The sequence below is a fragment of the Halichoerus grypus genome, chromosome 14, assembly GCF_964656455.1.
Source record: "Halichoerus grypus chromosome 14, mHalGry1.hap1.1, whole genome shotgun sequence".
Lineage (NCBI taxonomy): Eukaryota > Metazoa > Chordata > Mammalia > Carnivora > Phocidae > Halichoerus > Halichoerus grypus.
Window position 1 is genome coordinate 72,627,004 of NC_135725.1, and position 140,242 is coordinate 72,767,245.

Here is a 140,242-nt window from a genome sequence, read left to right on the forward strand (position 1 = left end):
GGCCAAAGCAGAGCCCCCCCCCGGCCCCCCACAGGCCACCCGGTGCTTCGTCACGACCTCCCCGCGCAGCTGGTACCGAGGAGTCGCCCCGCCGCGCGCGGGAAGCCGCTGATCAATCACCCGGGGTTGGGAGCTCGCGCAGGTGTAACCAATGGCTTCTGGAACACTCCTGCGGACGCCAGCAACCCCGGGATGCCAGGTCGGGGGGCGCACTGACACCGAGCCGGTGGGGGTGCGGCTGGCAGAGCCTGAGGAATGAGGGGCTCGAGGCCTTCCGCAAGGGCACTGGCCCCGCCCGCGCCCGGTCAGCCTGGACAGGGCCGTGGTGTTCGTCATTTACGAGGACGCGGGGAAGCGGCCGGACGAAGTGTGGCACAGACCCAGCCCCCAGCGTCTGCGTGGGTGCCGCCCCCACGCGCCTCCAGACCGGCCCCAACGTCCCTCTCCTCACGATCCCAGTGCGCTTGGTGACCTGGGTCGACTCCTGCGGCCATCAAGGCCACGTGTCCCGTAGGGCCACGTGTCCTCGTAGTCTGTATGATACCACCGTGGTGTCCGTGTGTCCAGCCGAGGTGGGGGGGTCTCTCTGGCCTGTGAATGTGTGCACACTGTCCACAGGCCGACTCAGGAGTCATGTTGCTTGTGTGGGGTGTATGTCATGTGACCCTGCGTCTCACTTCCTGGGGTGCCCTTGTCCTGCTGCCGTGAGCCGGCCCCAGCCTGTGCTTTTCACCCTGGGCAGCAAGGGCCCTTGCCCTGCGGCCCACCACCGCTGCCGGGCCTCAGCCTAGCCTCACCCACCTCTCCTGCCACTGGCCTTGCCTGGCCCTTGGGCCCTTCACCTGCGACAGGGTGGCACCTGCCACCCTCAGGACCACCTTCCCGAGGCAGAATAAACCGAATCCTGTTTGGGGGCGGGGGGGCAGGGGGGGTAGTTTACTTTAGTTGTGCGTGGACAGCAGGTACATTTGTTACCATGTTCTTTTTGCAAGGTATGCAGTTTCCATCTTTCCTGTGTCCTTATGACAGTTCACATACTCTGGATCACCGAGGGTGAATGGACACGCCAGATAAAGAACGACCAGAACTTGGGCATACCACATGAATAAGCAGATTTTTTTTCCTCCTTAGGAAAAGAAGTAACTAACAATAGAGCTAATTAAGTTGTAGAATGACATTTTGGGGATAATGGGCTAGAGTGGCCCATTCGTGATAAGCTTGAACTGGTTAAACCTGCTACACCCAATGGGCTCGTTTGACTGTAAGACACAGGAAACAACACAGAGTTAATGACTTCACAGTTTTCATAAAATTCATCTTGAAATTCTACTCTCCTAAACATCAGTGCTCACAATAAATCTATCACCAGGCAACAATGCAACAATAATTTTGCTAGAAGATTGACAATGAGATATTAAGTAGAAATGAGAGGCATTGATATTGGAGAAAAGGAGATAACTTGCAAACTATATGATTTTATGTCTAAAAAGACGAGATCCAATTAAAACTGTTCCCCAGCAATAGTAACAGATAAATAAAAATCAGTAATTTTCTTGTAGCCAGTTGAAAGATATAGTGATCAGAAAAAGATGCCATTATCAATTATATTAAAATTCTGAGAAATCTTAGAATGACTCTAGTAAGAACAGTGCAGAACTTACATGAAGGGAACAATAAAATTCTAATAACAGTAGTGACATAACCAGTAAACTAAATGAATCCTGATGCAAAATCTTGAGTCCACTTTTGTTATTTTGATCAATAAACAAAAATAATTCTTTTCTGAAGACTGCCTGGGTGGCTCAGTTGGTTAAGTGTCTGACTCTTGATTTTTGGCTCAGGTCAGGATCTCAGGGTCATGAGATCAAGCCCTGCTTTGGGCTCAGCTCTGGGCGTGGAGTCTGCTTAAGATTCTCTCTCTCCCCCTCTCCCTCTGCCCCTCCACTGCGTGCTCTCTCTCTCTCTCTCTCTCGCTCTCTAAATAAATAAATAAATAAATAAATAAATAAATAAATAAATAAATAAATAAATAAAATATTTTCTGGCAAGACACAAAATTACTATATTAAAGTGATACCTTCAAAACTGAAGCAGAAGTTTCTATAAAAAACAGTAGAGATGAAAGAGGCTTACAGAATAATTTCTCACAAAACCAAACAAAAGAACTTAAAGGAAAAACTGCTGTTTAATAGCAAAACTATGCTAGCCACTTCACCGTTCCAAAGAGGCATAATTATCTCCTCTCCTTTTATTTAGAAAAACACCTCCAAGGGGCTGTTTCATTGTGAAAGCAGGGCCCAGGCTCATGTAAACGGGAAAAGACTGTGATAAAGGGAACTAAATTAATCCTCTTAAAAATGAAGTTATAGGATTGTAAAGTTCAATCCTGGCTTCTTCAGAAGGGTTTGGAACACTGGAAGAGAAGAGACTGGAGAGAGAATTAGGAAGAGAGCCTAGAAATCTTGAGAACTAAAAGGAATGCAGAGAAACTAGCCAATGAGAAATATTTTGTAACAGGGAAGGCTAAGGATCTATTTAAATACTGGTATGTCATATTGAATTTTAGATTGTTGGCTGGTCTTAGCGATTCTCTACTACCTCTATTACTTCCAAAATTTCAGCTGAAGTCCTATAAACACAACAGTCTTGGGTAACAGAGCTTTGGGTAATGGAGGAATAGGAGTAACTACCAGAATGGAGAACTTATGGGTGCATGGCTAGCCGACCACGAAGCTAACTGAGCAGAGCCTTGAGTGGTCACATACAATAAAGCATTGAGACGTCAGAGAATTAGTTCAGGAAATCACCAAAAAAGGAAACAGCACTAACAAAAACTCTTGAATGAGGGGAATCTGATTTCCAGAGTTTCCACGTAATATTACTTAAATGTCCAGTCTTCAACAAAAAAATGATGAGACATGCAAAGGAACAGGAAAGTATGGCCTGTGTTTAATAATGATAGAAGGGTCGATCCATCGAGAAGACATAACAAGTGTAAATCCATATAGAGGCACTTAAAACACAGAGCCCCATTTTGACTTGGGTCGTAATCTTCGAGTCGTGGAATCGAGCCCTGTCTTGGGCTCCACACTCGTAGTCTGCTTGTCTCTCTCTCTGCTCACGCTCTCTTCTCTCTCTCAAATAAATAAAATCTTAAAAAAAGAAAGGAGCCCTAAAAGACTTGAAACAGAAACTGACAGAATTAGAGGGATGAGTAGACAATTCAACAATAACAGTTGAAGACATTAATATATTCAGCTCTCAATAACTGATAGAACAACTAGACAGCCTCTCAAGAAGGATAGAGAAGACTGGAACAGCACTGTAAAGCAAATAGACTGAACACCATTTCTAGAACACCCCACCCAACAACACGCACACGCACATCCTTCTCAAGTACACGTAGAACATTGCCTGCTGATTTTGTGCCATCATGCAGTGTGCGTTATACTCTGTTTGGCTTCCTTCCCTCCACAATATCCTTGCAAGATCCATGTTGATGTGTGGCTCCAGTTTGCCCATTTTTATTGCTGTATTTTAGTCTATTTTATGATCAGAACACTTTATTTATCCACTGTTCTATTGTGAGATATTTGAATTGTCTCTACTCTTTGGCTATTTCAAGTAATGTTGTATAACCCTGCATGCGTATGTGTTTGGGTACGTGTACGCACATTTCTGAGGTCTGTACGTAGGAGTGAAAACACTAACCGAACATGCTTCCGGCCCCTATAGCAGCTAGTGCTGAATGATTTCCCAACATGGTATGAAAACTGAGCTATTCTCCGAAGTATCAATGTCCTATTGCTGCATAACAAAGTAATCAAAGCTTAGTGCTTTTAAACAGTAGGCATTTTCTTTTATCTCATGGATGTCTGGGTCAGGAATTCAGGCTATTTAAGGGTAATGTTTGTGAAAGGCTGTGTCCTCCCTAACCATGGTTTCCCTTTCCACTGTTTCAGTTACCCACAGTCAGCTGAGGTCCAGAAGCAGATCCTCCTCCTAATGTAGCATCAGAAGGTCAATAGTTGCCTAACACTAAATACATTTAATTAAAAATTAATAACATTTCATTAATTCTTTTATTAATAATTATGTCATTGCTATTATTCCTAGAATGGTAGCCATTAAAATATTAACAGATACTGGACGCCTGGCCTGGGTGGCTCAGTTGGTTAAGCGTCCAACTCTTTTTTTTTTTTTAAGATTTTATTTATTTATTTGACAGAGAGAGACACAGCGAGAGAGGGAACACAAGCAGGGGGAGTGGGAGAGGGAGAAGCAGGCTCCCTGCTGAGCAGGGAGCCCGATGTGGGGCTCGATCCCAGGACCCCGAGATCATGACCTGAGCTGAAGGCAGACGGTCAACGACTGAGCCACTCAGGCGCCCCAAGCGTCCAACTCTTGATTTGGGCTCAGGTCATGATCTCAGGGTCAGGCCCCATGCTGGGCATTGAGCCTGCTTAAAATTCTCTCTCTCCCTCTGCCCCTCCCTCTCCCTCTCTAGAAAGAAAAAAAAAAAGAAAAATTAATTTAAAAAATTAACAAATACTATCTTTGGATAGTTGCATATAGGTGATCTTTCTTTTCATCTTTAAAAATTTTGTCATATGTGCAAAAAGCATTTATTACCTTTGTAATCCAAAATAAACCTATAAAACCTTCGGATTTATCTAAAAAATAATTTATTTTTTAACTTTATTTCTCAGAGCAGTGTTAGGTTCACAGCAAAGTTGAGCAGAAAGTAGAGATCTGCCATATCTCATCTGCCCCAAAACACACACAACCTCCCCCACTATCAACATTTGTCAGACATTTGTCATAATCAGTGAACGTAACCTGATGCATCATTATCACCCAAAGGCCAGAGTTTACATTAGGATTCACTATGGTGTCACACACCATCATTGTAGTATCATACAGAATACTTTCTTTGCCTAAAAATTCTCTGTCCTGTTCATCCTTCCCTCCCTACTCCTCCCTGGTGACCACTGATCTTTTTACTGTCTGCATAGTATTTTTTTTGTTTTTTTTTTTAATTTTATTTTATTATGTTATGTTAGTCACCATACAATACATGATTAGTTTTTGATGTAGTGATCCACGATTCGTTGTTTTTGTATAACACCCAGTGCTCCATGCAGTACGTGCCCTCCTTTATACCCATCACCAGGCTAACCCATCCCCCCACCCCACCCCCCCAAAACCCTCAGTTTGTTTCTCAGAGTCCATAGTCTCTCATGGTTCATCTCTCCCTCCAATTCCCCCCCTTCATTTTTCCCTTCCTTCTCCTAATGTCCTCCATGCTATTCCTTATGTTCCACAAATAAGTGAAACCATATGATAATTGACTTTCTCTGCTTGACTTATTTCACTTAGCATAATCTCCTCCAGTCCCATCCACGTTGATGTAAAAGTTGGGTATTCATCCTTTCTGATGGCTGAGTAATATTCCATTGTATATATGGACCACATCTTCTTTATCCATTCATCTGTTGAAGGGCATCTCAGCTCTTTTCACAGTTTGGCTTTTGCAGACATTGCTGCTATGAACGTTGGGGTGCGTATGGCCCTTCTTTTCACTAAATCGGTGTGTCTTTGGGGTAAATACCCAGTAGTGCAATTCCTGGGTCATAGGGTAGCTCTATTTTTAATTTTTTGAGGCATCTCCACACTGTTTTCCAAAGTGGCTGTACCAACTTGCATTCCCACCAACAGTGTAAGAGGGTTCCCCTTTCTCCACAACCTCTCCAACATTTGTTGTTTCTTGCCTTGTCCATTTTTGCCATTCTAACTGGTGTAAGGTGGTATCTCAATGTGGTTTTGATTTGAATCTCCCTGATGGCTTTAGCCTTGCCGGATAAAGTATTCTTCGCTGCATGTTCTTCTCATTTAGTACCCTGAATATGTCTTGCCAGGCGTTTCTGGCTTGCCAGGTCTCTGTGGACAGGTCTGACGTTATTCTGATGTTCCTCCCTCTGTACGTAAGGAATCTCTTCCCCCTAACTGCCCTTAAGATGGTTTCCTTGGTTCTAAGATTTGCGAGTTTTACTATTACACGCCGGGGTGTTGGCCTGTTTTCCTTGACCTTGGGAGGGGTCCTCTCTGCCTCTAGGACACGAATGTTTGTTTCATTCCCCAGATTAGGGAAGTTCTCAGCTACGATTTGCTCAAATATATCTTCTAGTCCTCTCTCTCTCTCCACCCCCTCAGGAATCCCAAGAATTCTGACATTGGAACGTTTCATGGTGTCACTTATTTCTCTGATTCTATTTTCATGGATTCTGAGTTGTTTTTCCCTGGCCTCCTCTTTTCCCTTTTTGTCTATTAATTGGTCTTCTGGGTCACTAATTCATTCTTCTCCTCGCCTACCCTGTTAGATTATCTAGATTAGATTGGATCTCATTGATAGCATTTTTAAATTGTCAATTCAGCTTTCATTTCTGCCCTTAGAGACTCCATGTTGCCATTAATTGATTTCTCCATTCTAGCTATTGTCTTCACAATGGCTAGCCTGAATTCCATCTCTGACATCTTGGTTATATCTGCATCCATTTGTAAATCTGCAGCATAAATCATAATCTCTGAGTCTTTCCTATTTTGGGCATTCCTCCTCCTAGTCATTCTGTTGAAGGATGGTTGAGGGAATGTATAGAGTCCAAATTATTGACCACAACCCAAGCAAGATGCACCTGTTTTCTAGGGACCTTAGCGTTGCTGGCCTCTTGTTCTCCCAGCCTGTCTTCTGGGGGAGGGGCCTGCCGTGCTGTTACTCAGGCAAACCTGTTTGGGCAGAGTTGCCCTGCCCCCTGTGGCGGGGGATGGGCTCAGTGAAAACTGGTTTTGGGGGGCTTTTGTTCTCTGACAGCTTTCCCTGGAGGCTTTCCACGTCCCTTCCGAGAGTCAGAGCAGAAGAGACCGTTTCCAACCCTCTGCCTCAGAGCAGAGAGACCGCAGTCTGTTCTTCAGTGAGCTCTCCAGGCCACACCGTCTCCGTTTCTGTCCGTGCTGCTATAAACTGCAGCGTCCTGGGTTGTGCGCCCCTCCGCAGCGCCCCCAGTCCTGCCTCCAAGTTGGGGCACGTCTCTGCCCTTTGTGCTTCTAAAACTGCCAGCTGCTCCCAGTTCACGCGCGTGACCCCGCCGCTCCAGGTTTCCGTCTGGGGGAGCTGCCCTAAAGTCCTTTCCCCACTGCTACTGGTCTGCGAGTCTGTGCCCGGTCCCCAGCTTGGGAGGCGTTCGCTCACCAGCGGTGTAGGATCCCCACAGCCAGGCACCCTCCCGCTGCCGTTTATCCTCCAATATCTGCCCACGGAATCACGCTTTGGACCTGGAAACCAACCGCCCGCAATATTCTGTTTGTAGAGATCCAGATCTATCTTCTTACATCTCAGGCTGATTTCATGGGTGTTCAGAGTGGTCTGGTAGATATCCAGCTCAATTCCGGGGACCGGTTGGAATAGGGTCCCCTACTCCTCCGCCATCTTTTCCCCCCTCCACTGTCTGCATAGTTTCGCCTTTTCCAGAATGTCATGTGGTTGGAATCAGAGTATGTAGCCTTTTCAGGTCTTTTTGACTCCATAATATGCATTTAAGTTCCTCCATATCTCTTTTGGGCTTGATAGTTCATTTCTTTTTAGTGCTGGAAAATATTCCATTGTCTGGATGTTCCAGTTAACATATCCATTCGACCTACTGAAGGATATCTTGGTTGCTGCCAAGTCTTGGAAATTATGGATAAAGCTGCTATAAACATCCACGTGCAGGTTTTTGTGTGGACATAAGTTTTCAATTCATGTGGGTAAATACCAAGGAGTATGACTGCTGGATCATATGGGAGAAGTATATTTAGTTTAATGTAATTTATAAACTTCCCCAAAGACAAACCCTCCTACATAATATAACAACTATAAACTCTAGACAAACTACAAAAACCAATTCTCTTAGGGCTCCAGAGAGTCAACAAAGGCAGATTTTGGAAGAGAGCTAAAACATGTAAGGGATCAATATACGGTGAGCTTCCTGGATTTGTGGCTTTCGTCTAAAGTGAAACACAGCCAAAATGGGGCCAAGAAGAGCTGATGTTCTCATTGAAAACAACTTCCTTTCAACCTGAGGGAGGCAGAGCCCAAGACAGAAAGTGAAGGGAAAATTCAGGAAAGAAAAAAGGCAGATGGGGAAGCTCCACATTCTACGTGTAAACTCTGCCCAAGTCTCTGGCTGACCTCTGAAACCACACATGTTGCAGAGTAGATTGCAAACAGGTCCGCTAAGAAAAAAAAAAAAAAAAAAGATTGAACTGACATATGAACTGCTACCCTCCAAAGGTAAGGTATGTTGCGGTTTGAGTCTAAGCCTGTTAATTGCCTACCAAAAGAAAAGCACCTCATTGGAGGAATATATTTAATAGAGTCCAGATTTTCTTCAGCATAACATTCACAATGTCCAGGATATAATCTCAGAACACTGGACATATGAAGAACCAGGAAAAGGTGGGTCAGCGGGGGTGGGGCAGGGGACAATCAACAGAGACCAAACCCAAGATGACCCAGATGTGTCACCATCAGACAAGAACTTAAAAGCAGTTATTATAAGTATGCTTTGTGAACTTTAAAATTAAGCTCGTAATGAATGGAAAGGTTGGAAATATTAGGAAAAGAATATAAAAAAGAATCAAATGGAAATTTTAAAACTTTTTAAAAAAGATTTTATCTGAGAGAGAGTGAGAGAGAGAGAGCAGGAGTAGAGGGAAAAGCAGACCCTCTGCTGAGCAGGGAGCCCGATGTGGGGCTCGATCCCAGGACCCTGGGATCATAACCTGAGCCGAAGGCAGACGCTTAACGACTCAGCCACCCAGGCGCCCGGAAATTTTAAAACTTAAAACAATATCTGAAATAAAAATTCACAGGATGGTCTTTAATATCAGAATGGGCATAGCAAACAAAGTCAGTGAACTTAAACACAGATTTTTTTTTTAAATGCCTCAGAGATCTGTAGAACAGTATCAGATGATATTTTTAAAGATTTTTTTTTTTTTTTAGAGAGAGCACAAGCAGGGGGAGGGGCAGAAGGAGATGGAGAGAGAGAATCCTCAAGCAGACTCCCTGCTGAGCACGGAGCCTGATGGGACCAGGGCTCTATCCCAGGACTCTTGAGATCATGACCTGAGCTGAAATCAAGAGTCAGACACTCAACCGACCGAGCCACCCAGGCGCCCCTAGAACAGAATCAAATGATTTGACATAGCTTTAATTGGGAGTCCCAGGAAGAGAAGAGGGAGCAAATAGCACAGAAAAAAAAACCCAAAACTTTTGAGTAAATAATGGCCCCAAATATCCAAAATTTGGTGAAGCACCAAAATTTTTTTGTGTGTGTGGACATAAGTCCAAAATCTAAGCAAACCTCAAGCAGGATAAATACCAAAAAAAGTACACCTTGGCATATCATAAAGTGCTGAAATCCAAAAATAAAGAAAATCATGGAAGAAGCCAGAAAAAAAGGATACATCTAGGGAAACAACAATTTGAATGACCAGTTATCACACTGGAAATCTTGGAGGCTAAAAACAGTGGAAATCTTTATAGTGTTGAAATAAAATAAAACAAATATTCAAAAAATATTTGCTTCAACTGATGTTTAGAAGAGATTTTGTATTTGAAGACAGGTCTGGAATCAAAAGTAGCATAATAGAATTAGATATCTAACTGCTAATACCCAAAACTGATTTTAAAATACTCTTTTCAGGAATACCCAAACAAAAATTAGGAATCCTTCAACCATTACCTGTTTTCTCCCTGTCTTTTGTATTTTAAAGGCAACTTCATCAACGGTCCTTAAATGTAAAAATGTGTCATTTCTTAAGATAAACACTTAAAATTTTAAATAGGCATTGTTGGAAAGGCTGATTGTTTCCAATTTTTGTAGCATTATGATTTCCCACTTAAAAAAAAAAAAAGGCAATCCAATCCATCAAACTGGAACCTGCATTTAGGGGAAAAGGAAGCAGAAGAGAACGACATAGGCTTGTTGGCTCTGACTACAGATAAAGCAAGGTAACTCTCAAGCGCATCTTCCAGTGTCAAGATTTGTCTGGCAGCTTACCGCACAGGACGTCTGACATTTTATGTCCATAGCCATGTCCATCAATCTTGGTCAAAAGCAGAACTGCCTGTTTCTATGTGTTCACCTGGGATTACTTTTCTCAAATATAAATAAATAATCTATCTTTCAACGATTACTTCTCTCCAAGTATTTGATTGCCTTTTTTCAGGTGTCCTGCCTTTGTTTCTGCTTTGCTCTGGGACTTCCAGTTAAGCCAACTATGTCTGCTTCGGGGACGTAGCTCAGGACATGGCAGGCAATAGGGCCTTTTTCGGTTTTTAAAATGTCACCAGTCAATTCCCTGGAAGTTGAACTATTTCCCTAGAGAACCAGTAAAAATCAGTGCACTCCTTCAAAAGAACTGATCATGCAGCTTTTATTTACCACTTAGTATCTTCTTGGGCATGGGTAGGATGTTCCTTTCAAACAGGTCGATCACATGCTTAACTAGCTCAACACATATTGCAAAGGAGTCTATGAAGACTTCGCGTATAAAATACAAAAATCTGTTACATATACATCCATTTAACAGCGGTGTGTACATTACAATGAGTTCCAGTGTCGAAATAACCCCCTGTACCTAACCAGCAGCATGAGTAGACTGTGGCAACAGCCCGCAGAAATGCCCCCCAAAGGGCAGGCCACACAGTGCAGTCGCTACGAGAGCCCCGATCAACAAGGTCACATCTTTTTTTCTTGTTGGTGCACACACAAGGAAAAGATGGAAGGGGAGAGCCTTGGGGATTTGGCGGTGGTCAGTCTTACCGGCAGGTAAACCGTCACAGGCAGTTGTAAATGGGACACAAACATTCATTAAAGAAACTCCTGCTTTTTCTCACCGAAAACACAGCTTTATGCTACTTTCATTGTTTTGATTTCCAATTGCCAAACTTCGGGTCCCTCCTTTTCACATACCTAATAATTTTGCGAAGCTCGACCTAAGTGCACTAATTTCAAGAGTAAGGTGTTCAGTAATTAGGCTCTCCAAATCAGATGCTTGTATGACAGGTAGCACTGAATATTCCCAGGGGGACAAAATAATAAAAATCCGTTCCAGAGAGCTTTGGAGAATGAGGGCCAAAGACATAAACACGCGTGGGTCCTTTCGCCATTGGTTCACCAACATCCCAAAATGACAAACTCTCAGTTATTAATCCTTTTAACAAATATGTGCCCACCCAACACAAGCTGCAATGGGACACCATGATCTCACATTACCAGTCATGCCAATGACTTGGCTGGTCGAGGGGAAGGCATTAAGAGTGTAAATCGGAATTGTGCTTATAGAAAGCGACAATAAATGAACTCAACAGCACTGCGCACAAAGGTTTAAGAGTCAGCACCACTCTCAGCACCATGGGAAATTCCCAGTAGTGAATAACAAAAAGTTTAAAAAGCATAAAACTTGATGAGGTGAAACACTCCATATGAGCCGAGAGCACAATTCTTGCCCTCATCCTCTTTCAGAAACAGCTGACCTGCATGGCATTCTTGCCTCAGAGGCGTATCCCAGGTCCTGTAAATCAAAGTCAGAGGGCACTCAGCAGAGGGGGAAATACTGAACTGGAAAACACCAAATTCTATGAGGCCACACGCTTTCTGAAAAATAGCCAAAGTGGATTTTTCCCCTCAGGCACAAGTCATTCTTAAGTGGGAGTCCATGAGAAGCTCCTTACAATTCATAATGCTACTAAAACCCACAATTATTATTTAGTATCATCTAAGAGGATGTTTTATCAAACTGCGCATTGCAACACATTTATAAGTCAGGAAATGAATTTAGTGGGTCTGAAGAGCATTTAAAATGGTTGTGGGGGGGATCAAAGTATATTACACATAGTTAAGAGTGTGTATTATTATCGCTTCTCGGCCTTTTGGCTAAGATAAGTGAAGAGTGTATATTATTTCACAAAACATTTATTTCAGTTAAAGATTTTATATTCGTTCACACACACACACACAATTTCTGGGTCAAGATGTAAGAAGTTATTTTTATTCTGGTCACAGTCAATACAATGGTCTATAGAGACCACCAAAAATAATAACCATGGAGTTTCCACCGTGGAAACTGTAAAACCCAATTTTGTGCTTGGAATCCAAGGTGAGCTAGAGTTGTCAGTTGACCATAAATACTTGCGTTAGACTTGGTTTTCCCCCTGACCCTACACCCTTAGGCAGGGGTAGAGCAGTAAAAACAAAAAACAAACAAAAAAACCCTAGCTGCAGTTGTTTACTTTGAGTGATATCATGTTATTCCCAAATGGCTAATTAAGAGGTTTGCCCTCCTATTCCATAATCATACTGTTAGCCTAAAAATGGGTGGAAAATTTTAAGTCATCTTCACAGTTTTGAGATTATAAATGGTCTAAACCAAAGCGGTCATGATTTTGTTGTTGATTTGGCTTTTGCAAAGTATGCAACCACAGATACAGACAGAAGAAGCAATCTTGTCCTAAAGTATTTTCATCTGCCTGTAAAAGGACGATCGGAAGGATCACATGGAGATCAAAGTCTCTCTTTCAACTGTGAAGATGCTAAACAATCATCTTCTAAAAACTGATCATCTAAACGATGTGTTCAGTGTTCAGCTTCAGAGTTTCAGGAATCCCATGGTACTCAGATAATGGGTCGGTCGGCTTCCGGGGCAAGGACTGTTGTGCACGCCTCATCTCAGGAGCTTCTCGGGCAGACCAGGGGCAGCACTAGGCAGGGCATCTAACCCTGGGTCCCAGCCTCGGCACAGGCCGCAGGTCGGAAGCTATGTCATCTCCTAGCCTCCCCGAGGTGTAAAACAAGGGGGTTAAATTAAGTGAGTTAGAGAGTCCCTTCCTGAAGTAACTTGATTTACTTTGGATGCAGTTCTAAAACTTTTATCCAGATTGCTCTGCAACTCTGCCTATTGCTTTACTAACAGCTTTAATTCTTTTCATAACTATTTCCGTCAGTTTCACCAACAACCACCTCTCAAACATCCAAGGTCCCATTAAGCTCACTAGGCCCAGACACTTTTAAAAATCAAGTAAAATAGGGGTGCCTGGGTGGCTCAGTCGTTAAGCGTCTGCATTCGGCTCAGGTCACGATCCCAGGGTCCTGGGATCAAGCCCCACACTGGACTCCCTGCTCCGTGGGAAGCCTGCTTCTCCCTCTCCCACTCCTCCTGCTTGTGTTCCCTCTCTCGCTGTCTCTGTCAAATAAATAAATAAAATCTTTAAAAAAAAAAAAATCAAGTAAAATAAAGCTAGTAAGGAACAAAATTTAAGGCATTTTTTTTTTATTTCAGCCAAGGAATGATGCATGCTACAGATTAATCTTTACTTTTCCCCACTTGGTTTTTCAAAGAATACCACCATTTCAACCCCCAATGAACATGGCACTTGTTTCTTTCTTCCCCTTCTAATTTATTCCAGATTTTCAAGTGTTTTCTTCAGTAATGATGCTTTCTCCTGCAGCTCAGGTCTGCTGTCTGCCTCCATAGTAGCTAAAGACTCAATTAGGAGCACTCTGCACTCAGATGTCAAACTTTCCCACTGTTTAGATTCTGAATGGAAAAAGAAGAAAAATAGAATCCTTATAGAACAAGCAAGCAAAAAACCTAAAACTATTCTTTCTGCTTTTCTTCCATATAGCCTATCCCCCAAATAAATGCAAAGCAACCCCCTGATAACAGTTTGGTATAGAACAGGTTCAAGAGTTGTCTCAAAACGTAATTATTGACAATAATCTGAGAGCATGTCAGGGAGTTTCATCCTCTGCCCCAGTACTGGTGGGACAAAGACAATCTAGGGATGCTGAAGCAAAGTGCGAAGGAGGAGTTATCAAGGCAAAGCACACAGTAACAAAAAAGCCATTTAACACAAAAAAAAAACTCTTTATAAAATATGCTCAGTAAAAAAATCTTGAATAAATTTCATAATGGCCAAGTCAGTCTGAACAGACAACAGACAACAACAATTACTCCTTTCTTTAAAGCACCAGAAATCTATATACATACTGAAAATTTTAGAAACTCAGAAAGTATACCAGATCCTAAATCTTGTCTATGAGGTTCTGCCACTTTCTAGTGATAAGGTTTCAAGCAAATTGTTTTGCTGTTTAGCCTCATTTTCCTCATCTAGAATACATTCGTATGTATCTGGCTAACTGTGAAAATTCAGTGATGTGACTAAGTGCCTAGCTCTTTTATTTCAACAAGGAAAAGATGATGAGGTGTGTAGTGTTACTGAGTCTAAAAGGTCTGCTTCATGGAACCTTAAGGTGGGTGCTTTAATTGCTAAGCAGAGAGAAAGACAAGTAGAAATAGCAAATAAAGACTCTAGAGGAAACTGTTCCATCTTCTCCATTCTTAATCTATAGGCTTAGAATAATTAAAAAAGAAGAGAAAGAACAAAAGTGGCCTCCTTTTGAAATACCCCACTGGAGAAAATTAGAGCAGTTTTCTTTTACCATTAGAAGAAATCTGCTTCTTCATAAAAGGTTTAAAAAAAAAAAAAAAAGGAAAAGAGGAAAAAAATAAGATTAAGCAAACTGCTGTCAAATTTGATGAGTTGGGTAGGTTAAGTGTTAAAATGTTTTCCCAACCCCACTCTTCAGGGATCACTCTGTTTCTTGGCGTGTGTACTGGGAGCCCCATTCTGCCACTGGAAGTGACCCAGATTACATCAGGAGTCATGGTGGAAACGGAACTTTTTTATTTCAACGTAACTGTAGGTTCATAATACATTAAAAGTATATAAAATGAAAGAGTACCAAATTTAAACACTTAATAAAATTTAAAGGTTTTAGCTTTGTAGATCTCACTCACATGTCCGTGTACTAATTTGTATTTTAGAGTATACACTTATTAAAAACAAAAGCAGGAAAAAATTTCTAAAATATATGCCATAAAGTATCCTGGCTTTCTGGCCCTTCTCCAATCAGAAGAATCAAGAACTCACCTTCCGCCCCCTCTCCCACTCTCCCTACTTACGTTCCCTCTCTTGCTATGTCTCTCTCTGTCAAATAAATAAAATCTTAAAAAAAAAAAAAAAAGAACTCACCTTCAAGTTTTTTAAGCAGTAATTCTATCACAGATAAAGCTTCTGTTCTCACAGATGAGTAGGTCTTATTTTCTAAGAAGAAAATCAGATATTCATCACATTATTTGTTTTATACGCCTTACAAACAGAACCTCCAAGATTAAGTTAGTGTTACTGGAAGAAAGATATTCAGAAATTACAAATTCAGGGAAAGATACACCTGTTCTTAAGTAAGCTTCACTTTGCTCATTATCATCAAATACTTGAAATGCGTTACATGTCCATATTCCTTACTTAAAAAAAAAAACAAAAAACTGTCATATATCCAATATACCAATCACCACAACAGATGGCAATATTTCAAGGACCCATTTTAGAAGTGAGAAATCAAAGGACACTATCTCAAACACAGAGCTGTCGTCACATGATACCTAAGAAAGGTCTTTAGGTTTGCACGACTTCCTCATTTTATCAGAGAACATTACAGAACCCAGAGGGCTAAGGGCAATCAGGGACACCTGGCTGAGACCCTGCAGAGACTAGTGTCTTAGCAGCCAGTTTTTTATTCGAAGGCAGGCTACCTCCAAGAGGTGCAACTGGAAGAGGCGTCTCTGGTGTCTATTCTAGACACAGCATCTTGTTCAGGGTGAAACTGTCTACGGAAAAAATTAATACACAGCCAAACCTGAGGCAAGGAAAGCACAGGGTGAGCTTATAACATCCTTTTTATGCTACGAAGTACAGAGGTGCCTAAAAGGATGACAGTGACCTGCCAATAAGACATAGGAATCAGCTTAAAGGAGCTTCCACTGGCCAAATCTGGAACAATTTGAGCAAAAAATTAATTAAGGAAAATAATTAATTATAAACTGGTGCGGGGGGGGAGAAAATCCACAAATCAGTACTGTTAACAGATAAATAAAGAGGTAGGGAGAGGTGGGATCTTGTTTACAAGAGGATGCCAACTGCCAAATGGTAGATATGGAGAAAGCACCAGAGTCGGAAAATCATCTTAGTAAAAGCTGGTTCAGGGAAAAACCACGGATGCATGGTCTAAAGAGGATGTTTTGAAAAGGAGCAGTGTATCTGCATGGTCTTGGAGTATCTTCTGACTGCTGGTTAGACACACTTTACAAGAGGAGCAGGGTGTCTGAATGGTCTTAAAGTGTGTTCCCACAGGCTGCTTATCAGACACAAGGGAGAACTTTAGTAACTATACAATAAAGAAAACTGAGTAGTACCTTGACCAGGTAATCAAAATTAACATCGCCAAGTAGGGCAGATGAACACTCTATGCCTCTTGAAGTGAGAGCACACAGCCTCACTTTCGGAGTATCCCAACTGGGAACTCATAACCTGGATCCAATCGTGAGCATACATCAAACACCAAATGAGAAACACTAGTTTCAACAAGGCCGGTGGGGCGGGAGGGGGGGCTTTTCTTCAAAATTGTCACTGTCACGTGAGGTAAAGGAAGGCTGAGGAAGTGTCCTAGACTCAAGGAAACTAAAAAGACACAACAGCTAAAATCAGTGAATAATCCTGGATTCCTTACTGGAGGGGAGGAGGAGAAAGTCTATAAAAGAACACTGTCAAATCAACTGAACCTAAAATATAAATGGAAAAAATGTGGTTAAGCCCACAGCGCCAGCGTCATACGACCTACGGCTGGTAACGGTACTGAGATGGTACGGAAGATGGCGCACTGAAGAGTTCAGGAGTAAAAGGGCACGACGTCAGCGACATGCTGTCAAACGGCTCCAGAAAAAAATACGTACACGGAAGTACAAATGATGAAGTAACTGACACAAAATATTAACAGGTGACTCTGGGTAAAGGATATACAGATATTGGGCGCCTGGGTGGCTCAGTGGTTAAGCGACTGCCTTCGGCTCAGGTCATGATCCCAGGGTCCTGGGATCGAGCCCCCCATCGGGCTCTCCCTACTCTGTGGGGAGCCTGCTTCTCCCTCTGCCTCTGCCTGCCACTCCCCCTGCTTGTGCTCTCGCTCTCTCTGTGTCAAATAAATAATCTTTTTTAAAAAAGGATATACAGCTATATGTACTATAACTGCAGCTTTTCTGTAAGTTTGAAATTATTTCCAAGTAAGGGTAAAAAAAAAAAAAAAACTATCACAAACGTTTTCCCAATCTAGGGGTTAAAATCCTAAATTACGGCTCCAGACTAATATACCACAGTGTGGGGCCAAGGTCAAGTAGATGAAGTAGCTCAGCAGCTGTTCCATAAATCTAGCTCCGAGCACAAGGGAGGGAACATCTGAAGCTTCACTCCTTGAACTTTAAAATGAGAGGACTCCTGGGGCACCTGCGTGGCTCAGTCGTTAAGCGTCTGCCTTCGGCTCAGGTCATGATCCCAGGGTCCTGGGATCGAGTCCCCACATCGGGCTCCCTGCTCAGCAGGGAGTCTGCTTCTCCCTCTCCCACTCCCCCTGCTTGTGTTCCCTCTCTCGCTGTGTCTCTGCCAAATAAATAAAATCTTTTAAAAAAAAAAAAAAATGAGAGGACTCCTAACCACTGTCAGTTCACCACACTCACCTAAAGAGTATGTGATTGATTTACAAGTTTCAAGGAGAATTTCAGCCAAAGCCTCAGGATCTGCATGTTCTTCTTCCAAAATCATTAATCTGTACAAATCAGAAAACAAGATACAAATTGCTAGTTATGAAGAAACATTCTAAAACCTTTCGGGCACAAATAATTTCTATCTGCATATATCACTTTCTGATATCACTGCAGCTTTTCAGTTTTAAAATAAAAGAATTCCCTCTTAATCTCAGGAAACAAACTGAGGGTTGCTGGAGTGGAGGGGGGTGGGTGGGATAGGGTGGCTGGGTGATGGACATTGGGAAGGGTATGTACTATGGTGAGCGCTGTGAATTGTGTAAGACTGATGAATCACAGAACTGTACCCCTGAAACAAATAATACATTATATGTTAATAAAATTAATTAAATAAAATAATTCCACTGATTCGCTATAAAATGCTACTGGGGCAGGAGAGACAAACAAATGAGTGAACTAGAAGTAAAATTACCCCTGAAAAAAGGCGTTCATGGACTGTAGGACTCCTAGCTGCACTTTCCACGTGCTCAGTTTTAGCCGTTCACATAGCAACTTGCACAGCTCCCAACGGTAACAACCTGGGGAGAGCAGGGCAGAGAATGGGCAGGGCCAAGAGACAGAGCAAGTGGGGGACATAGACAGGGACAGAGAGAAATTGGAGCAGAGAAGGACAGAGGGACAGGGAAAGGAGAGCAGGAGAGAGGAAAAAAATAGCAAATGCCTTTAATTAAAGCCATGAAATCTCAAAAAAATTTCAGCCTGACTTTGTGCCCAATTCCCAAATTTCCTGGCCAGGAACACCCCCCACCCTACCCCTGTTCAAAAATGTTGGCTCTCCAAGGAACGAACACAGAATCTTAACCACACTACCTTTCCCTGTAAGATACCCCGAGTGACAGCCAGAGAAAGCAGAACTCGGGAGGCAGGGAACTCGACTTGGGACACGTCCAAGCTTCTGCGCCTGGTTGGCTTATCAAGAGACAACAATGCCTATTCCAAACATGTTATGCCAACTGCACTTGTTATAATTACATAATTACTATTATGCTAACTGATGAAAAGGAGTATAAAGCTCAACAAAGTAGTTATTTCTTAAATGCTGTAAAATTTAGTATGGTTCACAAATGATGAATGGTGGTAAAAATCTAGAAGAATTCTGTTGCACTTGATTTGTTTCGTAAAAAACTGTAAGTTCCTTTTCCACTATAAAGAACCAGAAACCGGAAACTGTAGATGTGCGTAAGAAGCCAGCGTGGAACAGTTCATTTCTCACAGGCCTTGGCCCTCCCTTCAATAACTAGCAAATGAATGTACATTCCTATGCCTTCTATGAAAATAAACTGCTTTGTTTTGAGATGTATGTCATCTTTTTTTATAGAATTCGCTACACTAACTTTTCTACCTATCAAGCAAAAATTAGGAGTCCTAATGGTGTCAATAAAGTGAACTTCCGCTGCGGTAGTCAACGTAATACCAAGAAATAAGGCCACTTAACAAAGCTCCATCTTTTGGAAAATCCTTCCAGTACGTAGCAAATAGGCCGTAAAAAGCTCACACAAAGATGGCAAGGCTCAAAGACAACCTTAAGTCTGAGTTTAGACATGTCCAGTCCTGAATAATCAGTAATGGTCTGTGTAACATTTGAGAACACGGAGATATTCAGCAGGGTGCGCTGCAGGAAGCAACACCAGGCCAACTTAGGAGCAGATTCATCCCCGACTAAGGCCCTATGAATGAACTACAACTAAATCAACAACAAAGGTTTAGTGGTTATTTACTTAATCCTTTGGAAATACATGTTCAATTTAAAAATCTCTCAAAAAGTTGCAAGTTTCTCAGTGAAATACAGATTTCACCTCTTTACTGAAGATTTGGTAACAAGGCCCTTAATTTCGAGATGGAAAGAACCCACTAGTGAAAATTCTACAGATTCCTCAGAACAGAGCATTTAGGTAAAGAGTACCAGAATTCTTTTTATGGCCAAACTATCTACATAAAATGTATCATGATTGTTACGGGTTGAACTGTGTCCCCCAAATTCGTTGAAGTCCTAACGCCAACTACCTCAGAAGGTGACCGTACTGAAAGACAGGGACAGGGTCTGTAAAGAGCTCATTAGGGTGGGCCTCAATCCAGTCTGACTGGTGTCCTTGTAATAAGAAGGGATTAGGACTCAGACACAGACGGCCATTTACAAGCCAAGGGGAGAGGGTTCAGAAGCAGCCAACACTGCCAAAAACCCTTGACCCCAGACGCCCAGCCTCCAGAACCGTGAGAAAATCATTTCCGTCGTTGGAGCCACCCAGCCCGCGGTGCTTTGCTCCTGCAGCAGCCCTCGCCAACCCGGTAAGAGTAGTAACGAGATCATCTGCTCACGTAGGAGTACTATTTACACCGGATCCTCACTACACAACAAACGGTAACTGTGATCTGGCACACAGAACATCCTTGCTCTCATTCAGTAACCTCTGGTGACAGCACTTCTTCCAATGCAGGCCGTGTGCTTACGTTGGGTCTCCACATTTCGGGGCCAGGCTTTGCCCAGGCTCTCGAAGGCTCCCAGCAGAGACTCCAGCTGCAGCTCCTTTTCCTTCTCATTCTCATCTTCATTCTTGGTTGTCCGAACGCCAGTGTTTTCAGGGGAGTTCTAGGATACATCAAAGCAAAGGAAAGCAAAACTTATTTTCCGTCAAAGTTACAGGTGTACTGCAAAACAGTCAGGGTACCAGAGTAGATGTTAACCAAGAACTAAATACTAAATTCTCTACCACGGGCCTTCCTATTTGTAAAAAAAAAAAAAAGATTGTTACAGAAATACTACACCTCTCTAATAAATTTGGAAAATCCTTTAAAGGACTCTGTTAGGAAAGGTGAAAAAAATACTGTGTATGTAGGATTTTAAACATAACATAAAAAGACTTGCATTAGAATCATGGGGTTAAAGATGCAAGAACTTGGTAATAATCCTCTAAATCCAAACTCTCTCTTAATAAAGAAAGGGAAACATGCTGAGAAATGACTCATCCAGCTAGCTGGTGATATAATCAATTGAAAACACAAGTCTCCCAAATCCATGTACTATCATTATGTAACAGAAATTATTTAAACAGCCTTACTGTTGAAAGAAAACCGCAGATTCGCAGCAACACAAGAAATAAAAATGCTATTTAAAATATTTCGTGTTTCACAAAAAAAAAGATAATAAACGGTAACTTTTTTTCTCTGAACCAGTGCCCAAGCTTTACAAATGAGTACTTCATTTTCCAAATGAACCCAAAGTCTTTTTGACCAAAGTCCCTCAATACACGGCAGAGACAATGAGCAGTGGCCCACTGAGCTCCGTGTACTCACTGCAGGATGCCTGGGCTGGCCTCTGCACACCCTTAAAGGGCAAAGCGTATCACCACTACGTCAGAGACCGTCCATTCACTCCGACACTCACTCTTGGAAGTCACTGTCCCCATAACCCTGAGTTTCCCCGTGTGCAGGTTGAAACCCCTGCAACAAACTCATCTTTCTGCTTTGCTTAAGAAGAACCAGCCATTCTCCCATCGTCCCACGGAGGGCAGACGGAGGGCAGACACCTGGAGGACTGCCTTCCTCGGCCTCCTGTGCAGAACGGTGGCTAGCTGGTGAAGCACTGGCCGATGAAAGAGAAGTGCCAGGGCCATGCAGCAATGTCCGAGAACTCTCCTTGAGGGAGAAGAGATGTGCCGACTTCGACCCTGCGTCCTCCCTCCATCTCCTCTGCCACCACCCGCCCGGAAGGCAGGGACACCGCGCACCACGGTGACAATGGCCACACTCCAGGGAAGGCGGAGCTGGGAAGAGCCTCAACTATTACGTGACAGACAGAACTCTATCTTGTTTGAGGCCATGAGACTTTGGGATTTCCTATTTGCAGCTACACTAATCCAAATAAAATAAGTAAAGAGGATGCCAGGAAAATCTTCCTTCCTTTTCTTTCTTTCTAAATTTTAGTTTTAAGTCTAAACGAGACCTGAGAGAATAGAGGTGATCACTACCTTCTTGATGAGAGGTATGACAATGTCAGAAAACTCCTGGAATCTGTCTTCTTTGGTGGCCTTCAAGACATCCGCCGCACAGCTGATTGCTACGATCTTGTATTTAAGATTCTCTTTGCAACACTCCTTCAGAACAGCCCGGAGAATCTCCTTTGTGCTGGGCTGATTGGGCACAGGCTTTTCCAGCTCTGCACTATGGGAGCCACACAAACGCATCGGGACAGTTAACAAGGACTTCAGCTTTGGGGTTCAGCTTAAGAAATGGCATCTTCACTGAAAGAACATTTACCTGCAAGCTGTCACCACACAGGCAATGGCTTTCAACAGCTCTTCCTAAAGGGTTGAAAGATGAGGGAACACTGTTAAGCACACAGGTGTCATTTCCATCCCACGTACTATGACTCCAGTACCTCAGGAATACTTAATAACTATGAGGACAAAAATTAACCGGAGTCATCTTATCTTTAATGCACTTTACTATTTAACAAGCATATCTACAGACTTGTACTCCAAACCACAAGAGCAGGACAACTGTCTTCATCTCCATTTCATAAAGCCTAGAGACCTGACTTGCCCAAAGTCAACAGGTGGATGTGCCAATCACGGAAGGCTGATTCCCAGTCCACGCCTCTCCTCCAGTACAGCGCTGGCCACTACTGACTGGGACAACATCAGGGACATTGTGATATGCTGCCACAATCTCATCTCCTCCACGGAGGGTTCACTGTAAGTATCCCACTAGCACCCTTGTGTGTAACGTGACTAATTCGCAGGCCTCAGAGATGGGCATCCTCAGCTCCAGGTTTAGACACAGCTTGCCTTGCTACTCAATTTCACATGTGCCCAATCCTGATCCGTTCATGAGGTCAACAGGGACAAAATGGCAACCAAGTGATTTAAGACCTCTCTTGGAAAGCTGAACATGATAAATAAAAATCAACCCCCAGCATTACTGTGCAGTATTCAAAAACACGTGGGTTACACTTTGATGAAATAGCATATTTAATCAGACAAGGTTTACCCAAAGCTTCCCATTGGCTAGGAAATCTGGTTCACAAAAACAATCCATCTGACATCCCACAAAACCAGATTCTAATTTTTATAGAAAATGAAAGATGAAGTCATAATCCTTTAAGGATACCTTAAATTTAACTGGGCATGAATGGTTCCTTTACCTTTCCTGCCCATGTTCTTCCAGCTAGGCCTTGCAGTAATGCGGTCAGGATCATTCCCAGATATGGAGGTACTAAGGAGCTGGTTTGTTTTGCAATTGATGCCATGGCAATTGCACCCTGGGCTTTCATTTTCCAAGACTGAGACTGCAAAGCCTTCTGGGTAATGGTAATCAACTCCTGCAGGTATAACCGAATGCCACCAAAGGAACCTAGGTTATGAAAAGCAAAATCAAAGCAACTTTTAAGTGACAAAAAGAATTAACTGGGTTTTTTTTAATCTGAAAAAAAAGTCAGTGACCATCAGTCTAAAGCAATAATTCTCAACGGTTAGATCACACCACTCTCGGAAAGAGAAAGAGAATAGTGTTGTGATATATCTTTACAACAGTAGGACTTTATGAACTTGAATATGCCCACAGGAGGGTGTCATGCAAATGGTCGTCATCCATTTACACATGTGCAGGTGAAGAACAGGAGAAGCCTCACTCTAAAATAATACTCTAAGCCAACATCAAATCACCACTCACTCCCAACTCAAATCAGTAAAGCTCTACTTAGCTGGGGCAGAGGTTCTATTCTCTCACATAGGCAGCAATGAGGGAGGAGAGAGAAGAGCTGAGCATCAACCTTGAGAAGGCAGCAATTTGGACAGGCTTAAAACCAGACGGGACACATACCGTTAAGGTCCTGGGAAAGTAACTATAGGAGTCTATAAATGAAAAAGAGGAGTAAGAACTCCAGCTGTGGTTCTTAAGAAACGGGATGAATTCACAGGTACTGATTACTAACCAGGTACGTTTTCCTGCCACACTTCAGTCCACAAGTCACACTCTTCTTTCTCTGATTTCTCCTCCTCGGCGATCTCATGCATGCCCAGAAATGCCAAAGGCAGCACTTCTTTGGCATGGTTCTTCAGCACGTCGGGGCTGTACCGTCCAATAGCATGGATGGTCAAAGCACAAGAGGTCTTATAGATGGGTTCTGAAGAGGAGCAGAAATAGAGTCATCTTTATGATACTTACTGTGGTTAGGGTAACTAACTGACGTAAACAGACTATTGCTCAGCTCGCACCACAGCAAAACAAATCAGTAACATCAATCCAGTGTTCCTAGCAAAGCACATAATATCACAGACGGCAAGACCCGATTTGTATTGTCTTACTAGACTGTTAACATCTAAATTAAAAATAACAGAGGGGCGCCTGGGTGGCTCAGTCAGTTAACGGTCTGACTCTTGCTTTCGGCTCAGGTCATGATCTCAGGGTGGAGAGAGGGAGCCCACCCCTCATCTGGCTCCCAGCTCAGCAGGGAGCCCGCTTCTCCCCCCTTCCTCTGTCCCCCGACTCACGAGTGCACTCTCTCTCTAAAATAAATAAATATTTAGTAAATAAAATAAAATAAAAATACTAGAGAGAAGGAAATAAAGGTACCTTCTTTCTCCATGTACCAGCCATTAAGCTTCTGCAGGAGTTTCTCAGTGCTGCTATCCCTCGAGGTCTGAAAAAGAAAACAATCGCTATTTATTTCTTTATAATTATCAAAGTATAAATACTTAATTAAATAAGAAATTCAACTCACCCGAACTAAATGGCCCATGGCAAATGCACAAGATTTCTGAATTACACTGTTCCGATCTGTCAGGCCACTAAGCAAAGCACTCATAAGTTTACCTATCAAAAATAATGAAGAAAAATCTGATCCTTGGTTGACCAAATGTTCAACCAGAACAAACTTAACCCTGTTTAGAACCCTTGTATGTTACATGTGTACTATGCACTTGCTTCCTTTCGCCCAATACAAAATTAAACAATCTGTGTCTAGAATATCGTGGGGAAAGTTGCAAAAATGAGAGCTAGGTACATAAAGTTCATTAGCCCCATCGAGGAGTCAATCCAAGAAGAGAAAAATGCTGATGTAAAATTAGGTATAAATGGTAAACAAATCCTACAAAATGGCAGATACTCTTACCTCTTTATAGCCAGTAAGAATTAATCTAATACTTATAAAACAGTGAACACGTGCTAAACTTGTTAAACTTGGTCATCACTGCACCTCTTGCAAACAAAGAAACAAAGGCAGAAGGGGGAGTTTACAGGGAGAAAAACCATACAGAAGATCATAGGCCTGTCTGAATGACACTTAATTTTTTTAAAAACCCTGTCACACAGACATGGCCATACCGAAGTAGCACCACACGCAGCTCTGACAAACTCACCTGAGTGAGGTGTCAGGTCCTGGGGACACTGAGTCGTTAACGACACGATGACACTAGCACAGCCTCCCTACAGGGTTACAAAGGCAAAGGTCTAAATTTGATGGTCACAGTGTTCTGTCTCTCAAACCCACCGTGTCTCAGGTGTCGGTGATTTAAAGATGAGAAATACACGAAGCCTAACAGGATTGCTATCTGGCAAGAGGAAGGTCCTTATTTTAAGCATGCAATGCAAAGATTTTTTCTCAAGGCTTCCAGCAGGAAGACGTGTGCTCTCACACACACTACAAGGAAGAAAGAAAACTAATACAATCTTTTGGGAGGGTCACATAGGTCAACCTGGACATCCTTGTTCTAACAGTTCCAGTTCTAAAAATTTAACCAAAGGAAATAGCTTCAGATATGTCCAAAGACATTCATCACAGTGCTCTGTTCAATATCAAAACAGCTGAAGACAAATCCAATGCTCCTTGTGGACTAATATAAATGATGCTACAGCCACATGAGAGAGTACCCCATGGCCATTAAAGAGGACGCTGTCACAGACACGTGCACAGAAAAGAGACTGGAGAAAAACACTGTGGAATATTAATAGCGATTACCTCTGGGTGCTAAACTTCATGCACAGTCTTTAACTTTCTCCTGATCTACAAATGCTAAAATGTTAAAATGCAAGCAAGTGTTAATTTTGTCAAGAGAAAAACTGAGTTGGCTTTTAAAGTGTGGGGACAGGGTCTGATCCTTGAAAGACCTTGGAGAGGAAGACATTTTTCTTGCCAAATACCTGCTAGCCCCCGTGAAAATGCTAATCACCACCTAAAACCACCATCCGTGCCTTGATACCTACACGAGCATTTCCATTAATGACTGATCATGGCAGGGACCCAGAGGGCACGTACACGGCAACCAGGGGACAGAAATGATCCCACTAAAAAAGTCAGACACTATTTATTGAATAAGTCACATGTTTTCTATTCTGAGTGAGCTACATATTTTAAGTTATTAGTACAACCAGAGAAACAAAATGGTTAATGTAAAATATTATTAAGTTGTACAGAGAAATATGAATTTCAAACATGACAGCTGTTATATTTTTGTGGCCCCAACTAATGAAGATGCAAATTCCTCTTGTGAAAAATACACGTACTTACCTTAGTTCCAAGACCCACACCACTTCTGATCAATTCACATAATCTAGGAACGAGCTCACCAAGCACCGACACATCAAGATATTGCAGGCACTTCGGGAAAAGAATAAAGTTAACCTTAGAAAATGATGAAGCCAATACCACGTCATCAATTAAAAGCTGCTGTGTCAAATATGTACCCACTGGATTTGACATCAAGTTGAAAAACTGCCGGGTTCATTTTGCATTGATTTCAATATAAAAACCACCACTGTACTACAAACAGAAAAAACATTCATCAGTCGTTCAACATTAAAACAAAAATTGGGGTACCTGGGTGGCTCAGTCGGTTAAGTGTCCAACTCCTGATTTCGACTCCGGTCATGATCTCAGGATCATGAGACTGAGCTCTGAGATCCAGCTCCACGCTCAGCATGGAGTCTGCTTGTCCCTCTTCCTTCCCTTCTGCCCCTCCCCCTGCTCACATGCTCTATCAAATAAAATAAAAATCTTTTTAAAAAATCATGAAAAACACTGACTTACTAAAGGAGAAAATAAATTAGGATTCTGCAAGAAAGGATTTCTCTGGGCCTACTCTTCCTCCTTACCAATCCACGTTGTGTAAAACATGTTTAGTTAAAACTGACTTTCAGCGAGCCTGCCCTACCAAACCAACTTCTTAGCCAAATTTGCTACACTATGTTTTTAAAAACGCAATGACATATTTTCTATTATTAATGAGCATATCCAAAACGTGTTTGCTAACCATTCCTATTTATTTAAGATTCCTTTTCCCCTCAATAATCCAACTAAGACATAACACCCTTAGACCAAATTTTGGTGATAGTCCCCCAGTAAGCACTAAAAAATATCTTCTTCTCTTGTCCAGCCTTGTGATCTGCTTAACAAAACAATTTCCAATAGCTCACAAGTTGTCAATTAACCACTCCAGGGTATGCGCAGCAGAGCTGGCTCTCGACTTTAGTGACCCCTAGTCCCGGACTCCAGGATCTTTAGAATTTAGAACCTCAGTGCCAAGCAGATCTTTTCTGCAAATCTCTTCTTACAACTAAAACATTTCAACATTGCTCAGTTCTCCTTCCCTATCTTTTATGCTACCTACCTTCACTGAACACCTCCAGCTTACACCTTCCTAGGTCCTCCCAAAGACCATGCCCAGGCACACAAATATCTGAACCTTTCTAAACAGACAGGCCAAAAGAGATAGAGATTTATAGAGGAATCTTTTAATATATTGTTCTTCTATGTAACACAAATCTGGACTAACAGATTCTAGTATTTGGAAAATGTTTTATTCCATTTAATAATCTGGAAGAAGAAAAAAAGACCTATACTAAGAAAAAACTAGAGTCAATAGCTGTTTGACTCATCCCTTAAACCTCTACTTCATTTAATGGGCTGTGAAGACTGAAAAATTACACTCTAAGGTAAGCAAAAAGCAAACTTTCTTATTACATTAGGCACTGACCATGTTGATTGTTTCCATCATGGGAGAGGATTTGGCAGCACTGAGTCGAGCACTATCCATCGCAGCCTGAGGACACAAATTCAAGTCACTCAGCATATTCGATCAATTAAGAAGAACCCACATACACTCCCATAAAAGGGCTTTACTTCCAGAGGAAATTTTTTAAAAATAATACACAGGTAAAGCAAACTCAAATGTTAAGTCCAACTCTAATTTCTTTTGAGCTACATTCAACAATTACCAATGAGGCAGCCTCTCACTGCAGGTGAGAAATTCAGACAATAGTTAGAAATTAACTGCAGTTAGAAATTAACATAGCGTGGCTCTGAGCAAGCCATCAGCCTGCCTGAGCCTCAGGTTCTCCAACCACTAAATACAGGAATAGGCTAAATAAATTTCTACCTAAGGTTTTAAAAAATTGTATCTAAGCAATAAAAAATGTCATACTTTTTTTTTGCTTTAACTTTGTAAAGGTATTTCAGTCTAACAACTACCCTGCAGGAGAGGTTAACTAGCCACACGTAGTCAATGAGGAAAGAAAGGAACACGTATAGAAGTGACAGGCCTAAGGCTGCAAAGTTTGGGCTAGACATTGTTTCCTACTTCTCAGCACTAGTAAACACACTGTGGGAACCTAGGCAGGGCGAGTCCACTGCTGAAAAGGAAAGAATGATGAATGGAGAAGAAACAGCAACATGAGAGGCAAAGGGAAAGAGGGTCAATTATTAGAATAGTTTAGCCAAGGTAAAAACCAAATAGCAAACTGAGAGCGAGTACCAGCAGTCTACATGACAGAGGTGTGACAGTCCTAATAAACAGAGACCAACGTAAAAACCTCAACAAGCACAAAACCAGGCACGGAACAGAAACACACAATTCACAGAATGTAAGTGACTAACATAATACGATCAGACAATGGACAGCCCTAGTAACAGAAGGCGTAAATCAGAATGAGATTCTTGCTTATCAGACTGATGTTATTCAATGTTGGCAAAGGTGTGGAGGAAACAGAACGGCACAACCTTTGAGGCTGCATAATCTCTCTGACCAAAATGTGGAATCACCTCACTGTAGAATACTACGCATGCATTAAAAAGAATGGAATAGCTCTATATACAGATATGACATAGTGTCCATAACAAAAAGCAGGTTGTAGAACAACATTCACAGTCTATTTTTAAATCAGTGTGTTTGTTTGGGTTTGTAGCCTGTGACTTCAAGGGAATTTCAAAACAGACCCAGGAGGCTACTGACCATGGGGACCCGGTAGGGCAGAGGGGACTCCTAGGGGATTACTTCCTCCCCCTTCTGCATTATTTTTTCACAGTAAATGTTTCATCTACAATTTTTTTTAAAAAAACTTTGATCAGTCAAGGCAACTACAGTATCTCTGAAAAGCAGAATAATTTTGGACAATGCCAAAGTCTAGATACAAATTCTCTTTACTTATAGGGCAGGAGTGGTCCATAGAAGGACTCTGAAGGTGGAGAACCAACCCCTAAAAAAATAAACAAACATGTACAAAAAACTGTGTTAAATAAATGGAAATGCATTTTTTGAATGGAAGTGTTAGTTTTCATCCAATTCACAAAACACTATGTGAGCCCTCGTTGTGCTCCCTCCGACCCCCCAAAACACACACTGCATGAAGTCACAGGTGTGGAGTTATTTCAAGAGTGGTCAAAGTATCATTCGAGTAATGGAGTGTGTCTAAGGACACTGGAAAGACTGTTCCGATGGAACTCAGTACCTTAGCAAGGCTTTTCTTCCTTGAGACTCACCAATATGTCTGTGCTGTCAACTCACCTTTTCTTGGTCTGTAGCCCGGAGGCTCAAATAATTGAGAACCTGGGGTTCCAGGACACTTAAGGATTCCAACAGAGCTGGGATGAGTTTTGGTGCATGTGGTTTCAACATGGCTCCCGCACTTTTGCTAATCTTCACAAGGGTGTTAATGCTACAGACACAGAATACAACTCCTAAGTCCTTTTGACAAAAGCCAGAAGCTCTACAAATCTAATCATGAGGACGTTCTGTGGTTTATTGTATTCAGGAACACATTCACACGGTTACAGTGTCTGGTCTTAGCACTATTTTTTTCCTTTTTATTATAGAAATTTTCGAGCATATGTGAAAGAAGAGAGGATCATAAATGAAATTCTACATATTCTCTACCCAGGTTCAGCCATTTGCAACTTCTCACCAATTTTGTTTCATTTATACCTCCTCCAGACACACAAGCACACATCCCCCCCCCATATCATCTTGAAGTATCCTCGAACTAAACTTCAGTATGTGTCACTAAGAGGCAAGAATTCTTTACTATAATCAAAATAACATTTTCAAACCTAGAAAATATTAATACTTTTTTTCATATAATTTGATATCCAAATTTCCCTGTTTCACAAATGTCTTTAAGAGTTGGTTCGTTTGGAGGGCACCTGGATGGCTCAGTCAGTGAAGTGTCCGTCCAACTCTTGATTGTGGCTCAGGTCATGATCTCAGGGCTGTGAGATCAAGCCCTGCGTGGGGCTCCATGCTGGGCTTGGAGCCTGCTTAAGACACTCTCTCTCTCTCTCCCTCTCCCCTTCCCACCCCTCCACCTCTCTCACTCAAAAAAAAAAAAAAAAGTAAGTTGGTTTGTTGGAATCGGATCCAGAGTCCACCCACACATTGCAATTTACTGCATTTCTTAAATCCTTTTTAATCATCCCTCCTTTTCCTCCTTATAATTTATTTGTCCTCACTAACTCTCTTCCAATGGTGTCATTCAACATGTTCCTCTCTGTCCCCTGTACAGATCTTCAGGCTAAATCAGGTTCAGGTTCAATTTTTTTTTTTACCATGAATCTTTTGTAGGTGGTGGTGTACATGTCCTATTCCATCACATTAGGATGCATGTAATGTCTGCTTATCTTTTTTTGTGATATTAAGTGGTCAGTGAATTCAAGTTTGGTTCTCCTGACCATCCATTTAAAGCTTCCAACAACCTTTGACCAGTGGATTTAGGAGCCACTAATGATCATTACCCTAGATTATTTTAATGAGGTCAGCAAAACAGTAATATCCTACTTTTATCATTCCTTTGCCTTTGTTATGTGAATTCTTTAAAAACAAAACAAAACAACAACAACAAAAAAAACACCTTCAGGGAGCCTGGGTGGCTCAGTCAGTTGAGCTACTAGCTCTTGATTTTGGCTCAAGTCATGATCTCAGGGTCCTGGGATCCAGCCCTGTGTTGGACTCCGCACTCAGCAAGGAGTCTGCTTCAGGATTCTCTCTCTCCCTCTGCCCCTCTCCCTGCTCACGCGCATGCACTCTCTCTCTAAAATAAGGTAATTAATTAAAAAAAAAACTTCCCTCATCCATTATTTTATTAGTAATAGTAAGAAATAGTTACTCTTAGTATGAAATACTGCTGGTACTATTAATGTGATCTAATTTTAAGAGTGAAATAAAATGACAGCTAAAATTCCTAAATAAGACTCTAGTTTAAAAAAAAAAAAACAAGAAACTAGAATCCTTCACTGCTGAATTTTACAAAATGGCCATATATGTCTAAACATGTGAGTGTATTTTTTTAGTACTTCATTGTTGCAGGTGGTACAGTTTATTTTAAACCTAGTTATCTGTGAAATATTACTAAATGGTCTCACCAATAGCAACCTCCCAAGGACCAGGGGCATAACAGAAAGATGTGCTTGCCGAGGACAGATGCTGACGGCAACACAGTAACACACCTTACACAAGGTCAAAGCAGAACAGCAGGATGTTGGTCCAAAGCAAGGTTCCCATGAGAATGTTTGTTTCTGAGAAATGTTCTCCCTCAGAACTTTTCACAAATGCTCTTGGGTCACCTCAGTGTATTCTCCTCAACTCATTTTCTCCATACTTTGAAGAATCTAACACTCAGAGAAACACTATTTCTGCAGAATGGCTAGAAACTAAGTAAATCCATTCATTTTATCAGCTGATTCACACCTGAGGGCTCGAACTTCTGTCACAGGACTCATCATTCCTTTGTCCAGAAGGCAAGGCAGAAGGACCGCGATGGTTCTCTGGCCAGCTGCTCCTTTGGCGGGGTCACACATTTTCACACAAACCTCACATACACAGAGCATGGAAATTAGTGAAACTGACCTCTTACCCAATAAAGCATTCATCTAACAAAATACTTTCTATTTCCCATAGCCATAGAAAAGAGTAAGAATCAACTCCATGACACTTCGGGGAGAAACAGAAAAGAATGCTCTGTCTGCCAACACCTAACAGGGAATTGGGTAATGCCTTCCACTCTGTAAGCTTTGGTCTTGTCATTTGTGAGACAGGAAATAGTTGAAAAGGAAGTGAGAAAATTTATAAGAAAGCACTCTGCAGAAGGCTTAAGGTATTATCATCATCAATAACTTTGGGTGGCAGCATAACACAGTGGTCAGGAACACAAATTGGGAATAAGAAACACCTGGATTTAAAACCTGTTTTTACTACTTACTAACGATGTAATCTATGGCAGCAAGCCTATACAGATAGAATGTACAAGTCCCTGAAATACCATACAATCAAGTTCAAGTAAGAAACTAGTTTCAAAAAGCTTGCCAACCTCATAAACATGCAAGGCAGCTGAACACAAAACCACAGTAATAATAAGAGAAGAGGTAGATGTGGCTGGATCTAAATGAGTAATGTGTTCTTCAGGGTCGAGTGAAAGTCATACCTTATGTAAAGGCCCACAGGAGCCGACCAAATAAAGAGACCAGACATATTCTATGCTAAAAATACTAGTATTCTAGTATAATGGCACCTAGTTTCTCATTCACTGTAAGAACACTGAACTATAACATGAAACCGATTACTTTATGTCACTGCAACTCAATGTCAATTGAGATGACAAAAAAATAAGTCATCGTTGTCCTGGTCACAGAAAGCCCTGCCCCACTTCACTCCCAGTATAAGATAAGAGTTTTCACCTTGCTCAGAGTTTTCAGAGCTAGTTCTGCAGCTTTCCGTACAGATTCCTAAAAATGAGGAAAGTATGGCATGACAGATTAGTTTCATTCCCATTCACCCCACGATGTGTATTTAACTGCCTCCGACTCTACACAGATTAGTGAAAAATCCTACTTGCAATATCAGGTAAAAAATAGTGTTTCATTAGGCTCCCTGCCCATCAAGGAACATGTTATAATGGCATATATTTTTTTAGGTATGACCTATTTTGACCTTACAAAAATATGGCTACAAAGTATAACAGTTTAGGGCCACGTGGGTGGCACAGTCAGTTAAGTGTCCTCCTCTTGGTTTCAGCTCAGGTCATGATCTCAGGGTGGTGAGACTGAGCCCCATGCGGGGCTCTGAGCTCAGCACAGAGTCTGCTTGGTCTGCCTGGGACCCTCTCTCTCCTTCTCCCTCTGCACCTCTCCCTACACTCATCTCTCTCTCTCAAAAAATAAATAAATCTTTTAAAAAAACATATAACAGTTTAGAAACTAAAGGTATTATAAATGCAAACATATAAATATCTGTATGAGGATTCTAAAAGACTTTTAAAAATCTCTAATGAATAAGTCAAAAAGAAAGGTAAAACTAAAGTGCCTAATTCTAATGGTGAGATACCAAAATATCTAAAATTTAGATTGAATTTAAAATTCAAAGGAATTGGTCACGTTATTTATGATTAACTGATCCAATTTATAAAACTGATCAAGTAGAGGTTGTCTGGATTATTTCCAAACTGTTACTTGTCCTAATCAGTAACATCATAAAATCTCTATTGAAAAAAACCCTGCAACATCACAGACACATTAAGACTGAAATTTTGGGAGGAAACTGTAGTCTCTTAAAATTGCATAGAGAGTGAATTCTGAAATACCCAACGTATATATCTTAACAATCCCAGTTAAAGTTATTCTGTGAATAAATGCAGACTTTTTTTTTAATACCTTGATATCATCTTGTACCCGAAAAAGAGTTTCCCAAATTTCTGGAAGTTTATCAATGATGTCATCTAGAGGTCTTCCTCTCAATAAATCATTCAGAGCTAAACAGCTGAAAATAAACAATTTGGTTTTCAAGTTTATGATCAAGAAAGCTCAATCTTACTATGAAACATTCATATCAAACAAGAATATGGATTCTGCCTCACTCCTGGACAGCAACACCTGTTCTCTCCTTGGTGCCTCAAATACCCCCCCACACACGTGGCATTTATATTCATCAGATGTCTGCGTCTCACAACTACAATACAGCCTCTTTGAGAGGATACAGCATTTTTTATTTACCAGTGCACCCCCCACGCAGCACCCTGACAAGCACGTAACACGCACTGAATAAATTTACATAAATATATAAGTAATGACACCCTACAAAGTCATGACAGTATATATCTTAATGTCTACCAATTTAACAAGTGATCTTCTTTAATGTCATATAAACTAAGACAATTTAGAAAAACCACTGACTAGAGTTGGGTGTTTATTTTAGAGTTTTAAATAGTTAAGTAGAGAGAACTCTCTAACCCAACCAAAAATATGCTTTTTAGTAATTCAGTAATTTATTCCTTTTGCATAAAGTATAAAGTATAAAGCTTGGAAACTTGAAGAAAAAAAATTAGTTATATCTGACTAGTCTTATATTTCCAAAAATGGTACCTGGATTCTCTAACTCGCCACATACTGCTGGTAAGGTTCTTAACCAAATCTTGAAGAATTTCCTTCAAATATTTATCCACCTAATGAAAGAAAAAGTTTAACATTTAAAATGTGAAATTCATCAACTGTCAAGTTATTAATCTCTCAACCACACTAACCATGTCTCTGTAGGTAGCAGCCTGAGTGTCTCTGGGCGTCTCAGCCCCCAAGTCTCTCCCCACTCTGCTTGCTGACAGCTGCTAGAATGATCATTCTAAAATGCAAACTTGATTCTCTTGTCTTCCTCAGGACACGAGAATAAAATCCAACCACCCAGGCATGGATACAAAGCCCTCTGTGACTGAGCTAGCTCCAAAGGTATCATGTACTATTTCGCCTTTATTCCTTGATACATAATATCTCTCCCTACAATCCCTTTCCATCTCTTGCTTGCCTGGCTAATTCCTACCTGTCCTTCAAGATTCAAATCAGGCATCACCTGGTGGAGAATACTGGCCTACTCTCCTCTGTGTTCCCACAGCACCTTCTTCAGCATGTCGTATCAGACTGTATGTAACTACACTGCTCCATCACACTGAGACCCCAAGGACAAGGACAGTGTCTGACTTGTCTCCATATCCCTGGTAATATGTACAGTGTCTGCCACATAAAGAAGTATTATGATTGTTCAGAACGAAAGGTGAGTTGAATCTTTTAAGCCTGTTTTATTTGGATATACACTTAACAATTTGGTAATAACAAGTAACTAATGGGAGGCTCAATTCTTATACTGATCCCAAGAACCTCAAAATTTAAGGCTTGGCAGCACCTGGGTGGCTCAGTTGGTTAAGCATCTGATTTTGGCTGTGGTCATGGTCTCAGGGTCCTGTGATCCAGCCACGGTGGGCTCCACGCTCAGCAGGGAGTCTGCTTCTCCCTCTGCCCCCACCCCTCCCTCCTGCCCCTCTCCCTGCTTGTGTGCGTGCTCTCTCTCATATAAATAAAATCTCAAAAAAAGAAGAAAAAAAAAAACTTAAGGCTTTTCCACTTTTACTCTTATAGGTAGGAAAGGTTTTGTTATCCTCACTTATATGGAAGAAAACCAAGACAGAGAGGTAAATAACTCACCTAAGATTTAACAAACTGACATCTTCTTACGTCCAGTTCTCTAAACATTCTCCACAGTGATCTCATCCGCACTATCTCATCTATCCATTGAGACAGACCGATCTCACTGATCCCCTTTCACTCATAAGGAGATGATACTCACATCTCAAAAGCCTCAGCCTGTGCACTGGGCGCAGATCTATCAAGCCAAGTGGCCTATTAGATCTTGACTGACCCAGTGGTACCAAATACTCTGCTAGAGCCTTCAAAGCTGAATCCTCAAGGCCTATCACCATGAACAGGAACACACTCAACCTGACACTAAAGTGAAGAAGGGGAAAAGCCGTATCATGTGCAGGGACTGCAAAGGTAAGGTAAGACTCATGGAATTTATTTAAAGTGAACTATGAAGCCACTAAAGGATTTTAACCCCAAATGGCAAAATCCAATTTCTTTTTAAATCACTTTTACTGCTGATTAAATAAAGGACGGCAAAGAGAAGAGAGAGAGGGGACACCCTGTTCTCCAGGAAAGAATCAGGGAAAGAAGAGAGTGGATTCAAGAGATACTTTGGAAGCAGAATCAACAGAATTCACTACTGGATTCAACTGAAAGTAGGGGCACAACAGACAGAAATCAAGAGGATACCAAGTTTCCTGGTATGGGTAAATGGATGAATGTTGAGAAGAGAGGGGAAAGTCCTGTTCTGGACATGTTAAGTTGAAGGAATTGTGAAACAGCATCCAAGTGAAGCGGGCAGTTGGATGTGCAAATCAGGAACACAAGTCAAGTCTGGGCCAAAATATAAGATTGGGAACCATCACAAGTAAGATGACATTTAGATTCACTGGAACTGCTGAGCTCAAAACATAAAATTGAGAGAGTAAAAGGTACTCAGAAGCAAGCCCTGAGAAATCCTAACATCAACAAGTGGCATCGAGTATGACAAGCAGCCAGAGAACAGAAAACCAAGAGAGAAAACCATACATGGTAATGGCCTGTTTCCTTGTCTAGCGCCTCAACAAAGGGGACTCCGTGAAGGCAGGACTGTGGCCTGTTCTCCACTGTATGGACAATACCGACCGACACGGTATTCCGTTTGTGTGAGTGTCCCGCCACTTCCTCAGCCAGCCACCCCACGGACATTTACATTATTTCCATTCTTGAGATTTTAATAAATGTGGCCACAAGCATCTTCGACATCTTGAAAGAACGGAGAAAGCAAAGAATGAAAGAAAGCTTATTTGTCTAAACAGGTAAGTATACAGAGCAGAAAGAAAGATGGGCCTTGGGTTGAAATCCCATGTGTAATCTTGGACAAGGGTTCCCAGATACTTGCCGTTGATTTGTCAGTGACCAATGCATTCCAAATACTTGTCATGGCCTGTCGAATGCCCAGGTTGGGATCAAACTGGTAACGATAAAGACGGGGAACCAGCTGAGGCAGGAAAGGAGCCAGCTGTTCCCCAGCTCTGGAGGCAATCATATTAAAACCAAAAGCAGCACCCTAAAAAAATAAGATGGTGATGAAGTGACTCAGATACCTCACTGTGGTAAAATGTTAATATATTAAATCTACGAAGATCACAAAATCCTCCCTCCCAAACCTGTCCCTGGACCTGATCCACTGGGTGTCCCAGCTGTAGCGGTAACAGCAACCATGCGGTGGTCTGGCTCTCCCTAACCCCAGACTTTTACAAAGCAAACTGCATATCAATCGCCACTGCCAGCCAATGTAGCAGGTTTGGTTTGGAGGTAAAAAGCAAAAACCGTCCGTGATAGCAACTTACCTTCCTAGAGTTCCACATTGCATGATGGTTGGCTAAATTCATAAATTTATACACCAGATCTGGCTGACTAAGATCACTTGCCAGAGAACAAAGCTCCTTGTAAGTAGAGAGGCCCTGGCTTGGAAACAAACAAACAAAAAGTACACAATGTATTTCTCCGTCTCCAGCCTAGTAAAAGTTACGTCACCAATATTAGTAGGACATTTTTAAATTATGTTCTCAATCTCATCACCACACACGAAGAGAATGCGGTTGAGAGGAATAGAAAGAGTCACCTAGTTCAATTACTGACAAGGCCAGGTAAATGACGGGAAGGCCCCCTTGAGTCCCTTGGATGTGGAGCCCTCACCCCCCCGGGAGGTGGCTCAGTAATTCCTTGTTACCTTGTGCACCAATCTCTCTCAGAATCAGGAGTCGCTTAGAGACAACTTCTATCATCCCCAAGTCTTTTCTAAGCTACAGCACCCCAATCATTTTTAAGTTTTTATTTTAATGCCAGTTAGTTAACATAGTGTTATATTAGTTTCAGGTGTACAATACAGTGATTCAACACTTCCATACATCAACCAGTGCTCCTCACAGCACGTGCCCGCCTTGATCCCCATCACCTACTTTACCCATCCCCCCACTCCCCCTCTGGTGACCATAAGTTTGTTCTCCATAGTTAAGAGTCTGTATCTTGGTTTTCATCTCTTTTTTCCCATATGATCATTTGTTTGACTCTCAGATTCCACGTGAGTGACATCATACAGAATTTGTCTTTCTCTGACTTGTTTCCCTTAGCATTATACTCCCTAGCCCCATCCACGTTGTTGGAAATGGCAAGATTTCATTCTTTTTTATGTCTGAATAATACTCCATTGTGTATATATATATGTACACCACATCTTTATCCATTCATCTACCTCAGTGAACAGCTGGGCCCCTTCCATATCCCAGCTATTGTAGATAATGCTGCTATAAACATCAGGGTGCACGTACGCCTTTGAATTAGTATTTTTGTATTCTTTGGGTAAATACCCAGTAGTATGATTGCTGGATCATAGGGTAGTTCCATTTTTAACTTTCTGAGGAACCTCCATACTGTTTTCCACAGTAGCTGCACCAGTTTGCATTCCCACCAATAGTATAAGAGGAGGTTCCTTTTTCTCCACATCCTTGCCAGCACCTGTTGTTTCTTGTGCTGTTGATTTTAGCCATTCTGACAGATGTGACATGATACCTCATTGTGGTTTTGATTTGTATTTCCCTGATAAGTAATGTTGAGCATCTTTTCATGTGTCTGTTGGCCATCTGGATGTCTTCTCTGGAGAAATGTCTGTTCGTATCTTCTGCCCATTGTTTTTTAGGTGTTGAGTTGTATCAGTTCTTTATACATATTAGATACTAACCCTTTATCAGATATGTTATTTGCAAATATCTTCTCCCATTCCACAGGTTGCCTTTTAGTTTTGTTGGTTGTCTCCTCTACCACACAGAAGCTTTTTATTTTGATGTAGTCCCAATAGTTTATTTTTGCTTTTGTTTCCCTTCCCTCAGGAGAAATCTCTAGAAAGAAGTTGCTTTGGCCGATGTCAAAGAGGTTACTTGCCTGTGCTCTCTTCCAGGATTTTTATGGTTTCAGGTCTCACATTTAGAACTTTAATCCATTTTGACTTTATTTCTGTGTATTTCTTTTGCATGTTGTTGTCCAGTACTCCTGACCCCATTTGTTGAAGAGACTGTCTTTTTCCTATTGGACATTCCTTCCGGCTTTGTCAAAGATTAATTGACCATATAATTACAGGTTTCTGGATTTTCTATTCTGTTCCATTAATCTAGGAGTCTATTTTGTGCCAGTACTATACTGTTCTGATTACTATAGCTTTGTAATACAGCTTCAAGTCTAGAATTGTGATGCTTCTGGGCTTCACTTTTCTTTTTCAAGAGGGCTTTGGCTATTCAGTCCATAAAAATTGTAGGACTGCAGCACCCAATCTTGATAACTCCTTCTGAGTCCTATTAACTTTCCTCTGAACAAATAATATTTCCTTAAATACCCGATCATTTGTATTAGTTATTCTGTGAAAAGAAAGCACTTTTTAAAAATGCAGAAAAAGCCTACAGGGACAGTAAGTGGAACAAAAATAACTTCTGATGTGGAAACAGCGAGCTATGGGAGAAAGTCAAGAACAGAACAAATGGCTGCTCTCTGGTGTTGCAGACAACACTGAAGCAGGGCCCAGCCAGCTGCACAGTTTGACCTGAGGGGTTTCAGAGGAAAAGCATCAGCATAACCACAATGGAATACTGGTAAGATAAAGGAGGTAAGGCTCTAGGAATTAATCTGAAGTGCTAAATTGATGGACCCCACAATGACAAGCAGAGCTGCCCCCACCAAAAAACGAGGTGCAGCGGATGCCGAGCTGTGCTGCCAGACCGCCCCTCACGACTCAGCTGGCTGGGAGCTAATGGAACGGCCCTTAGTCCAAGGTCAGGTCTTCCCCCAGAGCAGCCCACCACCAATGGCTAGACACTGAGGGGATGTAAAGCCTGATGAGGGGATGTAATGTCCTGGCCCCTCACAGCAGGACAACTCTGAAGGGCCTGCCCAGCCCAGTTCCAGAGGCCAGGGTCTGCTTAAGTGTTGGCAGCAGGTCAGCTCCTCCTTGGGCCATCGGCCCTCTCCTGCCTCCTCACTGCCCTAGGTGATGAGCCTGGGGCACTCTTCAGTCAGCTTCCAGCTTTGTCCAAAACTCCACCTCAGAGTCTGTTTCCCAAGAACCCCAATCTGAGACACTATGCTTTCTCCACAGAAGTTTTCTTCTTCCACTAACACACGTTTCCTAGGAGGGTGGAAATCAGTGTCGTGAGTGCTCCATTCAGAGACTAAAGGTGTCAGTGATGACTGATGGATGGATTTGGCACACTTACCCATCGGGTGTTTTGCCAAGGCTACCCCCTTGAAATACCACTGTCTCTCCAGAAACTTCATGTTTAGTTCTAAAGCAAAACAACAGTAAGACTTTATATTAGCCTCAAATTTTTCAAAGCAGCGTTCAACTAACGGATTCATTTCTTTTATAAATTGATAAAATCAAATTCCATAGCAGGTATCGACCAAGATGTAAAAGTCAACTAAATCCTTTCCAATCAGCCTGAGAATTCTGTGAAACTAACTCTAGGATGAACAAAGAGATGTAAAAGGCATTCCACATCAAGTTAAACTGAATTAAATGTGGTCATCCATTAAAAAGTAACATAAAACAGTAACCAATTACAAGAATGACTGCCCCTCTCATCCTCTTCACAAATCAGACTATGAAAGACATGCAAGCTTCCCCTCCACATCTTCATTTTCATTTAGCCAACAGCAATTACGGTATTATTATAATCCAATGCTTTGATTGTCCTGAGATCATTCAACTTTTAAAGCTTGACCTACTGGCCTGTTTCTGAACAGTAGTTTAGTTTACTTCACTTTACTGTCTAAACAATATACACTGAATAATTAAACTGCTATCCACCACATAACAATCACTGACTTGAATTTAAAGACTTAATAAACAAGAACATCAAATGCTGAATTTTCCTTCTTCCACTGCATATTCTCAGTATGTGCAAATCGTGCTGTATGTGTTTAAATCTGAAGTGTACAAGGTCACTGTACCTTTTGCCAGTCATAAGTGTCTCTACAAGTGTAGAAACCAATTCCTGCTGATCTTGTTCATTGCCCAGTTCATACACCAACCCAAGGCCTTTTGAGGCAACGTCTTGGCTAAGTTCTGCACAAAAGTCAGACAAAATAGTATTACTTTAAGAAAATTTGTCTTCCGGCCATTGTCGGATTTTTTTAAGTTGTAATAGAAATCCAAAATGATACCCAAGTGAAGACATGAAAGCAGAATCAATCTGCCTATTTTGTTAAAACATATTAAATCATCTCAGTGAACATGGCACCAAATGTCCCTGTAAGTAAGAATTACATTCACAAAAGATCCAACTCACAAACCAAGTCAACCCTGCTGGGCCTTAGTGTTCTGTGTACTACAAGTCGTACATGTGAAAAGTACAACAGCCTCACGGATTTCAATATACCCACATCCAATTTTTTAAGTAAAAAGTCAATATAAGACCGTATGTTTAAAACAATTTATAAAACACGGGTGCCTGGGTGGCTCAGTCGGTTAAGCGTCACCTTCGGCTCAGGTCATGATCCCAGGGTCCTGGGATAGAGCCCCACGTCGGGCTCCCTGCTCAGCGGGGAGCCTGCTTCTCCCTCTGCCTCTGCCCCTCCCCCCTGCTTGTGCGCGCTCTCTCTCTTTCAAATAAAATCTTTAAAAAAAAAAATTTATAAAACAAAGCTACTGTTTAAATGTCTAATACATTTGCTCTCTCCTGGCTTATATCAGGAAAGGAACAAGAAATAGAAAAAAGCTATTTTTATAAGTACTAATGTTAAAGAAGGCCTTGGCGCCATTTTTTTTTCATTTTCGATAATTAATTGAATTTAAAAAAAGATTAACATATAGTGTATTAATTAGTTTCAGAAGTAGAGTTCAGTGATTTCATCAGTCTTATATAACACCCAGTGCTCATTACATCACGTGCCCTCCTTAATGTCCATCACCCAGTTACCCCATCCCCCCCAACTCCCCTCCAGCAACCCTAAGTCGGTTCCATTTTTAAATGTAAAACTGAAGAACATGATCTAATTAATTAAATCCACCAAAAAAAATACTTTCCTGTGTTCCTTCTTTTATGTTCATTAACCTAGATTTTTTAAAATTTAAAACACAAGCTTAATGAAGTTGGCAAATCAAATATTTACCAATAACTTACCATCATTTTCCGACAAAACGGAAACAAATGCACTCTGAATTTCTTTAAGGTGAGACTGAAAGAAGAAAACAGGCATTCAAGAACACAAACTCTACCTCTTGGTAGATTAACGGAAGGTAAGAATCTTCTCTCAGGGCATACAACACCTTCTAAGAGTCTTCCGACCCAAGACAGCCACAAACCCTATTGTGCTCTGTCTGAAGGCGGCCAAATCGCCTGAAGGTTGTACGTTTACAGGTAGTCTAATGCACACTCAGCCTCCCCATCCTGACCATCTGACCTTATGCCTTCAAGTTTAGAATCATCTTCCAGCCAATGTACATCAGGCTGCCAACCTTCATTCACAGCTTCTTTCAAGATATCTGTTACTGGCTAATGGCCCTCACTATCAGCACTGGCCCTCACCTTCATACGCTTTCCTTCCTATCACCTTTTAATTATAAATATTTCAAAGATGGTTTCTAGCAGTGCTGAACCCATTTCCGGAGCGGCTTACCTTCACTTCTCTATGAGTACTTAGCTTCCTCACAAGCGAAAGGAGCCAGATGCAGGCCGCCTGCCTCACGTGTGGGTTGGGGCTGACGATATGTTTATTTAAAATCACATCCAATACCCAGGGGACCACGTCATTCACTTTGGCTCCTGGGGGGAAAGAAAGGAATGATAAAATCAATTAAAACAAATGAAAAGAGTATCCTGAAAAATTAAATTTTACTCAATATTTACTCAGTACAACAATCCTAGAACATATTCAAGTCTACACGATTAAGGTGTTGAGGTTGCTGAAGGGACTGATGATCATCCATTTGAGACCCGCAAGACATAGGACACCACGGTACCTGTAACGTGTAGTCAGAAAGCGCGCACTCCTCACCAGCGTAGGCACTAAAAGCCAGCGCACCTCCAGTGCACAGGTACGCGGAGCGTGAGCAGAAGACCCTGAGGCTTCATTATGTGATAAGGGCTAAGGGACAGGTAACTTGGAAATGTAACTATGCCTCGACTTCTGAAAATGGCTAAATACACCAAGCCTCCAGAAAAAAAAGCGCACAAGTTTGAAGGTAATACATAGCTAACTCCTTGTTTCCCAAAGAACTAAAAAAGAAGACCTCATTCATTTTGTTGTGTTCACTCTCCTTTAGCCAACTATTTTTCTTGACTGAACCAAACTGGTAAGACATATATAAATATCCTAAAAAGAGTGAAAATGGAACGCATAAATTTTTTCTTTTGCTTCAAATGTGGTAACAAGACCAGAAAGGGTTACTTGAGGATTACAAAAGGGTTAGCCGAGTGTGAGGTACCAGCAGGGGGAGTATATTCCTCCTCCGTCACCAGCCAGGCGTCCCGGGCAGCCACGGAGCTCGTTCCCACAGCAGCACTGGTGAGGGCTTCGCCAATAGTGAACTGCAGTTCGATCTGCTTGGCCTGCAACCATGCAAACGAAAGCCATGAATCACCGAGAACATTTCCCTACAACATCCACTTCCACAAAAAGCTGTTTCAGATCTTGTCTGTCAACATGCTCTGTTTTTACTCTTTTGCCTGGATGGCTCTCACTAACCGGGTGGCTCGGAGGGGAGACGAGGGGAGGGAATGGAGAATGTGAGAATGCCCTGAAGATCTTTTTCCAAGCCCACGTTGCCCTCTTCACCCTCGGCAGAGAACCACTAAGCAGGGATTTTTAATCTCTGGAGGAAAAGGGTATGGACTAAAGCCATACAGATCTCGGGGCAAATTCTTATCTGTCTCTCACCGGCTACATACACTTATTTAAACTGAGCCTCAACTGCGTTTGTAACGCAGGTGTAACACCATCACCCAGCTTGTCAGGCTGTAGGAGGAAATGAGGGTAACGCACATAAAGCTTCTAGGGGACACCTGGTGGGCGGTAACAGCACGATACACAGCAGCCATTCTAACTTATTAATACCGCCTCTGGGCGCTGTTAAATTACATGGTGTCCGCGAGCTACTCTCCAGTGGTTCCGATAAAGGAGAGAACGCGGTAAAATGGTAAAATTTGGTATATCTGGATAAAACAGTATAGAAGTACAGAGATCCATGAAGAGCTAGCTAGCTTCAATAGCAAGTTAATAATCCAGACAAGAACAGTTCTTCATGCTATTCTTACAACTGCACTGTAAGGTTGAAATTGTTTCAAAAACCAAACATTAAGAAAATTCTATATAGTATATACTCAAATTTTTAAAAAAATTTTTTGAGAGAGAGAGAGAGCATGTGCAAGCGAGCAGGGGGGAGGGGCAGAGGGAGAAGGAGAAAGAGAATCTTTTTTGTTTGTCTGTTGTTTTTTTTGGAGAATCTTAAATAGGCTCCACACCCAGCACAGAGCCCGACATGGGGGCTCGATCTCATGACCCTCAGATCATGACCTGAACCAAAATCAAGAGTCAGATGCTTAACTGACTGAGCTGCCCGGGTACCCCTCAAATTTTTTTAACTTGGTTTAGAAAATTTTGACACATTGGGGCACCTGGGTGGCTCAGTCAGTTAAGTGTCTGAGTCCGGCTCGTCATGATCTCAGGGTCCTGGAATTGAGCCCTGTGTTGGGCTCCTTGCTCAGTGGGGAACCTCCTTCCCCCTCTACCCCTCACCCCCACTTACGCACACACGCTTGCTCTCTTTCTCAAATAAGTAAAATCTTTTTTCTTTTTGAAGATTTTATTTATTTATTTGACAGAGATACAGCAAGAGAGGGAACACAAGCAGGGGGAGTGGGAGAGGGAGAAGCAGGCCCCCCGCCGAGCAGGGAGCCCAATGTGGGACTCGATCCCAGGACCCTGGGATCACGACCTCAGCCAAAGGCAGATGCTTAATGACTGAGCCACCCAGGCGCCCCATAAATAAAATCTTAAAAAAAAAATTTTGACACGTTTCACAAGCATGAAGTATTCAACATGGAATTGGACCTTAGTTCCCTTTGGTCTTTTTCTGTTTACTATAAACTGGAAAACAAAGAATTTGGGGACTAAGAAGAGAATGAAGAACAGAGAGTTCCCACGAGGAGTATGGGAATAGTGACCTTGGAGAGAACTCTACCAAGCACAGACCACAGTGTAGCCAGCCATTCCTAAGCTCAATCAACTATGCTCTCATCTCGAATGAGGTGTCAAGTTCTGATGCCAGATGTTTCCTACTCCGAGGAAAAAGAATTTCAGGGCTTCAGTTCCACAGCTTCCCTGGCCAAAAAATTCTTTGGAAATTTTAAACAGAGAAAAGGATGTAAACACAGAGGATCCTACAGTAAGGATTCATTTTACATGCCTGTTTTCAAATGTTTTCCTTTTTTCTTCTTTAAAAATTTATGCCAGAGATGCATTTCTTCTAGTTTTATTTAAATAAATGAAGCTTTGGGGCCCTGGGTGGCTCAGTCGGTTAAGCATCCGACTTGACTCTGGCTCAGGTCATGATCTCAGGGTCATGAGATGGAGCCCCAAGTCAGGCTCCATGCTGAGCGTGGAGCCTGCTTAAGATTCTCTCTCCCTCTCTCTGTCCCTCATCATGCGCACACAACACATGCGTGCTCTCTCTCTATAAAGATAATTAATTAATTAATTTAAAAAGAAATAAGATAAGAAAGCAGACACTATAAGCTTTTCCCCAAGTGGTTACAATGTCAATGACACAAGGGAGAACTTGATGTGTGTATAATTCATTCTCAAAAAATTCACATTAAAAATACTAGATTATGATTCCAGAGACCTGGATCCTAACACTGGCTCTGTCACTCACTGGCCTTAGTCCTCAACTCCAACCTGCTTCCTGCCTCCCACCCATCCTTCCAGGCCCAGCAGCAACCTTGCCTCCAAAAACCTGCACCAAGTCTCCAGACAGAAGTACTCACACCCCCCCTTGTGAGTCTACTCCATGACATGCAAACGTCTCTTCATTCAGTTACTCTTCCCACATTTACTAAGGTCCTACTACTTCTAATCACACTGCAAGGCACCTATTTCATAATGGGGATCAGGAAAGACTGCCTTCAGTCTAGTGAAAAATGAGAAACTGTGATAAATGCTGTGAAGAAAAAGTATGGAGTCAGGAGAGCCCAGTATCTAAGGAATCTATTCTAGTTCAGCAGCAACCCAAAAAAGGAAGTATTCGTCTTTCAAAAGCTCAGAGCAAAGAAGACAAAGAGGCTGGTGTACAAAAATGTGAGCAAATAACGAGAATTAAGCCTAGATGACGGGCCATATCAGGCCATGTTAAGACTTATGACACGGGACTAGCAAATTGCCTGCTTGTAGGTCTTCCCAACTACATTAGAAATTTATCCAGACGACAGAAGCTTGGCCACCTGCCTCAAGAGCGACTGGAATACCAGCACCCACTTCCCACATGTAGCTGATTGGGTGAGTCTCCCCTTCTACCCACACTGCACTGGGCTTTACTCAAAAACGAAGAGGAAAGTACTTTCCCATGTAGGTGATTTACTCAATGCTATGCCTACTAAAGTGGTAAGCCCAAGGCTGGTACTCAGTAAGTACTTGGTGAATAAATTAATAAACGTTTAATTTAAAATCTCACAGCATGCCGGGGTGCCTGGGTGGCTCAGTCAGTTAAGCGTCTGCCTTCAGCTCAGGTCATGATCCCAGGGTCCTGGGATCGAGCCCCGTATCCAGCTCCCTGCTCAGCAGAGAGTCTGCTTCTTCCTCTCTCTCTCCCTCTGCCCCTCTCCCTCCCCCCCCATACTCTTTCTCTCTAAAACAGATGAAAAAATCTTTAAAAAAAATAAAAATAAAATCTCACAGCATGCAAAATTCCACGCCTTTTGTTTGATTAACTGACAATCAGATAGCAATATAAATACCTCCACAGAATCCATCAGACCTTGCAAGAGGAGTTTCTGGTGAGGAAAATCTCCATCCCCAACTGGAAAATATCCCAGTGTTTGGATTGCTCGTTCTTTCATCTAGAAAACCAGAGAATTTTGCTTTTAAAAAAAACAAAACAAAAAAAAAAACAAAGTATGTAACAGCTTTATCCCAGAACAGTGTTTCCAAAATGAGATGACAGGGAGGGCAGTCTGTCTAAAGCACTTACGCATGCAAGTTTTTTTATAAAGTAGCCACAATTTTACAGAATTATGTGTATAAGACATTGGAGGTAGAAAGACATAAAACTGAGTTCATTAAGGGTCCATGGCTGCAAAAGAAGAAGAGAGCCTTTAACAAGGTTTATTATCTGTCACAGTGTTTATAAATGTAGATTCTGAGCCCAAAGGACTTAAGATCAAATCACAGCTTAACCATTTTAGCAGCCTTTACAGGTATGTGACCCTAGGCAAGTTACTGCACTCTCTGTGACTCCATTTCTTCATATGGGAAAAGAGAGATGACACGTGTACCTACTTCCCTAGACCTTCTGAGGAGTTCCATTAATTAACATATATGAAGCCCTTAGCATACGCCTGGCACATTACAAGTGCTCAACAGTGGTTGGTGAGCACTAATTAGTTAATTAATAGCTAACAGAAACTACACTGCGATAGTCTCAGGAAGTTTTAAATGGTACCTAGACCAAGAATAAGATTATTAAATTGGTAGTAAACTGATTTATCTGCTCATTAAATCATGTTATATTTCAACACTGAGGTACTCTGATCACAAATGTTTTAAAGTTTATGAAAGTGTTTATCTAAAACTAAAAAATGATAAATGTCCTTCTCCTCAGATATTACTCACACTGCTTCCTAACATCCAGACTTCTTAAAACCATTTTCGCTGTCAGAGGTTAAGATTCAGATTTGGTCTAAAATTACAAAAGTGATAACAACTATTTAACACTTTATTACGCACTTTCGCATGACAAAAGAATTACCTGTGCAGCTAGTTCATTCCCCAAATCCTAACAGTTATGGGTCTAAACTGGAACAACTGGGCCAAACAGTGCACGCACAGAGGTCATACACAAATCACCCCTAACTCAAAACTAAATAGTCACCTAGACTTTATCATTCTTTTTTTACATTAAATCCTTCCTCCGGCTGCACTGTCATCTATCCTCATTACAACTGCGTTTTTGCTCACTTATGTATCTATGAATAGAAAGAATTTCAGAAGAAGGGGAAAAAAGGAGAGACTTGCCTTATTTGTTTCTTTACTGGAGGGTATTCTATTCAGTAAGCTTTCTACAAGATGTGATTTGGTGAAGCCAGATCCCTCACTGGGGATCGGGAGGGGACCATTCCTGCCAATCTCCCCGAGGGCTGTGCAGGCAGCGATGGCCAGGAGGGGCGACGTACTGTCCAAAAACGAGCCTGGAAGCACATGAGCCGAGACTGAGAAGAAGACACTACTGCTCTTGGGGTCCGGGGCAAGCAGCAAGGGACTCAAGACTGTCTCAGAGACAGCAAAACAAAATCAAAGTCCACATTTTCTTCTAATTGGTGATGTGTTAACATTCAGTCAGTAATGAAACACCACGGGAACAAGGCAGACAGCACTGTCCTCTTATAAATGTTTAAGGTTTTTCCCTGTAATGCAACCATCTCTGTCATACAGAAACACATAGGAAGAAACGTACAGAAAAATTAAAGTACTTTCATTGTTATTAAAAGCACAGAACTTATCCACCATCAAGCAAGTTTTGTGAAAAGACTTGTGCCTTTAAGGTACAATGCTGTAAAAAGAAACTAAAACGCTGTAATAAATTTGAACCCAACTCAAGGCAGCACAAGCACGTCAAGTACCTATTGTTTCCGTGGCGCTCTGAATGAGTTCCTCTTGTTCCGGCAGGAAATCGGCATCTGTCTCCAGGTCCTGCTGCTCTGCCATTCTCATTTTCTTTTTGGCCAAGTATCTTCCTACCGTGAATCCCAACGCAAGCAAGGATCCGTGCTGTATCTCTGGGCTCTGAACCACACAATAGCTGTCACTCTCTCTCACATGCAAGAATGCACTGAAATAACAGTATGCTTAGGAGAGTCATCTCTCCAATAAGACATAAGGCCAGAGAACAAAGTGATCATATCAGGTTCTACTGAATGCTAACGAACCTGGAGTTTCCAACACTCAAGAATTCTGAGAAGGTAAGCTGAGTCTTGATTCACTTCGAGTAATTCCCTAACCCCACACCCACTCCAAGTCTGGGTGAAGTGACTCTCCTGCAGGCTCCCTGTAGCACCCATACTTCTAGCTTGGAGCACTTACGTAACTACACTACCATTAATTTTCAAGCATAATTTCTCCCCTCTGCCCTACTGCCAACAAAATACAATGAGCAGATACGATTTCTAATTGCTAAAACCTCTAAACACAAAGTAGAGGTTTGATTATTCGAAAGCACATGTTTTCTGATAGAACAGGCTCGATGACAGGTGGCTCTAGATGGGGAAAGAAAAAGGAACTAAGATTTCCGAGCACCTGGTAGTACGAGGGATCCTCGTGTAATCACTCCCCACTGTATTCCTAGCACCTAAAACAGCGCCGATTAGACACAAGGCACTCACAGTTGTTGAATGGACTGAATGAATCAATGTATTACCTATCTCAATTTTTCTTCACCATCATAAAAGTTCCTTTTAGAAATGAGAACACAAAAACTAAAAACATATCAGATGCTTTTAGAAAGCTCTCCCATCTCCCACAAAAAAGAACAAACACAAAACTGGTAACATACATGATTGTCTTTCGTGGTCTTTATAAGCTGTTCTATCATTGACTTCAACTCATTCCCCGACACTGTAGATACCACCACAGAATAAAACAATGCCGCCAGTTCACGCATCTCTTCTTTACTGCTATTCATCAGACTCTGAGTGGTGTAGAAAAACAAATATATACGTGATATACAATCATCTTCCTCCTGACAACATCTGACATTTAAAATTGAAAGAATAAATGTTACATTATATTGTTCAATCTATTGGTATCGGTAAGAAAATAACACAATAAACTACGTCAAAATAAAAGCTGAATTATATACCAAAATCTTCTGTGCATTTTCATCAAAAATACAAGACATAAAACAGACAGAATTAATACACAGATGATCTGAAACAGAGGTCAACAAATGCTTTCTGTAAAGGGCGAACGAGGCTTTGTAGGCCACCTGATCTATGCAGCAACAGCTCCATTCTTCCACTGTAGGGCAAGAGTAGCCGCAGACAATGGAGAAATGAAGGGGTATCTGTGTTCCAACAAAACTTTATGGACACTATAATTCTCATGTCAGAAAATACTACTCATCTTTTGATTTTTTTCAACCATTTAAGAATGTGAAAACCACTCTTAGCTTGCAGGCCAAACAAGAAAGGAGGCAAGGCAGATTTGGTACATGGACCATAGTTTGATGACCCCTGATCTACATGATCAAAAGTCAAAAACTGTGCGATCATTTTACAATCAGCAAATATTCACAAGGAATAAAAAATCCTTTTTAAATTTGAAGCAATTTCATGAGGTCAGTTTTTCCAGAAAAGCACAAAACTTACACTTCTTGGTATATTACATTCATGCTTTCACCCTAAGAGATAATCTGCAAATTTTACCATAATTCAAGCTCCAATTTCCAAAAAGAACTGCATTATACAGCCCAAGAGGTATATGAAACTGTATGAGCCATACCTGTACTAAAAAGAACTTTTGTTTATGTGAAATTCAAATTTAACTGCGAATCTTGTATTTTTTTTTTTTTTAAGATTTTCATTTATTTATTTGACAGAGAGAGACACAGCAAGAGAGGGGAACACAAGCAGGGGGAGCGGGAGAGGGAGAAGCAGGCTTCCCGCGGAGCAGGGAGCCCGATGCGGGGCTCGATCCCAGGACCCTGGGATCATGACCTGAGCCGAAGGCAGATGCTTAACGACTGACCCACCCAGGAGCCCCGAGAATCTTGTATTTTTATTCACTAAACCTGGCAATGCTTTTGGTGTGACCATGAGACAGGAACACTCTCCTACATGGCTGGTGGGAGTGTAAATTGGTACCAGAGGATGTGGACTATCAATCAGAACTGCAAAAGTCTATGGCCTCAATTCCACTTCTGGGGAATCCATCTAAAAAACAGACTTCCTTATATTCAAAATGATGGACTGTTCATTGCAGCAGAGTGGAAGCAACCTAAATGACTATCAGTGAGGTTCTAGAATAAATCACGGCATAGTCATACAATGGAAAAAATGAAGCTGTTAAAGAGGATGTTCCCTCTCTAGTTCTACAGAATACCTCCACATTCTAATGTTAAGTGAAAGAGGTAAGGCACAAAACAGTGTGAGAAGTTAAATAACTTAATAAAATTATACTATATGTTAACTAACTAGAATTTAAATAAACACTTGAAACAATACAACTGTGGAAACTGTACCTTTTGTGTAAAAGAAGGAAGAAAAATTAAAAACGCTTAGTTTTATTTCTATGTATATGCATAAATAAACTCTAGAAAGCACACCATAGAGAAATAAGTGATGACCTACATATGTTTGTCAGGTGAGAGAGGAAGGGGCAGGAAGTTGAGAGATTTGGGTAGGTGGGAGAGAGTTACAGAAAGGAGATATTTTACATATATTTTATTTAAGCTACACAAATCTATTTTCTTAACTTTCAAAACAGAAAATATATATTTTTTTTACTTATATGATTCTCAATTCTTCTCTCACTCTCACCTAGATGGATTGTTGAGATACACTGACCTACATGCTTCCCAGGAAGTGTCTGATAAAAGAGTTTTCAAAACGACCCAAAGGCAGGAAAGGTCATAGGAACACTAGTAAGGAAGACGAAATTATAAGACTAAAGTGTAAAATATACAGAATCAAAGAGAAATATACATGCATAAGATGTACCTTTATCCATTCTGTTTTGTCTACAAATTTGGTAGCCAGTTTTTCTGGATACACGGAGACAGCTTCCAATAGACAGTACATGACTGGCAAACCTAAATAAGAAAGAATTCAGAACCATTTTAGCTTTAAGAAAAGTGATAAACACACAGGGCTCACTAAATTCCTTTAAAGTATAAGGCTACTGAGACGCCTGGGTGGCTCAGTTGGTTAAGCGTCTGCCTTCAGCTCAGATCATGATCCCAGGGTCCTGGGATCGAGCCCCACATCAGGCTCCTAGCTTGGCAGGGAGCCTGCTTCTCCCTCTCCCTGCAGCTCCCCCTGCTTGTGCTCTCTCCCTCTCTCTCTGACAAATAAATAAAGTATAAGGCTACTGCTTTACGAAGCATTCCCCAGTTCTACGAAACAAAAACCAACATAAATACAGTATGTGATCCAAAACAGCAAATTTATAGACTACGTATCTATAAAAAGATGCCCTGTTCTTTGCACCCACTTCCAAAGTAAAAACATTATCTACTGTTAGCATTTCTTTCCGGGAAGAGTAAGAGTGTATCAAGGATGAATCAAGTAAGTTTGGAAAAGAAGCAAAGACTCATGTTCAGTTACAGTAGTGAAGGGAGAAAATAATTTTGCTATAAATTCTCAGCTGAGTTTAAAATGAGATTTCTGCTTAAGTGCCTTAATGTCCGTCCTCAGCAGCACGACCTCCTACCTCCAACACCTGCCAACAGCTGCTGAAGCAGGCCGATGTAGATCTGAACAGGGTGGGTTTCTCCACTCTTGGAAGAAGACGATGAGGGTGTCGCCTGGCCGCCTGACAGCAAGGTCCGTATGTAGCGCCCAATGGCTGGGGCGTGGTCCTGCATATCAGCCAGACTCTGGGAGGCGGGCAGCACTCCCGCACTGTGCGCTAGGCACATGCGCAAGTACAGGACTATCTGGAAGCAGCAGGGAGAAGAACACCAGACCAGCTCCTCAAGAAATCAGTGTGGGAGGGAACTCTTCAAAATGACAGTTTCCCATTTTCATTCCCCCACCCCCCCCTTCATAAAGCTATTCAACAATCCTCAAGAAAGCTGGAAAACATGACTCAGTACGTTAACTGAAATTACCATAATGGAGCACAACTTACATAACAAGCTTTTATAAATCCAGAGTGTTTTTAGTGGAGTTTAATGGAGTTAAAATGCAAACTCAACTTTTAAAGTCTAAACTAATAATTACAGGGACGCCTGGGTGGTTCAGCCAGTTAAAGCCTCCGCTCAGGTCGTGATCTCATGGGTCGTGAGACAGCCCTGCGACTGGCTCCACGCTCAGCGGGGAGTATGCTTGAGATTCTCTCCCTCTGCGCCTCCCCCACTCGCATGCTCGCGCTCTTGCTCTAATAAATAAATAAATCTTTTTAAAGATTAAAAAAAAAAGTCTAAACAATTACAATAAAAATTGTTATTTTTGAAAGCTGGGGGGAGGGGAGAGTGAGCAGAAACCTGGGGCAAATCATCTATTCCTGTGGAACTCCAGTTGTATTTAATCTCCACTAACGTAAGAATTTGAGAAAATGGGTTCAAATCATAAGAGTAGAGACAACACCATAAAAACTTCTGATATAAACTGGCTACCCAGGAGTCCTCCTGAAGCTCTTTCCTTGACAGCTAAAATAGGCAGCAATTCCACTGTGGGTATCTTACTCTGAACAAGATTACCTCTTGTCATTTAATTAGTGCAAGTCAATGACCTAAACAACAGATAATCCAAACAACCTCAACATAGCGCTGGCTTTAAAATTCAAATCTAATTTGCTGTAAAATCACAATAGTAATCAATGCAGAGCACCCAATTCTTCCACAAAGAATCTCACTGAGGTAAATATATTTACAGACTCCACTACGAACTGAAATAATACCAATTACCCAACACTGTTTTTCTAATAAACAATCTGGTCAAGGACACTGACATCACAATATGGGTTTATCTAGAATACAAAAAAATTCAGACATCTCTTTGGGTGTGACATTATCTTTTAGAACATTTAGAGAGAGCAAAATGGAAAGAGGTCCAAGTCCTACCTCTCCAAAGGCTGCTGGGTTAAATGGAAGGACAGTAGTCCCAGTCATGTACTTAGCTGGAGTTTTCATTCGATGGGAAGCCTAATAAAAATAAGCCAAAACAAACACAATTACTAAAACATGGAGCAGGGCGCCTGGGTGGCTCAGTTGGTTAAGCAACTGCCTTCGGCTCAGGTCATGATCCTGGAGTCCCTGGATCAAGTCCCGCATCGGGCTCCCTGCTCACGAGGAGTCTGCTTCTCTCTCTGACCCTCCCCCCTCTCATGTGCTCTCTCTCTCATTCTCTCTCTCAAATAAATAAATAAAATCTTTAAAAATAAATAAATAAATAAATAAATAAAACATGGAGCATGTGTGCCCTTCCTCAATTCAAAAATAACTGTATTTTCTAACTACATTATCGTTTGCTACTGTTTTTTTCTAAATCAAAACATTTTTCCATCAATCATGCTGATTTGCACATGTCCCTCAAACCCTAAATGATAGGTGTGGTGTCTTTTCTTCTTTCTGTTTTTACTGGCTTATTTAAAAAGAATAAACCTGCTCAGGGCACCTGGGTGGTTCAGTCAGTTGAGCATCTGACTCTTGGTTTCGGCTCAGGTCATGACCTCTGGGTCGCAAAACTGAGCCCTGTGTCAGGCTCTGTGCTCAGCGGGGAGTCTGCTTGAGTTTCTCTCTCCCTCTGCCCTTGCCCCTCACATGCGTGCGTGCACTCTTTCTCTCAAATAAATAAATAAATCAGAAAGAAAGAAAGAAAAGAAAGAAGAAAGAAAGAAAGAAAGAAAGAAAGAAAGAAAGAAAGAAAGAAAGAAAGAAAGAAAGAAAGAAAGAAAAGAAAAGAAAGAAAAGAAAGAAAGAAAAAAGAAGAAAGAAAGAAAAGAAGAAACCTGCTCCAGGCATCTATGAACAGTCACCTCAGGCCAGTTACTTTCATTACTAACGGAGGCAGGAGGAAAAGATGAGCACAAAAACATTTTCTGACCACAAATATGACTGTGCCTCAGAGAAAAAAGTCATGGCTACTTAGTCCTGACCTCCAACTCCCTTAAGATGTCTATCTAAATAAAAAGCCAGGACCACCAGCATACTCAAAGAAACACTGACGTAAAAAGTGGGACAGGATCAGGACTGGGGGTCACGACAGCCAATACTCTTGTCTGATCCACCAGCAGAGAGAACCACACACACACACGAGGCTTGCAAAAGCAGACGTGATGTTCTCTTATGATCACAATGGAAAAAATCTGAACTGTTCCCTGAAGCATTCTTAAATTTATGGTTTCTAAATAATATCCTTAAAAATACAAAAAAAAAAAAAAAAAAAAGATATTTTTAAGCATGTCATACCAAGGAGAAAATTTTTAAACCCAGCCAAAATGTTGACAAGCATAAAAGGAATTTAAGTAATTCAGATTGGGGCAAAACAGATCAATTTTGAGAATTACATTTTTCTCTTCATTTTGTATTTTTGTCCTCTCATTGTAAATATTAACATTGTTAGAAACCTTACTAATATTCAACATTTAATGATAACATTTTAAATGTGTCACCTAAAAAAATACATGTTTATTTTCATGATTCATTATATGACCCAAACTAACTATCTGAAGTTAAATGCCATACCTTTTCGTGAATATAATACACCATTTCCGGGAAAGAAGGCATCTGCTTAGAAGCACTTTCTTTTCTGTTTCTACCAGGAAGACACCTTAATACTCGCTGTGCTTCTCCATGAACTTCTTCCCGTCTTACAGAAAGACAAATAGGAATAAAATATAAATTGCAATGATAGAATGATCATGTGATGATTAAGAACAGTCATTTTATTTGACAACAGGGGATCTGAGAAAATGTCTTAAATATATTCTTAGCTATCTAAGCAAAGAGTCATAAAATACATTTTAAGAAACTACTTTTTGGAAATTTCCTGAAATTTGAAGAGTTACGTGGCTTGCAACTTTTAAGTTTACCCACAGAAAAAAAAGAAGATAGGGTATAACTACAGGTCTGTATCATATCAAGGGCCATATTTTTAACTCTTTAATAAACTGCTTCCAAATTCCATAGAGCAACAGTGAAAACAATATAAATTTTAGTAATTTTCAAATAATTTAAAATGAACCCAAATTCAAATTAACACCTTTTGAAACTTACGGATCTCCTGCAGCTAGTAAGAGCAAATATCTGGAAGGTATATGATCTGAGGGAAACACCGTGCTAGCAAATTTCACAGCCACCTGTCGAACTTGAACTTCAGGCTATTTAACACATAAATACACGCACACACAAACACATACAGATTTTAAAAAAAGAAGAAGAAAGAAGAATCCAATTACCAACAGCTCATTCCAGTCAAGATAAATCATCTTAATTGTAAACAATCAAAAATGAAGTTATTTTAATAACTATATCTAAGTAAATAAAATGAAGACTAATCATTTGTTGACAATCTTTAATCAAGTTGTTTAAAAGTCTTTTGGACAGCAGCATCACTTAAAAAGTACTTTTATGAGCTAAAAAAGGACCCTCCAAGTAAAGCAGGAAGACCCACAAAGACCATAGCCAGAGAATGTCCCTGTACACGCACATCCTCCGCCCAACTTTGGGACCACGGTCACTGTGAACAGTTTTCTCGCCGTCATCTCTGCTTCCCCAACCCTCAAACTGTCAGTCACATGAATGAAATTAAGATATTTGGCAGGGAACACAAACAGAGGTTACTTGGAGTCTCTATAAATGTGAAGCAAATTCGTCTCCAAGTTTTTCAGATTAGCTTTAGTTAAAACTGACTCCGAAGGAGTTAACTACATGAATATATTCAATTCACCTAAACAGAATAATGAACAAATCTACGAATACAAAGTTCAATGAGAGAAGCAGCTGAAGAACCTTTATTCTGAAAAGCCTTATTCTCATGTACCTTCCCCCCAGGTCATTCTCCTAGTCACAAACCTAACATAGTGAGATGAGAGTGATATTAAGAAACAGATAATGTCCTATTCATTCAGGTATTCTTGCTCTTTAAGCATTCCTTGAGCTACAATAAAGAGCAGTGATATTAAGGACTAGTTCATATGATTTAGCCTCGAGTCTGGTTGCTTTAAATGTAGTCTGAGAAAAGAACACCAACTAGCTTCGGTTTAGTAACATTGCTGCATGATTTGATCTGCATATGTATAACCAGAACCCACATGCATTATACACGCATCATACATCCTTATACGATTACCTAGGGAAAGATTTAAGTGTTCTATTCTAATGAGCTTCCAAATAAGCCCACACTTCTTTGTCCACAATATAGGACTATGAACCATGTACAAGAGCAGCCGACAGTGGAACTCGATATACAGTAATGTTCCTGAGTGTACATAATAATCCTGTCACATTTCAATAGAAACCAGATACCTTTCTGAACCTTTAATAATTCCCTCGATAGCAATCTATTAACTATGCCAGCCAAATATCAGTAAGACACAATATGTATTAATCACACCAATACTTTTTGACATCATTCCCTCTTCTAATCTCCCTCTTTCTACTCCTAGAAATGGAGGACAAAGAACTGGCTACAGCAAGTCCATATTATTTTATATTGTATATTATATATTACATATACATATGTGTATATATAGATACTCAAAATTTCCTACAAAATCCCATGACAGCCAAATAAAGGGGACTAGAAGGAAGAAGACTATGTATGATAGTACTGGTTTACTTCTTATAGACTCGATTTTAAGGTAAAAATTTGTCTTTCTTTCCTTCTGCTTTTCCCCCAGTGTTGGCTATAGAACTCCATCCCAAAGGACTGTAGTGTTCAGCTACCAAGTAAGACAAAAGACTTCCAACTTGGAGGACACGACATCAAGAACAGTTTCCCAACATGAAAGGCTTTAAACATAAAACCTGAGAATATCACCACTCCTTCTCCCCTAAAATCAGATTCCCATCATGAAGAATTAAAAATCAATCAGAAATCACAGTCCTGAGCCGCCTGGGTGGCTCAGTTGGTTAAGCACCTGCCTTCGGCTCAGGTCACGATCCCAGCGTCCTGGGATCAAGTCCCACATCGGGCTCCCTGCTCAGCAGCAGGGAGTCTGCTTTTCCCTCTGCCCTCCCTCTGCCACTCTCTCAAATAAATAAAATCTTTAAAAATAATAAATCACAGTCCAAGTGAAAGCAAATATCCTTCTTAATTGTCAAGATCATTAAGGAAAAAAAGCAATTCCAATTCTGTTCTTAAAAATGTACGCTGTATCACCAATCAGCGCAGTTCACGCAGCTGGACCTACCTTTATTAAGTACGAAGCCACAAGTGCCTCCATGAGAGTTCGCTGTGCTCCCTCCAAAGTACTATAAGCTCCCACCATCATAGACAATGCTTCTTGAATAGCAAGCCGAGTCTCAGGCTCTTCCTATAAATATAATAAAAATAGCGTTTCCCTCCCTGTCGGGTTTCCAGGTCAGCATCCAAGCGGAAAGCATAAACTTGCTGGGTGTTTCCCTACCTTACAAAGGGCTTCAAAAAGCTGCTGCACAAGAGCTATATCCTTGGTGAATAAATGGGGCATTCGACTGTAAGAGAATACAAGACCATTATTACGATCATAAATTTCCACGAGGTTAGAAGAAAATGTAACTCAACACAAATTTTCTTGAAATGCATTTTCATCTCTAAACATAATGTCGACATCATTAGATTACCTCCCCAAAGAGCCAAATAGTGTTAAAAGTAAATATTTAGTTCTTCAACTGTCTAATATAAGTAACCCATGATTAAAATACATACTATCCAGATAGAGCCTTTATAAGATTCCATGCATTCAGTTAACATTTCTGATTTTAACATAAGAAAAATAGACAATTAAGACCAAACTGCTACTTAAACTAAAGGCTATCGTGTAAGTGCTGTATCAGGTGACTGAGGGTGGCTTTCCTCTGAGCCCCAAAGATCCTTTCCCTGCACAGACAGAAGAGCAAGACCCAGTCCACACAGGCCAATAGAGGCCCTGCGCCACGCTGGCAGCACCACACGGTGCCACAGTCTCCCTGCTCTGAAATATAGGGAAGGAAGAGGAAACCAGGAGGAAGTGGAAGGAGGAAATCATACCATAAGCAGAAGAAAAAAAATCCACCTCTGGAAACAGGGCCACCCAGAATCCTAATATAGCACTATCAGAAAAGAGAGTCAAGAGCTAAACCTTGATGACTGTGGTTATAAAGACTAGTGGTAAGCAGCCACAAGAACACTTAAGGTCAATCAAATGTCTCCAGGGTGCAAGAAAAAGTAACCCGTTAAGACACAATCCAGTTCAAAATCTCATTTCAAGACTACCATTTAATATGGAAACATATCTATCTTCAAATGGAATGTCTCACATCATTTTCCTTCTACAAGGAAAACATTCCTAAACAACCCATGGCCATTAAATACATTTCCTTTCAAAATCACAACCAATTTATTCTCCATCCATTATTAAATGCCACATAATTTTTCTTAGTTTACCAACAGGGTATCTCTCACTGAAGAAGAGTTTACTCACCTGGAGAGTTTTCCAACAGCTGAATATGCCATTGACAGTAGCTTAGGGTCCTTGAAATTAAGAAAAAAAAAAAAAGAACAAAAAACAGACAAAACAAAAAATACAGTAAACGGCAAAACCTTTTTGCTGCAATTACATGCATTATTTTACTCCTTGTTAAACCTGGTCTCACTCTGCCTAACTACATGATGTTAGCATCTAACAAAACAAACAAACAAAAAAAAGTCCAAACCCAGAATCATCACACTACTAAAAGGAAAAACAAAACAAAACTTTGCATCCCCAACTCACTCCAAAAGGAAAATACAGAGGTCATATATGAAAGGGTTCTCTCAGCTGGTGCTAAGTTCAGGATATTTTCAACACTATGTACCCTGCAAACACCAACACACTGGGAAAACAGCTTAACTTATCAGAAAATTCACCACTGGTCGCACAGACTAGGATCCTCCATCTCTCCCCCCAAAATTGCAGTAAACTGGGGAACGATTACCTAAAACTCTGCATGATAATAAAGAGCTTCCCCTCATATCTTCCATTATAAAAAATGAAAGGGATCATAGTCATCAAGTGAGTGAGGTTCCCCCCTCAGACAGACAGAATTTTATATTGTTTTATGAAAACCAATAGTCTGATTACTCAGAAAAAAGGAACACCTCTGTGAGTTGAAGTTTATACAATTAACATAGGACTCACTCTTGCACACCTCGATGGACACACTTACAGATTCATCTGTTGGGAAGTTCTGCAGGTACCTCCAGGAGGTACAGAGATTAGGGACCTATGGTTTATCTGGCCTCTCGAATTTATTTTTAAATATACAGATTCTCCCTAAAAGCCCAAAAGCATTTTTATTTCTACCAACCATCCCAAGCATCAGACTATGTATGCCATTAAAAAAACTCTGAAAGTTTCCCTAGGCCTCAAAAACCTTGCAAGCACTATTCAGTAAAAGATAGGAGAGCCAGGCCTACCACTGCTCCCAAAGGAACTGTACAGGAATGAACAGCTTTTCCCTAATAATAATACCTACTAAAGCGTATTTACCACAAAAAGGGACTTTTTGTGTATAATCTCATTTAATCTTCACAATAATCCAACGAAGAGGTATTATTTTCATTTTTCTAATAAAGAACAGAGCTCCAAAGAATTTAAGCAACTCATCAAAGAATAAAACTAGGATTCAAACTCAATTTTAACTCCAACTGGCAGAATGTTAATTACTATACAACTGCAAACATGCATTCATGTTTAGTTAAGACTTAGGAAAATAATGCTAACTAGAGTTCTTGAAATATTACTTTCTTTAGCAAATTCACCTGAACTAATGAAGATGGTAAGAGTGACACAGCAAGGACAAAGGGGATTCCAAAGAATCCTCATCCCACTTAGCTTAAGGAATCAAAAACTTACTGAATGCATGTTTTTATAGAATTTTGAACTGGTAAAAACTCAGCCCTTAAGAATTAACACTATTTCTAAATATAAGCAAATCCAAATAAACATCCATATGGAAACAAATCGTAAAATAAAATTTAATGCTTTCCATTCCATTTTTGCACAGTGCCTAAAAGCAGAATAAAATGCAGTTGCTTTAAAAGATGTTATTTAAAGAAGCAATAAGACCCCTCGAAATTCGTACTGTATTTTTAACACTTAATTCCAAAAACAAAAAAGCAAAAGATGGCAGTAATTTCTGAAATTCACACCACTTCAAGTAAAAATATTAAGAAATGATGGAACAATAGCAAACTGTAACTAACTAAACAAACATGCAGACCAGAAAGATTGATAACAGAAAATACTTTAAAATATAAAATGTTAACAGTGTTTAAAAGACAAGTCACTTACTTCTTTATATTCATTGATTAGCTTGGTGAGGCCATTCAAAAGCATTGGACCTAATGGCTTAATCTTGATTTCTGGACAACTTTAAAAAAATAGCACACATACACAAAAGCAAGATAAGAATCTCATTATTAGCGTATCTTTTCAGATGATGACTTAAAATAATTAGAGACACAACTGAAATAACCTATTAAAACCTAAAATTTTTTTAAGATGAGCAAACATGGTTTCTTTCTGGGTAAGAAAGAAATACTTGAATCATTTGATCACTCCAACAGCTTGAAATTTTACAAACAGTTCAAAAAAACTTACGTTATACAAATGTGATGCACAAACTGCAGGGATAATGTTCTCAATTTTGAATTTGTATTTGTACCAAAAAGTCCATCATACACCACCTATGAAAAAGGGACAATGTCAAGAACACCAATTAATAATAGCAATTTGCTATTCTCAGATATTAGTCAGGATTCAACAGCAGATCTTGTGCACTACCCCTTGTTATTCAAACACAGTTCTTTTTAATACAGATAATCATCTTAGCTGACCAACTTAGAAAGGCGTCAGTAACTCCAGTCAGGAGTCTGTGGAATAACAAACACAGTGGTTGATCTTGACAGTCTGCAAAACTTGTGGATCTACCACCAGAAAGCAACAGAGTTCACAGTGGGCCCTCAGTCTGCCACTCCGCATCACACAGGGGACATGAGCAGATAAAGCCACTCTGGTCCCTTAATTACATGTAGTCAGTCATTCCAAACAAATTGTAATAAAAGCTTCATGGAAAATGTCAAGATTAAAGCACTCATTCTACAAGCGTAGAATACAGGTACTCCATGTATGGTGTAGTCATGCCTAGGTGGCAACAGATCACACAGGTGAGTCCTGTACAGCATCTAGAAGGTTCAGACATTAGATAGCAATGTCAAAGAAATCTAAATTCCTCAAATTCCCACTTTCTATGGGATGGATAGTCTTACACTTAGAAAAAAAAAAATCTCCTCACATTGGTTCCTAAAATGACTAGCAGTATTCTGATCTTACTTAACAATGGCATGTGACTGAACAGGACTGAGCTCTGCTGGGTAACCAACACTAGCCAGGTACTGTGAGACACAAAGAGACAAGCATTGCTCCCAAGGCACTCGATCTGCTTGAGGGATCAAAATGTACATACATTAAAAATGATACAGGACAATATATAATCACATGCTACCTTATTCGGAAAAGACTTCTAGAAAATTTATCTGATAATGCTAAATTATACAGAATAATATGGTAAGATAAAAGAAGCAAAAGAATTAATCAGAATACTAATGTTTTATCAGAAAAAATAAAATTCACTGTGCACATATTATACGCGAAGAATTATGCTGGGTACTTTCATACGTTCAAAATCAGGGTGAGGTACTATGTGCCTAGTTAAAGCCATTGGTATCAGGAAAGAAGAGGCTCATCTGAATGATGCCCTGAAGGATTTTTATGATTGACAGGTGGAGAAGAGAGGGGGTAGGTCCAATTATGTAGGAGAACAGTAATGCAATCATTAAAAATGGGACTAGAAAGAAGAATGTGTGTGAGGGACAGTGAGTTTGTCTTTGAATACACCAAGTTTTAGCCAGATTTATTTGGAAAACATATAAATAACTACAAATAAAGTACACACCTACAGGATGTCTATGAATATTTTGTCACAAAATTCTAGCTGCTTCTTATGTAATGTAGTGTTACTACAACCAAAGTTTCTGAACCAAAATTATCAAGACACTATCCAGGAAACAGTGCTTGCAAACACCAATTATAAAACACCAATTATGAAAAAGAAATGACAGAAGCTCTGGGATAATTTTACATTTATGAGACACAGAGAATACTTTAAAGTCATCAAATATTAGAGTGCCAGATAGGGGGAATAAAAGTTTTATCATCGAGGGGGAGGAAGTAGCCACTTCAACAAAATAAGCCTTAAGAGGGAGAGATGCTAAGACAGAAGTCTAGGCCCTCCATACAGTGAGCACGATGGCAAGTGTTCTCACTTTGGGACTGAAAAACGAGAGCAGCAGGAAGTGGGAACATTACAGACGGGAGGCAACACACTGGAGGGAATCCTGAAACAGGAGTAGATGTTGACCAGGCTGAAGGGTGAAAAGGGGGGCTCTGGTTGGCAGAGGGAACATCATGAGCGGAGACACGGAGCCATGAAAACAGCGTCTTTAAAGAGGAACAATCTTCTGTTGGAGCATAAGGTACAGGGCAAGGGGGTGGTGAGACAGGAGACCAGAAGAGAGAAAACTGCTAACCTGTCAGCAGATACTCGGAACGTGGTAACTGAATGAGTACTAGCCACTGTGCTCTCAATTTTCTATGACCCCATTCAGTCTTTAAAACCTTGCTACGAGTAAGCTGCTGTTATTACACCCATTTTACAGATTCAAAAAAGAATTTTTTAAGAAAAACAGAAAAGAAAGAAATAAAGAAAAACAGAAAAAACCCTGAGGCTTATTTAGGATCTACAGCAAATAACTGATGACAAAATTTTACTCCAATCTATCTGCTACCTGAGCTGAGCTGGTCACCACTTGGGCAAAAAAGGTAGGAGCTTTTGCAGAGGGACTCGTGTCCTGTACCAACAGAGTACAAGGATTTCCAACTGCAACAAAAACTCTGGTGGCAACAGAGAAAATAGGCTGACTGTCTTTCAGATGAGAGGAAGGGAAACAAGCTAGATTACTGTGATGGCCAAAGTGAGAAGGCACAGTCCCAATTAACACCAGCATTAGCTGGACGGAGATGAAGCTATTAAGGAGGCAGAATCAAGAAAATATGGCCACTGCTGTCACGCAGGGGTTCAGTTAAGGATGACACTTGATAACCGAATTTTTCCACTTAACTGACCACCAGAAACTTGGTTGCCTAAGACAAACATTTTTGGAGAAAAGCCACCCAGAAAAGCACTAGTTTGAAAGGACAGTCACCATACATTTGAGTGTTAACTATATACAGTATGTATTCTCTAACAAAAAATTTTTAACCATGTCTGCAGCTAAACCTGAGATAGAAAAAAAAGATGGAATCTCATTAGACTTGTTACGTACAGCAACGTACCTCCCGAATATGCATTAATGCAGTTCTGTAATTAGACAGACATAAAAGTTGTAAACTTTTCTGTAAATTTTTCTCTGGAAAGAATGAATTACCTGGATGTTAGCTGGGAACGTTTCTGCAGCTTGTCTAGAACGAAGGAGATGGGGCACAATCTTTAACTTAACCCTTGTACTGACGGGGTCCCTCTTCAGCTCTGGTTTCAGAACTGCTCCCTGTTAAAAATATGTTTAATTATAACTCAGCAGTTCAAAATTACTACTCACTGAAAACAGTCATGAGAAATCATAAAATCAGTGGTCTCTCAATCTTTTATTTCAAGATTCCTTTACACTCTTACAAACTACTGAACACTCCAAAGAGCTTTTGCTATACTGGAATACCTATCAATATTTGCTATATTAGAAATTAAAACTGAGAAATTTTTAAATATTCATTTAAAATTATAATAATAAATCCATTATACATTTTCATAAATAACATATTTTTAAGAAGATTAACTATATTTTCCCAAACAAAAAACTGTACTGAGTGGCACTGTTTCACGTTTTCTCTAAATATCTTAATTGTCCACCTTGACAGAAGAGAGTTGGATTCTTTTATCTTCTGCCTTCAATCTGTTCTGGTATGTTGTTCTGGTTAAATTACATTAAAAAAAAAAAACAACTGGCACTGGGTGTGGCCAAAAGAACAAAACAAAACCCAGTTTCATAAAGATACGTGTTTGGAAAAGTGGGGATGATTTTAGCCTTTTCAGGTAATTCCAGATATTCTTTGATACTACAGCAAAACGTAATAAACAATAGTTTCTTAAAGGCTAGTTACAATTTGGATTTGAAACCTTATCACTGAACTTCTGTATACTCTGTTATACTAAATTCCACTGATCTGTGTTGCCCACCGAATGGCCCCCTTACCCTCGTAATGCTTCTGTGACATCACTGGTCATTTGGAAAGTACTGGCTCATGAGTTAAGCAAACATTTCATTATAAAACATTTTTTAAAATCACATGTTATTATCACCACCAATCTAATCAGAAAGTCTGTAGGTACTGACAAAATGTCAGGCTCACTGTGATGGGTACAAGTTTCCCTAAATTGTAATTTTTGCTTGAACGTCCAACTTTTACCACTGCCAATAAACCACGTGAATTGTTTTTCTTGAAGCCTCATTTCTTCATTTTAGAGAACATATCTGCCAAATACCAACTCGATATCCACAGTTTCCCAGTCTACAGGTAAAATAATTTTTACTGCTTCATCAAAGATATTTTTTCCTTTTTTATTTATTTTAGAGAGAGGGAGAGAGAAAGTATGCATGAGGGAGAGAGAATCTGAAGCAGATTCCACACTGAGCACGGAGCCTGACACGGGGCTCAATCCCACGACCCCGAGATCACGACCCAAGCAGAAACCAAGTGTCAGCTGCTCAACTGAACCACCCAGGCGCCTCATCAAAGATATTCTTAAGTAAAGCTGGGTTTTATTCTTTTTTTTTTTTACTATGAGTGCTGACAGTTAAGAACACAATAACTACCAGTACTATTTAGTGACACAGTTTTGGTTTGTGCTAGGGCCCCAGCAGTTACACCCACCATTGTCAGCGCACCATCAGTGCAAACATCAACGCGATCAAAAAAAATCTCCCTATGACCCGACAGGGGTGAAGAAGCACTGATCTAATCCCACCCTTTCATTTTCTCCACGAAGAATATGAGGCCAAGAAAAGCCCTGTGATTAGCCAAATCTCTCCTCCCCAGTACATTTGTGTGCAGCCATTCAGGACTAGAACCCAAGGGGGAGGCTTCCAATTCCCAATTCATTGTTCTTTCTGCCACATCACACTCAATTTAATCTAAATGGAAATAGTATGATGGGGGGGGGGGATTACGATTTTTAAAACAACTATTTATGGTTTAAAAAGCAAGCAAGCAAATAATCCTTGTATGTCTGGATTTGAACTTGAGAACACTTTTAAACACAGTGAACTGAACAGAATTTAGCTTATTAAGCAAACACCTTACTTGGAGGCTTCAGAAGAACCCATCTACGGTCCTAGATTTTAGACCAGAGGTCAACAAATGAGCCAATGGGCCAAATCTGGCCCACCATCTGTCTTGATAAAGCCTATGAGTTAAGAATAGTGCTTATGTTTTCAAATGATTTTTTAAAAATCAAAAGACTAGTACTTCAGAATATGTGAATATTATATGAAATTCAAATTTCAGTAGCCATGAAGTTACACTGGCATCCAGCCATGCTCCTTCGTGTGTTGCCTACAAGTGCTTTCATGTTAGGGCAGAGTTGCATAGTTGTTGCCCCACAACCACATGGCCAGCAAAGCCTAAAAAACTGACAGAAAAAGTGTGTGGATCCCTAATCCAGAGAGTGTTTCATCATTATTTAAGTATAGGAATTGAAACGACCAGCTCAAATAAACTAATTTACCAGGAAATCTTAATCCACCCAGACAACATGGCTTAAAACTAGTATTTCCTCCAGGATAAATTCAGCTTAAGTCAAAATAACTAGGAGAAAAAGTTCAAATATATGGAGCTCATGTCAACCAAATGCTTTTTATGATGATGTGAGAATAAACCAAAACAACCTACCTCTTTTGTCTTCAGTGGTATATCTCCAAGGTATACCTTGTACATCTTATTAATGATGGCAGGATTATTCCAGTCAATCAAGCTACAGAAGGTTTCAACACAGCTTGTTAAAATTATTTTTTTGGTCCCACTTCAATGATTTCAAAAAATACATAGCCCCAATATTCGTTACCAAAGGAAAATGTCAGAAATACACAAATGAACTGAGCAACTGACTTGTAGAAGAGAAGGAAAGGGATTAATTTAGATCAACGTTAATTTCTAAACAGAAATCCAGGAAGTCACTTGTCCCACCCTGATTCAATAGCTCATTACATCCACGGCCCAATTGGACACCCACACAAGAAAAATGGACTGTATTTCACTCTCAAGGCCAACGCCACGGAGCAGTTCTGACAGAGCAGAGCTACAGTACACTTGTTCAAAGAGAACTGAGGCAAGCAACATTCTTCTGTTGAACTACCTGGAAACCCAAAAGTGATAAGGAAAGTGACCCAAAAATAAAAAAATTATCCGTTAAAGCCCCAACCCTAAGAAGCTGGCAGCCCCTCCCACTTCTCTTATATTGTGTTACCATGACCCCCAGCCTCCCGCTCTTCCTTCTCTGCCAGCACCTATTTGCAGCTTCATCACCTAATCCTAATAGCAGGCATGCTGCCATTAGTCCCTGACTTGCTCCTACTCGGGCCCCACTGTCAGGTGAATGAGGATACAACACTGTATCCTACAACACCCACCCCCTGCAGCAGCCCCTCCCAGTCATGTTACAAACCTAGCGGTACTGCAATCCTGCATTTCACTTCATCAGTGAGATTTAACCATACTATCTTCTCTCTGCCTTTTGACATTGGTTCTGCTTCCAAGCTATGTTCTAATCTGTGCAAACACAATTTCTGATGCTGCTCTGACAGGTTTTCTAATCCGTCTCTTCTTTCACAGTTCATCCATCTGCCTCTTCCTCAGATAGCCACAATTCCACAATACCTCCATCCTCGAAGATGTTCCACCATTCCATTTTAGTTTTTATTCACCTACACTCTCCTCAGATGACTGCTACTAACTAATCCTCAAGCCCCACCTTTGTCTCCCTTCTATAAATACATCAGGCATACAGATTTTTGACAACACGTACACACTTTAGTAAAGCTTAATGGTAAAAACAAACTAAAAACTAAAAATTTTCACTGTTTCCTCTACTTTTCCCCTTGCCATCTTTCTAGTTTTTTTTATTACATGTTTGTTGTGAAAATTCAGAAATGTACAGAAATTTATAATCTGTATACCATATCCCTCTCTACTCCTTTTCAGTAACCACTAACTTTGGTGTATCTTTTTCTAGACTTCTTTCTTATGCACGTAAAACGGGTGGATGGTATAGCAGGTGGGTAGGTAAAGAAACAGATCAAAAGAGAGATGCATCACTTGAAGAGATACTTCAGGATTTTTCTTTTAACAAAATGGGAAAATATCTACATACCGTTCTCAACTTACTTTTTACCTCTTAACAATGTTAAACTCCTCTTATGAAAAAAATGCACACTTGTTTTAACAGACAAAATCGAAACGAACTAGAATACTTCTGCACGACATTTACATTTCTAACAATCCAATCCACTACATGGTGTAAAGAATGGGGCCAGCTCAAACACAATGAGAAGTTTTAAAGGAAGATTTTTTGATACTTCGAAACCAAATAAATTCTTTGAAAGGGATACCAGGAGGATGCAGTTATAAGCAGCATGAAGGAATTTTAGACTGGGGGGGGCGGTGTTAATGTACAGTCTAGTCCAGCTTCTTTATTCCACAGAGTCCAAGGCCTGGCAGGTTACAGGAGTCTTTCATGCTCCATCAGCGAGAGGCATGACCAGAATTAACTCCCAGACAACGCGCTCCTCCCCTAGGCTGCCTCACCTGCCGTGGAGGGGTACACCGCTCCTAACCGCCCCCACACGTGCAGTCTGCTTACGGACACGTAACCGAAGACACAACGAAGTTACCTTCCTTACGTGGTTACACCTGCTTATATCACTTTCTCTGAAGTGGAAAAACTACAATATATGCACTCCACTGCCTTTTAGCATGCTATTACATTAAGCATTAAAACAAATGAAGAACATAACTCTTCCATAATCGTGATAGTTTTCAACCAAGTAACTTCAATTTCTCCTGTTGTTTTTCCAGTCTCCCCACATCTCCTGTTTTAAATCAGTACACGTATTATTTTGTATTCTGCTGTCATTTGCCATTACTTGGGGACAATTTACACATTGCTTTATTACTTTCATAATTATTTGGGAAGATCTATAATATTCCATACGGAGACACACAGTTAATTTACTTAACTACTTCCCTATAGTAGAAATTTGAATGTTTCCATTTTTCTTAAAATTATAGGAAATGGTATAATGAGCAAATCTATAACATTTTTCTAAATATAATCTTTTTCTTCTTCTGAATGACTCTCTTAGGATAAATTCCCAGAAGATTTACATAAAACATTATAAATATTTTTATGATTCATTACATACTGCAAAGTGCTTTCCAAAAATTATTTCGGTTTATAATGCCAATCAACAGAATATAAAAACAGCAGTTTCAACAGAAACTTAAATGGAGTTTCAACTGTTACATAATTTTATTTACCAATGGGTACAAACTGGTACACCAGTGTTTCATTTCGCATTGATTTGATTTCTCACACAAAACATTTTCTCTGAGCCTATTACTATTTGTATTTCCTCATGTGTGAATTAAGATCTATTCAGCACCTCTTTTATGGGACCTGTTTTTTACTGTATTTATCATAATACCTATATATCCTTTATTAAAAAGCAATCTCAAATGGTTTGACACAGAGGAAGAATCAAAAATGAATAACTTCTGGGTTCTGCCATTCTTCTTAACATCAATTCTTTAAGTCCATTTACCTAGACGACAAAGGTCTCACTTCTCATGGTAATATCTCTAATCCATTCCAGTTTTAAACTGCTTTTCCAAACAGCTTTTCTTCTTTGTCTTATACAGAATGCTGCTCCTAAGCAAACTGTCTTTATTACAAATTAGGTATATTTCATAATCTCCTAAATTGAATGTCTCATTATAGAAAATCCTGAAAGAATAAATATGTGCTGAGTGAGCTTTTAGAAATATGGCCTCTTTTCATTTTTTCAAGGTGGAAAGGGAGGCAGTTTACCTTTGCTTGCTTTTCAATTCTAGGTCCGCTGCTGTCGCTACACTGTGGCGTGTGTCACTAGAAGCAATCACCAAGTGGAGAACAGCTTCGAGTTCAGGCACCTGTTCAGCTTCTATGAATTTCACTATACCCAATTTGCACTGCAGATAAATGAAGGGAGGGAAAAACGGTGATCAAAGAAACAAATACTACCAACCAAAAATTAATAGTAACAACAGTAGCAGCTCCTGTTTAGGCTTACAATGTGCCAGGGAACTGTATATAACATATATTCATGACTTCATTTAACCCTCACTATCTATGACATAAGTAATATTATACTCATTTTTCTGATAAGGAAACTGAGGCAAGGCTTAAGAGATTAAGGCACATATTAAATGATGAAAACAAGATTCAAACCAAAGTTTCTCCAAATCGAAGACCATCATGATACACAGCCTTCCTACTCAGGTTACAGTCTCTCTAGAATGATAAAGCCTTGAACTGAAGTCCAAATTTGGAGCCTACAGGTAAGAGATTGGTACATTATAAATAGAGGGCTCAATGGATTGTTTTGACAGTTCAAAAAGAACTAAACCACATTCCATAGAGTTCCACTCTATTGTTAACATATTCATTCTGTCCTCAATATTCTTAGATTGAAAACAATAGGATTTCAAACACACTCTAGTCAAGGCAAGTGAAATTTTAACCAAACAGTATTCAATCTAATTGAATGGCTAAAATAAAACACAGATCAAAGAAGGATTCTAATTAGAACTTCATGCAGTGTGAAGGAGCTATGAATTTCAAAACAAACAATTCTATTTAGGACAAATATGCCTGAAAACTATCTTTACCTTTAAAAATCAGTTATATACCAGTTCTTATGTATATGAATCAAGATTAAGAGAGTTTATAATTATTAAATAATAACATGCAATTTAAAAAGGTATATAAACAGATCATAAAATGCTTGCCTTCCCTCCCCCTTGTTCAAAACAACTTACTTGTGGCAAGAGCCACAAGAGAAAAGACTCATTTACTTAAGTCACAGAAGAACAGTTCATGGAAATTAACTACACAAAGATATGAACAAAAAAATGTGCAAAGAAAACTGAAAATAATACTAATGTCCATCAATAGGAAACTAGTTAAAATCTTACATGGTTTACACATAATTTTATATAAACATATAAAAAGATGACTTTTTAAAAAAACTTTATATACTGTTAAATGAAAAAAGTAAACCACAAATACTGTATTATATGTAAATGTATGTAAATGTAATATATAATATATAAAAATGTATTGTATAAAACTGTATTTATATATATACACACACAAACATACACACATAGAGTAGGCTGTAGATGAATGACAAACTAGGATTTCAGGTCATTTTTAACTTCTCTTTATAATGTTCTGTACTACTTGAATCTTTACATTATCATAATGTTATCATTAGAAAAAATAAAAACCATTTTTATTTAAATAAAAAAAATTTTATTTCATCCTTGAAACTAAATGGTTCATTTAGATTCACTAGATTATAAAATTGACAAAAAACATGGAGAGGCCCTTAAAAATTAGCAAATAATTATCAACACAAGATTACAATTTAATGTTAACAATTATTCTCCAGCACTTGGAGCCTGAGCCCTCAGAGAGGCCTAGATTCAAAGCCTAGTAATAGGAGGAAGACCAAGGTACATCTCAAAACCTCAATTCCTTTTACAAAATGAAATGATTTCTCTACCTCCTCGGGTTGACGTAAGGATTAAATGACACAAGGTATTCAAAGTGCTCAGCAGAGTACCCGCCACATCGCTCACACCCAAAAAAGAGGAGCTGCTACTACTATTTACCTTTCTTTCTTACTTACATCATGGTTTGAGAAGGGGAAAAAAAGACCTTTGAAACATGAAGTAAATCTAATCAAACGTAACCCTTGCTGAACAAGTCATTCTATGAATTTACGAGTGGAAGCAATCCCCCACTTGCCTTTTTCCCTCTCCTGGGGAACACTGCTTTTTGATCAAAAAAAACACTGCTTTTTTTCAAAAAGAAAAAATATCAAATCATTTAGACTTCCGTGGAGAGAGAAAGGAAGGATTGGAAGACTAACCCATGTTGCTTGAATCCCAAAATAATTACATACTGATCTCATCTGCTCTTCCCTGAGGTGCCTGCTGACACAGACACAGTGAGGCAACTTCTCTGTAGAGCACCAGTCTTTTTTAAAAGCTGCTCAGAGAACAGCTGTGTCCTGTTTAAATCCAGAATAAAATGCTTAATGCCAATTTTTAAATTCCCAGCAAGAGATATCAAAGGGAGTCATGCTTTTCCCCCATATTGTCACATGTGAGTATAGGAGTTCCTCACTTTACACAAAATGTACAGCCCTAAAAAGCTGAATAACCCAAGATAAATTGTATCCTAACTGCACCAAAACAGCTAGATGATTATTAAACCTACAGTTAAAAGCTAAAATGAGCGAAGTTAAACATACTCCGTTTCTGAGGGGGCTGGATTTCACCCTTGAGCTGTGGACGCAACGAAGAGCACTGCCCGCCCCTTCCCTTCCCCTGGGGCTTTAACACATAACTGCCACGATGAAGACAGCACTCGAGGTCAGGCAGGGGTTGCAAAGCTGTTTCACTAGAGAGACTGAGCACATGAGAACTATGGCAGACCTGCTCCCGGGGGACCCCCCCGGGGCCAGCACACTGGGGCAGGCTCCATTATGAACAAGCAGTGATACCTGTTCCAACTGTTCAGGTGTCCACGGGTTATCACCAATAACTCGCTTAGCTGCATAAAAACTCATTCCTGGGGGAGGCTGGGGTATTCCAGAACCTCCCCCACTATTTGAAGAAGAACCCTGTCCTGAAGATGAATTTTGGCGACTCTGGGATTCATTTAACACATATCTGAAAAGGAAAGAGAAATGTAACCTCCCTATTAAAACACATACATAAACATATATGTGCACATTTAATACATTCAATTTTATCCTTTTCTCTGAGAGATTTTTTCTAGAATACTTGAAAGTAAAATTTCATCATAAAGAAAAATCCTGAAGGTATCTAAAAAAGGGTATTTACATCTTTAGCAGATTAACCGTAAGTCCATCTGTTCAGCTTAGTTACAAATGAACTATTACAGTTACCAACAATGAATATAAATATTTTGCTCTCAATCTATAAACAACTCTCTAAGAGCCACTATGGACCTACTACATTTTGAGTTTCAGGTTGACAAATACAGAGAAAGAATAGTTGTTTGTAAGAAGGGTTAAAAAAAAAAAAGAAACATTATTCTATATCCAAAGCACAGAACATTTTTACAGTCATTCCCATTTCTGCTAAGTGGCAATTCACCTTTAATTCTTATATCCCATTAGAAAACCCACTGAAACCTCCAAACCACTTACCACACAAGCACATAACACCCCAAAAAGGAAAAAAAACTCAGAGGAAAAGTCATAACAATTAGCTTTTCCCACTATATGTTCAAAGCCCTCTGTAGCTACTTATTTATTAATTTACCACCCTATTTTCATTTTTAGCTTCTACAGATTAAAAATAAGATTTCTGATAAATTCGTTTTGATCCAGTAAACTGGTATTTCTCATCTACAAAATGAAAATTTTGAAAAAAAAATGTAATTCAAGTCCCTTCAAACTCTAAAATTCTATGCTGATGAATTATCAGACTGGATATTAAAATGAAATACCCATTATAATAAAAATTAAAAATAACACTTAGATCCTGATAGTACAGTAAATTATTCCACATTACTTATATGCTATATCCATTTAATCTTAAATCCATCTATTAAAAAAAACCTATTAAGAAATCACTTTAATACTTCTATAAAAATAAGGCAAATTCCCACTGGTAAGAAAAACTGGATTGAGTACATTATGTGCCTAAGTTAAATTTGGATTTGGTAAGAAAAACTGGATTGAGGACGTTATGTGCCTAAGTTAAATTTGGATTTCAAAGTTTATTTACCAAAGCCATCATCACCTGCCAATTCTGGCTGCCTCCTGATTCAACAACTATAAAAAGGAGGTTTTCATTTATTTCTAAGTTAAAGCAAGACTAGTGGCAGTAAGTAAATGAATCAGTAATTACTGAACAGCTAACATTATGCAAAACACCATCTTGAGCACAAGACAGAAGAATACCAGGAAGTGTAAGATCTGGAGCAGGTTGAGATAATAACAGCACATATGAGAGCATTTGACATGTTATCACATGACAAAGAAACCACTGAGAAATAAGCAATGATAGGACATGTACTAGAAGTGAACAAGTAGAGGTAGTGAAAGCGTTTCAAGGTCTGGAAAATAAAGCCACCAAACTAGAGGGGCCGGAGGGGGGGCAAACTGGAAAGGGAAAAAATTGTACAGCATGAACCCTCTTGTGTCTGGATCAGGGGACAGAGGACAGGAGGCTCCACAGGCTAAGATTATAGTACACATTACCCCTTTGGTCAGGGAAGAAACATAATGAAAGCAGCATTTTAGATAAATATCTCTGGCAGGAGGACAACCTAGAAAGTAAGTAGCCTAGAAGCAGATCACAACCTGGGCCACTGAGCAAGGGACGAGAGCTAGCTAAAACAGCCCTTGACTTCAAGGAGGCCCCAATCTATTAGGGAAGCTGGACATGTCAGCAGTACGATGAAAACACAAAGTGGCAATACAGATGGATGGTTAGTGTAATAAGGACCCGGAAAATAGTGTCCTCTGCCCAAGGCAAGAAATTTGTGTCAGAGACACACACAGCTGACCTCTTAAAGCTAGTCTGAGATGGTTTTTCAAAGCAGTTGTTTTGGCTGTTGTTTTCTTTCTTTCTTTCTCCCCTTCTCTTCTGTTGGGCAGGCATTCTAAGCAGAAAGAACTGTATCCTCTTAAAACACGAAAGGCAAGGACATAAGAACGCATGAACTGCATGAGTGTATGTAACGACTGGAAAATAATACCCCAAGGATTTTAAGGGTGATCTGGTAAGATCTACATTTTAAAAATCAGGGATCCCTGGAGCACCTTGGTGGCTCAATCGGTTAAGCAGCCGACTCTTGATTTTGGCTCTGGACATGATCTCAGGGTCATGAGATCGAGCCCCCCCCATCCCCACCCCGGAGAGGATTCTGTCCCTCTGCCCGTGCTCTGCCCCTCCCCCACTCAAGCACGAGTGCGCGCACGTGCCCTCTCTCTCAAATAAATAATCTTTACAAAAAATAAAAAATAAAACAATAAAAATCAGGGATCCCTCTGGCAGTGTAGAAAGTTTTGGAGAAGAACAGCTGGAGAGAAAGTCGTGACGAGAGCTGAGCAGAGATGAGACCAACCCGCAGCAGACAGCGTGGTTCCGGGACGAGACAGGGAGCAGAGAGGGGCTACTATGGGACTGGCATTAGCAACAAGGAAAAGGAAAGCTGCAGGCAATTTATAGCTGTACACAGACATGGCTAAGAGAACCATCAGAGCACTGATAGCAGTTAAAGGAAAGAACTATTTTATGGGGAAAAACTGATTTCAGCTGGGACAGGCTGAGTCTGAAACCATGACAGGAGCTCCACATCTGTAAGGTCAACAAGCAGTGGGGCTGGGGTTTAGAAGAGGTCGGGCCTGCAGCAGAAATGACAATCTGAGACACATCCATTTTCAAGTGAAAGCTGAATCATTTAAAATAGTATTCAACCCCACACAGTGAAAGCAGTCACCGACAAGGTCGCTGGGTTTTATTTTGAACCTACCCATAAGGCATCAGAAGGACATCTAGCATGAAGTCCAAAAGCAGCTGCACGGTCTTTGGTTTCTCAGCAAGATTAAACGGAGAAGCTGATTTTGATGATTCAACAGGGTATTTCATGTGAAAAAGGGTTGGTATTAAAAGATGCATTAAGCTGAAAAAACAATTACATTTATTGCAACTACTTTAAAAATAAGGTTTTCATACATGCAAATAACAGACAAAACAAAAATCACATTAACAAGAAGTGGCAAGTGTAGCAATGGCCCTGCACTTTCAGAACCACCAATTTACAAAGTCCTAATCTAGGAACTGGCCTAGCTTTCTTTGTTATTGAAACCCTAGCGTGCTGGGTGATGACTGCCGTTTAGCCACTCCGACTCATTACCAAAAACACTGGGAAAAAGATGTACATAATATGCCCTCAGTGCCAGTATCTAAAGTTACCAAAAGAGATTTTTCTATTAAACTTTAGGTATAGTTCAACTTATAACATGTTCCTTCAATAATTTTTTTTCTTTTCCAGTTAATTAAAATATTCTAAATCTTAAAGAAATTAAAAACCGATCCTGTTAATATTTTGAGTATGAAAATTTCCAATGTGTGAACTTATATAACACAGCTTCAGTAATTCCTTCTTTCATTACACATGAAAACCTCAAAGAGTGCTTGTACTGTTTATTAATTTTATTTGTAAAGATCCGTACGATAGTCTCTCTTTTAAAAATACATGTGCTCTAAAAAAGCAAAGTAAAACCATCATTTACCTCCGCCTTCCCTCCACAGCTTCTGCACTCTTCCTGATGATGCTCACCATGACCAGGCTACACTACAGAACTTTGAGCCAAATCTGAAACTAAGGGTGTTATCCAAACCTTTTCACCCCTCCAATGCCCACATTAATATAAACAAGTGATCTGTTCCTTAAAACTGCTCTAAAACTTCATATGCTCCAAGACAGAAATGTTTTGATGAAAAGCACTTTATGACTAATTTGTGCAATCACATGAAATTAGTCTCTTCAAAATAATTGACAAAATAAATGCATCTAGATTGAGAAACATGTTGTTAGTTCTGCACACATTTTAACATGCTCGCATCAAGAAATTTGATAACTACCAAAACAGTAACATTGAGGTGACACAGAAAATTCAATCATCTGTCAGCTGAAAGAGCTCAAGCCTTCACATTAGCCCAAGTAAAACCAAATGTGTGACTCTGTGTTTGAGAGGTAGCTGTTGACTCATGCAGGTAGGAGAGAAGTTAATTGAGGACACCATACCTATCCTGCTGTGGCTGAGGCTTCCCTTCCATGGCAGTAAGAAGCGTAGGGGCCAGTTCACATTGTTTTTCCACTGGCAGGCGAGGATAGCCCATCTTAACATAAATTATAGTAAAATTCTAACACAATGAGAGAAAAGCAAGTGAGCGTGAAGGAAATATTCTAGGATTTCAATGAAAACACATGGTTGATAACTTAGGGAGATACGTTATAACAAAGAAATCACATTCTCTCTCCATAAATTTATCACATGTTTATTTATTACAGCTTGATCAACTATGACATCTCAGGAAGAATTCCAGCCCTACTTATTCAAAATGTTTGCTTTAAGATGTGCTTAATGTGAGAGAGCATGACCTAATCTAAAGCACTCATGCATACATATATCAAACTTCATGTTTTTTCACTTTAAATATATACAATTTTATTTGTCAATTATGCCTCAATAAAGTTGGGGGGGATAAAAGCACACAAATAGGCAATTTTCGCTGAAAAGAAAAAGTCATCATTTGGCCCATCTGAACCTACATACTACACATTAGCATCAGAGCTCCCAGCTTGTTGCACTAATCCTTTCAAGCAAAGAGGAGACCACCTGTGAAATCCTAGGCTGCCATTTCCCAACCGGTCAGTTCCTATAGCCGCCTTATGGCAGCACTCTGGTTCCTCATTCCGGTAACTGACCAATGGATGATGAACCAAGGGAAACTGAGTGCTGTGGGTATTTTTCTATCACTAGAATCCATATGAATGCTTCATTTTAAGCAAATTCATAAATGCATATCTGGATCTATGCATAAGACAAAAATTTGCTTTTCTAAAAGGATTCTTCACTTCAGAATAGGCTTCATAAGGTTATTCTTTGGGAGACAGTCTATTTGGCAGTTTTACTGGCACACAATGTTTCTATCTGCTTGCAGTAGGAGCTTCTGTAATGAAGCTGTACGTCCAGAGCAGGCACAGAAAAGATCTCTGCACCAGTAGGTGGCTCCAAAGGTTTGGAATCCAGATGTTAGATAATACTCAATAGATTGAACCTCAATGCTAGGAGCAACAGGGCCACAAAAAAAACATGTGACATCACATGACATCAACATTTTTATACATCTACATTTCATGAAGATGACAATTTAATAGGAACATTTCTTAACAGGCTCAGTTATTTCACTTTTAAAAAGCATACCTTTCTGAATGTATCAGAGACAGAATTTTTTAAAATTCAGCTTCCTATCCTTGACATTTACCCTTTCTTTCCTTCTTCTATTATTGTTTATTCATGCCTATGCTGCATAACCCTGTCTTCTCTCTGTTCAGACTGGCCTCGTACAACCTTTTACTAAGAATCAAATCCTTCCTTTATATCAGCAAACCTGAGTAGTCATTTCACCAGCCTTCCTTTGCCCGATGTAAACGACCATGCCTTATCCCGCACCTACCACTTCAGTGGAAAAAACGTGTGTCATTTGAAGAAAAACATCTCCTGTTTCATTTAGAATTAGTCTGAGGTGAAATTCTAAACTTGCCCATATACTGATGACATCTAATAAACATTAGGAGAGAAAATTCACTGTAAGTCAGAAATATTCCAAGAGAACACTCACTGTGACAAAGGAAACTGCAGCAGGGTCCTGGTATTGAACCAATAGTGTCTCTACCGGGAGCTGTATTTTGGGGCGGCTTTTTATACGCTTATTCAGATGGACCAGCAGTTCCATTACCTAAGATACAGAAAGATATGAACTGAAATTATTGATACCTTTAAAACAAATTCATTTCTCAACCACTATTTAATTTGATGAATAGCAGCTACTTTGTTTTTTTCAAGGACATAAATGTGACATCCCAGAAAGGGAATTTACAGTATCAGGGTCTTGTTCCAAAATGCTGTGTCCCCCAAAGCTGGGATCCTGTGTGAGCCTACACTGAGGCACAGCCCCCCAGGACCCCTGTGAATAAATGACTGCAACACACCATGCCACGAGTGGAATGTTTGTGTTTCCCCAAGACGCATCTGTGGAAGCCCTAATCCCCAGTTTGATGGTTTTAGGAGATACTTAGGTTTGGCTAACGTCATGGGGGTGGAGCCCCCACGATGAGACTGGTGCCCTAATAAGGGGATGAAGGGATCAGAGTCCTGTCTCTTCCCCTCATGAGGATGCAGCAGAGAGGCTGCCCTGTCAACCAGGAAGGTCCCTCCATGAGGAACCCGACATGCTGGCACCCTGACCTCAGACTCCCAGCCTCCGGAATGGTGAGAAATAAAGTGCTGTTCAAGTCACCCAGTCTGTGGTCTCTGTTACAGCAGCCCAAACGGACAAAGACACACCGTGAATGTGACAATATGAGAAACAGACGACATACTGTGGGTTTCCAGAAAAGACTCTGCCAGATCAAGGAGGACTTAGGGAGGAAGTGACAGAACACTGAATCCTGACAACCAGATGAATTTCCAAGCAGAGAATCAGTTATAAGAAGGAATGAGGACTAAAAGAATGTAACATACTGCATGTGACTGACACACAGAGTGAGAAGAGATAAAAGAAGAGCCCAGATTATAAAAGGACTCAGGTAAAATGATGGAGAATTTTTGCTTTATTCTGAAGATCATCTGATTCTACTAAAGCAATATAAGTAATAAGCTTCCTCTCCCTCAAGTGGGAAAAGAGAAGAGAGATCTGCAAGTCAATAATTCCCGTGGGTGGAAAGCAAAATCCAGAAGCTTATGTCAAATGGCCCCAATCTTACTCTAAGAGTGAGATTATCTTGCTACGAGAGAAGTGAGAAACTGAGCATTGAAAAATGACATTTTTAGGGGCGCCTGGCTGGCTCAGTCGGTTAAGCGTCTGCCTTCGGCTCAGGTCATGATCTCCAGGTCCTGGGATCGAGCCCCATGTCGGGCTCCCTGCTCGGCAGGGAGCCTGCTTCTCCCTCTCCCTCTGGCCCTCCTCCCTGCTTGTGCCTCTCTCTCGCTCTATAAATAAATAAATCACCCTCAAATAAATAAAATCTTAAAAAAAAAAGAAAAGAAAAATAACATTTTTAGAAAGCCTCACCTGAGAAAGACTCAAGGATTTAAGGTATCTGTTCTGGAGGGCCAGGCCTATACTATTCTCCATCATTTCTAAAATGTGTGCTCTAGCTTCAAAGCAAGTATTAAAGAGAGTTATAGAGGGGCACCTGGGTGGTTCAGTCAGTTAAGCGTCCAACTCTTGATTTTGGCTCAGGTCATGATCTCAGGGTGGTGGGATCGAGCCCTGTGTGGGGCTCTGTGCTCCACAGGGTGTCTGCTTGCCCCTTTCCTTTTGCCCCTCCCCCCACTTGCATGCTTGCTTGGGCACACTCACTCTCTCTCTCTAAAATAAATAGGGGCACCTGGGTGGCTCAGTCGGTTAAGCGTCTGCCTTCAGCTCGGGTCACGATCCCAGAGTCCTGGGATGGAGCCCCACGTCAGGCTCCCTGCTCAGCGGGGAGTCTGCTTCTCCCTCTGTCCCTCACCCTGCTCGTGCTCACTCTCTCTTGCTCTTTCTCAAATAAATAAATTTTAAAATTAAATAAATCTTTTAAAAAATAAATAGAGTTGTAGGACTATCCCTGCCAACAACAAAAGTTCAAGTGAATCTAGAGCAATAATGAAATGTGAATTTTAATAACAACAACAAAGCCTGCTTCTCCCTCTCCCAATCCCCCTGCTTGTGTTCCCTCTCTTGCTCTCTCTCTCTCTGTCAAATAAATAAAAATCTTAAAAAAAAAAATAACAAATGTATAATCTATGTCTGTTTAATGAATAATGAAATAGCTGACATTTATCAAAGTTTCTGTACAGAACACACCTCTGCATAGCACTCTGCATTTCCTATCTGATTCTCACAACCAGAGAGACGGTATTGTCATTCCCATTTCACAGGCGAGGAAGCAGAGGCTCAGGGGACTGAAGTAACTTGTCCTAGGACACTGAGCCACCAGGTGGCATAGTAAAAATCTGATTCCAACACTGACAGTCGAGCTCAATTCATCTGAAGTGTCTGTCACCATGAGACATCCTTGGAACCACTAATATACCTTACAGAGACCTAGAAACTTGCATTACCACACATACTCATCTCAACTTCCTAGCTGTCCAGACCTAAGATACAGCTGACCAACGGAGAAAAGAATCAGGAGGAACCAGGCTCAAGAAACAGCCCTCATCTGACAATCTAATCTAGACTGAGTCCTGGCAGAGCTCTATGGGAAATCATTATTAGTGACAATCATGCCCACAATCACACACTTTCTTTTTATGATAATTTTTTTTTACTTTAAATAAACGACAGGGGCACCTGGGTGGCTCAGTCCTTAAGCGTCTGCCTTCGGCTCAGGTCATGACCCCGGGGTCCTGGGATTGAGCCCCTCATCCAGCTCCCTGCTCAGCGGGAAGCCTGCTTCTCCCTCTCCCACCCCCCTGCTTGTGTTCCCTCTCTTGCTGTGTCTCTCTCTGTCAAATAAATAAATAAAAATCTTAAAAAAAATAAGTAAATATATAAATAAACATTAAAAAAAAAAAAATCAACCAAACCAACCTTCCCCATGGACAACAATCCATAAACCTACAGAATCACCAGCCTCAGGTATACAGTATCTTGTCTATATCAGTTCTTACTACTCATGTATTTATAATTCATTTATTCATTAATAAGCTTTTTAATTGAAGTATAAAACATAACTAAAGCGTACAATTGAGAGTGCATGGCCCAATAAATTTTCGTAAAGTAAGCACACTTGGAACCACAAAAGCCCTGTCTACCCCATACCCCTCCACTCACTAACCCCTCTTCCCCGAAAGTTACCACTATCCTGACTTCGAACACCATTTTTTTAAAGATTTTATTTATTTATTGGAGAGAGAATGTGAACGAGAGAGAGCACAAGCTGGGGAAGGGGCAGAGGGAGACGGAGGGACCAAGGGGAGGGAGGAGTGGACTCCCCGCTGAACAAGGACCCCCCCCCGCCCCGATGCAGGGCTCAATCCCAGGACCCTGGGATCATGAGCTGAGACGAAGGCAGGCACTTAACGACTGAGCCACCCAGGCATTCCTCGAACACCATTTTTAAATTTCTGTAAATGGAACACATAAGGTGAACTCATGTCTGAATGTTTTATTCGCCATCGTATCTGGGACTCACCCATGCTGCTGCTCATAGCAGCAGTTCACTTTCACTGCTCTAGTAAGGAAATACCGTCATTTATCCACTCTCCTACTGACACACATGAGATTATTTCCAGTTTGGGCTATTACCAATAATGCTGCTATGAACATTCTTAGACATGCTTTTAGTGCACATATATACATACTTCTGTTATATATGAACTCAGGACTGGATATGCGTCATGGAGTACGCATATGATAAGCTTTCGAGTATTTCCAAACAGTTTTCCAAAATGGTTATACTAATTTACACACCTACCAGCAGTCTGTGAGAGTTCCAGTCCAACCTTGTCAGTATGTGGTATGGGCAGTCTTTAATTTTAGATATTCTAATGACAGCCTACATTTAAAGTTGGCTATAAAGTAAAATTCTACATAACAAACCTTGTTTTCCTTAAAATAGCAAATATCCTCTAATGATAAGTCACTAGAAATCTAAAACTTTTATTTCTCTTTCACTCAATTTATCCACAAATTACCACCTACCCTTGCAGGGTATCCTGGTTAAGTCTAATGTGCATCATGACACTGATAGTTAGGAACCCAAAAATTACACAACTGAAAATCAATACAAGTTTTCATCAATCACAAAATTTCACATATTGAAATTATGTATACATGAGCTTTCAAATTGCTGCCCACTGGCGTCCCTGTTTCCTCTCCCCAAAGCCTGACCACCTATCACTCCTATCACTGGGTGCACTAGGTGGCCCTCAGGTCCCTGAAGGCGTCCCACACTGTTCTAGCTCAGAACATCCACACAGGGCCTGCTGTATCTTATATGGTCTTCCCATCTCTCTGTCTGGCTACTTCCTACACACCACAGAGGCCTTCCTTATGCCCCACATTCAGTTTAAATCAAGTCCTCAAATATATTCTTTCAAAGATCCTTTTCTATCTTGGCACTTATTACAATTTATAACTGGATACTATCTGTCTGACTGTTTAATACCAGTCTCCCCAACTAGATGTTTCTTTCATTCACTAGCGTGAATTCTGCTAGTTACCTAGCAGAAACGAACTCATGAGGGGCCTTTTAGTATAACTTGCTCTCCTGAGGGTAACAGAAAGCCACAGAGGAGTTTTAAATAGGACAGTGACAGGATCAAATACATATGTGTTCAGCAAGGCAGTGTTAACAACGGGCATGTCAAATACCTGATGAGAATGTCCTGTCTCTTCCTGCAAACATAACAGATGTTCTTAAAGAGACTCTTTGTCCAATAAACCCAAATTGGGCCTCAGAATCCCTTCTCAGGGCAGACCTCCAAGGAGCCATTTCCAATCAATCACAGTGGCCCAAGGGATGAAACTTGATGACAGCTCTAAGACCTGAAGGTCTAGTATAAATACACCAGAAGTGGGCGCCTGGGTGGCTCAGTTGGTTAAGCGACTGCCTTCGGCTCAGGTCATGATCCTGGAGTCCCTGGATCGAGTCCCGCATCGGGCTCCCTGCTCGGCAGGGAGTCTGCTTCTCCCTCTGACCCTCCCCCCTCTCATGTGCTTGCTCTCTCATTCTCTCTCTCTCAAATAAATAAATAAAAAAATCTTTAAAATAAATAAATAAATAAATACACCAGAAGACTAATGAACTATTTTAAAAATGAAGGGGGCAAATGTTCCCTGCAGAACATTTAGATTAAAAAAGAAAATCTTGAGGGGCACCTGGCTGGCTCAGTCAGTAGAGAATGCAACTCTTATCAGGGTTGTGAGTTCGAGCCCCACACTGGATGTAGAGATTACTTAAAAATAAAATCTTAAAAGAAAAAAAAAGAAAATCTTGGGGCACCTGGGTGGCTCAATCAGTTAAGCATTTGTGCCTTGGGCTCAGGTCATGATCCTGGGGTCCTGGGATCGAGCCCTCCCTGCTCATCAGGGAGTCTGCTTGTCCCTCTCCCTCTGCCCCTCCCCCCACAAGCTCGTGCTTTCTCTCTCTCACTCTGTCTCAAATAAATAATGAATCGTTGAACACTACATCAAAAACTAATGATGTACCGTAGGTTGGCTAACTGAACATAATAATAAAAAAAAACTCTACACCTGAAAGTAATATTACACTGTATGTTAACTAACTGGAATTTAAATAAAAACTTGAAAAATTAAAAATAAACAAAAATAAAATAAATAATAAATAAAATCTTAAAAAAAAACCTTGATGTGATAGTTACCCAACTTTTGGTGACAGTACTTCAGAATCCTAAAACAGGAGCTGTACGGTATCTTGGTTTTTAAAAAAATTATTTTGCTTAATTTTCATGAAAGTTGTATTCATAGTCAGCCAAAGCTAAAGAATATTTTTGCCCCATTACCACCTGACTTTCATATCGGAATCAAGGGCATGGCTTTTAGATCAAGCCTCCACATACTCAGAATAACTATCTCAATTCTATCATCTGGCACTGGGGCCAAGTGTACGGCTGGCACTAAATGCAGCTGTGCTAAGCATACAAAAGCTACGTTTAAGTCATGTAAGCTGGTCCCAGACTCACTCTCCATTTTGAAAGGCCATAATGAGATCATGAACCTAGATTTCAATAATGAGAACAGAAAACTCACTTCATAATATACACCCATTTACTCACCATTTAACTCCCCCAACCGTCCCAACATGCTTACCTTTTTGCGTACTCCTTCTTGGGTGCTGGACAGTTTGAGCAAAACAGGAGGAAGGAATTTAGATATAATATTCTGTAATTGTTCATCTGTTTCAGCATGGCCAAGTCGTAAAAAGACCCGTTCAAGCTGATCTATAATATAAGAAGAAAAAAAGAACTTAACAAATCAAACACAACCAAAACTAAATATTTTTATAGCTTAATCCTTTTCCTGTACTACAGTTCACTCAGTCATGATTAACCACAACTAGCCCTGTATGCAGATGACTCTGACATACTAGGAAACAACACTAAAAAAGGTTTACTACTGGGGCGCCTGGGTGGCTCAGTCGTTAAGCATCTGCCTTTGGCTCAGGTCATGATCCCAGGGTCCTGGGATCGAGCCCCGCATCGGGCTCTCTGCTGGGCAGGAAGCCTGCTTCTCCCTCTCCCACTCCCCCTGCTTGTGTTCCCTCTCTCGCTGTGTCTCTCTCTGTCAAATAAATAAATAAAATCTTTAAAAAAAAAAAAAAAAAGGTTTACTAGTTTTTATACTTTCTTACAACTGTCCTGGTCATTTAACCCCTAGAAGAGAGGAAAACAAAGCCAAGAATATCAAAATTCTCTTCTACATATAGTTATTCCTTTCTTCTAAAGGATTTGTATACTGAAAAGAATACAAAAATTTTGAAGAAATCTTCTAGATCTAGCTAGCAATGGGAAGGAGAACTTTAATCAGACACCAGGGACAGTATCTGTTTGGTGAAGCCACCTTACTGATGAAGTTTCTCCACAGACAGAACCACTGCCCACTACTGTGGTGGGATTACCTAAGCAGAATGTGAGAGACCAGTTTCAACCAAGAAAGCCTCTATGAGAGGAACATGTTAAACAGCACCACCGTGATGCTCTCAGCAAAACCCAGACTGTGACAAAGTACAGAACAGGTAGGCAGAACATTCCAAGGGAGGGGAGGGGTAGGGACAGGGGAATCTATCATTTGCAAATGCCTGGATATTTTATTTTAAGGAATTACTGTTAATTTCTTAGGTGTAATAACGGTATTGTGGTTTATGTTTGTTTTTCAAGGTTCTTATAAAAATTATCACTTGTGATTGAGGAGACTTCTGAGGGGCTAGAAATGCCCTGTATCTTGTTCTGGGTGATGGTTACAAAGACATATAGCTTGATAAAAATTCATCAAGCTCTACACTTTCATACTTTCTACTCTATTATACCTCAATTTAAAATTTTATTTAAGAGAGTATTTTTTAGAGATCAAGACTGAAATATCTATAGGTGAAATAATATAGTTACTGGGATTTACTTGAAATAACCAAGGGTGTACTGGAAATTTGCTAAGAGAGTAAATTTCAGATGCTCTCACCACACATGCACAAAAAGATAACTATGTGAGAAGATGTATTAATTAGTTTGACTACAGTAATCATTCCACATGTACATATATATCAAATCATCACGATGTACCCCTTAAATATACACAATTTTTATTCTTTTAATATAAATAAAGTAATAGCCTCATTTGGGTCTTCATAAAAAAATAATAATCACGGGCAGAGGGGTGAGGCATGGGGAGAGGCCATATAAATGAAACCAAGATTGGCCACTGATTGATAATTGTCCAAGCTGCATGACAGATACTGAGAATTTGTACTTTTGTGTATGCTTGACGTTTTCCAAATTTTTCAAAGACGCACACACACAGAACATAGAGGCAAGACATTCTGGTAGCAACAAGCACACCCTGCACCCAAATGCTGGTTGTTAAATACCATTCTCCAAAAAGAGGAACCAGGCTCCTTGAAAAAATGACGGATTCTGGGGCTGGAGCACTGAAAAAGCAAGATGAACCTGAAGCATTCTGTCATGCTAGAAAGAAAATGGGGCGTGAAACACATCAAAGGTCTCCAGGAGCCACCTGAAAGAGTTCCAATATGGCCAAGGCTGGAATAATTTGAGGAACAAAATAAATAACACAGAATTGGATTATAACCCAAAGTATAAAACTAATCTACATGAATCCATACCAATGTAAAGAAATCATTAAATGATTAAATTCATTGGGGGGAAAAGAAACACATCTTTCTTCTAAAAGAATTCCAAATAATGTATGTAGGTACCTCCCCCTGCAGGAGGTATGGCTTCATTTCTGCTTCTACCCTCTCTGAAAGCGTAGACTAGGTTTAGTGACTTGCTTCCAAAGAACAGAAAAAGGAAAAGGTTGATGCTACCGTGGAGACACGTGATAAATACGATCTCTACCAAGTGATGAAAGTTAACACCATGACTGGTGTCACAGGGCTATCATGATCCCTGATAGGATGTGACAAGAAGGGCACCGCACCTCTGTGGTGTTCTTTCAAAAGCCCCAGACCCCCCATCTAATTATCAGTAAAACAACTAGAAAAACCCAAATTGGAAGAACTTCTACAGGATATCCGGCCAGTACCGCTCCAGGCTTCAAGATGGTGAAACACAAGGAAAGACTAAGACACTGTCACAGACCAGAGGAGACCGGAGAGACAACTAAGCACAGGGTGGTGCCCTGGGTTGGATCCCGGAACAGAAAGAGGACATTAATGGGAAAAAGTGGTGAAATCCAAATAAAGTCTCAAAGTTAGCCCAAAGGTCAATAATAAAGGACGAAGAAAAGAGTAAAGAAGAAGGAAGGAGGAAAAGGCAGGCAGGACAGCTGTGAGAGTAGCAGACGAGACGATTCTACGTGGTGACTGTGAAATCAGCCTGCAGCACTCGTGCCAGCACAGGAGGCTCTGCCCTAGTGCCTCTCAGATCTCAGGCAGTAAACACTGCCCACAGATTTTAGCTACAGAAACGATGGAAGAATTGTTCTGGGGAAGAAGGCAGAAAGTTAAATTCTTCATAACAAACTGACCTAGACAATCTGTACCAAAGGCTTAAAAAGCCAAGTGATACCGGTCTCTTTCGTTTTTCATACAACCATTCGGTTTCTTCCTATGTCTCCCCAGTATAGTGCCTAAACCTTCCGCTCTCCCTCACTAGGAAAGAAAATGTAGCATCCTAAATGCAATAAAATTATTTATGATGGGACCATGGGAATGCCAAAAGGGCACCAAACATCATATGGAGTCCCTCCAAAACGGGCCAAGTATACCAGAGGAAGAGTTAAAGCCTCCTACACCCTTTGAGGAGGATCAGTGTAACACTCTTATGCCATCTTTAGATACACACCATACTTTAAATAAAAGGTAATTAATCATGTTCAAGCTTTATGAAAAGAAATGTAAATAAGTCCTGATATAATCAAGTACTAAAATTATCAACCTGTCAAAGCTAACAAAATTAAAAGTAAAGATTTAGCAATAGTATGGTCCCTGAATCCTGTTTTTAGAGGCACAGAAAGAATGTGAACTCCAGGGACGCCTGGGTGGCTCAGTCAGTTAAGCAGCTGCCTTCAACTCAGGCCATGATCTCAGAGTCCTGGTATCGAGCCCCACTTCTCTCTCTGCCTCCCCCCTGCCCTGCCCCGCTCATGCCCATGCTCTCTCTCTCAAATAAACAAAATCTTAAAAAAAAAAAAAAAGGTATCTGAATTCTGTGCCCTTACCCAACCCAGGAAACCACCTCATGAAAGTGACAAGGCAAATTAGGCCTAGGACCCCAAAAGTGTCTATTCAGAAACAAGAAGGACTGTAACCAATTAGACAATCTGGAAGAAATAGATGCATTCCTATAGAAGTATAAACTACCAGAACTGAACCAGGAAGAAATAGAAAACCTGAACAGACCCATAACCAGTAAGGAAATTGAAGCAATAATCAAAAATCTCCCAAGAGCCCAGGGCCAGATGGCTTCCCAGGGGAATTCTACCAAACATTTCAAGAAGAATTAATACCTATTCTTCTGGAACTATTCCAAAAAACAGAAATGGAAGGAAAACTTCCAAACTCATTTTATGAAACCAGCATTACCTTGATCCCAAAACCAAAGACCCCATCAGAAAGGAGAATTACAGACCAATATCCCTGATGAACATGGATGCAAAAATTCTCACCAAAATACTAGCCAATAGGATCCAACAGTATATTAAAAGGTTTATTCACCACGACCAAGTGGGATTTATCCGTGGGCTGCAAGGTTGGTTCAACACCCACAAATCAGTCAATGTGATACAATACATTAATAAAAGAAAGAACAAGAACCGTATGATCCTCTCAATAGACGCAGAAAAAGCATTTGACAAAGTACAGCATCCTTTCTTGATTAAAACTCTTCAGAATGTAGGGATAGACGGTACATACCTCAATATCATAAAAGCCATCTATGAAAAACCCACAGCAAATATCATACTCAATGGGGAAAAACAGAGCTTTTCCCCTAAGGTCAGGAACACGGCAGGAATATCCACTATCACTACTGCTGTTCAACACAGTACTAGAAGTCCTAGCCTCAGCAATCAGACAACAAAAAGAAATAAAAGGCATCCAAATTGGCAAAGAAGAAGTGAAACTCACTTTTTGCAGATGATATGATACTTTATGTGGAAAACCCAAAAGACTCCACCCCAAAACTGCTAGAACTCATACAGGAATTCAGTAAAGTGGCAGAATATAAAATCAACACACAGAAATCAGTTGCATTCCTATACACCAACAACAAGACAGAAGAAAGAGAAATTAAGGAGTCGATCCCATTTACAATTGCACCCAAAAACATAAGATACCTAGGAATAAATCTACCAAAGAGGCAAAGGATCTGTACTCAGAAAACTATAGAATACTCATGAAAGAATTGAGCAAGTCACAAAGAAATGGAAAAACGTTCCATGCTCATGGATTGGAAGAACAAATACTGTGAAAATGTCTGTTACCTAGAGCAATCTACACATTTAATGCAATCCCTATCAAAATACCATCCACTTTTTTCAAAGAAATGGAACAAATAATCCTAAAATTTGTATGGAACCAGGAGAGACCCCAAATAGCCAGAGGAATGTTGAAAAAGAAAAGCAAAGCCGGTGGCATCACAATTCCGGACTTCAAGCTCTATTACAAAGCTGTCATCATCAAGACAGTATGGTACTGGCACAAAAACAGACACACAGATCAATGGAACAGAATACAAAGCCCAGAAATGGACCCTCAACTCTATGGTCAACTAATCTTCGACAAAGCAGGAAAAAATGTCCAATGGAAAAAAGACAGTCTCTTCAACAAATGGTGCTGGGAAAATGGGACAGCTACATGCAGAAGAATGAAACTGGACCACTTCCTTAGCCCACACACAAAAATAGACTCAAAATGGATGAAAGACCTAAATGTGAGACAGGAATCCATCAAAATCCTTGAGAACACAGGCAGCAACCTCTTCAACCTCAGCCACAGCAACTTCTTAGACACACAGCCAAAGGCAAGGGAAGCGAGGGCAAAAATGAACTATCGGGACTTCATCAAGATAAAAAGCTTTTGCACAGCAAAGGGAACAGTGAACAAAACCAAAAGACAACTGACAGAATGGGAGAAGATATTTGCAAATGACATATCAAATAAAGGGCTAGTATCCAAAATCTATAAAGAACTTATCAAACTCAACACCCAAAGAACAACTAATCTAATCAAGAAATGGGCAGAAGACATGAACAGACATTTCTGCAAAGAAGACATCCAAATGGCCAACAGACCCATGAAAAAGTGCTCAACATCGCTCAGCATCAGGGAAATCCAAATCAAAATCTCAATGAGATATCACCTCACACCAGTCAGAATGGCTAAAATTAACAAGTCAGGAAACGACAGATGTTGGCGAGGATGCAGAGAAAGGGGAACCCTCCTACACTGTTGGTGGGAATGCAAGCTGGTGCAGCCACTCTGGAAAAGAGTATGGAGGTTCCTCAAAAAGTTGAAAATAGAGCTACCCTACGACCCAGCAACTGTATTACCGGGTATTTACCCCACAGATACAAATGTAGTGATCTGAAGGGGTACGTGCACCCCAAGTGTTTAGAACAGCAATGTCCACAATAGCCAAACTATGGAAAGAGCCAAGATGTCCATCAACAGATGAATGGATAAAGAAGATGTGGTATATATATATATATATATATATATACATACAATGGAATATTATGCAGCCACCAAAAAAAAACAACAACAATGAAATCTTGCCACTTGCAACAACGTGGATGGAACTAGAGGGTATTATGCTAAGCAAAATAAGTCAATCAGAGAAAGACAAGTATCATATGATCTCACTGATATGAGGAATTTGAGAAACAAGACAGAGGATCATAGGGGAAAGGAGGAAAAAATGAAACAAGAAGAAACCAGAGAGGGAGACAAACCATAAGAGACTCTTAATCTCAATAAACAAACTGAGGGTTGCTGGAATGTTGGGGGGTGGGAGGGATGGGGTGGCTGGGTGATGGACATTGGGGAGGGTATGTGCTATGGTGAGTGCTGTGAATTGTGTAAGACTGATGAATCACAGACCTATACCTCTGAAACAAATAATACATTATATGTTAAAAAAAAAAAAGACAATAGTAGGAAAGGAAAAACGAAGGGGGGGGGGAGTCAGAGGGGGAGAAGAACCATGAGAGACTACGGACTCTGAGAAACAAACTGAGGGTTTTAGAGGGGAGGGGGTGGGGGAATGAGTTAGCCTGGTGATGGGTATTAAAGAGGGCACGTATTGCATGGAGCACTGGGTGTTATACACAAACAATGAATCATGGAACACTACATCAAAAACTAATGATGTAATGTATGGTGACTAACATAATAAAATTATGTTAAAAAAAAGGATTGTAACCAAAAGTTCTGAAAATTCAAAAGGAATCCAACACTCAAATTCATCTTTCATACAGACTAAGTCTTCAGTTGTAGAAAGTGAGATCCTCCAGGCCATCACACAGTATCTGAGACACGACCAACACTACTTCAGAGTCAGAAGCCAGTTCCACCCTCTCCACAACTCCGACATTATTCACTGCATACAAACGCGTATCAAAGTATTTTCACTTCTGAGAAAAAGACATTGCCATAACCTCAGATAATCACTGTTAAATGTGGAGAATATATTCTGAACTATTATTTCCTGTTCATAAAACTAACATTATTTTAACCTAAAAACTGGAATATAACATAGAGTATTTTACAGTTTGCCTTTCTTTTTCCTTTTTTTTTTTAAGATTTTATTTATTTATTTGACAGAGAGAGAGCAAGAGAGGGAACACAAGCAGGTAAGTGGAAGAGGGAGAAGCAAGCTTCCCGCCGAGCAGGGAGCGCGATGCGGGGCTCGATCCCAGGACCCTGGGATCATGACCTGAGCCAAAGGCAGAACCTTAACGACTGAGCCACCCAGGTGCCCCTTTCTTTCTCCTTTTGATTAATACAAGTCCTTTACCAGAAACCTTTGGAGCAATACATGTCTCAGAATATTTTAGATTTTAGAATGATAATATAGTGAATATACTGTGTATTTCAAATAACCCCATCCATCCAATGGGTTCTAGAGCAGTACCTGTAATCAAATACAGTCATATTTCTGTAATAAAACATATGGGCACTCACACTAAGTGGGATAATCAAAGATTATAAAGAACCACATATCCATTCAGGTCAGGTTTTAAATACCAAATGAAGAACACTAAAAAAATGTTTGGTTACATATAAAATCTTAAATATTTTTCCATAGCACTAAATAAAAATCTAATTAACAATGGCTACAGGAAGACTGTCTATAGAAGTAGTATAACGTATTGAACCAACCCTCTATTTGTGTTATTACCAGTTAGGACCACAAACAATGCTTCAAAGAACATTCTTATCCATGCATCTGTGCACTTGTATGGGTTTCTGTAAGCTAAAACTCTAGAAATGGAACTGCTGAGTCAAAGGGGAGGTGTGTCATCAAGTTTAATAGATTTTGGAAAAATACCCTTCAAAAAGTCTGTGCTACTGAGTAATGTATGAAGTGTTGAATCACTATGTTGTATGCCTGAAATTAATATAACACTGTATGTTAACTACACTGGAGTTAAAATTAAAAACTTAATTTAAAAAGTCTGTGCTTATTTATACCACCAGCAGTGTATACAAGTAGCAATTTCCCCATACCCACTCCTACACTGAGTACTCAATTTTATAAAGACTGTAAATAATCAATCTTAGCTGAATATGACAGATGAAAAGACTGTTGTCTTATTTTATACCTATTTTATCACTGAGGTAAAGTATCTTCTCAAATATTTATTGGTCCTTTGAAATACCTTCCTCAGCAAATTACTCATTATTCTTTTGAGTTGCTGACCTATAAAAGCTTTTATATATTGGGGAAAAAAATCTCCCCCTATTCTCCCACACATCATAAATACTTGCCTTGTGACTCTACAGCACTTCCTTTTCATATCTAAGTTTTTAAAACATAAATTTACCCTTCCTTCCTTTTATGGCTTCAGAGCTTCTAGTCATGCTTAGAAATGCCTTTCTTACTCTAAGATTACTAAAAAATATTATATTCTGCAGAAAAGAGTTAACATAGGGGCGCCTGGGTGGCTCAGTCGTTGAGAGTCTGCCTTTGGCTCGGGTCATGGTCCCAGGGTCCTGGGATCGAGCCCTGCATTGGGCTCCCTGCTCCGCGGGAAGCCTGCTTCTCCTCTCCCACTCCCCCTGCTTGTGTTCCATCTCTCACTGTGTCTCTCTCTGTCAAATAAATAAATAAAAAATCTTAAAAAAAAAAAAAAAAGAAAGGAAGAAAAAGAAAAGAGTTAACATAGCAGGCCTGAGACAGCTATCCTTAGAAACGCGCGCCTGCCAGGCTGGCCCTTGGCTGCCATCTGGAAATGGGTTTCAGGAGAGATCCCCCCACTCCCAGAACTGCTAAGAGTGGCTCACTGGGCCTAAACCCTTTGTACAAACAATATGGTTTATGCTGAACACTTGCTTTCCTTCTCAGACTCTGGAATTGTGGTACGTGTTAGGCAGAAGATGCCAACATGAGCAGCACTGATTAAAAGCCCTCGACACTGAGTCTCTAATGAGCATCTCTGGTAGACAACGTGTCACGCGTGTTGTCACAACTCACTGCTAGAGGGATTAAGCACGTCCTGTGTGACTCCACTCGAGAGGACTCTTGGACGCTTGTACCTGGTTTCCTCTGGACTTTGCTCCACATATGTGCCTTTTCCCTTTGCTGATTTTGCTTTTTATCCTTTCACTGTAATACATCTTAGACATGAGTACAAATATATGTGGAGTCCTGTGAATTCAACTCACTGAACCTGGAGGTGGACTTGGAGACCCCTGCCACATATATTTACCTATGTTTTCTTCCTACTCTTATGATTTTGCTTTCTGCATTCAAGTCTTTAATCTAGCCGGAATTTTTTTTGCGGGGGGAGGGGGCACATGGACATAAGAAACCTAGTCTTGGGGCGCCTGGGTGGCTCAGTCGTTAGGCGTCTGCCTTGGGCTCAGGTCATGGTCCCAGGGTCCTGGGATTGAGCCCCACATCGGACTCCCTGCTCAGCGGGAAGCCTGCTTCTCCCTCTCCCACTCCCCCTGCTTGTGTTCCCTCTCTCGCTGTGTCTCTCTCTGTCAAATAAATAAATAAAATCTTTAAAAAAAAAAAAAAAAGAAAAGAAAAAAGAAACCTAGCCTTTTGTGGGTTCTTAAAATCTTTTTCATTGTGAAATAAAACATCTACAAAAGTGCACAAAATGGAAGTGTGCAGTTTCATGAATTATAAACATCCATGAAACTACCACCCAAGAAAAAAAAATTTATTTTGAAACCTGTACCACAAAGATTTCTACTGAACTCACAGTTGGAGAGGACTAAAAGACTGTTCAACATAAAAACCACAGTGGGTTTTAAGGACTCCCCTAAGTTCACAGAGGTAATAAGCAGCAGGGCAAGAACCAGAATGGGGTCTTCTGATCTTCAGTCTAAAAAACCCCGCGGACACTGTGCCACTGTCTGCAATAACGACCCTATTTTCTACAGGGCACCATGCTACACATACCACACCACACACAGGGAGCCCTGCTCGAGAGCATCGCCAGAAGGTCACGTGACTTTGTCTCATTGAAGTGGTAGTTAAGACAAAATGGAACAATGTACAAAAATCAAAGGTCAAAAAATGACAAGAGAGAAAGCTCACCATTATGAATCAGAAGCTAACACCAAATGTGTCAAGTTGCAACTCACCCTTCCACCTCCTCCCTGCTCATCTAAATTCTCTCCTCCCTCAAGGCCCAGCACCCTCCTACTTTCCACTGTGAAGCACTAACTTCCCTAACTAGATCACTGATGCACTGAAACCCCACCCTGTGTCAGGGCTTGGTGGTCATGGATCAACAGAGTGAAGAAGGAAGAGGCAAGGATGTGGTACAGGTCTGAGCACTTGTATATGCTAGTTGTACGCTGAAAGTAAGTACCAGAAAGCCAGACACAGTGTCCGAGACAACAGCATTTAAGGATAAAGGAAGGAGAATCCAAAAAAGGAAATGATAGGCAGCATACAAAAACAGGAAGAAAACGGAGTTATGGGGCCAGAAGAACTAGGCAAAGAAAAAAATGAACTAGTCAATGAAAACTGGAAAAAAATTTGTTTACCCATATAGAAAAGAAATACCTAAAAATCCCTTGCAGGTAGATTAATGACATATGTAAAAAGTAGAATTTTAAAGACTTTAAAGTAAAACTAAGAAGGGAAAATTAAAACTTGGGCACAAAACATAAAAGACTAATGGGTTAAGATTTAAAAATATCATAAAACACAAAACATAAAATAAAAAGATAAGTTATAAAAAGCAACAATGTTTTTAAATGAAAAGGACTTAAATACAGAATACTTTTTTTAAAGATTTTATTTATTTATTTGACAGAGAGACACAGCGAGAGAGGGAACACAAGCAGGGGGAGCAGTAGAGGGAGAGGTAGAAGCAGGCTTCCCGCAGAGCAGGGAGCCCGATGCAGGGCTGAATCCCAGAACCCTGGGATCATGACCTGAGCCCAAGGCAAATGCTTAAGGACTGAGCCACCCAGGCGCCCCTATACAAAATACTTTAAACATTCCTGCAAATCAAGAAAAAGCAAATTAATCCCAATGTCTTTAAAGAAAAAAGGATATAAGCAAGCAATTCAGAGATGATACCCATATACTAAATAACACAGATGCTCAATCACACTGATCAGGAGCATGCAAAATTAACACAGTAAGATACAATACTGCACCCTTCACATCAGAAAAACTTTGCAAGGGGCACCTGGGTGATTCAGTCAGTTGGACTGTATCCGGCTCCCTGCTCAGAGGGAAGCCTGCTTCTCCCTCTCCCACTCCCCCTGCTTCTGTTCCCTCTCTCACTGTCTCTCTCTCTGTCAAATAAGTAAATAAAATCTTTTTAAAAAGAAAGAAACTTTGCAAATCTACCAATTGTTGGCAGAGACTGGAAACAAACCAAGAGGTACTTGAGCTCACTGTTGATGGGGTGTACACCAATACCATCTCTGAAAACAAATCTCTACCAACTCTACGCCAGGGAGTAACATACCCTAAAGCAGTGCTGTTCAAAGTAACCCAGCTGCAAACTGTCACCAGTCAGAAAAAGATAAGGAACACTCTTCCTTCGTTGAGAATGTCTTACGAGAAATATTAAATAAATTAACAATGACAGTTAATTTACACTCTTCCACAGTTCCCTATTTGCAAAAAGTAATTCTTCCTTCCTTAGACCACACTTTGTGTAACACTATCCTGGAGAAAAACTCTCCTAGGCAAAGACAAGCAAAAGGAACACCTGTAAGAAACTGATCATACACACAGGGTCAGTAAAAGGAAAAACATGGAAACAATCTAAATGTCAGTCAACAGGAAAACGGATAGAGAAATTGTGGCATGGTCATACCTCAGTGAAAATAAACAAGAGTTAAATGTCACATGGACCAACATGACAATATCTGAAAACCTAAGATCAATGAAAGCAAGTGCAGAAGGATATGTACAATTTGATTTAAATGCTATATATATGGTGCATATGATATATATACTTCACAGGAATGACCACCTCTGGGCTAGAAGGGAAGAGAGAAGGAAAAGGGGAGAGAAGAGGAAAAAAGAGAATGAAAGGGAAATTGTAAGGGGTAACACAGCAAGCTTGAACTGTATCTCTAATATTTATTTCTTAAATAAAAAATTTTTTGCTAACAGCAAAAAATATAAAGATTTGACAAAGATGGGTAGGACATACATAAGTATTTCTAAGATTAATCTCTATACTTTCTTCATACTTGAAATATTTCATTATTTTAAAAAAGAATATACACACCGTACTAATTTTATTTTAGGATACAACTACATAAAAGGGGGAAGAAAATATATCAGTAATTTTTCTTCTTTATACTTTCATGTATTTTTCAAATATTCTTCAGTAAAAACACCTTTTTTTTTTTTTTTTTTTTTTACAAAAATCTGTTGAAAGAAGCCATGTTTCAAGGATAAAGAAAGAAATTTAAAGCACAGAATTTTAAAACTTAAGAGGAACCTTAAAGAATATGGAAGGACAAAAATAAGAACATTTACTGGTGGGAATGCAAAATGGCAAAGTCACTTTGAAAGACAGTTTGGAGGTTCCTTAAAAAACTAAAGAATCTCACCATACGATCCAACAATCGCACTTCTTGCTATTTACCCAAAGCAGTTGAAAACTTACGTCCACACAAAGACCCGGATGGGATGTTTACTGCAGCTTATTTGTAATGGCCAATGCTTGGAAGCAACCAAGATATCCTTCAGTAGGTGAACGGATAAATAAACTGACATACAAACAGCAGAATATTTTTCAGTGCCAAAGAGTTTTTTCAAGTCGTGGAAAGACACGGAGGAACCTTAAAGGCACATTACTACTTAGTAGTAGTAGCAGTACTAAAGAGGCCAATCTGAAAAGGCTGCATACTGTTTGATTCCAACTATATAATACTCCCAAAAAGGCATAACTATGGAGACAGTAAAAAGATCAGTGGTTTCCAGGAAGGAATGGGGAAGGAGGGATGAATTGGAGGAGAACAGAGGATTTTTAGGGCAGTGAAAATACTCTGTATGATATTATAATGAGGGATATATGTCCAAACCCATACAATGCAGAACACCAAGAGTGAACTGTAATATAAACTATGGACTTCAGGTGATTATGTGTCAATGTGGTTTATCCTTGATTAAAAATGTACATGCTGGTGAGTGATGCTGATGGGAGAAGCCATGCTATGGGTGGGAGGAGGGAGTAAAGTGGGGGGGGTAACATGGGAAATCTCTCTGTGCCTTCTCAATTTTGTTGTAAACCTAAAACTGTTCTAAAAAAAAAAATAAAGTCGTTTAAAAAAACTTAGTCTCAGGGGCACCTGGGTGGCTGAGTCGGCTGAACATCCAACTCTTGATTTCGGCTCAGGTCATGATCTCAGGGCACTGGGCTCCGCGCCGGGTGTGGAGCCTGCTTAAGATTCTCTTCTCTCCCCTCCTTCTGCCGCCCACCCCACCGTGTGAGTGCACTCTCTAAAATAAATAAATCTTAAAAAAAACAAAACTTAGTCTCAAAAAAATATATCAAAACACTGAAATTCTTCAATCCCAAAACAAAAAACAATTTCCAATTTAGCTTATGTCAACTATTACATTCAAGTAGGAAAAAAAGCCTACTAAAAATAAATACATTCATTTAGTTTCCATTAAATATTTCTATAATTCATATTATTCACCTGTCTTCAATTTCTCTGTAGAGACAAAGAAGGGACCTTCCTTCCTTCTACCCCTCCCAAGGAAGAAATAACCAGTAAAGGTTCAAGGACTTCACTTTAATGTTATCCACCATTAGCCACTGATATTTCTGAAAACATGTAATTATTCCTGACAAATAAAACTGCCCACATAAATCACTCATACTTCAGATCACTCCAAAAAAATACAACTTTGACTTCTGAGTTAAGGAAGAAAGGCTATTTGTTCACAGGATTAGAAAAGGCAAATACTGGTTTTTCACTCACATAATCACCTATACAAAAAATTAAAAAAAAAAAAAAAGAAAAAGAAATAGCAGTATGTCCATTTCCTCAGATGTATCATCTTTTCATAACAACTTGAACATCAAAACATTCCTTACAAAGTATGCAAGGCAAGCATACACCATCAAAAAGAAAAGGAAAAGTTACTAAATTTAAGGTAGTGGTTATCTCCATGTGATGGAATTTCAGAGGATCCTTTTTTGGCTTAATTTTATGTCATTGCTAATTTACTTCATCAGCATGAATTACTTGTTTGAATTAAGAGAAAACAGTTATTTCAGGGTAACAGGTTTAGGAATGTTTTTAAGGCTGCTTAAGTTTTCTACAAAGAACATTATTTTTTCTGAATATGAAAGTAAATTTTAAATTGTTAATCAGGTTAGAGCTTAAGTGGAACCTGAGATTGAAATGGAAAGCTGAAAATACCTAGACCACTGCCCACTGCATCATAAATCAATTAATAATCTAAAGCTACAAGATATTTTGAGAAAGATCTATCAAGTTACCATAGAAATGTACTAAACTCTAATGGAATAATCTCACAAGGAAATATTGTCCCTCGTGGTACTTACTTTCTTCTGATTCATACATACGTAAACACATTATAGTCACAAAGCAGTTTCACACAGCCCTTTGAGCCTCAAAAAACACTGCGAGGTGGGTAACTATTGTCTGCATCTATAGATGAAAAACAGGCTCAGGATCTGATTTGCCGAAGGTCACCAAGCTAATAAGACAAAGAATCATTAAGTTGAACCTCGAGAGGTCTTTACCTTCCAAGTACACACTAGAATGCAGTACACTTCCCTCTAAAGTACTATTTATTGAAGTAGGGTAATATTAGCTTCAACTTACACATGAAGAAACAGAGCCTAGAATTCATTAAGAATGCTGATTTAAAAAAAGGAAGAAGAAGAATGTCAATCAAGACTATGAGGTAGCAAGTGTCAGGGCTCAGGTTCAAACTCCAGGCCAGTCCAACTCCAAACCCAATGCTCCTTCAACATGCTAAATTGCAGCACTGCTGAAGCAGAGAAAGGGGGTGGAAATGATACAAAGGCTTACTGGACAACCATGTACAACATGACTTTGTATCCTGGCCATAGTCAATGTGTCAGGATGGGTCCCGACTCAATTCATACCTTCCTCAGAAATTCAGAAGTGGGACCAAAAAGTCAAGCATCCCTTGAGTGCCTGGACCTATAAAGCCAATGGATAGGACATGGGCATCTTTAGCCTACTCTATGAAACAGAATCAGAAGAAGCTGGTCTGAAGAAAGAATGGGCACAAAGGCACAAAGAGCGACTGGAAGAACTGGATGATTTCTATTTCGTGAAGGCCCCTCGGGTTTCCATAAAACTCCCTAAAATAAGTGCCTTGTTTCTGCTTAAGCCGGCTTACAAACTGGGTCCAAATACAAGCGGAAGGTCTTTGCCAAAGGGGATAAAAAAAGAAGTACTTCTATAAAAGTACATTTAAAAAAAAAGCAACTAGCACATGCCTAGGGTGAATTATCAGATCAGAGAAAGAGTCCTTCCTTCCTAATGGCCAATCTAGCTCCAAAAGAATCTTCTCAACCATGCACCCTATTACTCCCGCAACAGCAATCCAAATCGCAATAGCTTCTTAAGTGTACCATGTTTTCCCTGCCCAATTATTTGGTCAACCAAGTCCCCCAACGGGGAATAGTCTCCTTCTCCACACAGCCAATTCCTCCCATTCAAGGTCCAGCTCAAATATTACGTGCTGCACACTTATACATCCCATCTGAGCCCTACAAACTCCCACAGATCTCTCTTCTACATCTCTCCTGGCACTCACTCACTGTCTTTTGCTACACATTATGTAACTGCCCAATCTTCTCCTCCCTAGACCAAAGCAGTTCTTTGAGGTGTGATTTCAATCTGATTCCACCTAAGTACCCACTCCTCTACCCTCCATCCTTCTATAGAGCTCCTCAGGTTGAGAAACTGTGACTTAAGTCTCTTGGTATCCCAGCACTAAATTCAGTCGCTTGCAGAGAGGAGTTGCTCAAATACCTGTTGAATGTATGAAATATTAATTCCTCATGCACTAGAAAAGTTAGTTAGAAGTTTATACATTTAACATCTGTAGCAAGGGTAAGGAGGGGACTGGTGACAATTTATAATACCTGACATCAGAATCTCTTGAAAAAGGGACTATATATATTTTAATACTATGACGAGTGCCTAGGGTTTAAAAAAAAAAAAGTGGGAGGAATTCTGGACGGTCTGATTGTGTGGCAGAACTGGTCTGCTCCATGGGGCGCCTGGGTGGCTCAGTCCTTAAGCATCTGCCTTCAGCTCAGGTCATGATCCCGGGGTCCTGGGATCGAGCCCCGCATCGGGCTCCCTGCTCCACGGGAAGCCTGCTTCTCCCTCTCCCTCTGCCCCTGCTTGTGTTTCCTCTCTCGCTGTGTCTCTGTCAAATAAATAAATAAAAATCTTTGGAAAAAAAAAAAAAAAGAACTGGTCTGCTCCAAATCAGGAGGGATGCAGTAATTACTACAGAGAGGAGAGGAGAAAAGAAAAAGGTGGAGAGAGAGGACAGAACAGTGAAAGGACAGAAAGTCAAACACTCTACACCAAGACTTTCCCCATGACTCACATCTTCCAGAGTTAACTAAATTACTGAAATGCTTGGGAGAGTGGAGTCAGTGAGTGAGTGAGTGAGTGAGTGAGTGAGTGTGTGTGTGTGTGTGTGTGTAAACCAGTGAAACAGGTGGGTTTTCGTGTCCAAGCTGACATGAGTGGAACCAAAATATCATTTTCAGAAATGGGAACCTAACAGAAGAAAAGCATAAGTAAAGTAAATTACAGGAAATTCACAAGAACAGGGTGTGATGGGGGGTTGGGGGTGGCGGAGAGATGACCAGCTCTGGACTTTGACAACCTCTGCAATTAGGAGTGTGAGGCTAAAACTACAAAGAGTAAGGAAGGCCTAGCTGCCATCTAGATTTTATATGTAATAGTCTTTTCTGGTAGATCAAACCTGTGAATTATCTAACCAGATACTAACTAAGGTTAAAGTAGTTAAAGTCCACATCATCTATTGATTTCTATATGCCATTTCGATTCACTAAATGCCACTCTAATACTTAAGTGACAAAATCCAAATGAGGCCAGCGAGATCCTTCTTCAGGAATAAATGCTTTCAATTTTGATCTCTACTGCTAGGTTTTTAAAAAGATGTTTGCCCCAATCCCTACCTTAAAAAAAAAAAAAAACTTATTAAATGCAAACATACTTAAAAGAAGAATGTCAGGAAGTCCAGTAGTAATCAATATAAGTCAGAGATGGGGAGAGGATCCATTCCATCATGGCTCCTTCCAGCCAAGGCTGCCCAAAGGGGAGACAGATAAGAACTTCTGCAAGCAATAAGGCTTGGAGCACGAGGTGCCTGCTGACACAGTCCCTGCTGGTACCCCTTACTCCCAGAACCAAGCAGTCAGACAGACCAACTTCCTGTCCTCCAGCCCACCATCTTACCCCCAGGACCCAGGCAGACACTCCAATATGGAAACCCCTGCACGAGGATGCGCTCTTGACTCTGAGCAGGGAAGGGGCAAGGAGTCTTTCTTCTCCTGCCGCTTCCGAAGTCCTAGCCAGCCACCTGGAGATGGTGTCAGGCTACTTTGAGCCCCCCTGACCAACCCAGCATAGCCCTAAGCAAGGCGACCCTCTCCTGCTCACACACATCCCCCTGCCCCCCTCCACACACACACACAGAGGGAAGGAAGAAGTCACAGGGTTAGCTTGGCAGGGTTGGGCCAAGTGATGAGACAGAAGCCCTAAATCTGTACCCCAGATTTACTGAGTAAGTGCCACACTCCAGATGCACTGAGCTCCACAAACACTCCCACCTCCCAAGGAAGCCCTTTCCCCCAGAGATAGCAGCTGGCCAATGCCCAGTTAGAAATCAATGTTAGTAAACTAATGAGCAGAAAGATTAGTTCAGCTTATGAAAGCCAGCTTAGAGGAGACAATAATACTATGCAAGAGTTCAGACTGCATAAAAGTCAAACATGTGATAGTTAAGATCCACCAAAGCAGTTAATTACTTAGGACAATGCTCATTTGGATGTGTAAACTCTAGAAAGTTCTTTAAGTCACTATTTAAATTCCAGCATTTGTGGTTTGACCTGCTTGCCTTCGGTATATCATAATTTCATTAACACATCTGTCACAGGCCCAAAAGCACTGAGAAAGAATTTGGGAGCAAATAAACAATATCTTCATTTTTCTTCTAAACAATTCCTCCAACCTCGCAGTTTTCCATTTCTCTATAATGGAATGAAGATATGTGAGATAGCAAAAATAAACCAAAGTTTATGCTAAAGTTGAACTTTGATTTATAAAATACTCCATTCATTCTATCCCTCAAAATTCCACCTAACTGAATTAAGGAATCATACATCATCATCAGCAATATACATACCGAAAAACAGAATGCACTGGGGGAAGGGGAATGCAATCGTTAAATTAGAAGCAATAAAATGCACCTTTGGATTGAAGCCACAAAATCCGAGGTACACTGGATATTGAGCTCATGGTATCAGAGAATTACAATCTGAATTTACAGAGTTTCAATCAAAGGACCATCCAATATCATTCAAGAATGACACCGACACTAGTCTTATTCAGCCCCAGAATTAAGTAGAATTTAGTGGCTTTTTCATCACAGTACATGTCAAAAAGGCAGAATTAGGAATATCCAATTACTATGATGATGCCTCTTTCAATGCCCCCCTTTTTTTCTCTCTCTTTTTTTTTTTTTTTTTTTTTTTACAAATAAAACCGTTAACTCCAGGATGACATTTCAGGAGCATGTAAAGTCATTTTTTATTGTGGCAGACAATACTACTTGAAAACTAACACAGTCTTTTCCTTGTGCACCCTGCTAAGTGATGTCTTCAAGTTTTATCTTTTTCTCTCTCTTGCTAATTGTTTAAATTTATGTTTATGTGATGACAGACAATAGAGGCTTCAGGAATATATAAACTAACATGAACTTCACTAACTCTCTCAGGATAGCTGGAAAAGGAGAAAAACCCATGAAGATCTTGGCAGGAAATTTCTTGCTACTTGATAACCTATGCATTTTTAAATGCTACTACAAAAAAATGCACACATCCTAAGAAACTAAGGAACTACTAACCTCTACAATCAATGTGATACATGGTTTATCCAGTCTTGACAAAAATCCTCTGGATCACCAATGGTAGGTTCATCCACTCGTACATATGCAATTGTATAAAGAATCTATTATTTAGAACACCAGGAAAAAAAAGCAATTAAAAGATTTATATTCATAGCTACCATTAAGAAATTTAAAAAAAAAAGCACTTTTCATTTCTATGCTAAGATCTAATTTGATGCCCTGCTTTGCAAATTCAGAATGAGGAGGAAAAAATTATAGTGATTACCAAACTGGAGAAAGATAAGGAGTATGTCCACAAATAAAAGTGGTTGTATAGAAGTAACAGGCTAATACTTCCAAATTATTCACCGAAGACGAACATTGGAATATCAATACAACATAGATTTCATCATATATGTGTATGTGTACATATACATCAAAATCATAAACATACAAAGTCTTACATTAAAAATGGAAGGAAGTGTTAATTATACAACAGTTTTATAAGAAGGGTATTAGTAGGTGGGTACACGTTACTACACATTACAACTGAGAATGTAAATGGTGAACATTCATAACCCTGGGAACCTCTGCCCTCTCTCAGCACTCCTGATCCCCTTCTCTGGTTCTTCTTGGTCTTCTTCTCACCCCTACATATGCACAGCCCCCAGACAGCTGTCCTCTGGACAATACGCCCATTCCCCTGACTCTACCATCACCCCCACACTGTCCCAAGCTTCAGAACAAGTTCCCACACCCAAGGAAGCCACACGCCTAGCGCTATTCCAGGTTCTTAACATGCAATATTTATCTCTTCCCACTCTTACAACAACTCTGTGAAATAGGTTTGGTGGTTATCCCACTTAACAGATGAAAAAACCAAAGCCCAGAAGTTAGGTCCCTTGTTCAAGGACATTAATCAAAAAGCAGCAGAGCCAGGATTCAAAACCGTCTCTGACTCCACACGACATTTCAGCTACTATTCCAGTCTCCCTAAACAATGCAACATGGGCACCTCAATAATTCAACTCATTCACTCAACAAATTATTTCTTTGTTGAACACAAACCTGTTCTCTCTTTTCTCCACTTCCACCTCCCTAAATCTGTCAGGGACTATACTCTCCACCCCCCACAAATCCCTCAGGTAGATGCTTGGAATCATCTCTAACTCCTCCCTCTCTTGAACAACACTCATCTACTTGGCCGATAATTTCTGCCTATTTTAGGGATTCTAGGTTATGTTACCTCCTTACCAAATCCACTTCCACTGTCCCACTTCAGACCCTAGGTTTCTTTCACTTGGCCACTGCGATACTCTCCTAATTAGTCTTGCTGCTCTCGGTCTCTGGATCCACGCAATCAATGTTACACCACTGCCCCCTGTTATCCTTATAAAACAGACCTACTCACGTTACACTCCAGCTTAAAAGCCTTTGATGGTCCTCTACTGTCTACAGAACAAAGTCCAAACTAGTTGTGGTGGCATTCCCACACAAGCTCGTCCCAACCTCTCTTCCCAGCTTCATGTCCTCCTGCCTCCCCACCTAAATAATAATAATAATTTACATAGAGCTTAATTGTTTATACAGTGCATTTTCATATACATTAATCATAACAACACTATGAGTATTTCTTACTATCCCAATTTTATGAGAAAGAAACTTAGACCTAGAAAGGTAGAATAATTTGCCGAAGATCCCAAATCGTAAAAAGAACATAAAAGGCAGAAAGGGTCAAGTATCAAACTCCAAATTTCATCTCCTTTCCCAACACTTCCCGCAGCCACAGCACCCCTACTCCAGGACATCAGACTCAAACTTCCTCTGAAAGTATTTTCCAACCTCTGTCTTAGCTCAAGCTATTCTCACTTGAAACTTCCAAAGAACAGTGGAAGGCATTTTTCATATTACACTTTGTATCAGTTACATACATTTATATATAAACCTGTGTCCACAGATCATAAGCCCTATGGGGACAGGACCAAAAGTCAGTCACTTGATTTTTAAAGTCTGCTTACTTAGCTGAAAATGTGTGGGGAAAATAAGCCATATAAGACAACAAGCAACAAGGCAGAGACTGGCCAGGCCTGAAACCAGAGACCAGAAACTTGAATTAGACCATCAGAGCACGTTGGCAGCGCCGATAATTTTAACATCTCCTGAACAAGGTCGAATGCCCCAGTGCCAACTACTTTCACTGACATTGGCCTTTATTAAATATTACAGTTTATTGGAAACACAAGTCAAGACAGAATGGAGTAAAAATGAAGAATTAGAATAGAAGTGATAAGAAACAGAAATATCATTATTTCCCATTTTAACTTTCCTCTTTGACTAAGTAACCAAAATTTGAATGATACAGGCTTGATTGAGCATTTCCACAAAGATCGGCTCCGCTGCATAGATGGCGGTCTCTGGGGCTATCTCAGTAGGCCACAGAATCACGTGCCCCCACACGGCTACACAGACAGCTTCCCACGTCTCACCCTCGAAAAGAGCCACGAGGCTTCCGGGCACCGGCAGAGCCTCTCTCAGAAGGTATTTGACATGTTGATTATCTGGCCAACTTTTGCAAGTGAAGCTCCCCATGGTTCTGTCAAATGGTCAAACTGAAGAGTGTCAATGTGCTTTAAGATTACAGGCCATACTCCTTCCTGAGTTGTCTTTATCCCAGTGAAGATCAGATGCTAAGGATGCCTTATAATTATAAAGCCCAGAATATGAAACCACTGAACAGCTGACCAGGTGAAAAGTCTCAAATGCTTCCTTCCCTCTGTCAGAAATCTCCCTGTCCACTGCTGAAACACAACCACAATGTCAACTTTTCCATGAACTGGCAGAGGATAATATTAGAAGAAAAACTAGCCCACATGCCCTGCACTGAATTTCATTCCATTCCAAACAGTTCTGGCACCATGACCTTAAGTAATTTACAAACTAGATTTCAGAATTATCTTTAACAGTCAGAACTAACTGTTCTCTATCGTGGCATCTCACCCAAAAATCTAGTATTTCTATTCAATGAACCTCAGAATACTGCCACATTTTATACACGACAGCAGATTTCTTCTGGAGGCTAGCAAGACATGGGCGGGGGGGGGGGGGGGGGGGCGGGAGGAACATGCCGCTCTTGTTATTAACTGTATTCTCCCTTTCAGAGACAGTAATACAACAGTCAGTCAGAATTAACATCAATTTTGGAATCAGAGAATCTGAATTCAAGCCCTAACTCTATAATTTGAGAGAAGTTCCACCCCTGAGACAGTAACAGCACCAAACTCACAGGGGTGTTGTAAGGATTCTGTCAGCCAACAGGTACAAAGGGACTAGAACACACAGTAAGCTTTCAATAAACATTAGCTTTACAATCACCTGATTCAAAGTGATGATTACATGAGATTTGTGAAAGAATAACAAATTCTAAGAAATCCCAGCCCAAGATTGTCCTGCTTACCTTTTGGCAACTTCCATATGTCAATGATACTAATCATTCAGTCAATCGATAAATATGAAATAAAACAGAAACCTAACAGTGCTGCTTCTTGGGAGCTCCTGCAAAGTGCAGTGGCAGATACAACTGAAAGCAACTATAGATTTAATTTAAATTTATGGCATGTGTATCACCTCAAATACAAAGATAAAAAATGCTGATCTGAAATCTATAGAAACCCAGTGTTACCAGCTATACATCCCTAAATAGCAGATGTGGGAACCACAGATAATATGATTTTTGCATTATCTATATTACATAATCATACACTTTGCTCCCTCCATATTTGTTTACATGTATGCTTCCTCTTTCCCCTCAGCAATATTATAATTCTGTTGGTGGACAGTGGTGTTTCTTTTGCACCCCACAGCAATGTTAAACAGCAGTCCAGTAGTTGGACTAAAGTAACATCTAGCTAAGAATTTAGCAGCCCACCTGACCAGATCTTTCCATCGGCGCGAACACTGAGTACGGTAGACAGAGGTAACACAGCCTAAAGCCTGGCTGAGTGCACGCTGGAGTCTGAGACACCTGGGATCCAACGCCACCACTCACTTGCTGCAGGACCTTGGGAACCTAAAAAGTCTGTTTTCCATTCCATAAAACGGCAATAATAATTTGACCCACCTCTCAGGATTACTGTGACAAATAAAAGGATATATGCAAAACACTTCATGCTACACTTGAAATTTTGAGGGGTACGTTTACAGATGTCTCCAATTTACTTTGAAACACATCAAAAAAGGCTGGATTGAGTACTTAATGCCACTGAACCGTACAACTAAAAAATGATTAAGATGATAAGTTTCATTATGTGTATTTTACCACAGTTGAATTAAAAAATAAAATAATTAAAATAAAATTGTAAAAGGTGGATTGGAAGATGGACAGATACATGATAAAGCTGGTAAAATATCAAATGCAGAATCTAAGTAGTACGTATATGAATACTCACTTTCAACTTTTCTGTATTTTTGAAGATTTTTACAATAAAGTATTAGGGAAAAAAACAATGCTGGCATCCAAAAGTTTGCTTTTATTATCACTACTAGTCAAAAATAATAGCCAGCAATATTCAGATTCTTGGCTTTTTGAAAAATTGTATAAAGCATCATTTATCGGCCATCTCTCCTTTTATTGTAACTATTCTAAAACTAAAAGTGGCTTATTTGAAACTGCTTAGCCAGTACTTATGTATGTAATTTCAAGTTAAATTATTCTAAGGTACCAGCGGCCAAACATTTAATCTCTTCTGAAGGAACACAGAAACCAAGTCAACAGATATTTGTGGTCGATGATTGATGACTTGACCAAACAAAACAATGGAAAAGCAAGGATTGGAATTACTTGTTCCTTTTCAGTAGCTGCTAAAGCTGTAAGTTCCAGAAGTATTACCAGAAGTATTACCAGAAGTACTACCAGCACTTAACAGATACCTGATGTACGGGAGCATGCTGCATGTACACAATATGTCAGCCACTTCAGAATGATACCCAATTTGGGGCGCCTGGGGGGCTCAGTCAGTTAAGCGTCTGCCTTGGACTCAGGTCATGATACTGGGGTCCTGGGATCCAATCCCACATCAGGCTCCCTGCTCAGCAGGAAGTCTGCTTCTCCCACTCCCTCCACCCTTCCCCCAAGCTCGTGTACACTTGTGTACGCTCGCACTCTTAAATAAAATCTTTAAAAAAAAAAAGAATGATATCCAATTTTCCTCTAGTTTTTTTTCCCCCATTCCAAATGGTAATTCAGATTTTAAAGTGTTTAGTGGTACTACAGGAACTGAGATACCATGCGGTATAACAATTTTAAACAGACCATCTCAAACCCATTGCAATGGCTACTTTCAAAAATACAGAAAAGAACAAGTGTTGGTAGGAACGTGGAAAAATTGGAACCCTTGTGTACTTTTGGTAGGAACAGTATGGTGGTCCCTCAAAAAATTAAAAATAGAATTACCATATGACCAAACAATCCCACTTCTGCATATATACTCAAAAGAACTGGAAGCAGAGTCTCAAAGAGATATTTGTACACCCATGTTCATAGCAGCATTACTCACAACAGGTAAGATATGCAAGCAACCCAAGTGTCCATCAACAGATGAATGGATGAGAAAATGCAATATATACACACATGGAATAAAAGAAAATACGGCCACATGCTACAACAGAGATGAACTCTGAAGTAACATTAGGCTGAAATAAGGCAGTCACAGAAAGGCAAAATCATGTATGATTCCACTTATATGAGATACCTAGAGCAGTCAAAATCAGAGAGAGAGCAGAATGATGGGTGCCAGGTGCTGGGAGGGTGGAGCCGGGTGGGATAGGGAGTTCAGGTTTAATGGGTATAAAGTTTCGGTTTTGCAAGATGAAGAGTTCTGGAAATGGATGGTGGTGATGGTTGCTCAACAATATGTACTTAAGATCCCTGAACTATAAACTTAAAAATGGTTATGACCATAAATTTTACCTTATGTGTATTTTACCACAATAACAAAAAAAGGGAAGAAAAAAAAATCAGGGAACTGATCTCCCCAGGAGGCCTGGTAGGGGTGCTCCACCTTGGATCTGATCAACTCTGCGGCCCTCAAACCATGTCTATCTCCAAAAACACCCTGAGACCTTGTCCACTCAGACTCTCCATCCTGCCCAGGGTCACACCAACTGTTTATTTCAGCTTCAGAATGAACAAATTACTCCTGCTACACCAGTTTTCTGTCAAAGGAGCAAGGAACTTAATCTCTCTAAACCTGCCTCCTCTTTAAAACAAGGATAATTCCTACCTACCTGCCTTACAAGGTTGTTATGAGGGCAAGAGTGAGATCACGTATATAAAAGTAGCTTTAAACTGCCAAACCCCAAGGAAACACAAATTACTATGTTTATAACTACTTTCGTATGGAAATGCAGAAGGGACTATAACAACAAAAACTTCACAAGGCTTGCGACACCTCACCCATGCTTCATTCCCCTTAAAACATCATCCCTAAATAACACCTTTTTTGTTTTTGTCATAAACCGAAGGGCAGCATTGAAAAAACAAACAAAAGCTCAACCTAAGCATTTCGTCTAGCCACCCCAAACGCAATCAGAAATCATCCTACGTGTCCTAGGAAAATTCAATTTTTATGACCCCAGCGTGGGCCTGCGGCGCCCTGGAACTACACTTCCCACAAAGCATCGAGGTGAACCCGGGCGGCGGGCGGGGCGGCCGGGGATTCAGGGTGACCACCGCTCTCCCCAAACAGGGATCGCCGTCCCCTGAAAAACGGCAACGTTTACGGCCGAGTGCGCGCTGGCTCTCCTTTCTGAAAGCGCTCTCAGCCCCCGGTCCCCCCTGCGTCTAGCCCCGCGACCCTCTCTGCCCTCCCGTCCTTCCTGCTCCACCTGAGGGTCACCGCCTATTCTTGACCTTTCCGCTGATTTCGAGGGTGTCACACAGAGGCACCTTCTCCCCCGCCCCCAAAGCTCCATTTCTAGAACTCCCCCAAACAGTTGGGACCCGGGGCCACGGCGGGGTCAGACGGGACGGGCAGACACAGCCCGCCACCCTGGGCCCCCCCGGCTCGTCCTCCAGCCCGAGAGCAGCGGGCAAGGGGCTAAGCTGCCCCCACCCACGGACCGGGGCGGATCGCGGGCAGAGGTGGCTCCGCCCGGGGCTCCAGTTTCAATTTCGCAACGTGACGGTGCAAACCTGAGGCCTACAAGCGCAAGCGGCGGCGACCGGCGCCCCGCCCGCCCGCCAGGCCCGGGCGCCCCAGCCCCCCGCACGCCGCGGCCGCCGCCGCCCGCCCACCCAGCCAGCCAGCCAGCCAGCCAGCCCGGCTCCCGGCGGGCGGCAGCGCGCCCCGGCCCGGCAGCCCGCCCGGCCCCGGCTCCGGCCGCCGCCCCGGGCCCTGCGCAGCGCCAGCTCTGACTCGCGGCCGCGGGCTGGCGGTGGCACTTACTCAGCTCGTCCTGGGAGGCGGAGGCGGCGGCCGCAGCCATGTTGCGCCAGGGAGGGAGGGAAGGGAGGGGCCGGAGCGGGAGGGCGCGGACGGGCGGCGCGGGGGGCTCGCCGCTCTCGGTGCGGCAGGGGCCGGGAGCCGCCTCCGGTCGCTCGGCGCGGGTCGCGCTGCGCCCACGAGGCCCGCCCGCCGCCGTCGCCTGCGTCCTCCTCGCTGCACGCGTCGCTCTCGCGGTCCCCCGCGAGCTCGCGACTCGGGCGCTCCCACCGCCTCGCGCCTCTGCGGAGCCGCCGCCGTCTGTCGGCCGGGTCCCGGTGCGCCCGGCCCGCGCGGTGGCTCTGCGGCTCCGCGCCGCGCTCGCCCAACTCACGCCGGTTTTATATTTAGAAAGAGCTGAGCCATCCTCCCAGCGGCCCCCCCGCCGGGCCCCTCGCGCGCCCGCCCGCGCTCGCTCGCTCGCTCGCGGCTCGTCCTGCCCACCTGCCGCCGCCCGCCCCGCGAGCGCTCCCCGCGCGAACCCGGCACGCGGCGGCCTGCGCGGGCGGCCCGGCCTAGCCGCCCCGCCGCGCCGTAGCAGCCTGCGGCGGTCGCGACACGAAACGGACGCGCGGGCCTCTGACCTGAGTCTGAGCCGGTCTCCATGCCGGGATGCTGCGCGCGGCGCCGCGCGGTGGGCGCCCAGAAGCGAGGCGGCGGCGGGCTCGGGCCCGAGGGGCCGCGCGCCGCAGTCCGGGAGAGGCCCGACCAGGCTGGCCCGCGCTGCCCCCGGCCAGGGGAGATCCTCCAGGCGGGGCCCGAGCTCTCTCTTGAAAGGTCTGCGGCTGTCACGTCGGCCGGTCCCGACCTGAAGAAACACGCCTGTCCAAAGGAAGAGACGTGGACTCGGAAAAGTAGAGCCGGGCTCGGAGTCGGCGGGAGGAAGCCCCGCCCTGCGCCTCCCGCGAACTTCTCGGCCCCGGCGCGTTGAACGCCCCGACCCGGCGCCCTGGGCTCCTTCTCACTTAAAAGCCGTGATCAAGTATGGTTTTCTGATCTTTCAGAAACTAGCACTGCCGAGTGAAGGAAAGCCACGAAGTCCTACTAAAGTTAAATGAACCAAGATATTTAAAGTTCAAGTATATAGGCTTATATGAGCCTTTTTAAATTTTTATTCTAATACCTACGTTCTTTTTGGTAACCAGAGTGATTTGTTTTCAATATACCGATTTGAACTTTACGGCTTAAGTTTGTCCATGAGGTCGTGTACGTGAACAAACACTTGCAAAATGGAATTCAAATTAAGGGGTGGCGTATGGGAAGGCCCTGTCAACAACAAACTAGGTGCAAGATCAGATGCTTTTTTTTTTTCCTTTGGTATAAGAGGAAGAAATCAAGACCCTAAATGGATTGAAACTGCATTTATTCCTAAAAGAAATCTATAAAGCCCTAGTTAATGTCTTGAAAAATGAATATATGTCATTCCAGATGTAACTTAGGCAAGTACAAGGTACTTGCAAGACATTAAAGACATTTATTTCCTTTATTGCTCTAGTATGGAAATTATACATGATCTTTGGGAAATTTTCAAATGATCGGGGATATCATAAAATTAAAAGTCAAAGGCCTTCCACTCCCACCATCCCATTCCCCAGAGAAAAATGCGGTTAACAGGTACAGAGTGGGCATTCTCTGAGGCCTTGTCTCTGCACATATATACACATCCCCAAAAGCAACTAGAATGGAGAGAGGCCCATGCTTACAATAAAGTTCTGTATTACTGTTTTTCCCCCATAAACATTCTTCCCTGTTATTTCAAAAAGGTCTACACCACCACTCTTTTTATTAATGATCTCATACCACATTAAGTTCACCAATTCCTTTTTTGAGGACGTTTTGGATCTTTAGTTTGATATCGACACAAAGTACATAACAAACTATTTGCAAAGACTATGATACAGAAGTGTATAAAAGTAAAGGTTGTCCCCCACCTCCCTGCCCACCATCCCCTCTCTTACTCCCTGGAAATAATCCTATTAACAACTTGGTGCCTCCAACCTTTCCTGACTATGAATACATAAAGTAGCTGCACCAAGGATTGGTTTGAGAAAACTTTGACTTCCCATAGCCTCAAACAGATCCTTCTAAAGCCACCACAAAAATATATATATATATATATATATATATATATAAATTACAAAAAAAAAGTTTGTTAGGCAATATTAACTTCCAGACAAGACTAGTTAGCATCTCCTAAGTTCATCCTATGTATAAATTTCAGAGTCCACACATGTGCAAATCATAGATAAGTGCGTATACACAGATTTTTGTTTGTTTTAACAAAAATGGAATCCTACTACACATATTATTATGTAACTTTATCTTTTCACCAAACAATATATCACAGGTGTCTTTCCACACAGGTAATGATAATAATAGCTAATACTAATCATGCCAGGCAGTGTTTAAAGTGTTCTACATGGTGGAATCCATTTAGTCCTCACGACAATCTTATGAAGCAGGGATTTCTATGACACCAGATCGTGGAGGAAAAATCCAAAATGCCACAAATTAGAAAGTGGGGGGGCGGGGATTTCAACCTAGGCAGAGTGGATCATTCTTCACCACTGTGATCTGTATGTACAGAATTACCCCATTCCTTTAAATGGCTGCATGATAAGTACATGATAAAACTTATTTAACCATTCCCCTACTGATGAGCATTTAGGTTGTGGACAATTTTTTCTACTAGTGCAAGCAAATGCTACTGTAAAAAATTCCTATACATGTCAACCTAATCACATATTACCTATATAAAGAGAAATATGTAGAGGCGGAATTGTTAGGTTAAAAAAAGATGCCTTTAACATTTCATCATATACAGCAGCTTATACCACTTTACAGCACTGCTGTTAATCGCTAGTGTTTAAAGCTCTAAGCTTTTTTATAATTGCTTCTTCCTTCAAACTATTGTAGTTTATTTTTCCCACTAAATAGCTTCATATTCTGGGGCGCCTGGGTGGCACAGTCGGTTAAGCGTCTGCCTTCGGCGCAGGTCATGATCCCGGAGTCCTGGGATTGAGCCCCACATCGAGCCCCACATCGGGCTCCCCGGTCGGGGAGGAGCCTGCTTCTCCATCTCCCTCTGCTGCTCCCCGTGCTTGGGCTCTCTCTGTGCTTGGGCTCTCTCTCTATCTCTCTCTGTCAAATAAATAAATAAAATGTCTAAAATAAATAATAAACAAACAAATAAATAAATAAATAACTTCATATTCTTACTAGACAATTTGGTTTTGAATAGTAGTCTGGAGATACTTCCTATCTAGAATTTACTTCAATTTCCAGAAACAGACAAGAAGGAATTGTGGAAAGGGATGCACAGGGGGCAGAGAAGAGGCCACTGAGAAGCCAAAATAATGCATCACAAAATCCAAGAACGAAAAACTTATGTCTTCTACTCTTTCAAAGTCCCCTCTCCCCTCTGGAAGGCCCTAATTACACTAAACGTATGCACAGTTCTAACAAAGTAGGCTTGTTTCCATAGTGAGAGCAAATTAGAAGCGGAACATTAGAGAGCACTCTTCTGGGTAGGTACTTGGATGACAGACGAGCTTATGGACCCCTAAAAACCAGGGAAGAAGCAGGAAAACTATGAAAAGAAGCTGTAAGAACTCAAAAAGCAAAACATTCTGGGGTTATTTGTAAAGTACAAAAAGCACTACCCACCCCAGAGTCCCTGAAGTCATTTCACTTGAATAACTGATGGCCACGGCGATAATCCTGACATCAAGAAACAGTACAGGGACACCTGGGTGGCTCAGTCGTTAAGCGTCTGCCGTGGGCTCAGGTCATGATCCCAGGGTCCTGGGATGGAGCCCTTCGCTGGGCTCTCTGCTCAGCCGGAAGCCTGCTTCTCCCTCTCCCACTCCCTCTGCCCTTCCCTGTTTGAGCGCGCGCGCTCTCTCTCAAATAAATAAATTTTAAAAATCTTTCAAGATTTTATTTATTAGAGAGAAAGAGAAAGGGAGAACGAGTAGGGGGAGGGGAGAGGGAGAGGGACAAGCAGACTACCCACTGAGCAGGGAGCCCTATGTGGGACTCAATCCCAGGACCCTGGGATCATGACCTGACCCGAAGGCAGATGCTTAACCGACTGAGCCACCCAGGTGCCCCTCTAATAAGCAATTTTAGATGCCTAAAAGGATTAATTTTAAACTATCTAGAAAATCCAACTATCCCAGATGATTCAATTATCCAATCCCAAGGAGCTCCAGACAAGCCAAAATTCTACAGAAATAAGTCTCATACAGTATTCATTTTGGCTGCTGAAGAAGTCAGGGACTGGGTCCAGTCAGCCAACAGAGTCCACAGCACTCATGATCTTCATCTCTGCTCGTTTCAGTCAGTTATTAGTTAAAAACATGTTTCACTACGCAGAAAATTGTGTCAGGACTCAAAACATTCCACTTCTAAAAATCAAACTCAAAAACATCAGTCTCTAACCACCATATAGAATCCTTCCACTGTTTTATTCCCTAATTCCTGTGGATTTAGAATACATTTTGGATCCTCCCCATCGCCTGGAACATTTCCACTGCTTTCTGGTCTGTGTTTCCTCTAAGTATCACATGCTCCATTCTTAGCCTAAACCCCAAAGATGGCAATGAATTCAAGTCTGTCTTTCCTTGGTTTCTATCTTAAAGACAGTACCAATCAATTCCCAACCTCTGGCAAAACCTATCATTCACTTTATTTTTCCCTCCCAAATATCACTGGAAAAGGGCAAAAAGCTGACCTGGTCCAATACAATACTTCACCTTGCATCTTAGAGGATAAGGCAACATTTCCTCTAGGGATAAAATTTATCCCTATACCAGAAGGGATATCTCCTCTGATTTCCCTTAGACAGTGGCTTCAGTAAGTTTTTTGTTTATATTCCTCTCCCCACCAAAAAAATTTTTGAAAACTAATGTAATCCATTCACACATTTTTAGCAGCTAAAATTTTCCCTTATGAAAAATTGAAAGGGAGAAATTTTGACAATAAATTCTGTTGTAAACACTAGCACTTAAGTATAAAAACCAGGGCACTAGGGTGGCGCAGTCGGTTAAGCATGCAACTCTTAGTTTCAGCTCAGGTAGTGATCTCAAGATGTTGAGATCAAACCCCCATGTCAGGCTCCATGCTCAATGTGGAGTCGGCTTGAGATTCTCTCCCCCTCTCCCTCCGTCCCTCCAGCTCATGCTCTCTCTCTAAAATAAATAAATAAATCTTTAAAAAATAATAATAAAATAAAATAAAAATCCTTCTGTTACTTCTTTAAACTATATATATAGCACTAAATTCTATCCCTGAAACTAATAATGCAGTATATGTTAATGAAATTGAATTTATTTTTTATTTTTTAAAGATTTTATTTACTTATTTGACAGAGAGAGAGCACAAGCAGGGGGAGCAGCAGGCAGAGGGAGAAGCAGGCTCCCCACTGAGCAGAGAGCCTGATGCGGGGCTCGATCCCACAACCCCGGGATCGTGACCTGAGCCGAAGGCAGACGCTTAACCAACTGAGTCACCCAGGTGCCCCTGAAATTGAATTTAAATAAAAAAATTAAAAAATATATATGTAGCATCTAAATAAGATTTTTTTTTTTTTAAGATTTTGTTTATTTATTTGACAGAGAGAGACACGGCAGAGAGGGAACACAAGCAGGGGGAGTGGGAGAGGGAGAAGCAGGCTTCCCGCTGAGCAGGGAGCGCGATGCGGGGCTCGATCCCAAGACCCTGAGATCATGACCTGAGCCGAAGGCAGACACTTAACGACTGAGCCACCCAGGTTCCTCTAAATAAGATTTTTTAAATGAGATATTGATTTGGTGCCTACTATTATCTATTTAAAAATACATGAACAAGTTCTTAAAAATCAGTGATTTTATATAATTGCATTTTCTCCTTGAACTTGTATGTCAATTTTACTTCCCCCCACAATAGTTTATAATAATGCAATACAGTTTTAACCTTGAAAGTCTTATTGTTCACTTCATCATCCTTTTCTTCAACAAAAATATGTACATAAATTTAAAAATTTAAATTTTTTCTGTGGCCATGTGAAAAATTATTATGATTGAGTAAGCATAATTAGTAGTAGTACACAACTTTTCAAAACAACTTAAATATATTACAACTTTTTTAAAGGCTTTAACTATTAGTGATTAGCATATTATTATGTTACAACTTTTGAGAGTTGAAATATATCTCTTAATGAAAGGGACAGAGGCTTTTTGGAAAAAAAAGAGAAAGAGAGACATATTCAGGTGTTGTTATTCACTTCCTCATTATCTAATTTGGTATATCAAATTGTCCTTTTGAAGTCACTTGAAGTTCTTCCCCGGGGGTAATCAACCATAGTCAGACTGGAGGTGGCTGAGAGGTGTGGCTTGCTTTTGTAAGATGAGAGAAGGGCCATAGTGAAAAAGAACATCTTGACTTTATTTTTTTTAAGATTTTATTTTTAAGTAATCTCTACACCCAACATGGGGCTCAAAACCACAACCTGGAACTCAAAAGTCGCATGCTCTACTAATTGAGCCAGCCAGGCATCCCATGGACACCTTGAATTTAGAGCGTTCTTAGGCAAAGCAATTTAAAGGAAGAATCGGGGCACCTGGGTGGCTCAGTTGATTAAGCATCAACTCTGTTTGTTTGTTTGTTTGTTTTAAAGATTTTATTTATTTATTTGACAGAGAGAGACACAGCGAGAGAGGGAACACAAGCAGGGGGAGTGGGAGAGGGAGAAGCAGACTTCCCGTTGAGCAGGGAGCCCAATGCGGGGCTTGATCCCAGGCCCAGGCGCCCCAAGCGTCAACTCTTGTTAATCCTTTAAAAAAAAGGGGCGCCTGGGTGGCTCAGTCATTAGGTGTCTGCCTTTGGCTCAGGTCATGGTCCCAGGGCCCTGGGATCGAGCCCCGCATCGGGCTCCCTGCTCAGCGGGAAGCCTGCTTCTCCCTCTCCCACTCCCCCTGCTTGTGTTCCCTCTCTCGCTGTGTCTCTCTCTGTCAAATAAACAAATAAAATCTTAAAAAAAAAAAAATTCCTTTAAAAAAAAAGCATTGACTCTTGATTTAGGCTGAGGTCAGGATCTCAGGGTCATGAAATCAAGCCCAGAGTTGTTGGGCTCTGTGCTGGGCGTGGAACCTGCTTAAAATTCTGTCTCTCTCAAAAATAAATAAATAAAATAAAATAAAAGAAGAATGTATATGACCAAGAGATTGATTCTCTTAACACTATCCATGTTTTCAGGGCACCTGGGTGGCTCAGTTGGTTAAACGTCTGCCTTCAGCTCAGATCATGATCCCAGGGTACTGGGATCGAGACCCACATCCAGCTCCCTGCTTGGTGGGGAGTCTGCTTCTCCCCACCACTCCTGCGCATGCTCTCTCTTTCTCTCTCTCAAATAAATAAATAAATAAAATCTTAAAAAAAAAACAAAAACAAACAACACTATCCATATCTTCATATCCTAAGAAATCCTTCACTACTCCCAGAGGACCCTAGCTTCAGGATAGTGCATCTTGAGTGTTTTTTGTTCTTATTCTATTCTATCCCTAGTCTCTCCTTAAAAAAATAACCTACTCCATCCTTCTCTTTCCATTCCCATATTCAAGCTGCCCCTTTATTCTTTCCTCAACACATTGGACTACCCTGAAACTAATCACTTGAGGATCAATCACCAGCACACTCTGATGAACACTTTCATCCTGATCCTGTTTGAACTATGGACTCCATTCTCCCTTTCAAAACTCCTCTACTAGGTCTTCCTTACACAGTGTTCTCCTGATTCTTTTCTACCTATCAGTTACCTTCACTGTCTTCTCATTCTCTGCCACCCCTTTGAAGTTGGCACTTTATTGGCTGTTAGTCCCAGACCACTTCTCACTCTGCCTGCTCCTTCTTGGCATTCCCTGCTCCCTCATCTTCAATTACTAAATAACGAATTTCTCTCTCCAATTAAGTTCTCCTGGACGTCTCCACCTCATGTCCTACCTGTGCTTCAAACTCAGTACATCTCCAACTGAATATATTTTCCTTCTCAAACCTACCTCCTGTATCCCTCAGAGTGTGTGGAACCAGCATCCAGTTGACCAAACCAGAGACCTGAGAGTAGCCCATAATCCTATCTTCTCCCTCAGTGTTACTCACCATCTGCGGATTGTCACTGAGTAGTATCAGGTAGGGGTTCTCCTGTTCCCAGCACAGAAACCAACTCATGTAAGGACAACAATATCTGAAGATGAGTACTGGAGTAATCCACAGAAACAAAGAACAATGAAAGAAATTGGCTTTAAAAGGATAAGAAGTGGGCACAACCAGGGTCTCTGCAACAGGAACTTGAAGATCATCCCTCAGGGAATTACAACCAGATGATTCAGCAACAACACAGCCTTTTATTTCTGGATGTTGTGGAATAAGAATGATAAGCCCCAACCTCTGATTTGACCTTGATTAAAAATAAAAGAAACCATAGGTGCAAATGCTAATAGATGAAAGGTAAACAACCTTAGTGACATAAATTCTTTGGGAACCCAAAGTGTTCTGTGACATAAATTCTTTGGGAATCCAAAGTATTCTGTTGGTCTATCATTTCTCAACAACAATAAAAAGAGAGATGATTTTTAAAAATTTGCATTCTGATGACTAGAGGAGCATGATAAATAAGAGACCAACTCATAAGTGGCAAAGGTCATGTTTAAATTTCAAATCTAAGGGCGCCTGGCTGGCTCAGTTGGTAAAGCATACGATTTTTGATCTTGGGGTTGTAGGTTTGAGCCCCACGTTGGGTGTAAAGGTTACCTAAAAATAAAATCTTTTAAAAAATTCAAATCTTGGGGCGCCTGGGTGGCTCAGGTCATGATCTCAGGGTGCTGGGATCGAGCTCCGCATCGGGCTCCCTGCTCAATGGGAAGCCTGCTTCTCCCTCTCCCACTCCCCCTGCTTGTGTTCCTTCTCTTGCTGTGTCTCTCTGTCAAATAAATAAATAAAATCTTTTTAAAAAAATTCAAATCTAAATGTGCTCTACTTCTTGTTATTATGATTATAGCTTCTTTAATATTTAATAAGGAACAAGAGACTACTCTTAAGTAATCAAATTATCTCATTCATGCTATAAGTGAATTCACTAGCCTTAGATGTACTAAATGTATTGTATGGGTGCTTCTGTCAAATCAAGAGTATTTTGAATGACTTTCTCTTAGACCTGTAGAAATTAAAGCCACCTCTGATAGAGCTGATCCAAATGCAAACAAAGTCTGATTTCTTCAACAGTGTCAAGTTTAAAATCCTGGGATGGGAAAGTTGACTGATCTAGTTTGGATCACTTGTCCACACTGGTGGGGATTTGGGACTATTAATAGAAGAAGGAGAATGGGAAAGTTGAACAATTAAACAAACAATAGCAACCACCTCCCACTAATCTAACTAGCAAATATTCATTCTCCTTAAAATGGCTCTAATCTGCCACTTCCTCTCTATACCTTGACTTTATCTACTTTCTTTAAGGCATCTTTTGGTAAAAAGAAGTACTCAGTCTTTAATCCTTTGCATTCTGGCTTCTGGCTTCTTCACTTTACCCTGATAAAGATCACCACTATTACTCTGAAAGTTTACCATGACTTCTCTTATGTTTTAATTTTTAAAATTTAAACACATATACATTTTTGCTTTATACATATATTTTTATATTTTGTATATTTTATTATAAATACAAAGAATTTAAATTTTTTATTTTTTATTTTAAAAGATTTTATTTATTTATTTGACAGAGAGAGAGAGACCACAAGTAGGCAGAGTGGCAGGCAGATGGAGAAGGAGAAACAGGCTCTCCGCTGAGCAGGGACCCAGATGCGGGGCTCCATCCCAAGACCCCAGGATCATGACCTGAGCCGAAGGCAGCCGCTTAACGGACTGAGCCACCCAGGCGCCCCAAGAATTTAATTTTTAAAACTTAGTACATATGTATGTATTTTTTAAATTTAGCTACAATTGACATAGGGCATTGTATTCCTTCTAGGTGTACAACACAATTTAATATATGTATATATTACTAAATGATCACCACAATAAGCATAGTTAACATCCATCACCACACATAGTTTAAAAGTTTTCTTGTGATAAGAATTTTTTTTTTTTTTAAAGGTTTTTTTTTAATTTATTTGACAGAGAGAAAGACAGCCTGAGAGGGAACACAAGCAGGGGGAGTGGGAGAGGGAGAAGCAGGCTTCCCGCGGAGCAGGAAGCCCGATGCGGGGCTCGATCCCAGGACCCTGGGATCATGACCTGAGCCGAAGGCAGACGCTTAACGACTGAGCCACCCAGGCGCCCCTTGTGATAAGAATTTTTAAGGGCGCCTGGGTGGCTCAGTTGGTTAAGCGACTGCCTTCGGCTCAGGTCATGATCCTGGAGTCCCTGGATCGAGTCCCGCATCGGGCTCCCTGCTTGGCAGGGAGTCTGCTTCTCCCTCTGACCCTCCCCCCTCTCATGTACTCGCTCTCTCTCATTCTCTCTCTCTCAAATAAATAAATAAAATCTTTAAAAAAAAAAAGAAAAAAAAAAAGAATTTTTAAGATCTACTCTCTTAGCAACTTTCAAACCATAAGGTTTTGTTAACTGTAGTCACCATGCTGTACATTATATCCCCAGGACTTTATTATAGTGTAACTGGAAGTTTGTACCTTTTGACGTCTTCACCCATTTTGCATACCCCCTATATTATATTATATTTAGTGGTTTTTCAAGACAGCTTAGGCTCCCTGACATCTCTCAAACATCAAACATTTCTTGCAACTCCATCCTCTCTTGTCCCTCTTAACTCATTTCTCTTCTACCTTATTTTTAAAAAGATTTTATTGGGGCGCCTGGGTGGCTCAGTCAGTTAAGCATCTGCCTTCAGCTCAGGTCATGATCCCAGGGGCCTGGGATCGAGTCCCGTGTCGGGCTCCCTGCTCTGCGGGAAGCCCGCTTCTCCCTCTCCCACTCCCCCCGCTTGTGTTCCCTCTCACGCTCTCTGTCAAATAAAAATAAAATAAAACCTTTAAAAATAAATAAATAAAAATAAAAAGATTTTATTTATTTATTTGAGAGGGAGAGTGCGAGGGCATGAGCACAAGCTGGGGGAGGGGTAGAGGGACAGGCAGACTCCCTGCCAAGTGCGGAAAGCCTGAGCTTGGGCTCCATCCCAGGACATCCCCCTGAAATGAGATCATGAGATCTCATGAAATCATGAGATCATGAAATGAGAGTGGAAATCAGACACTTTATTGACAGCCACTCAGGCACCCCTTTTCTACCTTTCTAAAGTTTGCCTGATTCCCTCATCATTTCCCCTTCCTACTCCTTTATGCACCTTATCAGCAAACCTTTCCTGTAAAGCGCTAGCTAGTATATAGTTTAGGCTTTGTGGGCCACAGAGTTTCACAACTATTCAATTCTGCCATTATAACATGAGAACAGTCATGAATACTACAGAAACAAAGGAGCATGGTCGTATTCCACTAAAACTTTATTTACAAAAACAGTGGGCTGATTTGGACTAAAGACCGACCATAGTTTGCTGATCTCTCATCTAGGAGCTTCCTGAGAAAGGGAGACTAGGAGATGAATGTTGGGGACTTGTATGTCTAAAAATGTCTCTAGGGGCGCCTGGGTGGCTCAGTTGGTTAAGCGACTGCCTTCTGCTCGGGTCATGATCCTGGAGTCCCGGGATCGAGTCCCACATCGGGCTCCCTGCTCGGCGGGGAGTCTGCTTCTCCCTCTGACCCTCCCCCCTCTCATGCTCTCTCTATCTCATTCCCTCTCTCAAATAAATAAATAAATAACCTTAAAAAATAAATAAATAAAAATAAAAATGTCTCTAATGTCCAACTGAAATACCCAGGATGACTGGGATAGAATTCTAGGTTGGAAATAACCACTCCTCATCATTTTGAAGGTATTGCTCAGTTTCTTCTCACTTCCCCAATGCCTTGTTTCCTTTAGCTCGGTTGGCTCCACTAGCCTCCAGAGGTAGGGCTTTGCCTTAAGATTTTATTCAGGCTCACTGAGCTATTCTACTTCATTAGTAACATTTTTTCATTTCTAAAAAATAAAATCCATTTGAAGAAATTGACTGTGATGTTTTCCAATTTCCTGTACCCATGGACTATCTTTTCCTAGAATTTGGTACCAGGAAAATTTTTGAATCTCACGGAAACTTCTATGCTGTCTTTTATGGGACAATAGGCACTAAGTAATCCATTGTGATTCATTTTTTGTCTTGACTATTAGTGTCCAATTGCATTAAACTCTCATACCATATTCAATTCATTTGTATCCTCAGATGTTTAATAAAAGTGAATAAATGTGAAGGAACAGACAATGGGAAGGCAACTCTTTTGTCAGCTACTTCAGCACTCCAGACTGAAGGGAAAGAAACAGATATTTCCTTTCAATGGAAGGACATCAACACCACATTGTAATACTATATATCTAGGTGGGAAATAGGTCAGTGTAGCCATATTTACAAAATGTAATCTGCCATATAGTGCATGAATTTGATGATTTATTTGTCCTCACCCATCAGTATTTGCAATAAATCACCAAATCCTACTACTATTATGTCCCGGGTCTTTTTTAGTTCATCACCATTTAGACCACCATCATCATCCCACCTGGATTATTGCACAGCCTCCTAAAAAACTAGTCTTTTTGCCTCCAGCCTTCTCTCTCCAATCTTTTCTCTCCTGAAGCCAAAACAGCTAAAAAGCAAACAAACAGACCACTTATTTGATTAAGTATTCCTTAGCTTGCTTATCCTGACTAGAAATCCCACCAGATTGCTTACAAGTGAAACTAATTGATTTGTGGTTTTCCTCTTTCTTTACTGATGCACAATCCACCACTCTTTACCATGATGTTTGCATTTAATCAAAAGTTACAGTTTGGTCACACTTCCAAGAAGGAGTAATTTTTTCCCTAGAAACTTATTCATATGTAGCACATGTCACTTACTTACGTAATATTTCAACTAGTGTAGTGTTTCTCAAAGTGTAGTCCAAGGATCACCCACAATGGATTTTAGAGGGGAAGGTCCCAAAATTTGTATTCAAATGAAGAATACCATGTGATTCTAACGTACATACAGTTTGAGAACCACCAAGTAAAGTTTCTCTGACGTGCCCAGTTAAACTTAAGAGCCAATTTATTTCATGTCCCTCTGCTTCCTCCAGCTTCTCCTTGATGTCCCATTTTCAGCCTGACAAGGAGAGGTGGGTAGAGGAGAAGAGTATGCACTCTGACCTGGGACTGGGCTTCTTCTTGACTGTGGGAGTTTCTTCAGCTTGCCTTTTTGCCTGTGAGATGAGCTCAGCGGTTCATTTATTTGAGCTTGCTCTATCTTTTTAAAGTCTCGGGGCCTTGACTCACCCTGGTCTTTCAGTCTAGAATGTTTTTCTCTCCCAACTCCACCCGTCCAAAAGTCATCTTGTTATTCGAACCCTCCAAACAATCCTTCTGGAGTCCCTCAGCCCTATATGCTATGCCCCCCAGGAATCCAGGCAAGCGCCCATTCATAAATTCAACAAATCTACTGAGCCCTACTATGTACCAGGTACTGTTCCAAGGCCTGGAGATCGTGTCTCATGGAACAAACCAGATTAAAATCCTTACTCTTGTGGAATTGGTATTCTAGTGAAGAAGACACACAAAAACCAAAAGAAAACAAGACAGACAATACGCAGTAAACAAATAAATAAGAAAATTGTATGTTAAAAGGGGAAACAGGAGTGGGGAGGGGTGGGGTTCCAATTGAAGCAGTGTGGTGGAAGAGCTTCATTGAGAAGCTATTAAAGGGTGGAAGAGTGAGCCATAGGGCTACCTAGTGGAAGAGCATGCAGCCAGAAATGCCAGACAGGTTGGAAGGGGAGGGAGAGCAAGGAGACCGTTGTGACTGGAGCAGGGAATTCTAGGAAGAGGTCAAGGAGGTTATGGGTGATCAGATTCTATCAAGCTTTGTAAGCCACTGTTAAAATTTGGGGTTTTACTCCAAGTGGAATGGGAAGCTTTTGCAGGGTTTTAAGCAGAGGAGGGACATAATCTGTTTTACGTTTTTAACCATCTCTCCGGCTGCAGTGTAAAGAATAGACAAGATTAGAAAAGTGCATTCAATAGGCTATTGCAATAATCCAGGGGAGGCATGATGGCGTTTTGGAGCACGGTGGCAGGTGTGAAAGTAATAAAATTAGTACTTGTTCAAATGCAACTTGCGGCATTAATTATGGCTTGCATTGAATGCATCACTAACATGCTTCTGCAATGGGTTCTCCCAGCCTGGATTTCAGGGAAGGATAGGCAAAGGAAGGAGGAGGGATGGTTTGGGGTTACCAAGGAGACCAAGCATCATAAATCTGAAAACCTGAGATGGTTGTAGGCCTTTAGGCCTCTGGCGCAGCAATAATTCTGTGGCCGAGCCCACCAGCTGTTTCCCAATGACCATGCGCAACAGGCCAGGTGGGAGCCTATGGAAAACACAGGACTTTCGCAAAGCGGGACAAACGCATTCCGGGAATCGTAGTTCTGCGCCTTTACGCAGGCGCAGTGGCCCTTCGCCGGCTTGCGCGCGCAGCTCCTGCAGGACCAGTTTCTAGAAGCTCATTGCGGTGGCGTTGGTCCTGACTGCGGGTGCTGATGCAGGTAGCGGTTGTCCCGGGCCCCTGATTTGGGGGCTGCGGCCAGCTCGCCGGCTCCAAGGATGCACCCGGGGCGGGGTGGGTAGGGGGTGGGTGGGGAGCCGAGCGACCTCACCATGCACTCCCGATGCCGCAGCTTCGGGGGGAGGTGGGCACTGTCCTGAATGACGGAGCTTTCCTCCATCCCTTCCCTGCGCCTATGGTCCTGCAACTTGGGTATGCGGACAATTTGGGCGGGAAAATTCCTTGATGTGTGTGCGTGGGGGAAGGGAGCTTTGCGGTGACTGCAGGATGTTTAGCAGCATCCCTGGCTGTACCCGCCAGGTAGGTCTCAGTAGCGCTCCTCCTCTCCAGCCGCGATAACCAAAATGTCTTCAGCGCCCCCCTTCCTTTGAGAACTTCTTTCTGCCTGCGTCATATTTTCGCGGAGCCTCTGTTGTAGGCCCCCTGGAGACCGAGACGAGTGTCTTAGTCACCGCACAGCCCCAGGTGCTCAGCGCGGCGCAGGTACTCGGTAGGCGCCTAATATTTGGCGAAGGAATAAGTGACGTCATGCGTAGGTGTGTGCCGGGCTCTGTGCTCGGAGGTGGGTAATTACTGGTGTAATAGTTGCAACAGGAGGAGAGTGTAGAGTGTGCTTTCACCTGCCGCATTGTAGCGCATCTCACTCAGGCTGTATTGTCATTTCCTGGGTGTTGTCTGAGGGTGGGGACCCTGCCCGATCTGTCCACGCGTGTCTCCGTAGTGTCCTGATGGTCAGTATTTGCAGAATGAAAGAACGCATGTAACACAGGATAGGCTCTGTGCAAAAGAGCACTTGGGGATCAGAGAAAGCTTTGTACAAGAGGTGACAGTTGAAAGGAGTCAAGTTTTAGGGGATGAGTAAAAGTTTGGTAGGAGAGGGAAAGGCGGCTTGCGAGGACAGGGATCTGCTCAATGCAAAGGATGGAAGGGGATGGAGGGTGTGTGGGAATGGGGACATTTCTTCTTTCTGGCTGCAGCATCCATCAGGCAGCTAGAGCTCAAGAGGTGAGGTCTTCAGGGCAGGGTCTCTAGATCATCATGCATGGCCTCTGCATTTGAATTTTATCTTGGGACAGATGGGGGGAGGGTGATAGGACCCGGGTTTGCATATTAGAAGGAACCCTGAGGCCGCAGTCTGAGACTGGATTGAAGAAACCTGTACATGGGTAGTTTAAGTAGGATAGAATGGAGAGGTTCTTAAGAAATCAAAATGCCAGAACTTGGTTATTGATTATGTGAGAAATTTGAGAGGCAAATAGGAAATCAGGCTTGTGGGTTGAGCACCTGGAGGGAAATGGGTGGCCCGTCACTGCAGCAGTTCGGGAGCTGATGAATAAATTTGTGACTGGATTCTCTTGTAGCCATGAGCCTTTTCTCATGTGTTTTGCTTATGAGGAGTATTTAGTCAGAAGAAACTGTTTTCTTGGAGGGTATCTTTAATTACCGTTAAAATCTCCTCCACTTCTCACCTAGACCTTTAATGTAGCAGCTGGGCAGGGCAGTTCTAGGCCTCTGTGTATGTCTACATATATCTGAACCAAACCAAGAATAATGTTTTTAGGAGTAATAATTTGTTTTACTTAATATCTTCTATTTCTTGACAGTTTCTGCAAGACCATTAGCTGAATGTTTGGAACCCTTGGTATTTTGCTGCCAATAGTGCGTGCTGGTGGACTGTACTGATAATTCAACTAGAGTCTAAAGGGACTTGGATTCCTGCTGCTGATACACATTGCGAGCTGTAGTATCCTTGAATAAGATGACCGCCATCTCCCCAGACCCTCAAACTCTGGCCTCAAGTGAACCAAGCAAGGTCCTGAGAATGGATACTCCTGGGGATCAAGAAGCTATCCTGACAGGAGACAGTACTGACCCAGAGACTTTCAGACAGAGATTCAGATGGTTTTGTTACTCGGAAGTGGCTGGACCCAGAAAAGCCCTAAATCAACTCTGGGATCTCTGCCTTCAGTGGCTGAGACCAGACATCCACACGAAAGAACAGATTTTAGAGCTTTTGGTATTTGAGCAATTCCTGACCATTTTGCCTGGGGAGGTCAGATTTTGGGTAAAGTCACAACATCCTGAGAGCAGTGAGGAAGTGGTGACCCTGATAGAGGATTTGACCCAAATGCTTGAAGAAAAGGAAGGTGAGATTTATAGATGGCAGGAGGATGAGGGAGCAATCTCCTCAAGGTGTGAAAGTAAACTCCTCCAAAGAAAGCAATTGATTGCTAAAAAGGAGTCTTTAAGTTTGGGGTTGAGACTGGCTTTGGATCAGCCCTACCTTTTACTGTGTAATCTTGGGCAAGCTGTGTAACCTCTCGGAAACTTTTTTTTTTTTTTAAATCTATGGAAAGGGATTCCCATCTGCTTAGTCTTTTATGAGGGTTAAACACGATAAGGTATAATACTAATTTCTTTCCTTGCAGCCTTGAGTAAAAGGGAATCTTAGAACACAGAAGAGAAGGAAATTATCTGCACATGTTTGTGGAGTCACAAGCATATCATCCAGGGCAGGCCTCAACTTCTGCCTCCAGTGTGTGAGGAAAAAAGTTTCTATCTGTGATGATGGAAATGCGTTCTGCACTGTTTGGCACTTCACATTAAGCATCTGAAATGTGAAGAGGGCAAATAAGGAATTGAATCTTAAATTTAAATAGCCGTATGTGGTGAGCAGCTATGCTATTGGATGATGCGGTTCCACAGCATTGGGGAGGACAGCTGACTGACAGTTTTATGATTACATTATTATACATACACAAATGCATAAAATATAAACGGAATTATAACATATCATCATAAAATATTGATAAAAAGACTTTTAGCGTGGATAGCCCTTTTATAAAATCCAACTTTTATAAAATCTCTCTAATACGCTGCAGATGTCCCAAATACGTGTAGCAGATGAGCCAGCTCTCAGTACATATGTGGGACAGTTTGTATTCAACCAAGAGTTCCCAGATAGGGAAATGGCATTTACCTCTGCAGAGTTAAATTGTGGCCACACAGCTAATTGGTATGTTCAACGTCGGGGTTTCCTGTCTGACTTGTCTGTCAGGGCAACACGGTGCTTCTCCAAAATTAGGGCCTCTGTGCGGAAGCCCCTCGCAATAAAGAAGCTTGTGAATTGATCGCTGTAGCATTCTGTAAGAACAGTTTCCTCAAAAGAGTCCCTTCTAATTCCTGTTGATTGTCTACTCAATAAGCTGCCTAAAATTCTTTTCATAAGAAAGTAAAGCATGATTTAAAAAATACTTAACCCTTATCAGAAGAAGAGCTGTTGACATCTGAGGGTTTGTAATATATTTACTTGATATGTTCAGGTTCCTGATTTTCCGGCTTTAGGCATCTGCTTGTGACCCCAGAAGAGGAGTGTGTTCCTGAGACCAGCTGGGTGCTTTCATTCAAAAAGTGACTCTCTGCAAGGCATTGTGCTAGGACTATGAAGAAAACAAATTAATACATAGAACAAATACGCTGTTTTACCTTAATACAGCCTATGAATATTTTTAAAATAACTACTATGCAAATAAAACATTAAAACTGTAGGTGTGTGGATTGAATGAAATCAATTATTGTGAGCTTAGGAATTGAAAGGCTATTTTATGGAGTAGGGGGGAAAGCTTCGATTTTAAAAAGAAAGTGTATGTGGCTTTTATCTCTGTTTTAAAAAGAGTGGGAAAAACTTAGTTTCTTCTGACCTTTTTCTCCAGAGAAACATGTATAAGATTTTCTAGTCTGAGGAATGCATTTGAAAGACTAGAGTGTTCTTTTCCCCCCCTTCCTAGATCCAGTCTCTGAAGAGTCTGTTATTTCCCAAGAGGAGAACCCTGAAGAAAATAAAGTGGTTTCTGTCCTTCCAAGTACTGAGTCCCAGGTAAGCTTCCTTTCACTGGTTTTCATTCTTAAGTGAATATTTACTGAGCTCCTATGGAGTGGCATAAAGATAATAGAATAATGACAGTTTCCTTCACATTCTTCGAACTCATTCTTCAGATGCTATTTTATTTCAGTTACCAGAATTTGTCACAAGTCTGACTCTAAGAAAAACAACAAAAAAAAGTTTACTGAAATTGTACAGTTATTCTTGATAAAATTAGTCAAGTAGAAATAGAATTATATTTCCTTAATACAATAAAAAAAAATCTCCAGCTGAACGGTATTGGAAAATAAAAAACAGCTCTCACGATGCCTGTAAGAAGATAAGGATGTCTAATCATGCTGCTGTTGATGAGTAGTTTTTGAATATTCTAGCCAATGCAGTAAGATAAGAAGGGAAGGAGTTTAGTATTGGTAAGAAAGAGACAAATATGTGTTACTTGCCGATAGCATGGTCTATTTGGAAAACCTCTGAGAATCAACAAGTACTAAAACTCATAATTGAGAAAAGTGGCTAGTTATAAATTAATTAGACTAATTTATAATCAGTTACAAATCACTTAGAAAAAAATTTTTTTTAAGATTTTATTTATTTGAGAAAGAGCGCACGTGCGCACACGCATGCATGAGGAGGGGGGAGCTGCATAGGGGAGGAAGAAGGCTCCTCACTGAGCTGGGAACCCGGGTCCAGCGCTCCATCCCAGGACCCTGGGATCATGACCTGAGCCGAAGGCAGACGCTCAACGACTGAGCCACGCAGGCACCCTGAAAAAGAAAATTCTTATTCACAGTAGTAATTAATACCACTGTAGTAGACTGATAATGGCTGCCCAAAATGTGTCCACTTCTAATCCCTAGAACCCATGAATGTTAATCCAAAGCAAAAAGACTGTATTTCCTGTGTTTGTTAGGAATCTGTGACATTCAAGGATGTGGTGGTCAGCTTTTCCAGAGGAGAGTGGAGGAGGCTGGAGCCTTTTCAGAAGGAGCTCTATAAGGAAGTGCTGCTGGAGAACTTCAGGAACCTAGAGTTTCTGGGTAACGATATCTCTTTATGATGTAACGTATGAGCTGTACATCTTTTCATCCACCATTATTGAAAGATAAGTGCTATTAACTGTATTGGCTGGGCATGCAGGGGTGATCCGACTAATCCTAAAAATGCGTTCTGAAAATGTACTTTTCTGCAATGTTTTCTCCCCCCCCTCCAAAAAAAGTTTCTGCTTCATTGAATTGGAAATGTTGAGTATCATGTGCTGTCATCGAGGACATACCTTCCCCAGTTCCTCCTCATTCTCCAGGCTTGAGGTCTGTATTTGACAGCATCTTCTCTTCCCTAGAGAACCAGAGGCTGTGCGTGAATGTTGGAACAGCTTTGCCCTCTGCAGAAACAGTCACTTTTTACTCTTTTCTCTATGAGCAGGCTTTCCAGTTTCCAAATTAGATTTGATTTCCCAGTTTAAGTGGGTTGAACTGCCATGGCTGCTGGAAAAAGAAATTTCAAAAGGCTCCAGACCAGGTAAGTTGGTGAAAAGCAAAGAAATTAAAACAGTTGCTTAACCAAGTCATTTGTGAAGAGCTTTTGAAATGTTGGGTGGGCTGGATGCTAAAATAGAAAGGTGATTAGAATAGACCCCTTGCCTTCCTGGAATATTCATTTTATTGGAGAGACCATTCACTTAGGTCCTCGGAGAAGTAGATGCCAAGACGTGGTTAGCTATGCCAGGGACTCACTGGGGAGTGAGGAAAGTGAAGGAAAATGGGAGACCTGTCAGAGTGGGTGGGTGTAACACCTGTGAATGACGGAAGGAAGGAAGGAAGGCTGGGTAGGAAGTGTCTTAGACTGATGTGCAGTGTTCTATTTTTTAAAGATTTATTTGAGAGCAAGAGAGTAAGTGAGCGAGAGCATGAGTCGGGGCGGGGGGGAGAGGGAGAGGGAGAAGCAGACTCCCCCCTGAGCAGGGAGCCCGACGTGGGGCTCGATCCCAGGACCCTGAGATCACAACCTAAGCCGAAGGCAGACGCTTATGACTGAGCCACCCAGGCGCCTGAGGTGCCGTTTAAGAAAGTTTCGGCAAGGCCAAAGAAGAGTTCCCCAGCTGGAGTTGTGTATCAGGAGTGCTGTGTCTCTGGGCCTGCCCACGTGTCCCTGCTGTACTTGCCATTGACTAGGAGCCCCTGTGGGAAAGTGGCCTTGGCATGCATGCCTTGGTGGAGTCAGGGAGCAGCCACGGGGGCTAAGTAGGCACCGCAGAGTTGGCGATCTGAGCGGTGCATTTCTGGGGACGCCATGATACGGCGATCAAAGCACACAGTGTTGGTAATGGGATGCTGTACTAACACCCGTACAAGGAGCCGTGGGGAACGCAGGAGCTATGGCTTACTTAACATTTAAGTTGAATTTTGAAGGATAAGTAGGAATTCATCCAGTGGACAGCATGGAGAGTATAATCTCATTTTTGTTAAAAGGAAAAAAATGTACATATATGCGTATATATCTAAGTATATAAAATCTTTTTTTTTTTTTTAGTTTGACAGAGACACAGCGAGAGAGGGAACACGAGCAGGGGGAGTGGGAGCGGGAGAAGCAGGCTTCCCGCGGAGCAGGGAGCCCAACGCAGGACTCGATCCCAGGACCCTGGGATCATGACCTGAGCCGAAGGCAGACGCTTAATGACCGAGCCACCCAGGCGCCCCTGTATCTAAGTATATAGATATAGATAGATTTTTTTAATGTCTGGAGAACATTCATGTTAATCTGGGTTATCTTTGAGGGATTACGTTTTTTCTTCATCCTCTTAAAATTTAACAATAAATATATATATATAGTTAAAAAATAAGTTATTGCTTATATGTCAATACCTTGGTGTTTTGTTTTTTTTTTTAAGAGGAAAAACAGTAATTTCACTTGCTCTATTCCATCTTAACCAAAGTCAACCATTTGGCTGTTTTCAGTATAGGTACCCAAATAAGGGATATTATGTTTAATACAAATGGTATAAATATGCTCCCCTCTCCCCCAGAAGCATTATGTACACGTACAGCTTGTTTCAAAAGTTAATTTATAACAGACTGGAGAAAAACGTAGACAAAGCAGAGTCGGTAACTATAATTTATAAAATACTTAAGCAAATCAGTAAGGAATGCTGAGTCTGTTAGAAAAATGGGTGAAGAACTTGAGCAGATAGCTGACAAAATTAAAAATAAGTAACAAAACTAAACTTTAAATTGCTGCGAACTTGGGGTGCCTGGGTGGCTCAGTCGGTTAAGCGTCTGCCTTCGGCTCAGGTCCTGGGATCGAGCCCCGCATCGGGCTCCCTGCTCCACAGGAAGCCTGCTTCTCCCTCTCCCACTCCCCCTGCTTGTGTTCCCTCTCTCTGTGTGTCTCTCTCTGTCAAATGAATAAATAAAATCTTTAAAAATAAATAAATTGCTGCAAACTTGAAAAAAATGTTCCAAGTCATTGGACAACAATGAACTATACATTTAAAGCAACAGTACTGAGGCACCTGAGTGGCTTAGTTGGTTAAGCCTCCAACTCTTGGTTTCGACTCAGGTCATGATCTCAGGATTGTAAGATTGAGCCCCGCGTTGGGCTCCGCACTCAGCGCGGAGTCTGCTGGAGTTTCTTTCACCCTCTCCCTCTACCCCTCCCCTGTGCTGTCTCTCTCTCTAAAATAAATAAATCTTTAAAAAAATGCACAGAATTTTTAATAATGGTTAACTTGTGGGGAATAAAATTTTGTGTTTCGTAGTTAACTCTTTAAAAAATAGTTTTATGAAAGTGATGGTGTGATCTCATGATTAAGAGCCAAGATGAATGATGTGGCTCAAAGTTCTGAGGGGAGTGTAAATAGAGTATGGTATTGGAGAAAGCTGTGGGGACTGTGGGACTTGAACCCAAGGCCCTAAGTGTTTGTGTTCGGGAAGGTGTGATGGGATTGCATTTGAGGTAGGACGAAGACCGAAAGAATATGATTGAAAACACTAGTGTGGTCAGGACAGTGAATGGATCCTGATCAGAGTGTCTTTGTAAGGTTGACTGTGGTAACCTTAGAAAGTCTAGCGTAGGGGCGCCTGGGTGGCTCAGTTGGTTAAGTGACTGCCTTCGGCTCAGGTCATGATCCTAGAGTCCTGGGATCGAGTCCCGCATCGGGCTCCCTGCTCAGCAGGGAGTCTGCTTCTCCCTCTGACCCTCCCCCTCTCATGTGCTCTCTCTCTCTCTCTCTCAAATAAATAAAATCTTAAAAAAATAAAAATAAAAAAAAAAGTCTAGCGTAGGCGATGCTGCATGTCTGTGATGTGATTAACATTTTCTATAAACAGTGCTGTTTGGCTGCTTTGAGAAGCAGTTGGTTGTAGGGATCAAAAGTATGGGCTTTGGTGTCAGAATAGATGAAAAATCTGTTGCTTACAACACATGTGACTTTGGGCAAGCGACTTACACTCTGTGTGCATAGTTGTCACATCCACAAAACAGGGATGATATCAGCACCTACTTTATTTTGGGTTGTTGTGAAGATTAAGGGAAATACAAGTAGAGTGCTTGATATGGGGCCTGGTGTTTACTAAGCATTCAATAAACGTTTGCACTGTTGTTATTATTTGGAAAGAAAATAGATTGGATCTAGAGAAAATGAGTTTGGACCTATTATGGAAATTTGAAATGAGGGTGAGAACGTGCATCTTTATTCTAACTATAAAGCACAAACATTTCATTTTCCCCAATATTTTTCTTAACCCCTATATTTACCTAGTGTCTCTATATTATTTTTTCCTTCTTTGTTTCCTAAGATTCTGAAAATCGTCCAAGGTATATTCATATTGTTTATAGTCATTTCTACCTCTCTTCCTGCCTCAGTCCCAAATAGGACAGCTTCCTGTATTGCAAACGGGACACATTGTATTTGTTATTTCTTTTAGAGGGTGAACCTAGAGGTGAACTGAAGGAATCCTCTCGAAATCAAGATGTTCTTCTGGAAGAATCAACTTTAGATAAAATAATAGAAAGATGCCTAATGGGTGCTAATTATGGCTTGATGGGAGAGTCCCGGAAACGTAGCAGTAAGGAATATTCGCAAGTCACAGGCACACAAAAGAAAACTCATGGGAGAGGCAGTAAGGGTGAGGAATTTGACCCAGAAAAGAGCCCCTTTGGAAGTAATTTCAAGCAAACCTCGGAAATAATTAAACATCTGAGAGTCTACTTAAGGAAGAAATCTCGGAGGTATAATGAATGCAAGAAACCCTTCAGTTTTCATTCAGACCTTATTCTGAACCGCAAAGAACACACTGGAGAGAAGCCACGGAAATGTAATGAAGGCAGGAAAGTCTTAGGTCACTCTTCCTCCCTAACTGAACATCAGAAACATCAGAAAATGCATTTGGGGGGGAAGACCCAGAAGTGCACTAATTGTGGGATAGCCTTTACGCGGAGCTCATCCCTTAAGAGAAAAAACTCCTCTATGTGTGAAAAATGTTGGAAAAATTTAAATCAAGATGCAACCTCAGATAAAGATGAGGGAGCTGAGATGGGAGAGAAGACCCATAAATGTAGCAAATGTGGAAAAGCCTTTGGTTACAGTGCCTCACTGACCAAACATAGGAGAATTCACACAGGGGAGAAACCCTACATGTGCAATGAATGTGGAAAAGCTTTCAGTGACAGTTCATCTCTCACGCCACATCACAGAACTCATAGTGGAGAGAAACCCTACAAATGCGATGATTGTGGAAAAGCTTTCACCCTGAGTGCCCACCTCATCAAACATCAGAGAGTTCATACTGGAGAAAAACCCTATAAATGTAAAGAATGCGGGAGACCCTTCAGTGACAGTTCCTCTCTTATTCAACATCAGCGAATTCATACTGGAGAAAAACCCTACACGTGTAACAACTGCGGAAAATCCTTCAGTCACAGCTCGTCCCTTTCCAAACATCAGAGGATTCATACTGGAGAGAAGCCCTATAAATGCGGTGAATGTGGAAAAGCCTTTAGACAGAATTCTTGCCTTACTCGACATCAGAGGATCCACACTGGAGAAAAACCCTATTTGTGTAATGACTGCGGGATGACGTTCAGCCATTTTACGTCTGTCATTTATCATCAGAGACTTCATTCAGGAGAAAAACCCTACAAGTGTAACCAGTGTGAGAAAGCCTTCCCTACCCATTCACTCCTCAGTCGTCATCAGAGAATTCATACTGGTGTAAAACCGTATAAATGTAAAGAATGTGGGAAATCTTTCAGTCAGAGTTCATCTCTTAACGAGCATCATCGAATTCATACCGGAGAGAAGCCCTATGAATGTAACTACTGCGGAGCAACCTTCAGCCGGAGCTCAATCCTTGTAGAACACCTAAAAATCCACACCGGAAGGAGAGAATATGAATGTAACGAATGTGAAAAGACATTTAAGAGTAACTCAGGCCTCATCAGACATCGGGGATTTCATTCTGGAGAGTAATTCTTGAAATACAGTAAGGTGGTTTGGGGGGGGTGTGGAATCTCATCACATTGTCCCTTATTAAAAACCCAGGGTGTAAACTACCACAGCATTGATTAGTAGCTACCACTCTAAAGGGTTGGCGGCTGGGAAAAACACTCTTTGCCATTTACCACTCTCCTTTGGTAGATCGTAAGTAGGGTTGGTAAAGTCCCGTGGAAAGTGAAGAAAGCAGGATGAGATGGGCAATGGTTCTAAAAGGCCAAGTGCAGATTTAAAAAGCAAGAGGAGGTGCACGGGATCCACTGACGAACCTTTTTTCTTCAATAGATTTCCCTCTTCTAGCTTCTAGCAAGAACTGGTCTCAAGTCATAACCTAGGTTCTGGGTTCTGGCCCAGTTTGCCAGCCAGCTCACTATATAACTTTGGGCACATCATTTGACTTTTCTAAATTTGAGTTTTCTTTACTGGTGGCATGAGGGGGGGTGTCACGATTTCCAAGTTTACCTCCGATCCTCTCTGAAGCTGTGGGAATAAGCGAAACGCTTTTGGTTCATTGGAATTTTCAAGTTTCTTTAGTAGAAAAGCACTCATTTAAGATCCTGAACTGAGAATGCGGTATACTTGTTGAATGCCTCACGCCAGAATCCCTAGAATATCAACAGGAACGAGTCGGTGGAGCTCACACGGGTGTGTCTTCAGGGAATGTTTTAACTGGACAAAGTACCCCAACCTGTTTTTCCCTCTGGGCTTTGACTGAGGGCATTAGGAATCTAGAGGGCATACGTTGGAACCATCTCAGCCATGAGAGTACCAGTCCTAGGAAAATGGGTTGGGGGCTGGGGAGGGGGGTGGTGGGGAAGGAAACGGGTGCTGAAAATAGAGCTATTCTGGATGGACTGCCTTTTGCAAAATAGAATTCTATTTTTTTAAAAGTTTGTTTATCCTAAGTACTGCCCTGTATAATCGGAGTGCAAACGTTGTGTATGGCAAAGGTCACAAACTAAGATTGGGCCATTTGATATGTTTTGGTTGGTCTGCATGGTAAGGGGAGTGTTTGTGTGTGTGTGTGTGTGTGTGTGTGTGTGTGTGTAACTAGTAGTCACTATTTAAAAATTAGATTTCATACCAAAAAAAAAAAAGGCTTGCCTTGAAAAATTATATAATAGGGCTGACAACTGGCCCATGTTTCAGTGGAGAAGTCAGCTGGTTTGGGCTAGCACCGCTGCCTTTACACAGGGAGTCGACTCTTCTGCTGGCCAGGTTCTCTGATCCACAGGACCCGACTTACCCCACTACAGGAACTTGATACTATGATCCCCTACCATCTGGAGAATACATATTCTGAAGTCTAAAGAGACTCCATTGATAGTAAAATTCAGGAAAAGAATGTAGAAATCCCACAAAATAACTTCTCAGTTAAGTGTTTTTGTTGTGAAAATTAGACCTGAAAATAAGAGTGAGCAGATATTAGTGGATTATTTCTTATGATGAATCTCATTCATTGGTGGAGTGTGAATAATTTCTGACTGAAAAAGGCATTAAAACCCTGAGTCAGGTTTAGGTCTCAAGCCCTAGGGTTCTGGAGGCACCCTACTGATTGAACAATGGTACCAAAAAGTTCGTAAGGTTGAAATTTGAGGTAGCTCCTATATACATGAGAACGAAAACAGAACAGTTTTGGCTTACGGAAGTGAAGAGATCCTTAATGCTGACGGGAGACTCAGCAGTATTTGCTGTGATTTAATGGGTGTAGGTTTGCAGTGCTACCTCTGGATAATGCTTTTGGTTTCTTCTTATACCCCCTCCCCCCAAAAAAGCTTGTAGTTCAGATATTGCTGTGTGGTAAATTGATCTGCATAGCTATTGCTAAATGAACCAACCAGAGACATTCTAGCCATGAAAGGAATATGGCTTAGAATCATTCATCTGGTCTTAAAGTTTTTTTCCAAACATATATAAACCCTGAATTTTTTTTTTTTTTTTAAGGTACAATTTATAGAGAAATACGTAAAATTCTTGAGAAGAGGCTTCTTCCGGGATGTTTACTGGTTATAGCCTCCAGCATTTATATACCAGTAACAGTTGGGTATCTGGAACATAGTTTTTTTTTTAACAAATTTATTGGGGTATAAATTACATACAAAAGTCATTTCAATTATACAATTCAGTGACTTTTGGCATATTCACTGAGTTGCACAATCATCACCATAACCCATTTTTGGAACGTTTTATAACCTCAGTAAGATCCCTCATGCCTGTTTCCAGTTAACCCCCATTCCTACACCTAGTCTCAGGCAATCACTCATTAGTTTATATACTCTGTCTTGAGAGTTGCCTTTTCTGGACATTTTATACAAATGGGATCATGTGTGGTCTTGTGTTTTTCATTAACGTATTTTCTAAGTTCATGTTGTAGCACATCAGGCCTTTATTTTTATTGTTAAATGATACCCTATTTTATGGGTATACCATATTTTGTCCATTCACCAGTTGAAGGACGTTGGGGTTGTTTACAGTTTTTGGCTGTTCAAAATAATGCTGCTTTGAACGTTGATGAGCACGTCTTTCTGTAGACACATTTTCATTGTTCTTAGGTAGTGCCTGAGTGGCTGGCTCATAGGGTAAATTTTTGTTTAACTTTTTAGGAAATTGCCAAATTGTTTTCCAGGTGAGTACATCATTTTTCAGTCTGAGCAGCACTGTATGATCCCCTACAATCTGGGGAATATATATCTTAAAATCTAAAGGCACTCCACTGATAGTAAGTGAAATTCAGGAAAAGAACGTAAAAAACCATACAGAGTGACTTTTCAGTTAAATTTTCTTTGTGAAATTAGACCTCAGAGGAATAGTGTGTGCAGATACTAGTGGATTATTTAAGAATTTCATTGGCAAAGTCTGAATAATAATTTCTAAATGAAAAGGTAGCTAAAGCCCTGAGTCGATCAGGTTTCTCTACATCATCACCAACCCTTGTGATATTGTCTGTCTTTTTCATTATAGCCGTTCTAAGGGTTGAAACGGTATCTCTTTGTGGTTTTAATTTGCATTTCCCTGATGGCTAATGATGTCGAGAATCTTTTCATGTGCCCTGTAGCTATTCATATATCTTTTTCGGAAAAAGGTTTATTCAAGTGTTTTTTTCCATTTAAAGAATTGCGTTTATTGAGTTGTGTTTTTTATTCTATGTAAAAGTCCTTTCTCCAGTATGGAGAAATACTAGCCACAGAGAGCAGCCTCTAGCCCTGCTGCATGATATTTATCAAAAGTTTGTTTTCAGTAACTACTTACGTATAATTGCCTAAAGTATGTGTGATGCAGGCCATCATCTAAGTACTTTAAATTCATTTTTTATGTCCTGTCAGATCATCAAGAGATTTTAAACTTGTTTTGATTCCTTATAGAACTGATCTTATTAACTATTAACTAAATTAATAGTATTTAATAATATTAAAACCAGTTATTTGACTTTATGCTCTTTATGTACATTGACAGA

The 140,242-nt window shown here is 41.0% G+C and overlaps 2 protein-coding genes across 6 annotated transcripts; one reads left to right on the forward strand and one right to left on the reverse strand.

Annotated features, from left to right (window-relative positions):
* Positions 1 to 13,354: 13,354 nt before the first annotated feature.
* Positions 13,355 to 112,669, reverse strand: ECPAS (Ecm29 proteasome adaptor and scaffold). 5 transcript variants are annotated; one of them, XM_036090923.2, is made up of 50 exons: positions 112,325 to 112,669; positions 104,281 to 104,384; positions 85,070 to 85,200; positions 78,869 to 78,985; positions 77,268 to 77,386; positions 75,990 to 76,139; positions 72,982 to 73,150; positions 70,239 to 70,378; positions 67,046 to 67,127; positions 64,528 to 64,647; positions 61,643 to 61,728; positions 61,334 to 61,412; positions 59,483 to 59,532; positions 58,448 to 58,514; positions 58,232 to 58,354; positions 56,094 to 56,197; positions 55,563 to 55,686; positions 53,940 to 54,020; positions 52,586 to 52,811; positions 51,874 to 51,965; positions 49,710 to 49,844; positions 48,781 to 48,943; positions 48,176 to 48,348; positions 46,900 to 47,001; positions 43,374 to 43,497; positions 42,566 to 42,711; positions 42,070 to 42,124; positions 40,898 to 41,012; positions 40,162 to 40,230; positions 37,249 to 37,366; positions 36,798 to 36,965; positions 34,373 to 34,452; positions 33,665 to 33,770; positions 32,693 to 32,740; positions 31,707 to 31,828; positions 29,532 to 29,682; positions 27,726 to 27,791; positions 26,261 to 26,350; positions 25,113 to 25,179; positions 24,476 to 24,567; positions 24,328 to 24,394; positions 23,687 to 23,878; positions 22,898 to 23,106; positions 22,012 to 22,055; positions 21,723 to 21,915; positions 20,206 to 20,344; positions 18,170 to 18,275; positions 17,671 to 17,759; positions 15,137 to 15,208; positions 13,355 to 13,638 (listed from the first exon to the last, which is right to left on the reverse strand). In XM_036090923.2, the coding sequence occupies exons 2-50, from the start codon at positions 104,300 to 104,302 to the stop codon at positions 13,499 to 13,501; spliced, it is 5,523 nt and encodes a 1,840-aa protein (XP_035946816.2). In that variant the 5' UTR covers positions 104,303 to 104,384; positions 112,325 to 112,669; the 3' UTR covers positions 13,355 to 13,498. The 5 variants fall into 5 exon arrangements, with proteins under 5 accessions (XP_035946816.2, XP_035946815.2, XP_077917722.1 ...); XM_036090922.2 differs by lacking the exon at positions 112,325 to 112,669 and adding an exon at positions 111,705 to 112,051; XM_078061596.1 differs by lacking the exon at positions 112,325 to 112,669 and adding an exon at positions 106,749 to 106,885.
* A 13,617-nt stretch (positions 112,670 to 126,286) lies between these two features.
* ZNF483 (zinc finger protein 483) lies at positions 126,287 to 137,589 on the forward strand. Its single transcript, XM_036090927.2, has 6 exons — positions 126,287 to 126,398; positions 128,023 to 128,565; positions 130,207 to 130,295; positions 131,209 to 131,335; positions 131,721 to 131,816; positions 135,221 to 137,589. The coding sequence occupies exons 2-6, from the start codon at positions 128,178 to 128,180 to the stop codon at positions 136,762 to 136,764; spliced, it is 2,244 nt and encodes a 747-aa protein (XP_035946820.2). The 5' UTR covers positions 126,287 to 126,398; positions 128,023 to 128,177; the 3' UTR covers positions 136,765 to 137,589.
* Positions 137,590 to 140,242: the final 2,653 nt, after the last annotated feature.

Bases quoted from the DNA above. Each gene is read 5' to 3' on its own strand.
- ZNF483 (XM_036090927.2), top strand. From the start codon at position 128,178: ATGACCGCCATCTCCCCAGACCCTCAAACTCTGGCCTCAAGTGAACCA. The intron at 128,566-130,206 runs GTGAGATTTATA...CCCCCTTCCTAG, and splicing joins AATGCTTGAAGAAAAGGAAG to ATCCAGTCTCTGAAGAGTCT. The intron at 131,817-135,220 runs GTAAGTTGGTGA...TATTTCTTTTAG, and splicing joins TTCAAAAGGCTCCAGACCAG to AGGGTGAACCTAGAGGTGAA.
- ECPAS (XM_036090925.2), bottom strand. From the start codon at position 111,744: ATGGCTGCGGCCGCCGCCTCCGCCTCCCAGGACGAGCTGA. The intron at 43,498-46,899 runs GTATTTATATTG...GCATGGTTGCAG, and splicing joins GTCTGATGGATTCTGTGGAG to GCCAAGCAGATCGAACTGCA. The intron at 26,351-27,725 runs GTCAGTGCCTAA...CTTTTCCCGAAG, and splicing joins TGATGGAAACAATCAACATG to TGCCTGCAATATCTTGATGT.